Genomic DNA, 111,603 nt, shown 5'->3' with positions numbered 1-111,603 from the left:
CTGATTGGCCAGTATGAGATGATGCATGATGATGTACAATGATAAGAGCGCCCCTCACTTCACACTGGTGTGATTTTTTAATATCTATGTATGGTTATAATATTCAAATATGTCTTCCCTGTACATTTTTGGTTTCTACCTGAAAGCTGAAAGCATTTGAGTAAAAAGGCCCATTCAAAATACACCACTTTAGTGATATGATAACCCTAACCCCTCCCCCATTATCAGCTGTGGGTGGTGCTAAGTTGAAAACCAGATAAACTTAATAAACTGGTGGGTGTGACCACATCAAAACAACATTTTAACACTTTCTGTACACTTTTTTGAAAAATAAATCTTCCTCCTAGTATAATCATAGTACCTGATGATCATGTTTTAGGGGGGAAATAAATCACGGCACTCCATCTTTAAGAAGTAGTGATGAGAATAGCTGATCTACAATCTTGCAATGTGGCGTGAAGCGACGTGTTGTGAGCTTGTAGATCTGCTATTTTCCCTAGTTTGGGTTCCTGCAGGCAAACGTCTAATCTTTGGGTCTCGACCTGAAAAGTTTGGGATCCACTGCTCTACACACACATCTATGTTAGTGTGAAGGCACATTCAGTTACAAGCTGAAAAATGGACAACTTCACGTCCAACACTCGTCACCAGGGCCAAATTAGCCATTGGGCCAATGGGGCCGTGGCCCAGGGGCCCTTGGCTCTCAGGGGCCCTTCTGGGAAAATGTAAAGCCCTGTAATGGGTTTGAGGCCCTGAAAAAAGCTCCTGGGGACCTTCATTGGCCATTGATTTTGTTAAATTTAGGTAAAAAAAATGATAAAAACACAAAAAAACTCGGAAATTCTGTGCGCTAGGGGGGCCCCAAAAAATTTACCGGCCCAGGGGCCCTTGTGGGGTTAATCCGTCCCTGCTCGTCACAGTAATGGTCTGTAGACTTCAAACGTCCTATTAAGCCACTCTTCTGGGTCACTGTGAATGTTACAGGCATGTAAGGCTCAAGGCTACCCATATTCAAAAACACGTATAGCACAGTGGATTATATTTTTTCCCCCGCACATCAAGTGACCTCAGTAGAGATGCTAGTCGTTTTACATCAAGAATGAAAGTCCTGTGGTTCCCATCAGCTATTCCCTGAGCGGAAAAGGATGTTTGGTCTTCGGCTGCATGTCTGCTGTCTAAGGACTAAAAATACACACCTAGACACTTCCAGGTGAAAGGACATGCTAATACAAACACAGAGAGAGAGAGAGAGAGAGAGAGAGAGAGAGAGAGAGAGAGAGAGAGAGAGAGAGAGAGAGAGAGTGTGGAAAGTAGAAAGGGAGGGAAGGGCAAAGCAGCCAAATAAAAATCCATTGAGCTTAACAATGGTGTTATAAAAATGTACAGAGGTAGTGTTTAACAATGCTCTAGGAAGAGATGGGGTAAATACCAGTGGGAACGGCAGCTCTTGGCTCTTTCATCAAAGTCCTGGCATGCACACAGCATTGTCTTTAAATTCACACCATTGTCTCCTTAAAGACGCACGCACGCCACACGCATGAGTACACGTGTGCATGCGCGCACGCACGCGCGTGCGCACACGCACACGCACACGCACACGCACACACACACACACACACACACACACACACACACATGGTGATGGAGTTATATTTTTGGGAGACTTTTAATGCCTTTTTGTTTTGAAACGGTGTATCTTGTGTTTAAGCAAAGTAGACGTCAGCTTCTTGGCTCAGCAAAGATTAAAACGTACAATGTTTCAAATACTAGCGCAATGATCCTCAGCTGTTAGGAGTGATTACATTTTGCGGTTTTTCTTTTTTAATTAATCATCAATGAAAATATCTGGAATTTAAAGTTGCAGAAACATCTTCCTTGACTTCAAAATGCTACAGGGAATATTATGGCAGAATGTACTGTACTATTTATTACGGCCTTCAGTGGAGAGTATGAGCATATCTCTCTGTGTGTGATTGCTACATTTTCAGCGACCATAAGCAGCAGGCCAGCTGACTTACCACCAGCCCACCTTCTATAGACGAGCTTCCGGCTGAAATGAAATTGATAAGTATACACAAATATCCATTTCATACGAGACATTCAGCAGTAAATAAGACACATGAATGTTTTTGTGCAGGGCATTTTGCTAACCATACAGAAAATGCTCACAACATATTTACCAAGACTGACGAGGTACCTCCACGCTGCCTTCAATAGTATCGGTAATAAAGTGCAGATTTATGGCCACTGTTTTCATCGTTTCGCCTCCATCAATGCCCCGGCTTCAAAATTAATTATTGATTAATCACTTTGCTTTTTAAGCAAAAATGCAGACCAGCAATATCAAACTATCACAAAAAAATGATTATGCCCCCAATTCGCGTTTATCTGGCCCATTCATTACCATTGTATTGACAAGGCCCAACTTGCTAATCGCCAAAGCCGGGGAAATAGGAATCGTCAGCGTTTCCCTTGATCAGGCTCGACCAGATATATATAATAGGATGTAAGTTAATGGATTGATCAGAGCGAGAGGCAGTGATGGGGAAGCTTACCGACTGGTTAGAGGAGAGAGAGAGGAAGGTGCATAAGAGGAAGGTGCATATGCATAATCATCAGTTTGCCCTCGTCTTAAGTCCACAAAGGAACTGTACTGAGAGAGACGTGACGGCATGGACAGTGTGTGCGTTCGTCGGTATGTGTTATTGTGTTTGAGCCTGTATGTCTGTATGCATGTATTTTTTGCATGGTGTGTGCGCGAACGTCTGTATATGCCTTTGTGTGTACATCATAGTACATGTATGTGCGCACACACACATGCAAGCGTGCGCGTATTTGTACGTGTGTATTATGTGTGTGTGTGTACGTGCGTGTCTGTCTCTACATATGGAAACTACAGAGTGATGCCAGTGCAGGCGTCCAGGAAAAGGAAAAGGTCAAGGCAAAGTTTAGATGGCATGTATCAAGGGCCTTAAGATATTCATAGCCAGCATTTTAGTCCGGAACGTAATGAGATGGAACTGGTAAATATTTGCTGATGGCCTGAAAAATTCCAACCATGCTGGGAACCTATTTTGAATACAAAAGATGTCGGGGGAGGATGATAAGTGTGTGGGGGGGGGGGGGGGGGGGGGGGCACCTGATAGCTAATTAGTACATTTGCCCAAATAATTAGAATGAGCACTCATGGCTGATATCACACGGGAGAGTGGTGTCTGTAGCATTCAGAATGGGGAAATCTGCATTTCATAGGCCGTTGGCCACTTAAAATCCCACTGCCCAGGGGCCTCTAATGGACATATTTACCGTTGATACATATCGGTCAGCTGTGATTCAGCTGTGATTAAGATTGACAGGTTGGCGTACCAATGAATGTGTATATCGTATCTCCTGACCTTAAGTTGGGCGGGGATCCTTTTGTGTGTGTGTGTGTGTGTGTGTGTGTGTGTGTGTGTGTGTGTGTGTGTGTGGGTGGGGGGGTGGGGGGGGGCTATTTTCAACTTTGAAAATGTGCGCAAAATAGAGACGACAGGGTTATGTTCAACTCATTGGTTATGAGATGAACCGCTAAATAACTGCAAAATGATGGCCAACTGACTTTAATCATGTGTATCTCTCTTTCTCCAATTCTCTCTCTCTCTCTCTCTGTCTCTCTCTGTCTCTCTCTCTCTCCCTCTCTCACACACACACATCAACCTCGTGAAAGGGAGGCCCAGAGAGTGTCTTTAACGGCGCCAGGAGACACACACATTACGCTGTGCAAATAGGTATTCTGTCTCATTATCCTGTCCTTTAAAGAAAGGGAGAGCGTGGCTGTTTGTGGTGCGCCATCATTATTATTCTCCCTTCACATATAATTCAAATATGGACAGTTAGGAAATAGAGAGAGATGGCTATATGAGGCGGGGGTTGGAAGGTTAGGGAAGGGGGATTGAAGGGTGAGAGAGAGAGAGAGAATGAGAATCACTCAACTCCGATGAATGTACATGAATTAGATGTTGACGCAGTGACATCATGGTTTTCTGGAGTTTCGCAGAGTGCGGTTAGTCAGGGGATATTAAAAAGAAATCCGAGAATAAAGTCCTCACCAATATAATTCTTCACCAATGTGTTTGTAAAGGTGTCTTGTAACACATCTCATAAAGGGGGGAATCTGTGACAGTTCATTAATAACCTATTAGCAGGCAAAATCTAAAATTAGTTTTGAGTAGTATGTGAATCCATTGCAAGCAGGACTGTACACGTACAGTACAAAGGATGTTGGTAAACGTCAAAACAAAGCAAAAAGACAGACAGAACACACATGATTTAAGATACATGATGACGTGGGGCTAGGGAGAATTGGTGAAAAACCAGGAGAGCTGCAGGGCGGGAGAGTGAAATGTGTGTGTGTGTGTGTGTGTGTGTGTGTGTGTGTGTGTGTGTGTGTGTGTGTGTGTGTGTGTGTGTGTGTGTGTGTGTGTGTGTGTGTGTGTGTGTGTGGAGGTGGTGGCAGAGAAGAAATGGAAAGGGAAGGGGTTAGCGTATCGGACAGAGAGCTCCTCATGAAAGGGTTCTTATTGAGTTACTGTAACTTACACCTGAAAAGTTTTTCAAGGTCCTCCGCGAATCCCACTCTGGCTTCTAAATTCTTCACCACTTTGTACAAGTCATCAAGTCATCATTTCTGCTTTTTTTCTCTCTCTCTCTCTCTCTCTCTCTCTCTTCTTTTTTTTTTTTACTTACTTCTCCAAGTCTGTGTTAGACAACTGCAGAGGAGGGAGAGGAGGAGGAGATGGATTTGGAAGAGTCAACTGAAATAGAAAATCTTGAATTGGAAACCGGGATAGAGATCAAAATGTAATCCTGCTTATGGACAAGCTACAGAGAGAAAGAGTAGAGAGAGAACAGAGAGAGAGAGAGAGAGAGAGAGAGAGGGAGAAAGAGAGAGAGAGAGAGAGAGAGAGAAGCGATGATGCGATACCTTATATCCCATCTTTACAATTAGTTTCCTACTCGTGCGACAGGCTCCAAAATCACATTGAACAACTTCCCCTAACAGGGTCAAGGAAAAGATGATTTAAGCCTCTACTATATTTACGTGCGGGCTAAAACAGCCTGCCGCAATTTGTCTCTGTCTCTGTGTGTTTTAGCAACATCTGGCGCACAGAGATTTAGGTTAGACAGGTAATTAGTGGCACATATTTGTCCTAAAGACAGGTGTATTTTCATTTAAGAAACACTCCATCATGGCCGCGGATGGGAGCCTGTTTGTTACACTCACTCTGGAAGACACACACATGGCACCCATGTGCACCCTTCTCCCCCTCTCTCCCTCTGCTAAAGCTCAAAATACATCGGCATCGCACACCGAACATAGCAGATCCACAAGCTCACGATGTGTCTCGGATGCAATGCGTTGTGAGCTTGTAGGTCTACGATTTTCGGGGCACGAAGCGGTCATACGACGGAGCATAAATTAGGCATAAGCAAGAGCATTCACATTAATGCAGCTGCTGTTTTATTTTAATTTTAATTTATGTTTTTGTCTTTTTGCCACTGTGCCCCCCCCCACCCCCGCCTGCAGGCTATGTTTGCATTGGGTGAGTTGATAATACATTTCAAGGGGAATTAATACACATAATGTTTCTTATGTTCTAGAGGAATACATAACAGCCTAGTGACCCATTTTGTTTGTTGATTTCTTTTTCTTTTTTGTTTTGTTATTAGTACATTCACATTTAAGAGCGTGAGGGTAGCAGAGGCCCACTTTCATTTCACAACACTTGAATTTAAGGGTTGGCACAGAACATTCCAACAAGGTTTCCCCTCTTAAATCTGAGACATTACTCTTTGTTATTGTTAACAATCTAAACAAAGGATTAAATATGTAACATCACAGTGAGCGGGAAATGCTATATGTATGAGTTCGACTACTAAATATAAATTGTGTTTCTCCAACTCGTATGTATTGCATCCCCATTTTCCCCAGGCACTCACTCATGCAATAGTCCCCTCTATTTGGATTTTCACAATTCTGCATTTAAAATTGTTATTTCATTTAATATTTGGTGGCTTGAGTTTGTAAATGGGCTTGGAAATAATGACATGGGCTTAGCCAGTGTCTCTGTATGCTCCTGTGAGTTCACTGTATACAAGACCGAGTTTACTTTTTTCCTGCATAAAAAAACATGATAGTTCAATCAAAGAGAAAATAATACATACAGTGCATAGTAATTTGGAAGTGACAACAATAGACATGTTGCCCTTCTAACATTCAATCTAAAGATGACAAATTAAGTAACAAATGCAAATGAATCCTGGTCTCTAAAACTGCCTCCCCCTGGCCAGCCGGGGCACCTGACGTAGAGGAAAGGAACTGGTTGGAATAACGTGTCCAACCGGAGAACCTTCCCCTGTCTGGTAAAAAGAAACGGCTTGGACTACTCATGCAGTGAAGGAAGCATGAGGTCAGTCTGTTGCTCTCCCCGGGTTTTCAGAGGGAGTGTAGCGCCCAGGATTACATTAGATAATTGACACTGTGTGAGAAAAAAATGGGTTTAAAAAGTAATAAACAAATGCAAGTACCAAGTACCAACTAAAATATCGCTGCATACGGTTACATTTTGATGTGTCAACATCATACGTGAGTTGCTCGAGAGGCTCGATTGGTGCAATACAAGAGAGACTTGTGTTTAACATTAACCATAATGCCTTGTGGCTCTCCATTGCAATACCGGAAGTAAGATGAATCCGTTTATAGTGCAAATATCTCATAAGAAATGCCTAGAAACTCCCATTTAATTAATTTAATCCTATACTTACTTCAGTTAATGTTATATATTTGGGTGATAAACACATCATGTTCTGATGTATTCTTACGGTAACACTAAACTGGCCTCAGCTATGGAGCCGTAAAACCACCTACGGAATATGGAATCTTACGTTCACATAACGCCGTACCTTTCTAGATGGTCTCCATTAACACAGAAGATTGTGTGCCAGGCCAAGGTGATATGATGTACAGCAGGGGTTCCCAAACTTTCTTGGCCCAGGTACCCCTTGGGGGGAAGATTTTTTTCCAGGTACCCCCACATCCTCGCAACACCGATAAGCATATGTGCAACCTTACATTTAGATGCCATTGTAACCATTTTCACAACTTTTATTTAAGATGCTATTTTAGAATAGATGTACACCTATTTGACAGTGTAGAAACATAATTGCCTTCCTTGATGCATCAATTAAGCGTCAACGACCATCAGCTGGTCACAGTCACTCAGCCTCTGCAGCACTCACTCATTTCTATCCAAAGGCCCTTAAATGATGGAATATGATTAAGGATTACTGTGGTATGCTCACGTATCACACATACCATAAATCACTGGCAAAAAAATAAATATATATATATACTGTAAATATATGAATTATTTCGTCGACCCCCTGGCTATGCGAACCACTGATGTACAGTATCCTCGCAAACGTAACAGTGTTTTGCTGCACACTTTCAAATACACGGGGAGGTGTAGTTTTAGAGTACAACGTGTGCACTGGATTTGAGGAGTATTAGACACACGGCTGATGTATCTTTGTGGGACCAGGCCCAACCATCTTACATTGCATGACAGAAGTTGCATGCTTTCTTTACAGAATATGCTGTTAATTAAAGAAAATCCTATCAAATTAATGAAGACCCTTTTATTGTTAGTAATATATTATTAGGCCTATATATTACATAATTTTACACACAAGATTATTATTATCATCCTATCATTATTATTATTATTATTATTATTATCATCATCATCATTATTAGTAGTAGTAGTAGTAGTAGACGTAGTAGTATTATTTCCTTTCTCCTTCTTATTGAATTATGTCAATTATTACATAGTTGCTACTGCATGCTCCCGAAGGAAAAGATTTAGCTCTTAAGTAACATCTGTACAATGTTCCAGACCTCATTTTCTTTCTTGAAGTTCTTCTTTGAAGTTCATGTCTTTATTCTGTGGTCTCAGTTAAATAAACTGAGAGTGAATTCTCTCTCTCTCTCTCTCTCTCTCTCTGATCACACCAACTCAGGACTCTGGTAACCTCTTAAGTTGTGTCTCTGATGCGTCGCTTTTGTTCGCCCCTGTCTTTCCTCAGATTAAGCTGCCTGGTCTTTTAAAATGGAAATGTACTACATCATGGTCGTTTGGCTTGCGATTCTAATAAATCAAGAGTGGTCCGCCACTCCTGCTCCTCGCTGGAAAACAAACTGTCCCTGGACGCATCTTCTCAGCTGCTCCTAATGGAGGTCACATTCACACGCCTATAGAAAACACTCACACACACACACACACACACACACACACACACAGTCACACACACACACACACACACACACACACACACACACACACACACACACACACACACACACACACACACACACACACACACACACACACACACACACACACACTTCCGCCTACAGCTATGTATGTAGCTACATGTTGTAGTTGTAGTGCAGGAGTAGGAAATTACACTCAACTTTACATAGTTCTTTCACCCAGCGACTGTGGTCAAAAGAGTCACAGTACACTAAAGGTGGCCTTACACTAGCCGATAATCGGGCATTTTTGACGCTCGGGGGGTGCTCAAAGCGCGATCGGGATCGGCCCGATCCACATCAAGAATGTTTGATATTTGCTCTGCCCCGCTCCGATTATCCTGTAGTGTGTGGTGCTATCAGATTTCAGATTGAAAAAAATCGGCTAGTGTAAGGCCACCTTTAGTCTTAAGTTGCCAGACTCTCGCAATTTTCAAATGCTTCCGTCATATAGTCTGGAGCACGGAAGCTCTATAAATATAAATAAATATAAAGCTGAAGTGAAGCCTCCTCCCCACTTCCGTTTCGTCTTTACCGTCACGCAAATGCATTCTAATATAAATATAAATCATCTATATAGCCTGCTGCTTAGCAGAAATGGAAATAAAATAATAAACTCTGAAGATATTTTTAAATATATTTTTGTGAACGGAAGTATATAATAACAAAGGTGTAGTTCCAGTCAAAGGTGTAGTTCCAGTCTATAGCATTCGGAGATTGGCTATGCAAGACTACAGTACACTGAACTGACAGTGACTGGATGTGCAAACTGAATAACAACACATCTAAGCTAATTATGGTGCAAGGGGACAAGGCTTAAAGTTAGTGTACACCTTGACTGTCAGTCTTTGAAGGCTAAAAACAAAAATAAACACAGCTACGTTTTTACATTTTTAAACCATCCAAACTGTGTTGACCGGTGTCCCCCAGGCGTCTTGTAGAATCTTCAATTTTAGCTGAATGTTCGCCCCAGAATAGGACGCTAGGGTCACAGTCACATCGACTTGATAATGAAGTCATCGATGTCATCTTCAAAATTACAAGATTAATGTCCAATCAATCAAAGATTCAGAAAAACCTATCCATCCATGCCTTTACCTCCAGCAGCATGGGTTAGTGCTGTATTTGTCTTTAGACGCGAACAGAACTGCTCACACACCGTTGGGCTCCAGTTTGGAACTGATTTATTGCCCTGAATAAGTGTCGGGAGTGATGTTTTGAGCTAACACACACACTTCTCTCAGGTCTCTCCAAAAAGAATAAAGCAACTACAGCTCATTCTGAATGCAGCTGCTAGAGGTCTAACTAGAACTAAGAAAGCTGAACACATCACACCAATTCTCAAATGTTTGCAGTATCGCTGCTCGTCTTTAAATCATTCAGGGTTGAAATACATTTCTCACTTGCTTTTACATTGTGAATTCTCAAGAAGTATGAAGTCTTCTAGTTGTTCCCAGAGTTCAAACTATACTGTATGCTATGGGGAGGCAGCTTTTAGCTAGTGCGCCAAAGATGGCTAGTTCTAAATCCATGTTTACGTTCACCACTACCTTTTGTTAATTTTTCAGTTAAATACAAAATAACGATCAACACTTTATTTTGATGCAAAATGGTGTATTTTAAGTTGTGAATTATTGATTCTGATGTAGGAAGGAAACCCAGAATAATACAATGGTAGAGACTTTTAGTTTGGGAACCTAAACCAAATCTTGGGGTGTGCATAAAAGTGTTCAGACAGACACTACAACAATTTAGTAAATACTGTACATCATCCAGGGAATGTATTGGTGAGTGGGACAGCCCTAAGCTCTGCTCAGAAGGGTTTGGGGCCCCAAATATGTTCCGAAGAACTTGTGTTTTGGAAACAAAACCAGTAATCAGTATCCACTAACATTATGGTAATTTTCACATGTGGTGGCTGTACTGGAAAAGCATAAATGCACTAACACTAAAATACTCCTGAAAAAGGAGTTTATTGCTGTGCGAATCTTAAATGAGTAAGAAAAATAAAACTGTAATTGCGCTTTGTTTGACCTTTAGCTTTGTGTGCTATTTTAGTCTTCATTTATGCTTAAATGCATTTATGCCTTATGCAAAGCACTTTAATTGCCTCCATGTTGTGCTATACAAATAAGTTTCCCTTTCCTAGTATTACTGTATTGATCCAACAGTGGCAAATTCCTTTATCACCGAAAGACCGCAAGAGATACGATACACACAACAAACACACCACTGCTCTCACATACACAAAACTGAACTGAATGCTCTGGTAGAATACAGCAATATGCTGCAATTAACAATTTCAGTTTATCCCAGGATTAAGATGTGACATTTACAGGAATCAGGATGGCTCGGGTACAAATGCATATGGATATCATATTTACTGCTCATTGCTCTTCATAAATTTCATGAACCTCAGAAGCACCGGGCTACTGTGAGGTCCTGGCTATTTTCAAAGTGTCGTGTGAAAAGTGTGCATACTAGCAGTGCATTAGGTCAAGTTTGGAATTCATGTAAAGTGCATGGCAGATAACAGTTTCGGATTCAAGCGTACATACTAACACGTGTAAGCATGCCAGTGCAAATACAGTATTTATGCACTAATTGATTGATAATCACTTGCATACCAGAGTGTCAAACTGTGGCACTTCACTGAAAGCGTATCATTATGTATGTCTTACATATAACAGGACTATGACATATTGTGTTACTTTGTCAAACAAGTATACATATATTTAAAAATAAATTCTCCTTCAGCTGTAGTCTGGCTTTTGTTCGTATAGGACATTATGGACTATACATTTAGACATTTAACGTTTAAGGGACCCACCTTATGTTACAGACATGAGGTTTATGTTAAGTCTATACCTATAAACTTGTTTTTTTCCCAGACAAAGCTATTCCACTGCTTAGAATTATGACACAGAGAGAGAGACAAACTGCTGAATATACCAACGTGCACACATACCGTGCAATTTCATACACACACAGTTCAATCCTTCCTGTTAACGCGTCCAGGGTACAAATGGAACCGTTGCGGGTCCATTTGGTTACATTTACACTCTCAGAGCTAAATTAACACTCAGGATTTTACTGTGGTGTACGCGCTGTATCCAGTAGGTCCACAGAAATATATTCCTTAATTTGATTGCAAGTATGTGTGTGTGTGTGTGTGGGGGGGGACGACGACAATGAGACCAATTGTGATTCAACTCATTTCCCTGAATGGAATTATCTACACATACAAAAAGAAATTCAAAATGCCTGTGCTGTATGGGCTCAATCAAAAATATTCTGATCCTAGTTACTGAAACTGAATATGTATGAACAGCTCAAATATGCTGAATTTATTTTGAATATTTAATGAGATATAAAATATAAGTCTATTCCGGCAACTAATAAAATCAGTCTCGTATGAATGTGCTATAGATTGAAAATGAATGGTGAGAGAGAGTGAGGGCGAGATGAGAGAGAGGGAGAGAGAGAGAGAGAGAGGGAGAGAGAGAGAGAGGGAGAGAGAGAGAGGCAGCAGAGGAGGGAGGAAAACAGGAGAAGGAGGGGGGACTGACGGAGAAAAACAAAGGGCGTCGGAGCTTCATCAACATTCTATAACTGAGTGGCACGGCCATATTTTCCTGCATCAAGCACAGTCAAAATGCCAACGTGCAAATCTGGACTGTATCCCCCCGCCGCCACCCGTCTCCACTCCCCCCCCCCCCCCCCCCCCCCCCATCCACACTCCCTCCCTCCAACCACCCACCCCCCTCCCCCCCACCGTCCAATCACACAGCAGTCCTTCTCAATAAAACAAATTAACTGATTAGACATTTTAATCTCAGTTGTCTTTGACCTTGTAGAATATATTACTGATGTCTACATCGCTGAGAGCAGATAATGCGGCAGGCAGCTGCTTTTCTCTTAAAGACAAAAGTGCCCTTTTTAAAAAGGCGCCGGGGCTGCACGCAAGCTAACAGGTTGAGGCAGGGGGGAAAAAAATGAAAAAAACATCACCCGTCACCCTCCTCTCCTCTCCTCTGTCCCTCCCCAACACGCTTCTCCCACCCGCTCCTCCCTCCCTCCCCGCAGGCAGCCAGCGGGGAAGGGGTTAAGGCGGCAATGCGTTAACAAAAGAAAATTATAGGCGTAAACAGTTAATAAAATCTCCACAGCCCCTGATGTCGGGGGCTAGATCATTAAATTTCTGCAACAATTAGACCTTTTCTCACGGCGGCAAATTGGAGCCGTTGCCATGGCAAATCCGAGCCCTTAAGTCATATATCTTTGATTGCAGAAAGGTCAGGCGCAGACAGCCTAATAACTCAGCGAGCTGTTTGACAGATTTCATCCAAGCATGATCACATAACAGAGCCAAACTATGTCGGCAGTTGTTAAAAGCAAGGGAGGGGTCAGGGAGAGGGGTTGGGGTTATGGAATGTTTCTGCCTGACTGGGCCCAGTCTGATAATGCGCCTGACCGACTTTAAATCCGTCTGAATATGAAACAAAAAGAAATTATAATAATAGCTGCAGCGTTTTTATTAAGAGCATATTATTTCTATTATAACTTTGGATCAATGGTTGTGTGTGGGGGGTTGTGTGTTTCTTTAACGCCGGATCAATGGTTATGCGTGGGGGATGATCTTTTGCTTGACCAGTCCTGGATTAACCTAGATATATATATATATAGAGAGAGAGAGGTGATGTTAAGGATGGGTAATTTAATGCCCACATGATGTGCTGGATTATCCATTAAAGCAGACGTCATTGGTATAGGCTACTAGGGTGAGACACGTAGAATGGAATAGAATATAATTCATTATAATTTAAGAAAATAATAAAAAAACAAAACCATAAAAGGAATGACAGTGTTTTTGAAGATGCCAGTGATCAACCATGATTTATTTACATGGATCCGTAGTCCTCCTGTTCAAACACATATGTTGGGGGAATTGAGATGGATGTGTGCTCCCGCTTTTCTGTCAGAGCGGCAAGCTGGAGTAGAAATCCCTCCGATCGACTCGCTAACGACCCTGACACAGAGAACTTTGAATAACAATCAGCTTCTCCTGACTCCGTTAAGACTAGATGTGTGATGGTGCTGTGTTGTTTGGATCCTTCCTTCCACCCTCCCTCTATCTCTCTGTCTCTGTAGACAGTGTTGGCATTTCAGCTCCTCCATCTATCCCACAGGTGCTGGCTAAGGAAAGGAGTGGCAATAGCACCCCCTGCTGGGCAGAATTGCTCTCTGCTGGTGCTCAGTTCAAAGAAAGATGAGCACAAATGAACAAGCTCAAGTCAACAGACCAACAAACAGAAAAGACATGGTAGGCAGAATAGACCGTTGTAAATGAAGATATAGTCAGGCAGGCAGAACATACAAGGGAAGTAAAGGCAACAAACTGCTTTCAGAATATGGACATGGAATGAACACTCAAAAGTGTGTAAGGGCAGAGAGAGATGGCATAAGAAAGGACTATAATCGATATGGCTGTTTGTCAACATGGCCCAGCTCTCCTCCCTCACCAGTGAGTGAGCAGGGACCCCTGGGAGTTGTAGGACAATGAGGAGGGGAGATGCTGGAGGCTAATGTGGAAAGGGGCTCAGCTGGACAACAGATGTCATCTCTTGGCACCTAGTATCTAATATCGTCTCCCTGGGTCCGACAGTGAAGCAGCTCCTCTAGAAACCCCCTATAATAACTTAGAATCTCCCTAACTTCCTATCAACCATGTCGCTATCGAGTGTGGGTAGCCAAAATCGTGATGCAATATGTGCCAAGGATGCAGACAAAGAACCACCTTTATTAAATAATGGTCTGTTGTCTCATACAAGGTATATCGGGACCCAACTTCATGGTAAAAATGTGGGTCCCATTTGAGAGGCCTGAGAGTCCTAAAGACTGTAACATATATCACTCCAACAACTCTCAGATCTTTACACCGGCTACCTGTCCATCAAATAATTGTAAAATACTGCTATGGTCTATAAAAAATGGAGTGCGAAATATATGTAAAATGCATTTCTGAATTTGTGCTGGATCACAAACCATCCAGACTTCTCAGGTCAAGTGGGACAGCTCAATTGTCCCTAGAATTAAAACTACATGTGGAGAAGCAATTAAACGTTGTTATAATATGCACCATTATGTCTGGAACAAACGAAGAAAAATCTGCAAACTCAAAGAAAAGGTCTGCTATACAGTAACTCAAAACTTCTCTGTTGTCCACTGTCTTTCATTAAGGTGTTATTATTCTTGTGCAGCACTGTAATATTCTCTTATTTTTGCGTTCAAGTGTCAAATGTCTTAATGTTTTTAATGTTGTGTAAAGCACTTTGAATTGCCTTTCTGTCTTGAAAGGTGCCATAAAAGGTGCCACTTAAGTATAATGCAATAATCCTTGTGAATCTTATTCCATCATACAGGCTAGCGCTATGATAGTTCAGCCAGGTAAAGCACTGACTGCATAACATGATGCTCTGGTTTTCATATTGAATCAAGGACCTGTGTTGCGTCGTGTTATCATGTCTTCCTATCTCTATGAAAAGTCTCATTCAAATGAAACAGAAATGCCTTAAGTAAACCGACGTTAGATCTACGCTGTGTTCCAATCCACCATAAACTCACCCCACCCCCCTTTGGGAAATAACCCTTTAAAAATCAAAAGTCACGCTGTTGTCATCTTCCATTCAGCCAAAAGTTCAAGTGAAGTTCCCAAGAACTACCCTCTGGAGGGCTGAGGAAAAACACGTGTTCACTTCAGAGGATCTAAGTTGCCCATATAATGCCTTGTGTTTTGATGTTCCACTGAAATTAAACAGACCTGGCTGTCTCCACTTCCCCTTAATTCTCAACAAGTAGCTATCGTGTAACTGCGGACTGACTGGGGGGGTTGTGCTTAGTCAGTTTGAATGCAGTTTTAGAGCTCTTATACCCAACAAAACTAATCTGTGACATCATTGAGAGACACAACTCAAGGCCGTTCCATTTGGCAATTAATGTAATGAATCAGCGACTGACTTTGGGGACTTGTTTAAAGTTTGTTGTAGCTATTACACCCAAGTGCATTTAATTTAATTGTGGCACCAACTGTTACAAATCACAAAACGGCACACTGGAATTAGTGAGCTGCAGGTTTTGTATCTTCCTCCTTAGTCCTTACACAGATGAATGTCTTAGCAAATGTTTTCCCCATGCACCCGAAGAGTTCCTTTTTCCGTTGTTAGCACACAATTTTGGTCTTGTGCGTACGCAGACACATACAGTACATACACACAAACACACGCAAAACCAATAGTAGTAATAAAATGTGTACGTGTTTTGCTAAATAAATAACATGCCGGAAAACTTGTCAGGTAGAAATGGGGAGTTGCGTAATGATACAATTAGGAATCCAAGGGAAACAGTATGACCTACAGTATGTTTCAAGAGTTATAGGCCAAAACATGAACCCACTTGTTAAAACGTCACTATAAGGCCTATTTGAATATTTTAGGGTGGCATTTCTTCCATGGCCTAGTGGGAATGTGCAAAGTGTCACGTCAATTAAACACTACGTTTATGATTTGAGACATTTTGTTCAAAATGGCACGTGTGTGTGTGTACTGCTGGGGCTTTATTTTGGTCGCTTGTCATCACTGTGAATGAGGGCTACCTCAGTGCATTTCGAGTGAAGTAAAGGTTTTAAATTAAATTAAATGAAAGGTGTGTGTGTGTGTGTGTGTGTGACTGTGTGACTGTGTGACTGTGCGTGCGTGCGTGCGTGCGTGCGTGCGTGCGTGCGTGCGTGCGTGCGTGCGTGCGTGCGTGCGTGCGTGCGTGCGTGCGTGCGCGTGTGTGTGTAAGAAAGATAGAAAGAAAGAGTAGTGATTAAACAGGGAGAACAGGATGGGCACGAGACGAGTGTACGGAATTTTGGAAAGTCCATTGATCTCAGAAGTGTAAAAATGGACCACTCCAAAATGTATTATGAGACAGTGCGACAGTAACAGCCCGGCCCTACCTCTGTGTGCGTCCGTGTGCGTCAGTGTGCGTGGGGGGGCCTTAACTTGACAGCAGGCAGCCGGGTCATGCGAGCAAAGCGAGTCTCTTCTTGGATTAATAGTGCCTGAGGTTCACCGGGCCTCCCTCCCTGCTGCTCCCCGGTACTCCAGACGCCCCGAGTGGGGCTGATAATTCGCTGACGCCATGTCACTCGTGATAATTGGGGCACGTCAGCGAGCTCACTCACCTGTCGTGGAGCAGGTGCTGATGAGATGTCATCGCCCACAGGAGAGGCATAGCTCTGGGTGCTCCTCCTCTGGCGCGCGGCACCCAAACAGCTGCTGCTAACGAGTGGCTGGGAGATGACGATAGGACGACGGCGTCTGGGAGAAGCAGGAAGTATTGGAAGGAAGTCATTGAGGAAAAAAGAGGAAAAGGTGCTGAGAAAAACACTGAAGGAAACAGAGCTAAATGTTTCTAGGCAAAGCCGCAAAGGTCAAATACAGATTTCAACAGGCCTCTGCCCGGGCTCTGGACAAGGCCCCTGCCTAGGGTCCATGGCCTGTTCTGACATCATTATGACATCTGCATAGAAAATAAAGGCTGTTCCCTCTTTTGAGGGGCGCTAGGCCCTACTATGTCCAGCTTTGAGGGTTTGTGTAAACACAAAAATTGTGTAAACACAAACATTGAAGATGAAGGTGAGGACGCAAATTGTGATTGGCCGAAATTAGATGACGTATGATGATCTATGATGATAAGAGCGCCTCTCACTTCACACGGGTGTGATTTTTTAACTGAGTGCCCGGATCTCCTCTTTATTGACTTATACGTCTCCGGTGAGCACCTGGTTGTCTCTCTTTTTCTCTGCAATCTATAAGGGTCCATTTGGTTACCAACTCTCCGTCATTTAGCTGGGAACCACCTGGAACCCCCTCAAGGACCACTGGTGGTCCCCGAACCACTGGTTAAGAACCACTGCCCTATACTAAAACCACTGGTTAAGAACCACTGCCCTATACTAAAACCACTGGTTAAGAACCACTGCCCTATACTAAAACCACTGGAGAAAACCACAGGAGGAAATAGAAAGAGAATTAGGAGGGTGACGGGCTGCCACAAGAATAGGCTAAAAGAGCGAAAACCAAACCACTTGGGAGTAATGGCCTGTGAGGCTAAATATTTCCTCTGTCTCTGCTAAACCCTGAAGGCTTGGGGAGGGGGGGGGGGGGGGGGTTGTCTCACTTGTTGTCGGCACAAGGGGGGGGGGGGATGGGGGTTGGGTGGCGGCGGTCACCGGCAGGTCGCCTGTAATGGCGGCACGTCGCACCGTGGCCGTTCCGCACTCATTACACCATTTACAATTACTGCTACCTATTTCTCCCCCCCCCCCCCCCCCGAGAGGCCAGGCCCAACCATTAGCACCACGACTCAAATGAAGTGGATAATTGTATCTCTCTGTGGCATATCATGAGACAAGCGAGTCACAGAGAGAACGAGAGAGAGACACTAAATGAGAGAAGGGGTGAGAGAGAAAGGTGCAAGGGGAGGTGGGGGTTTGGGAGGTGCAAGGGAGAGTGACAGGAGAGACAGTATAAGGAAGAAAAACAGGGGAAGGAATAGAGCCGTTTGTGGTCTGCATTAATGACCTGGCTGATGCACCATCTTCAATGCTTCCACTTTGTTTTGCTAATGATACAAATTTGATGAGGTCACGTAGAGACTTCTCACTTTGTAGCAGAAGCAAACAAAGGTCTGAAAAAATCTTAATGGTTCCAACTGAATCAAATATCACAGGGACATATAATGCCATTTTACCGCCCGCCCCATCCGGACAGACACAAATCAAAACATAATGGTTGGAATGGAATAAAATAGGTCCCTGTACACTGGGCACGTTTTCGGATTTTTAGCTGAAAAACGCGTCCAGTGTGCAACCACCTTAACTCCCTTTCTTCACCCAAAGTGAAGTTACGAGACTGATCTTGAACAACTATAGGCCTATTCACCGATTGGAATACAAGTTATATAACAACCAAATTCATCAGCAGTTTCTTTTTACCAGCTGCTATGCAATAGCAAGCTGAGTCTATAATCGATGTGCAAGCTAGTCCAGCTTGGTTTTCTCCATAGAGTAATAAAAGGATAGAGGCCGAACCGGAGCGATAGCTCCGCCCCCCCGCTATTCATTTCAGTGGAAGTTGAAGCACCCGGAAGAACAATTTGGTTGGCAACTTGGTTGGCAACTTCCACATTTGCCAACCAAATTCTGGTTGGCAAATGCGGAAGTGCAACCGAGCTCTCAATGTTAAACAACTGTTTAACATTGCACAGGGTTTACCTCATCATCACGCTCTAACCAGTAGGGCCGAGTGCTTCAACGTTGGAGAGCCTCCCTGGGGGCTTGGTTTTCTCATTGGCTGACATATGTGCACACCACAAATATGTCCGGGCGGAAACGAACGACTCAGAACACAATAGTTTCGCCTTAGATAATTTTGGTTCCTACCTAAACTACTGTGCTGAAACTGACACAGAGGCAGTTATAGCGGACCACCGCAGATAATATTAATGCAGCTGGTAATTAATTGATTTATTCAATTCTTGTTTTATTCATCAGCTATATCTAAATACTACTTAACCTCAAACTGCAACATTCTATTGATTCCAATGTTCCAAGAAACTAGAGAGACCACAAGATCCACCACCTTCATTGATTGATTGATTGATTGAATATTTTATTAGAAAAAATAATAATGCAAACAGCACAAGGTACAGTCAAGGTACAGGCATTTTGGTCCAAAAGGATTTCCGAAGAAAGACCTTGCGGTCTTGTTTCCATTCGGGTCCCATGCACTCACACACATAGTCATGAACAAGAATCTAAAACAGTAATTGGTCACCTCCTCTCCCTCTGACCTGCTGACAGGTGAGATTTTAGGTCTGTTTTGAAGGAGGCCAGTGATCTGCTTGTTTTAAGGGAAGGGGGCAGGGCATTCCACACCTGAATAGCAGTGCTGTGGAAGGTGAATTTACCCATATTTGTTTTCTAAGTAGGTGGCACCAGATCATTGTTTACGCTACCTCTAGTTTTGTGGCTGTGGGTAAGTAATCAGTCAAGTAAATGGGCACTGAGGGCATGGAGGGCATATAGCTGCATGTACATTTTTGAATGTTAGACCCATTTTCAATTGTTTGACCCTGTCTTCTACCCGGAGCCAGCCAATGCTATCCAGATGCTCTGCATATAGGTGGGTCATTGGTCCCAGGCCTAGAAGAAGTCGAATTAGTTTGTTTTGGGAGATTTGGAGCTTATTCTTCTGTGCCATTGAGATGTTAGAGAACCAGGATGTGCAAGCATAGTCAAACATGGGCAGTATGAGTGCTCCAGCTAGAGTCATATGCATGTCACTTACAGTAGGCCCCATTTACATTTGTTTAAATGAGTCATGTGACATGTTGGACTCATTTAAACCATTCGGATTTCAATCTCGATGTGGCACAGATCTGATTCAGGCTAGATTTGTCTGCCAGTGTAAATGGGGCCCCTGAGTCATAAGTATATAGTGTACATTATGAGCCCTATTTTCATCAGTGCCTTACCCCTAATCCCTACACTTCTTTACCTTTTTTAACTTTTTTGAAAAACATTTAAAAATTGTTCAACTAGCTGATCTACAAGCTCACAACATGATGTTGATTGGCTAGTTGAACAATTTTTTAATGTTTTTCAAAAAAGTAAAAAAAAAAGGTAAAGAAGTTTGAAGAAGATGTAGGGATAAGGGGTAAGGCACTGACGAAAAGAAGGCCATACAAGTCAGCAACCGTTTCAAATTAATTAGTATCTGTCTACTGTTTCCCAAACAGTGGGTCTATTTTTGTGGGTCACCAGTAAATATCCCCTTAATTGTTTTAAATTATTTCGAAAGAGGTTCAATCTCTTATCCCCCCCCCCCCCCCCCCCCCACCCCCAAAAACACATTTTTCATAATAATTGAATCAATAAATCGCAAGAAATTCCTTACATTTCTCGAGCTAAAACGTTTGGGAACAACTAATCAAACTGCAGACTTTTTCCTGAATAACTCACCTCTCTCTCAAGCTCAGCATTAACCCAACCCACCGTTCCATGAATACTACAGTATAGCATCAGTCCTGTCTGTCTACAGGTGAACAAAATATCTGTGGAGGACCAGAAGTTTGAGAAACATGTGGCAGTGATGAGTAGGCTGCCTTGAAGAGATGATTAACGTTTGGGTCAAAAAGGTCAAAGGCCAAGGTCACAATAAGAATCAAGGTCAATATCAACAAATTAAACTTGGCAGGATTCATCAGTTTGCTCCCTAAAGAGATGGTTAAAGTTAGAGGCCATTACATGCAACCTGCCAGTGACCGCCACAAACTCCCTCGTGCCGAGTCCGACATGGTAAAAATAAAATATTTGGCCATATCTCATGAACAAAGAGACATAGAACAAGATAATATCTATCTAAATAAAATATTTGGCCGTATCGCATGAACAAAGAGACATAGAACAAGATAATATCTATCTAAATAAAATATCTGGCCGTATCGCATGAACAAAGAGACATAGAACAAGATAATATCTATCTAAATAAAATATCTGGCCATATCTCATGAACAAAGAGACATAGAACAAGATAATATCTATCTAAATAAAATATCTGGCCATATCTCATGAACAAAGAGACATAGAACAAGATAATATCTATCTAAATAAAATATCTGGCCGTATCGCATGAACAAAGAGACATAGAACAAGATAATATCTATCTAAATAAAATATCTGGCCATATCTCATGAACAAAGAGACATAGAACAAGATAATATCTATCTAAATAAAATATCTGGCCATATCTCATGAACAAAGAGACATAGAACAAGATAATATATATCTAAATAAAATATCTGGCCATATCTCATGAACAAAGAGACATAGAACAAGATAATATCTATCTAAATAAAATATTTGGCCGTATCTCATGAACAAAGAGACATAGAACAAGATAATATCTTGGTACAAACACTGTCTGCATCAAACATATTATGTTTGGTGCACAGTGTCTGTACCCCCAGGTGCCTTTTTAACATTTTGTTAATTCTTTCCCTTTTATTTCTTCACATCTATAAATTTATATAAAAACATATCCATACACATGGTTTTATGTGTATGGATACATAAAGTGTTCCGTCTATTGCCTGCTGCTAAAGCTGCCAAAGTTTAAGGGAACATAAACCTTGATATGTTGCGACAGGTCAAAACACCTTAAAATGAGCTTGAGAAACGTACGATTGCATCAAATTACGATGTGAAATAAACCGATCATCACCCAGGCATTCATCATCATTGCCCGTGCTTATCCAATCAAGGGTCGACGTTTCGTCCTGTGCAACAGGCGAGGGCAGATGCAGCTATGCCTGAGGTTGGATAATGGGGGCAACGACAACTAGCAGCCAATCATTTTGCCCATCACATTCCCATAACCTTATTTAGACAACGAGAAAATAGCATTTCATCAACACTTTAGTCAAATAAATAGATTATCATTATTGTAAATGATAAACTGCCTCCGTGAACAACATTGTAGTCTCACAGGAGTCTTCCCTGACAATATGATGAGAGTTGTCTGAAAATACTGCGTGTACTCCTAGTAGTGCTGCACAATTAATAGAATACATTTTAATTTGAGCAAAAATCATGCAGCACTCCGAATGTCCGAATCATTTTGAGTTACTCTTGTGTTTTTGCTACAAGAGAGAGACTTTAAGAGAGGTTTAAGTCAAGCACACAGTTAAAGCCACAGTAGCTGACTCCAGGTGCCACATTTTGAATGTAGTAATGTTCAGCAAAGTCCTACAGACGAGAAAATGAGAATCGTGTGACAATCGTGATCTAAATTCTTGGAGGAAAATGGAGAATCACATTTGAGCAAGAATCGTGCGGGACTAGCTACCTGCTAGTGGCCAGCATTGCCCTTCTGGCATTCTGTGAACCGTCAACGTTTTCTGCAATGTGCTTTGGTTCTTTTGAGACCCTATCTAACCCAAAACGTCCGGTGTATCCCCAGCCGTTCATTTTATAACTTGCGGCAACAATGTTTTACATTCCGACTTGCTTCAGCAGTGAGGTCGCTCGCAGTGACAGATAACACATATGCCTGAGCTATAAACAAATGCCTTCCAGGTGGATAAAACCACTTGGAAGTATGTTTCATTATTGTTGTGACAAACTGAGTCGGTCTATAGAAAATCACTGGTACAACAAAAAAACAACCATGAAGAAGAGGTGGGGTGTGACTGCTATCAAGCTAACGTTCCCTGGAGACCTCCCAGTGGCTCAAGGATTGAAGGGTGCATCTGGGATTTGTCGAGTCGTTTGATGAAATATACCTGAAATATCTAAACGGATCTCATCTCATAATGGGCCCAATGACTGCTAGAGTCACGGTGTCATTGTAAAGCCTACCACTGCGGATGATGATTCAAAATGTAACACTTCTTGTGTTTTGCACGTGGGGGAAAAACAGAATTCATGAATAGAAAATTGAACAAAAATAGAGATTCATCTCATGGCGTCTCTTGAATGCTAAATATAAGATGAAGGCCAATGATTTTAGGGCAAGCCCAGACAGACTTGTCAAACTTTGTGCCATTACTATCCTTTGTCTTAGCGGAGTTGTCATGTAAGGCCTGTACCCGTATGAAATATTAATTTTGCATAATAACTTTCAAAGGGGAATAAAGAACAGAGTTAATTATTAATAGCATGTATATTCAAGGCATCTCTTTTTTTCAGACGCACCAAAATATTCCCTGACAGTTGCCAGTCGAAAGGAAAGAATCCCCACAATGCTGCGCTAAAGCAGAGCTGACAACCACTAAGCACTGATGCAAGTTCCACGAAACAACTAACCTACATTTCACAGGTATTAATGGGGAATTTCTTTCAGTGTGGTGTGCACACTTTTAGTTAGTTAGTTAGTTATTATATTTACACAATTGTATAAACATTGGGTCCAAACAAAAATAATCAAAAAACCCATGGGTAAAAGGTTACAATACACAACACAAAATCACATGACTCAGTAGTAGTAGCTTTCTTTTGGTCAAAAAGTGAAAGGCAAGCATGCAACATAATCAATGTTCCTCCATTAGTGTCCACAAAGGGTGGAATAAAAACGAAATAAAAACTAAGCTATGATGACTAAAACTAAGACTAAATATATTGACCGAGGGACTAGTCCAGAAGAAATCCAGTAGAAAATGTTATGTTTGGTTGCGCTGGGATGTTACGCACTGAAAATAACAGATCTACAAGCTCACAATGCAATACAGAGTTTAGAGATTATTCTCAGCATTCAACCAAGTGTAAAATTAGGCATTATGATCAAGGGGGCAGGCAGGCTTTCCAACGTTGAAGCTCTGGGTCCTAGTGGTAGGAGGAGGGACTACAGGCGGACCCGTGGATTCATGACCGGGAAACCCCGTGCAGCTGGGCTTTAACGTTGAGCGCTTGGTTGCCCTACGTCACTCAGGACCTCAAAGTTGAGGTCCTGGGAGGGACTTCCGGCAGTCTTCCGGGTGCTTCAAAACGCCACTGAGCAACTTCCACTGACATGAATAGCTGGGGGGGCGGAGCTTCGCGCTAGTTCAGTCTCTATTATATATATACTCTATGATTATGATGCCATCAAAGGCACCGCCAAAATACATTTTTGTCTGCAAAATAAACTGCAGATTTAGTAGACTGATACGACTAAAACATTTCAAATGACTAAAATGTGACTAAAACTAAATTTAATTTTATTCAAAAGACTAAAACTAAAACCAAATTTGCTGTGTAAAATAAATGAACACTGTTTTGTATGCCAATCTCACATCGACTGTACAACCACCTTCCCATCTCCCACACACAGCCTGTAAGGACAACCGGAACCACGTTAAGGTTATTCTCAATTAGGTGCCAATGGATCACAGATATATCTGGGTTGCCTAGTATAGGTCTTATATCTTGTTCCGTCTTTGGATCGTAGATTATCGTATGGATCATGTCCCTTATTGCCAGTATGATATTTGTTCTCCATTATCTCACTTAAATGAGAGTACATGAGTTGGTTCTCTTTCTTAGATCACACAATTCTCACATGTTTTTTCAAACTAAAAAGAAATATATTGAGAAACAAAGTCAAATGCATCAGTCAAGTGCCACTGAGCAATGTTTTTTGTCAATCTCCCTTTAAAGAAACAGTGAGTGTATACAATATATACACTCACTCACTCGTATGTGTTTTATCTGTCATTGTTGCAGTGTGAGGGGCATTGAGGTCAAGGTCAGATAATTGGCCTCACCACGTCATAAACCCATCAACCGCCAGTAGGGGAGGAAGTCAAGCTAGCCGCTTTGATGAGAGGGAAATGCTATCTACTAGACGATGGATATCTCATTTACTGCATTTCTGTCTCATTTCAACACAATTTGCCACGAGCCTGTTAATATGCACGTTATCCGACTGCGCTGAGGGGGCGTATGGAGCCGGGGCGGGGAGGGAGGGCTTCAGGCGAGACAGACCATTTCAGTGTCAATTTACAGCAATTCCCGCCGTCAAAAATGTGAGAGTACTTCCCATTTTCTTCCCAAGATCTCTTTAGTTTAATTCAATTGGATCTTTCAATACCTTATTTATGACACACAGGAAGCATTCACCATATTGCATTATGGGAAGTGGGGAGAGATGAAGATGATGATTCTTTAAGGCTTTCTGGTGAGAAGGGAGATAAAAGCAGATAAAAAGAGTGTGTTTTTCATTTCATTGTATTCTGTTCTGTGAAAGAGGAGAGGATTAAATCCTCATCCCCATCTCTTTCTGCACGCATGAGAGAGAGAGAGAGAGAGAGAGAGAGAGAGAGAGAGAGAGAGAGAGAGAGAAGAGAGCACCAGCAGCACATCATAAACTTATTTTTGGATGGCTTCTTTTCACTCTCACTGGGACGACTATGCACTAAACCTGCCCACGTGGGACTAAAACATATAGAATGTACAGTTGAGTATGAAAGTTATAGCAGGCCACTTTGTAAACAGTCTCTAAACATATTGCCATATCAATCCTGCCATTTGAAGTCCACTGTCCCCCGAGCAAAGAAAATAAAGAAAGAAAGTAACTCTACGTCTATGATCCAATCAAACTCCCCTCCTCTCCTTCATCTCTCCTTCCACTCCTTTATTTTTATTTTTTTTACCACACATGAATAATAGGTCAGAGCTGATCGAACAGCCCCGGTGTTGCGAGAGCGGACACATCTATTTCTGCTCCGGGAATCTCAATCAATAGCAGTCACTAATGTCTCTGACTGTCTGAGCTGCCTGATTCCATACTTAAATAACAGCGTTTGAGCGGTGGGGGTAGGGGCCATTGGAGCACGCATCATCTCCCTGAAGTCATACATGATTAGGCACGATTGCTACACCCAATGGAAGAAAAAAATGGGGGAAGGAGGGAAAGGGGAGGGGGGGTTGTTGTACATTAACCTAATCGCAGCCAGTGGCACAGAACTGAAATACCTATACAAGACTTTTTCCCCCCCTGCCATATAACATGGAGAAATGTGCCGTTTGCATTAGGTGTAAATTATTCACTTTTCTTTTATATGACAGTTTGCCTCACCAGCCCGAGATGGTTGCAAATGCTTGTAACCGTTTCCCTTCAAGTGCATAAATGCATGCACATATAGCCAGCCTTCCGTTTTGGTGCGTTCCGGTTCCACAGGAAGGTTGCCAGATATAGCATAATAAAATGATACATTTCCCTTACCAAGTCACTGCACCATCTTGGCTCCGGGCGCTACCTTTGTCTCCAACACAGAAATGACTAAAACCAAGCATTGTAACGTGACACCCCTGATTTCATGCAATATGGCGGATTACTGAACTGAATTTAACGCTCGGTTCTTTTTTTTTTTTATTGTTCTGATTTCTAAATTAGGATTTTCTGCCTTCATAATGACACAGAGTAGTCTCTTAGTCAAATCAATGGCAGCTATTTATATGAGCCTGTAATCCCCCAGCCAGCAGCACCCAACTGGCAGAAGAGAAGGATGGCTTTTAAAGAAAAACAAAGACGACGTTAAATGAATGCAAATTGTCTTGCTGCTTTTTTCAAAATGTCCATCTTTCAGTGCATTCCAAGTGTCCACCTGGTCAGGAGAGTAAGATTTGAACCTACTTAGTAGTAGTAGTAGTATCAAAAGAAAGTAAGCGCACAACCCTCATGTGCAGTACGAGTTCATCTTGTCATTATAAATCACACCCGTGTGAAGTGAGGGGCGCTCTTATCATTGTACATCATCATGACGTAAAATAGACACTATGTCTATTTGCTCACACACTATGACGTAGAATTCTCCATTCATTGTCGAAGGGAATTTAATGTTTGTGGACAGACACCAAAAGCTGGATATAGCACCCCTCAAACATCTTAAATAACTACACCCTTCCTCTCTCTGTCTCTGTCTCTGTGTGTCTCTCTCTCTCTCTCTTTCTCTCTCTCTCTCTGGAACAGGACATGAATGCCTGACAAGTAGGCTATCATCCAAGAGATCATTAAGCACAAGGGTTGAAGTGCCATCTTCAGTGCCATGGCAACAGGGTTGAGAGACGAGATAAAAACAATGCGAGGCAGGAGGCAGCAAGCAGGGCGGGCGCTCAACGATCGCCACTGATCAATGGATCTCTCTCTCTCTTTCTCTCTATCCCTCTCTCTCTCATGGAGGAGAGGCTGGAAGAGGGAGGAGAGAAAGGAGCGAGGGGCGAGCAAGGAGAAGACGGAGGAGGGCAAGGCGAGGGGAATAGGCCAAACAGCTTTAGGGCTTCGTAGGTGCAGTAACAGTGGGAACTGTCTCTCTTCAAAGCAGCGCCAATCATTTAACTCACAAGGGCTTAATTGAATGTGTCAAACAGTGCGTTTGCAGACGAATGATTGCTCTTACTGTGTTTCTAAGACCGGGGCAGAGGCCTCACATCCCTGCTTGAGATGTAGCATCAGCAATGCACTTCCAAAGAACATGGAATGGGGAGTCATTGAAAATACAGTGTCAGGGGCCTATTCAGGCTTTCGTTTACTGGTGCGTAGTCTCTCGAGACAGACTGTTGACTCGCATCAAAATTCAAAGGAAAAGAGGGTGCTGTTTCTCCTGTATTTGCCGATGGGTTCTCAGATTGACTGGTGTATGACCCTATCATTGTGGATTGTGTGAAGTGTATCTCCAGTGCCTTCAAAAAGGGTTGTGGACCTCGTAAGTCATATCAAACAGTTGGACAAAATATTCTTTCTGGTGTGTGGCACTCCATGCTAGTACCCAGCTGGAATACTGTTACTTTGAACAGAGACGGTAAAAAGACACACGGGGAGGGAGAGATTCATACGCCTGTCTGACATTTGTGTGTGTGTGTGTGTGTGTGTGTGTGTGTGTGTGTGTGTGTGTGTGTGTGTGTGTGTGTGTGTGTGTGTGTGTGTGTGTGTGTGTCAGTGTGTGTCTGTGTGTGTATGTGTGTGTGTGACTACCACTCCCCACCTAACAGCTGTTTAGATTTTGATGGAGGTGAGCCGAGAGCAGTCTGTGTATTATCTTTTGCAGTTGTCAGCACTGTTGGTGTTTTTGTGCTGAAGCTCTGCAGGGTGCCAGCTAAATGCCATCAGGTTACAACTGCGGTTGTTTTCTTCTTTTTTTTCAATTTTAGAAGGAATGCTTTTTGAAGCATACGATAAGCACTTCATGACTCCCACACTCTCTGTCTCTCTCGCTCTGTCTCTCCTCTCCGTCTCTCTCTCTCTCTCTCTCTGGTGCAAACACACCGTTGAGCACAACCTTGCGCACACACCAACAAACACGAGTGCACACTGCACAAGTACGCGAACACTTTGGGAAGTTCGCTCCCTAACAACGTGCTAATCAATCTGTTGAAAGCAATCTGTCAGGAAATCTTTAGCATTAAGCAACCCAGTGTGAATAGGGATGAGGCTCTTTCCATGGGGCAGGGCATTGTGGGGACTTAGCAATAGCTGCCTTTACGCATCCCAGAGTGTCAATAAGGATTATGAGAGCAAGCTTTTATCTCTTCAAACACAGAGACCAGTCACTCATTTAAATGGATGAACAATCCAGGTCTGCTCAATAAATAAATAAAAAAGAATATACTCCCATAAATACATTCAAATCCCAACTCCATTCAAATTCCACCACCATATGCTTAATTTAAGATCTAATCTTCCTCTTTTCTATTGCCACAAATTCATGGGAGGCAAATCTTTGTACACATAGTTGTTTAAGACCTCAAAGGATAAACACAGACTACCTATTGTTGATGGCAATGCACCTTTATCCACAACTTAAGACCCACAGTTCCTTTGAGAGTGTTTCTGGCAGATGCCGTATGCAAAGCAGGTGCATTGAGGGAACATGCACGACAAAAGAGACATTATTGCATTTCATGGCCTCCCTAAAAGACGGGCAGAATATTAAAGGTGACAAAACTGTATTTACACATTATTTCAATAGACCTAAAATAACCTCATTTCTATCACTGTCTATCAAATAAAACAGGGAGGCAATGCAATCTGCCAAGGGAAGAACAAATAAAAGCACAGTTTGACATTTTCCTTTATGACGCCTTCTCTTTATAGGTCAGAGGGAACACCAGACGACCTCTCATTGTTTTTTAAATGCCATTTTGTAAGTCTGGAACACAGGAATTAATTAATGTGCGGGTAGCTGCCACTGTCAAGAGGCAGCACATTAAAATCAATGATTAATAAATTCAAAACATACAAAAAAAAAACTCTGCTGGGAGGAGATGAAAATAGTATTGTGCACTGCACTCCATATAGGAAACCGCCCAGTGTGGGTCCTCCCACAGAATGACACGTCGACTCAAATGCTTAATGGAAAGTAGCCAGGGCCAGGCCAGCTATGTGCCTGTGAATAAAATCACTTTAATTAAAGGAATTACAATGGAAAAGGAACCAGGGATATGTTGAGTAGAATTGACAGGAAATGGCCCCTCAAGAAAGATACACACACACACACACACACACACACACCCACACACACACACACACACACACACACACACACACACACACACACACACACACACACACACACACACACACACAAAGACTTAAAAGAACAGAGTGCCTTTGTGTTACCATTATTAACCAGACCTAATCCACACATGCTCTACTGTACTATACTGTGTCTCTAAGACTTACTCCAAATATGTCCCTTTCACTTTACAACATAAGGGACAATAACGGATACATTATTAATTTGTAATGTAATCGTAGTACCGCAGAAAAACAACGGCAAAAATAGCATATTGTACAAATAATAAATCTTTAAATGCAATTGAGTGAATGAATCGTTTTGAATAAAACAATAACAGCAGCATTAGGCACCACTGAATGGGCTTAATATTACAAATTGTTAATTTGCTTCAAAATAAGGTATTAAGTACACAAGCGGCTTTGGGTATCTATAAAACCGCTATATAAATTGCATGTATAATTTTTTTTTTTTTTTTTAATGTTTGTTTTTGTGGCTTTCGCCTTTATTTTTTATATTTTATGGAGGGACAGACAGTAGGCTGACAGGAAATGGGGAGAGAGATGGGGGGGGAAGACATGCAGTAAAGGCCGGTAGATCGGGAGTCAAACCCGCGGCACACTGCCAGACTGGATTAACAGCCAAGGTGCCTGGACCACTGAGCCATGGCCCAGGCCTGTATAATTATTATTATTCCCTCTTATGAAGTAAACAGATAAAAGTATATTTTTTTGGATATTTGGGGGTTGCCGCTGCTGATGAATGAATGTGGTTTCTGAACTGGAGGTCTGGACAGGTCCCCAGATTAGCTTTAGCTTTAGCTTAATGTGCAACATTGTTTTCTCCCGCAACAGTAAACAAACCAACATACAGTGTAAGTGTATTAAAGGGCCAAATTTGCAAACATTACGTAAGAAAGAGGCAAACATATTGAAAATAGTCGATCTATTGGCTCCCAGTGCCTTGCAGTGCAAGGTTTGTAGTTTGGCTATTTTCAGGGTGGGGAGGGTCCCCGGTTCAAATATGAGTAATCGGCGGGGGTTTCACAGCCTGAAACGTTTGGGAGCCATTGCTCTAGTATAGGGAATACTCATGCTGCAGTGATATAGCTGTAAAACCAACCAAACTACAATGAATATGACTATATGTACACTGCAGGTTTATACTGTATGAAGTCAAGCACAAAGAGCACAGCACGTTGGCCTTAAGGTGCTTCCCAGCTGTGAGCCGCCAACTGGAGGGTGACTGGTGTTACCTCTACGGTAACCACTGGCAAGTGCCTTAGAGCAAGGCTCTAAGGCACTTTAGTTGGTAACTTGGTACAGTAGAATGCATGTGTATACAGTAGGAAGGGTGAGTCACAGAGGATTTGGTAATTCACTGAAAACAGCCTACAAAACACTGCCTACATTTACTAAATGTAGGCATACTATAACATATAGTAACAGGGGCCAGCAACCCCTGTTGCAGCACTCGCAAGAGGGCTGGGCACCACGCAAGCTACAGATCGTGCAAATGAGCAATACCCCCAGAGTCTCCCGAGAGGAGGGGAGGAAGCGAGACTCGCTAGGACAGATTCAGCGGCTACAACGACACAGACACAGAGAAGGCTCAAACAACCCACCTTGACTCAAAAACATCAGAGTAAGGCCAAGTGTGGACAAGGACGGATGCATGCACACTGCACAGACTTATAGTCTGGTGAGACAGGAGGACCCTAGGCAGGACGCAAACCACAGTCCTAGATACTTCTAAGTGCCTGCAATCCCCCAAGAACACACAAGGCAGGTGGAGCCTCCTGTTGGCTCTGGCATAGAGAAAGGACAATAGCTGGAAGCCTGGAATAGAGGGGCAGTGATTTGGCCAATCACTGCTGACCCGCCAACTGGAGAGTGTTATGGTTAAGGGTCGAAACACTCCAAGAAGGTTGGGGACCACCTGATGACCTCTCTTCCAGGCCAAGGCTTTATCCATTATAGATGGATTATAATCACATGTCTGATGTATTTACAAACTGAAGTAACCAGTGACCTCCAGGAATGTCTGGATGGCAACCGAGGATGGTTGGTGACCCTGTAGAGACAGCTGACCTCCAGGAAAGACTGGCAGGGTAACAGAGGCCAGGAACCCCTATGGCAGCACTCACAAGAGGGCACCACGCAAGCTACATATCGTGTAAATGAGCAATACCCCCAGTCTCCCGAGAGGAGGGTAGGAAGCGAGACTCGCTAGGACAGATTCAACGGCTACAACAACGACAGTGACACAGACACAAAGAAGGCTAAAACAACCCACCTTGACTCAAAAACACCAGAGTAAGGCCAAGTGTGGACAAGGACGGATGCATGCACACTGCACAGACGTATAGTCTGGAGAGACAGGAGGACCCTAGGCAGGACGCAAACTACAGTCCTAGATACCTCTAAGTGCCTGCAATCCCCCAAGAACACACAAGGCTCTGGCATAGAGAAAGGACAATAGTTGGAAGCCTGGACGAGAGGGGCAGTGATTTGGACAATCACTGCTGACCTGCCAACTGGAGAGTGTTGTGGTTAAGGGTCGAAACACTCCAAGAAGGTTGGGGACCACCTGGCTGATGACCTCTCTTCCAGGCCAAGGCTTTATCCATTACAGATTAATTATAATCGCATCTCTGATGTATTTACAAACATAACATACTAAATGTTGCATCAACCATTCTTTCATGCAAGTATTGCAATAATATGTTATCCAATTCACCTAGACTGTAATAACTGAAATAAACTGAAATAAAAATGAATGTCCCCCACTCACAGATTTGAAACTTAACGTGCCAATGAGATGGAGATGAAAAATGCTTAAATTCTCAATAGCAGAGAATAGCAATAAAGAAGATTGGTTATTCTTGCCCCTGGAAAAGCTCATTTTCACTTGAGTGAGGTCCAAGCTTATTTTGATGTTATTGCAAAGTGGAAGTGTGTTTACACTCAAAATCAGTACAGTTCTTCTAATTGGATTCTCAAAAACAATCTGCCAAAGCCAACTACCATTTTGGGTAAACCATATCAGTTTTGGGTTTCTTAGTTACATTTTTCCTTTATACTAATGATAAGTAATAGTATGAGAGAAGGAAAAAAAGTGAAATTGTGCAGGTGAGAAAAAGAACACCTAGGGGAATAGAGGGAAAAACAAAATAAATGATATCCTGCAAGCAGCAATACTGTATGGGCCAAGCCATACAGTTGAGACTGGAGATGACGATGATTGTCTGTTAACGCTGTAGCCAACCATGCATTAGCAGGGTCCAGACTCCGCACAAATGAATGGAAATGCGATTTCAAGGGGGATTGTATTTTCTCCTTCGTCTACAACAACTTTATCAATGTCATTTGTTTATCCAATATTTGACGTCAGTTATTTTATGTCAGGAGTGGATCATATAATTTATATAATCATGCAATTGGGAGATCTAAAGGTCAGAGATCGTTTGACGAATGATTGCGAGTGCAAGCTTCAGTTCTTGATCGTTTCCCATGACCCTCTACCATATTGCTGAATTTCGTGGAAAGTGACAGCACAGAACTTCCAGAACTGCAAAAAGTGGTGGAAGAAGAAAAGACAGTAGAAAAACAATAGGGGCCTTTTTCCTTCGGGCTTAATAAATGAGAACATAAATAAGATAACAGAAACTAAATCACAGCTAAACTGAAATGACAATTTAATGATCATACAAGTAAATGGAAATGAAGGGGCAGATGTCCTACCAAATCAAATGTAGGGACACAAACCATTACAAACTAATTGATTGAATCGATGATTAAAGAAATGTTCGATTTTCAACAATACCGAAAACTGATCTACAAGCTAGTCAAGTGGCTACCACAGTGTTGTATTATAGCTTGTAGATGTGCTATTTGTGAGCTCGTAGATAGGCTATTTTCAAAATATAGCCCATTAACCGTGTCATAACGTGCGCTTCCACTCATGTCGTTTATATGCTGCGCTGTCCTTGTGGTTTAGCTTATGTGGGCAAAACCACTAGGAAACTAAAACTAAGGATAAGCGAGCATAAAAGCTCTATACGGAGAAATGATAGAGACTTCCCAGTGGCGGTACATTTTAATGATCACAAGCATGACATTTCTTCATTGCGTTTCTGCGGCATTGAGAAAGTTGATCCGCCACATAGAGGTGGTGATCATGATTTGCTGTTAAAGAGACGTGAAGCATTCTGGATCTTCACACTACAAACATTGGCACCTAGAGGCCTTAATGACGAAAATCTATTAAATGTCATGCTGTGATCTTTGTTTATCCTTCAGTTTGCTCCATATAGTTTTTAACTTTTTGTAATGTTGGTTATTTTCTTTTGTACCTGTTTTTACCTCTTGTAAACAATTCCCCTTTTTCTTTCACAGGGAAAGTTTTTCATGAAGCTTCAACCTGCAAAATGTTTGATTTATCATCATGATCTAGATTTTTGTATACTCTATTATTTCATAATATTACCAATTGTATACTGTCATGATTATTAATATGGATTATTATGTATTTTCTTTTTGCTTTGCACTGGTGTATATTGAGCTTTTATATGACTGTTTGTTCTCATTTAACCACATGAGAGTACATTTCTTGGTTTGTCCCGATAGGCTTACCTTTAGGCCATACAGCCTACAAAAAGGATGCTTTCCCATTTGTGTTCATAAAGATAGCCTGATGAAGGCCGCATAGGCCGAAACGTTGCTGTTTCCCTAAATAAAAGTTGGTGACAGCATTTGAAGACAGTGTGTGGGTGTTTGTTCCTTTTTCAAAATATAGCCCAAAAACACGCTTCTGGATTATTTATTGATTATTCAAAAAAGTAATCTATAGAACTATCAATAGTTGCAACCATAATCACATTTCACACTTCACAGAATATGGTGCAGAGATGGTTTGTTCATGCCCTGAACACATTCCTGATTCACTGCACAGTTTCACCCAGGGGCTCGTTCCCAGACATGTTTTGGCACATTCATGCACTCACGTGTCACCGCTATACATGCACGGCCATTCACCTGATGAAGGCTTCACAGACCAAACATTTGTGCGCAAATAAATGTCACCATGAGGAGGAGTGTGACTATTCCTTTGATTAGCAAGGTCAACTTCTATTAATATACAGCATTATATCTCACTATTGCATGCCTAAATGATTCCTTTAACCTTCACCAGACCATATTTAAAGCTTTTAATGTAACTTTCTAAATCACCATTCCAAAAGTTTCATCGGGACCAAGCAGGTAGATTTACTTTTCTCTGTCACACACACACACACACACACACACACACACACACACACACACACACACACACACACACACACACACACACACACACACACACACACACACACACACACACACACACACACACACACACACACACACACACACACACACACACACACACACACACACAGCTCCTTGGTTGTGTCCTTACAGAGGAAAGAAGGGCTCCTGAGAGAAAAGCTGTGATTTATCAAGTGATTGTGTGTAGTTAATTAGAGAGGCCACCAGAGGGAGGCAGATACACATTTAAACAGCATGACCAGGAGAACAGCATGTATAAACCATCCCGACTCCCCAGGCATTTCAACAGGAACATATTGCATGAAACTGAAGAGTACTACAGGGGCGCTGTAAGTCTGTCAATAGCAACTGGCCCTTCAAAAGTTGTAATGTTTTCAACTGGAAATAACCTGATGTGCATGCATCACAATGGCATGGATTGCATCATGGATTGGTATTAAATTAGTGATCATCGCCATCCTCAAGGAATGTGGAATAAACTCATTACACTGCAAAGTTTGCCAGTTGCACATTAAGTCACTGTACATTGAAAAGCTTCTCAAGCTATTTCCCCCATATTAACCATCACAATGCAACACCTTGAGCTTGTAGATCATAAGGCACAAGGGTAATGTTCCTTACTACCACCAGAGATTGGTATTTCAATTAAATGTATTGAAATATATTGTAAATTTGTAATTTATAATTGCAGAGCATTTATCCCCATCTAGGCTATGGGATAAGCGTCCCGCCCGGCTATAGACCACAACTAACCAATCACAGAGACGCTGTCGCTGGCCGCTGGATAAGCATCCCGCAGCGCACTCCCATGGCAACATGCCACACTACTTTCTAATGCATGGCTTTTGAAGATTACGTCATATGACAGCCAAGTCTATGGGACTTTTAATGTTTGTTAAGATGTACCAGTAAATCGTTTGCCAGATTTGTAACGTTTGTTAAGATGTACCAGTAAATCGTTTGCCAGCTAAGTCTATAGACTTTGAGGATATTACAATGTTTGTTTAGAGCAGATATGACGTAAATTCTTTGCAAGCCAAGTCTATGGACTTTGAGGAGGATATTACAATGTTTGTTTAGAGCACGAAAAACATTTGCCTATGGTTTGTTTAGGGCACTAAATGACGGCGTAATCGTAAGACGTCATGGAGCGATATAAATACAGTGGGCGCCCCTCAATTGTAAAACAATATTTGTGCCCATACTGTCACCTCTGTGGAGACTGAGGTTTGACTCCTCCTGTGTGCCCCCAGCTTGACCGGGAGCTCCAACGAACACATGTATTCATGCATGGGGGTGGGAAGGGTGGGGACTCTGGAGAGGGTTTCAGGGTGTCTGTTCGACAGGGAGGGATAGCGTGTTACCTCCACACTGTCAGGTGAAAAGAAGCAGAAACGTCATGTGTATCGAAGGAGACAGATGATTGTCTAAACCAGGGGTGCCCAAAAGGTAGATCGCGATCTACCAGTAGATCACAAAGGCTGAGCAGGTAGAGCAGGTAGTCCACTTTTTGGTATATGCGACTTGAATTAAGGTGATTTGATTAATTGCCGTCTGCACTCAAACCCACAATGCAGTACTTTGTTTTCAAGATTGTTGTGCACAAACGCAATTTTGGCAATGGGATCATCATTTTGTTGGTGGGTAGATCTTGTTGATCTGGTCATTTTGAAAGTGGCTCTCAATTCAAAAATCACACCCGTGTGAACTGAGTGGTGTAAGGTTTTATATAGCATGATCAGCTGTGGTCTGACGTAATGTCTGACGTCCGATGTGAGGTATTATATAAGGTAAGGTATTATATAGCCTGATCAGCTCTGATCTGACGTAATGAAATCACACCCGGATGTGATTTCACAACTGGCTTTTTTTGTGCAGAAAAAATGACCATGGTTGCTACGGTCATCCAGTTCACCCGGGTGTGATTTAATTACGTCAGAAATTATTTTGAACATAGCAACCATGCTCATTTTTTTCTGCACACAAAAGCCAGTTGTAGGAGTGGTTTACACCACTCAAAAAGGTGTGGGCACCCCTTTTTTTCACCAACCCCTTGTTGGTTTCAGCGAAGGTTTAGACTCTAAACCTTCGCTGAAACCAACAAGGGGTTGGTGAAAATGAACAAGATAATAAAAAAGGGTGCAGGCATTTGTTCCGACAACCGACATACCAAGAGTCCGACAGTCATTAGTCCGACACCCTACCCAAGCACTAACTGAACCCTAACCGCACGCAGACGCCACGGGTGATTTGTAACCCGCAGCACGGGTGATTTGTAACCGGCAACACATTTTCTTTTTTATGGAGGGATAGACAGTAGGCTGACAGGAAATGGGAAGAGAGAAGGGGGGATGACATGCAGTGAAGGCCGTCGGGATCAGGAATGGAACCCGCTGCACACTGCCAGACTGGATTACCAGCCAAGGTGCCTGGACCGCTGAGCCACGGCCCAGGCCCCACGGGTGATTTGTAACCGGCCATGCGTGATTTGTAACCTGCAGTGCATGTCAGACTTTTGGTATGTCGGATATAGATCTGCACCACAATAAAAAACAAAGTTAGCAGTTTAAAAGAAAGCAAAAAAAAGAAGATATACAACAACAAAATAATGCGATTTTGAAAACAGAGCTATGCTGTTCCGATTGGCCCAAGTTGGCATACATTACTATGATGAATGAAGTCGATGAAATATTGAAAAGTAAGTGAAGAGAAACTGAGTCAGCCGGAGCCGGTAACATCAAAGGGTCTGACTGATATACACTGAAGCAACTTGTTTACATGGACTTGTGACGATGCCCTCAGGGACGTCTGGCCCGATTAGCACACGCCTCTCCAACCACGAACACTAGCACTGCTGACAGCACACAGATAGACACGTAGTTAGAAAAAACAATCACATCCGTGTGAAATGAGGGGCGCTCTTGTCATCGTACATCAATTAATGTTAGCGGACATTTGACATTGCTACATAAGGTACATAATTAAGGTGGTCCCTTATTGGCCAAGCACTCCCACCAACATGTGATTGGTTAGCCGATTTGTTTGTTTACATATGACGTAAGTTTTCCCTTCAATGTCAATGGCGTTTAATGTTTTGATGTTTAATTTACGTCATATTTAGCGGAATTCTGACGTAATTTCTCCGTTCATCGTCAATGGCAGACGGGCGGGGACAAAATGTAGTGGATATTTGACCGGAATTCTCTTACCGTGGTCAATGGCAAGTCTTGAGACGTGTGGGGACAAAAGCTGTTCATGTTCTTCTGTGTGAAGTGAGGGGCGCTCTTATCATCGTATATCATCATGATGTAAAATAGACACTATGTCTATTGGCTCAGACACTATGTCAAATTCTCCATTCATTGTCAATGGGAATTTAATGTTTGTGTAGGACAAAGTTTGTGCACACACACCAAAAGCTGGATATAGGAGGGGCTAGCCTAGCGCCCCTCAAAAATCCCACTTGTGTGAAGTGAGTGGTGCATCATCATCATTGTATCATGATGATACTGTATATGATGCAGTCCTTCCAGCCAATCACAGCGGATGATTCTGTGCTCAAATGGAAATCACACTTGTGTGAAGTGAGGGGCGCTCAGATTTTTGGGGTCATGTTGATGTTCTCATGTCCATGAAAAATTAAATATGTATTACAAGATGTATTTATATCAGCGTCAGCAAGATGATGTCGCTGTATATTTACCCTAAACAATCATTAAAGGACATAGACTTGGCTGGCACGAATTACATCATAATTTACCCTAAACAAACAATAAAGTTAGGACTGAATAGGTCAAAAATAGGTTGTGCCAGGTGTAGCTTACCATGTGGTTGACGACGTGCTTTCCTTCCTTTGCTGTCTATGGATGGCCATGGTACGGTCTGTCTTCATGACTGTTTGTGGCATACAGCAGGATACGTTTGTGACATAGCTACTGTATGTTAGGAGCTTCTGAGCTGTAGGGTAAATTATATTATACTAACGCATACAGTCAATTATTTATTGTGTGTGTATTTATGTGGTGTGGTGGATGAAGGGTCTTTCGTCATGAAGGTCGATGACTCCTGGCCTGTGGGCCCGGCTCACTGGGCTGTGGCCTTCCCCTAACGTTTGCAACGTAGGCTACCGCTACAGTAAATAGGCTACTAGCCCTGAAACATAACTGTCATAATCAAGTACGAACTTCATGTGAACCATAGCTAAGTAAATACGTATTTAATTTACTAGGGTCCGGGAATACTTGCCAAGTGTACAGACTACAGCGGCTAGTATATTGGGAGAGTGGTCGAGATTGGCCTACTGATGTTTTTGTATTTTGGACCCGTAGTAGGCTATGTCAGCGGGTGGCGGGGGGTGGCATCACTCCACTGACTCCAGAACAGGTGTTGACGAATTTGTATCATTTTCTGAATGCCGTCAGAATCCTGCAACTCCCACGCGCATGTTTTTTTCCCTTCTTTTTTTTCGGTTCCGCCAGCAGTTGGCGCCAGAACCTACTCTATTTGGCTGTGGTTGTTAAAATGAAATGAAATGAGGGCATATTTACCCAGGGTATCTGGGCTAAGCTCAAGAACTTGTTTCCAGCCAGGCCCTGCTCATAGAACACATTTCATCGTAGTGGTTGATGCCTTGTTCAAGGGCATTTCAGCGGTGGTAATTTTTAACGTGTCGGACGGCTGGTTCGAACTGGGAACCTTCCGGTATCTAGACCGCGCCGCTATCCGTTCGGCCACCGCTGTCACTGTTAGTGACAAATAGCGAGAATGGCATAGCATAGGAGCCGAATACGTGCAATTATGGCATAGGCTAGGAGCTGAATACAATTAAAATAATTCTAGGGGCACACAGGACTAGCCTGGCTAATAAGCCAGACTAATATCACACAACACTGTCGCGGTATATCAGTCTGGGCTGGCTCGCGTGCTACTGAGCCTCGCCAGACCGTAATCCGCTGGTAGGCAACTTTTTTTTGCCAACGGCTGATTCGGTCTGGTTTATTAACCAGGCTAACACAGGACAGAGCTAAAAGGGTCCCGTAAAGATGGCATTGGCATCCATAGATCTGATTTCTTAAATAAATACATAGGCCTAATGCCTGTCCAAGTGCAGCCCATATTTCCAAGCAGCTCCCAAGTTGAGGTAGAATTAAAATGTTCCATCCACTTCTGTTGCACTATTTTCCAATCAACGCTTAATGAGTTTCTCATTTATTTGATCATGATTATTTTATCAGACGTCAACATTAAAGGGCAAATGTGACAGCGTCACACTGCCATCTAGTGGAATAAGCCTGTGTGTGTTGTGGAATAAGCCTGTGTGTGTTGTGTGTAAGCAGAGGACAGAACGTGCCAAGTTCACCCAACCATTACAGTGCCTCAGCTCCATTTTGAGTAGGTAGTGTACTCAAGTGATATTTGGTTAAAACAAAGCTTTGTTAAAAAAAAAAGGGTAAAGGACTAGTATATTCTGATGGAATCAATATGCTATAGAGCGTTTGTTCAGTAACAGCAGGGCCCAGGGTCTCCTCAGTAACAGGGGTCTCCACAGCTCTTTGATTAACACAAAATGCATATTCAGGACAGTACAGTAGCCTGCCAATCAGGAGAGTACCGATTTATCAGCTTCATTTTAGTGTTCTAGTTCCAATCTCGTCTGCTCTTTTTTGTCTCATCACTTCCAATTTCACTCATTTAAACTGGCTCCCGAGTTCTCCATCGGTCTATCCTGATTGGATAAAATTGGTACCTCGACTTGAAAAATGCATACTTTGATTAATAAAGAGCTGGAGAGACAACCGTTACTGAACAAACACTGAAAGCAATGAATACTTTCCGAATACAGAGCCATTTGACCTTACTTTAACCAAATAAAATCACCCTACCGTTAAGTATACAAGACATATTCCCATCAATATAAAACATTTTCAGAATAAATTTGTATGGACACATTATTAAAAAAAAATCACACCCGTGTGAACCGAGTGGTGTAAGGTCTTATATAGCCTGATCAGCTGTGGTCTGACGTAATGAAATCACACCCGGGTGAACTGGGTGACCGTAGCAACCGTGCTCATTTTTTGAGCACAGACAGACTAACAAAGCCAGTTGTAGGAGTGGTTTACACCACTAAAAAAAAAAACTATATAATTGAAACACATTAGACTTGATAAAAACATGAAACTGCCTTGAGGCACAGTCTTTATTCAAAAATATATGAAGTAGCAGCATTTCACTTAAAAAGAAAAAAGAAAATCATAAATTTCGGTGGTGGAATGAAATGGAGGTGTTAAAATAAAACACAAAAGTTAAATACAATCAATATTATAGCTTCGTAAGCTTGGCGTGTTCACTTGTCCATTTACTGTAAGTAGCCAAGCTACTGGTCCCAAAGTAAAACATGGCCATGTTGTCCCAGCAAAATGTCAAGATTGGAACAAACTGGAACACGAACACACACACACACACACACATGCATACACACAACCATTTCAACCTTCGTAATGCAAAGCCCACCTTTCATAGCAGCATAGAGCCATGGATGACCCTAGTAATAAGTTTGTTTTGGGGGGGGGGGGGGGGGGCAACTGCGACCACCATTCATTAAAAAATAAAATCTGAGTGATACAAAACACACATGGTAAAAGCACTCAACCAACAGAAGAGACTTGCCAATATAAATGTCCAATCGATCAGTTTTGCCTCGGCATAAAAAAATATGATGGAGGCATCATCCACAAGTATGCAACTTGTGGTTGGCAATTCATGAGACTGCATGGATACAATGCAACAACGCACTGAAGTTCTCCAACTGGGTGATAACCACAAAAAGCCCTCCTCTTAGGGACCTTACACACCTGGAGCGTTAACGAATAAACAACCCGAAAATGCAGCAGAGATTCACATTTCATTTAGTAAAGCCCAATTCATAGAGATTGCTCTTATTTGCAGTGAAACATCGTTTGCGTTTCTTTATCGCCACGTAATATTTGCATTCTGCATGGACGTACTCGTTGTACAAACAGCAGTGCGACAGCAATGAGAATTAATGGCACAAAAATAAACACTCTCGGTCTGTAAGGTCCTTCACTGGTCTGGTTCGATCAGCAGGCTAAACATAGATCAAACGTAACAGGAGAGGCATTAGAGCCATTTGCACATCCCAAGTCTGTACTGGTTTCCGCCATTTTGCCAAATTCTATGCAAATGCATACCGCAGATTTAAAAAGCTCGTGTCCTGGACTGGTGGAAGCAAGAAATGCCCCTTATGAGTCCAGTCCACCACACATTAGTTAGTCCTTTCCAACTCTGTGTGAAGATCTGTACAGGTACTGCACATGGATAGATCTCGAAAAGCTTCTCTGATGTTCTTGTGTCAGCTTCAGCATCTCACTCTGCTATTGTAGAGGTTGTGGGTCTGGGGAGGGAGGGATCCTTGATCTGATTTTGGGGACCATAATGGCGGTAGCAGCTTCTTCGCGCGCATCTTCAGACTTTTCAATGCTAAGTGGTGGGGTCAAGACTCCAGAGGGGACAGCACAGTTTCCCTGTTCTAGCTCAGTTTCCTGGTAGGTCTCCACTTTATCCTACACACAAACACATACACAATGTGATTAACATCATAAATGTTTTAAAGGAATGGAAAAGAGTAATTTGTATGGGAGTGACATGAGAATGTGTACAGTCCAACTGCATTTTGGGAGTAAACATGACTACTATTGATTTATTCAAGGGATATTTGGGTCATTTCATCGTTAGGCTTATGTGAACACCAGACAATTTTTAGTTGTTGCTCGATTCAGTATTCACGGTGCCCGTGTTTCTCACATATTAGTGGAACAAGATCAGTCACCAGAAAAAAAGGACGGGTGGTTTCGATGAATCTAACCTGGATAAAATGGAGTTTGAAGTTACAATGGCTCCTGCCCCATGGCTTGACAAGGCTTACCAAGTCAGTTAGGAGGTTTACTCATGTAAATGATAATTGTACAATCGTTTGTGCATTATGACTATCACTTTAAAAGTTACTGTGTCAAATCTTACCAGCCATGTCAGGTAGGCTGAATGGGTCTGGATGTTGTGCATGTCGTCTGCAGGTATTCCAGCAAATGTTTTCATAGGCGAAGCACCACCTTCCCTCAAGGCCAAGGCAAAAGGCACCATCCACCTCACACACTCCTCCACATCCACCCGCTTCAGAGCTGCACAGGCACAAAGAGAGACAGTGAGTCAGAGGGATGGACAGAAATGTGACATGTAATTATATAAATCGTCAACAGTGTCGCTCATAATAAATACCATATTTTCAAGTAAACATCGCAATGCATGTTCACAATGCATTGCGATTGCATTGTGAATAAAATACTTTTTCATTTATTCATGCACAACCTTTTGGCTATGAAGCCTTTATCAGGACTCCATGAATGCTTTGTGACCATGAGGAGCGTGTGACCATTTCTTTGTCTAAAGATAATTGTTGGGGCCAAGTGGTTATGGCTATGGTGCAGAGCATGTGAGCGGAGCAGCTGCATTTTGAACAGAGCGCGGAGCAGGTTTTAAAATGGTGCAGAGCGCCTTCCGGAGCGAGAACTGTCCTCCGCTCCGAGCCGCTCAGTGCTCAGTGTTTAGAATGTAACGCGTTGATTTAGTGTGTGCAGAGCGCACAATTTAACTACTATTAAAGTGTACTGAAAAATTGGAACATTCATCAACGTGTGATTCGTGTGGTGACTGACAGTGCCATCAAGGCATTTAACATCCTCCCTGACGTTTAAGGAGAAGTGGAGAAAGATGATGATGAAGTGGTGGTGGAGGAGGAGGAGGAACCTGCATTAGAGTTCTCATCAGGCCTGAAAATTAAAGCCCGGCCCTACCCTACCCTAACTGGGTCGGCCGACCCTAACAATTACCATAAAGTTAGGCCCGAAAACCTGAAATGGCCCAAATGAAGGAGAGAGAGAGAGAGAGAGAGCTAGAGAGAAAAAAGCTACTATATGGCCATTGGCCGCGGCGCCGTGTTTCAATTGTTATACAGAGAGACGGGGAGAACAGACTTAATCGCAGAAATAACGGATTTAAATCCTCTGAAGTTACGCAGTTATGTCCAGTCCCCGTTCGCAAAGTGCAACAGTCCCGTATTATCATTATCATCATCAACTGCCAACTTGGCTAGTAGTTTACATAAATCATTGCCTCTCAACCCCATACGCGTAATGTGCGTCACAGACTGTCCATAAGAATAGACATACAAATTACCAATGCACGACAGGTACAATAAGCATTTTGGAAACTAAATAGCCTGTACAGTAGACTGTAACATTGCGTGGTCATCATGTAACTTGCCTGTATCTTACGTGTATGCAGTGAACATTAACGTTTACGTTATATGGAGCGTTTACCGCAGTGACGTTGGTTGATTAGGTCAGGACGACATTAGGTTATTGTTATTGTGTCCCCAGTTTGATACTCTTCTACTCTACTACACCGAAGATAAATCCTAAAATCAAAATGTCCTGGTACCAACACAATCCTCCTCTATGCCCCTAACCCATAGAATAACAACATTTTCAAATATGGATTAAACATGTTTAATGGCAACGCCGATTAGTACCGACCAACAAGCGTTTCTGCAGGACCCTAATGCACGTCAGAGAAGAGTAGCTTTGAAATCTTCAATGCAAAACTCTATAGACGTCAAATTTGTCCGAGACCAGTGTGGTACCAGTGAGAAGCCATTGACTTTCAAGGGACCCTGGATGTCGACATCCCAAATACAACATCCCGAAAGGGGCTACTATACCCTCAGTTTGTCTATTTTGGAAGATCGGATGGACAGCCAATTCCTTTACCTGAGACGGTCTCCACAAGCTCCAAGGAAGAGAAATGAAACAGAGCTGAGGCAGCAAGAACTCCGCTGGAGAACTCCAGGGATCGCGTGTCCAGCATACACAGATCCAACAGCTTGGAAGAGAATATAGACACAATTGAAAATGTATTTTTATGAAACCAACAAACAATAAAGCCATCTAATGCTGGTCTCTATACTGCCTCCCCCTGGTCAGCAAAAACAATAAAGTAATCTCAGGAAATGTGAGACACTGCCCTTTTTAGAACACAGAATTGGTTATGTTGATACGATCATATTCAGAGAGAAATGGATACATTTATGACTAAAGGGTTTCCATTTACCGACATATTGCTTTTTCTGATGATAGAGGTGTGTGTGTGTGTGTGTGTGTGTGTGTGTGTGTGTGTGTGTGTGTGTGCACGCACGCACGGATTGGGGGAAATCCTGTTCCCTGGGACAGAAGCTTGTATAGTGCTTGTACTGGTGAATATATCACATAAATCAGTGTAGTGTATGTATACAAGAGTGTAACCATAGTAGGACTTTTCCATTGTGTGTGTACCTCAGAGATCTGTGTGAAGGTGTCCTGGGGGTATCGGCGGATGAGCAGCTCCTCCTCCTCTTTCAGATAGGCCACCTGGACGTAAACATTGAGCCAGGAGATGGGAGTATGAGGGCTTAAACTCCACCCCAGCTCCTACATCACAAAGAAAGGCACACAGAGATGTAGAGACATGATTAGAAGGGGAAACCGAACAGAAAATAACTACTGCGTGATCAACATTCACTGCTTACAATAACACAAGACAACTGGCAAAACAAAAAAAACAAAAAAAGGATCAAACATTATCAAAGTATATAGATGTATGTTTGAGTGTCCCATACCTTCATAATGATCAGTTCCATGCTGAGAATCTCATCCTCAGTGCAGGCTTCGTCTGTGACGTAAGCAAACTGGTGCAACTTCGGCGGGTACATCTCCTGAAGAGTGAAAATCCGCCATCAGTAAAACATCTCCTAAAACAGCGTTTTAAGCATGGTCCGAGGTCGCCGTTCAATTTTTAGCTAGGTTGCTAGGCAAGTAGCCAATGAACAAATTCATAGCTTCAGTGGCACGCTGTTCGTCTGTGGGCATCTGTTCCCTACTGTAGCAAGTTAAGCATCATTATAAACTTCAGTGTTGATTCGTGTTGTGGCAACTTCTGTTCTCACTCAGCTAGAGTGAGTTACACCGGGCTCTGGGAGTTTTGATTTCATAACATTGTGCACTTAGCCATGTAAGCTGCGATTGGTTTACAATGTAGTCTACAATGTAGACCAATGAGAGAGATTACTCTACATTGTGGGGTGTGATGGTGTGGTCGAAAGCCTAAATACAGACTAATCTTTCTCAGGAAAATACAGGTTAATTTAAAAAATAAGTACGTGGGAAATAAAATACAGTACACACTTAACCTAGCCTTAGAGCATTCAGTAACTGGCTGGAGATCCAGTCTTTCCAATTATTTGTTCATACTGCGGATCACTTTTAGTATTATGATGTATTTGATAGGGACAAATAAAAATGCACATTGACAGACTGAATAATACACCATTATCAGATGTGCTGAGTCATAGTGCCTGTAAATTATGCACATTTTAAACACTCAACCTAAAAGATAGCCTGATGAAGGCCGAAACGTTGCGGTTTCCCTATTATAAGTTGGTTTACTGCATTTGAAGACAGTGTGCGGGTGTTTGTTCCATTTTTCAGACTCCTTCACAAAAACATATCCACCACTTTCCCATACATTTTCTGAGTAAGATTCCACAGGTCACTACCTCCACTTTGGCAGCGATGAAGAGGCAAGCAATTCCTATCAGCTGCAGCATCGATTTAAAGACGTTGCTCTGCGTTGCCATGTAACGATCGAAATAATCTTGGGCCAGGTGGTACGTCTCACGGTGTAGTTTGTATGCCTCACACACCTAAAGAAAGAAAAAAGCATTAATACAGTCTGTCAGTTTGTTGGACGAAACGACATAAGGTGGTCTCAATCGAGCTATATGGATAAACACATTTATATTTTGTATAAATGTATATACATGCGACATAGCCAATAATTGTATTGGAAAATGTGAAGACATTGTTTTGACCAACAGCAGTCACAGGCTCACAGCTCTCATTCAACTTCCAAAAAGTGAAGGTAAGTCACGGTTGAGTTACTATAAGTCATAGGCCTACTGTGTAACATTTTCAATTAGTTATTTTCAGTACTGTGATGATATAACTAGTATAAGCGTCGGCTCATAATTTAATTTTTTTATAACGCATTTATAATTTCTGATTATGTTTGATCTTATATATTGAAGTGTGCTCAGTTGGTTAAGTTTCCTTAATTTTTGCCTAGCAGTTTGTTATAAAAAAAAATTGTTTAAAATGTCAGTGAAATTAGTCACTCCTCACATCTCTAATGTGCAGTGAACGCTGATGCATAAAGTACATGCCATCACAAAATCTGGGAGGCGCAAATGTCAGAGTTGGTGACAAAATGTACATTGTGGCTACTTTGAGTTTGAAAGTTATCCTCATCACCTAACTGCCATTCCCCCAACAATCCAAGCTAAATTGTAATGACCAAAACGGCTGAGTGTAGCATCATCAAAGTATTGTTCCAATTTTTACATGAGTTTACGGTGGAGTAGATGCTTTAAACTCTAGTGTTAAAATGGACCATTAAGGAGCAACCAGAAGATGTAAATTCAGTTATTCCGCTTTCATACCACCTGATGTTGCTCTGATGCAATTCATTTCTGATAAAAGTCCCAGACGACTTTCTGCACAACTCAACCTTTTATGGCAATTATTAAGAGCCACGTTTGCTTTATGGTGTGGAGAAGAGCCAAAAGCCCACATCATAAGGACACAGTGGATACGCTCTTTACTGGCTTTCATCAGGGCTAATCTGATTTGTTGATCATGGCTTGCATAAAGCGCTCACTAATCCAACAGATATTGCATCTCATTCATCTGCAGCACATCCAGTAGATTAGCAGCATTTCACATGCGGGCCATTGCGGGACAAATGTTATAATCTTTCAGAAACCATGTTCTTCGTCCATCCCACAAGGGAACGTCTGCCATATCAAGTGAACCACAGTCTTAAAAAAGAAAAACGGTGACAGACCCAGCACCTTTCAATGGAGTTTGAATTGACACATTTCTCTAGGAACAGCATGCCATAAATGTACAAAGTAGAAATGCAACAGTAGACCTCCATGAGCCAGTCCAGGAGAATGGCCCTCATCTTTGGTTGGAGATGAGGATGCTTCTCCATGAGGTGGACATCCTTGGTGTAACTCTTGTCCTTCTCCAACATGTTGTGCCATACCACATCCTTACTCGCCCAGCTGAAACAAAGGGAATGATAGAGATGCACATGAAACAATGGTTACAGCTTAGGTTGTCACATGACTTGTTTTCAGAAGTGTGATGAGGAAAGATTAGATCCTACACAGAACTATTTAGTATATTTTGTCTTCATTGTGCAAGTACATCTATAGATCAAGTTCCCAGAGGAGTTTGTCTGAACCTACATATAAATACGGAAACCACTGCCCGGGGGCACGTGTATCTCCAGAGTAGGCAACATGGAGGCAAGCTTTTGCAGAAGCATAGCGGAAGCTTGCCAAGCTTCTGCATGCGTAACGGAAGGGGACCAATTAGGTTCAGTAGACCAATCAGACAGGCAATGTAAACGTTTGTTTTCTCATGCCAATAAAGCTCATTTGGATTGAATTTATAAGTCCTGGAAAAGACGAGCTGTGATTGGCCAGTAGTCACTTGAGTGGCAGTGACACAGGCCTTCCGCTTGACTTCCACCTAACGCTGGAGACACATGGCTGATGGCTCAAACGAACTGCAGCGGCCAATGAGGTATCGATTTTTGAGCGGTGCTTCTGCTCCATTACGCAGCCATGTGTGTATGTATGCGTACATACATACTTACGTAAGGCAGCGGCTCAGGCCGGGTTAGAGTGGCTGGATTGTAACCGCAAGGTTGCCAGTTCGAACCGAGGCTCACCCAGAGTTAGGGTCGAAGTGTCCTTGAGCAAGACACTGAACCCCTAATTGCTCCTGATGTGCTGGTTGGTGCCTTGCATGGTTTCCGCTGCCATCAGTGTATGAATGTGTGTGTGAATGTAATGCACAATCTATGTAAAGCGCCTTGGATAAAGGCACTATATAAATGCACCATTTACATACATGTATACACACATTTTATCCAAAAATAATCACAGTACAGTAGAGCACAGTACACTACAATACAGTACAGTAACTATAACAATAAATGTATAGTTGCACCGCTCACTTCACACAGGTGAGATTTTGGTCTATTCCACATGCTTCTCAATGGATTGAGCAATTGACCTCAACTTACACGCAGCCATTGGCATATGCAGTGATGACGCCCGTTTTTCACTTTCCTAAAATGTACGCCGTTTATTAGCATTTGTGTAAACACAGGCGATTGGGATGGATCTATAGTCATGGTTACAACTGTGCAAGGTATGGGAGCTCTAGTGGCTGGCTACACCAACTTGGGACACATACACCATTATAGACTTTAATTTAGGGCCCGTGTCCACAGACTGATTTATGAGCATGCACATCGACACCTGCACTGTTCGAATCCACATTGTATTAGCTGTTTATGCTAAAGGGGTTAGCTTTACCCATCAATGCAAGTGTCGCTGAGCTATGCTGCTCCGACATTCCAGAACTATTTACGATCTCACACGGGTTAAAATGTACACAACAATATTTCAAGTATTTTCAGCGTGATTCGGCTGCGGCGAAAAACCTCCCTCTGTGAATGACAAGGAATGTGGAGCGGCACCGTGTGAGTGTGTATGTGCGTGGTAACTGTAGGGGCTAGTCAGAGGTCGAGTCATAGGAACACACACCGGTTATATTGAATTCCGATCGTTTTGAAACTGGACAGATTCAGAATTGATGTGTGACCTATTGAAAAAATGTATATACAAGAAAAAGAAAATCTGCACATAAGGGATAGGCTAATATGGCAAATTGAATGACCCTCATACATCATGGCGCCTGTTTTTCCAGCACGGGAGGCCGGGTCCCGTTGAGGCCGGCAGTGTTTCCAAACTTAAACTTTATGAAAATGTGCTTATGTGGAAAGTATCAGTCACTTATTTTTCTACAACAAAAATGCAGTGTACTGTACATACACCTTGTGAATAAGTATCACAGAAGTAATCTAGTACTAGTACTACTAGGAGAATCGCATTCAAACTGAACTCACATCTGAGTTCAATCTATCTGCACACAGGAGACAGAAGTACGTTTGAGTAAACTGATTGATTTAATTCACAAATATCAGCAGGCAGGAAACTGTACTAACCACAGTGTAGGGAGTGGGGACGAACGAACAGGGGTGACAAATATGTTGCTGAAGGTGTACTGGGGGAAACCAGCACTTCTCATGGTAACCGGTTGGTCCTCTTCGTGCTCCGGTGTGGGGATCCACCTGTGTGGACTTGTGTAACCAGCGTCAGGACTCCAACCCAGCTGCATATGTAAGAAGAGTAGATGGAAGGCAGGAGAAATGGAAAAACAAGGAAAGAGGGTGAGAAAAATAAACTTTACAAAAAGATCTCTAAAAGAGAATAAGAAAGAAACAACCCCACACACACTCATTTCCAGTGGCAGAAAGTAATGCAGCAGAGGACTGAGCATTCAAGTTTGTATATACATTTATTGAACTGGAGAACACGCAGCAGGTTCTCCATTTGATCTGACATGGACCACTTGCACTGTGCACATACATAGCCATGACAAGTGAATATGTTTTATGAAGAATGGAGATGCATTTGATAGAATGGTGAAAAGTGGTGAGAGATAGCTACCTCAGCATTACGCTGACATTTCTTCTTTGTCACCATCTCTTCCACCTCCGCATCTGGATCTTGCAAATACTGCATAATGGACAAAGATTTTAGAGGTGATTCAGTTTGCAGGCTAGTTCAGATATATAGCAGAGACCTCTACTCTAAATCAAAAAAGGACTGAATGACTCAAATTCATTGGTGAGCATGGTTCTTCTCCAAGGCATTGCGCCAAAACATGTCCACAAATGAATATGAATCTTGTTGTCTCTTTTTCAGTCCTTTTGTTTTAATTCGGAGTGCATGACTGTCTTTTTCTATAGTATTTTTGGAGAGCCAACACACCACTCTAGTACAAACTGTGAAGACAATAATAGTGTGATGACTGTAAAAGGCCAGGTCAGATATCAGAGATATTACCACTTGTCCTGTTCTTTAAACACAATACTGATTTGTATCAGATTCAGTACCCCCCCCCCCCCCCCCCCCCAACCAACACACACACACACACACACTTGAGAAAACTAGTTGTTCCATTAAGACAGTGACTATATCATTCATGCATTTGAGTCATTAGCCTAACTAAGTCTCAAACAACAGTATGAAGTTTAGCTTCCATCCAATTATTGCTCAATCCAATAATAATAATTAGCCTTCAGGTAGCTCGTTGGCTAACTTTGCAGTATACTTACAACAGCAACATCTGCCTTCCTCTTCCTCGAACGGGTTCCATGTTCCCTGGGTAGTTGTGGGACTGCAGACTGCGACTCTGTATTTTGCCTACAACAACAAAGTAGAGACGAGTTAGAAGTGCAAAATGTATTGTGCTATAAATGAGCTATTTTGACAACATCTAGCTCAGCTGTTTCTATGCGAAAACAATCGTTTGTACTTTCTGTGCCGAGCTAATTAGCAGGATGGCTAGCCTCATCAGCTCATAACTTCTCAGTTGATTGATATTCTTGACAGATCGGTTGTAATACAGGCTAAACTCACCTTTTACCAAGCATTATACTCAAACGCGTGTCCTCCACACTCCGAGCAAACCTGAGAACAAGCGGCGTGTTTTTATTCATTTTATTTCCAGTTTTAACAACACATCACCCACTCCCAACCCCCACCTCTCTCTTCTGACAAAGCCCAACTCAGAGAGGCGCGGGGAAATGGAGATGGGACTCGACGTTACAAGATCAAAAATATGCACTAAATACATCAAATTTCGTCGTTGGACCAGACAACCCGTAGCATGTGACTCTATGCTATGCGGTCCGCGCAGTAGTTTGACATTTTCTTATTGAGAAGTTACTTATTTTTCACAAACTTTGGACAGATGGCCACGGTTAGTTAATGGCCGAGCCGTGCACAGCTGGGGTGACTCGTTTTCTCTAATAACGTTACACTGCAGGATAAATGAATGCACCACACACAACGGTCAACATCTATACCATTTAAGAAGGTTGAGCAAAGTTGCAATAGCTTTAGGTAGCGTTAGCTTAGACCGAAAATGTGGTTAAAATCCAAAGGTAATCACGGTATCGTCGTAACATTAATCACCTCAAGATTCCAGTCCTTGAAGTTCACTCCTAAGCAGCACCGATCAAATAAACAAACAAGACACTGCCAATGGAGCTATAGTTTGATGTTCTGGTAGGAGAGGGACTTGATCGTGGCTTTTCGCTCCTGCAGACACTTTTGGGTGTGTATGAAGAACCCGGCAGATTGTTACTTCTTCTGAGCTGCTGGCGCGACTATTTTGCGCCTTCTCTGAGAACAGATGACTTGATGCATCACAGTCACACACGTCAGAGAGGAGGTGATTTAACTTGGCGCTAAACCACCGGCTGTTCAGCAAGTCTTTACAGCTTCATCCTGGACGCCACTCTTCTTCACTCGCTCTCTGTGAGGATGTTTCACATCGACAGCGAGGAACAGTAAAAGATCCGGGACGCAGCTGTTAAATTAGTCCAAGTATAAAGTATATTTACAGATTTTTGCCGGCAAATCGGAGGCGTGTCTGATGACGTGCCGGGGAGGAGGCGTGACCAGAAACAAGAATGAAGATAATACGGATATGACAGTGACGTCGCGGTCGCGCGGAAGTGCTTTTTGCCGATGGGGCTCTTGAACAGCGAAACAACACAGCATTGTCACGTTAAAGTAACGTACGCGTGTTGTGTATGTGTTTTCAACTAGTTCGTTTAAAATCAACTGTCCACGTTTTTCCCGAACAGCACGCTTAACAACCCATGCACACACTTCCGGTTTTTCGTGACGTCACAGTTCCAGCCTTGGTATCTTGATTCTAGACTGGAAACAGGAAGTGTCCCGGGCACCGCGTGGCTAGGCTGACAGATGTAAACAAAGCCTCATAGCTCTCTCATAAAACCCCCAAACAAACACAGCAGGGCGAGATTCACCACAGAAATGTATATGTAACGACACTACACGGTGCAGCAATACTTGACACTGGATGTCATTCTAGACGCATGTATTATTTTTATATTTTGTACAACCTACTGTCCAAACCAACGGGGACTTTAGCCAGGGCGCCCTTTTTTGTTGCTAATGCTATGTTTTTTATTTCATAATGTGTCGAAACTTCACGCCATTTCAGCCATCCCATAAGTGACATCTAAACTTTCTATTAAACATAAAACTTGTATTTATTACGAGTGTCAGGCTACATTTGGGGGTGTTTATACCGTGTTCTGGAATTAAAGTAACTAGATAAATATGAACCTTGACCATATCACGTGATCATTGCGACAACAAAGTACAGACGGGGAAACAAGGTATAGCCATAGTAAATAGCCTACACTACAACATTCTTGCTTTTGGAAAATATGAACATGAAATTTGTGGACCTCTTTGGACGTCTAAAATCAGTGGTTATCGGGATGATCCACGTTAAAGCCTTACCTGGTAAACTCTTTGTTCTTCCTTTTATTAATATAGATTTGAGACAATATCATGTTTAATTCTCAACCCAAAATTGGACCCATGTTTGTATCCTCCAATCCTCGATCTTATATAGGCACGCCTTTAGGGTGTATGAGCATCTCGCAAATCACTGAAGAGGCATGCAGAGAAGCAGAGATCTACCTAAAGGCAGGGATTGTAAGTAGGCCTACTGTACTTACTACTGCTACTGTTGGTACAAAAGAGGCAAGACAGCAGCAATTGAATCCCTTGGTCATTCATCTGGCCATATCTGTCGATAGTCGATACTATCGCCCTAGTTGCATGATAATTTCCTGCTGACTATACATTATGATCCTATGCTATTTATCCCATCAAATAAAACCAAGTTCACGCTGTCAGTGTGTTTTTATGTTGATTCTGACTATTAATAGTGCTGTGCTGTGTCTGGCAGTAGGAGCACACCAATTAATGACCAATTGCTGTATGGTTCTTCTCCATCAGGATGGTATGATCATTGAAAACATGCATGACATCCCATACTCCTTCACGGTGGGTCCAGAGGTGTGTGCTTCCATGACTGCTGTGTGTGCCGCGGTGAGGGGCCTCTGTCCGTCCCTGCCTCTTGGAGTGCAAATACTGTCCGCAGCAAACCAGCCCGCAATGGCAGTTGCCCTGGCTTCAGGTTCACAATCACACTCATATTTAGCACTGTCAGTCACATACAAGTTATAGCAAATATTTAACTTGTGCTATAGCCTATACAAGCAGATCACAATAACCCTTACTCAGTCAGTGGCTAATAGTCTTGATTCAAGTTTCTTTATTTAGGAAAAAAAACCTTGAGATGATCTTATTTTCAAGGGGATCCCAACACAGATACATGTCACAATCATTACTGTACATTACAGTAAACCGTAGACAAACAAATTACATACAGACATACATGGACAAAACAAAACATACACTGAACATTGCTCAGTCAGTGCCGTGGCTATTGGACTTTCAGCACCCAATTTAGTTATTTAGCACCTGGACTCTGGAATTTCATAGTTATATTATAGAATAGAATTTGACAGGGGGGATAGTGTTAATGCCATGTTCTGATTAGGGAGGCTAAACATAGCCCTCTGATGTTTTTTTTGTGGAAGGTCTGGATTTTATCAGGGCAGAGGGATATGTCTTTTCCCACGTGGCCGACGAGGGCCTTCTGAATGCATGTGCTGGTGAGCTTCTGAGATACCGCAAGCAGATCGGGGCTCAGCATGTGCAGATCTTTACTGATATAAAAAAGAAACACAGGTGAGACTAGTGTTAAAATATTTGATTTTCCGAAATGGGTTGGGATTATGCAGAATTTCCCTCCACGGAGTAAGATATTCATTGCACATCTCAGTAGTGAGGAAACTGTTTTTAGAAGAACCCTACTTTAGCCTGGAATTAGGTCTAACCAGGGTCATATTGTTGCATACAAAAAAGTGTATATATTTTAGTTTTTGATAGGTGTGTGTGTGTGTGTGTGTGTGTGTGTGTGTGTGTGTGTGTGTGTGTGTGTGTGTGTGTGTGTGTGTGTGTGTGTGTGTGTGTGTGTGTGTGTGTGTGTGTGTGTGTGTGTGTGTGTGTGTGTGTGTGCGTGCGTGCGTGCGTGCGTGCGTGCGTGCGTGCGTGCGTGCGTGCGTGCGTGCGTGCGTGCGTGCGTGCGTGCGTGCGTGCGCACGTGTGCACGTGTGCGTGCGTGCGTGTGTGTGTTTTGTTCCAGTTCCCATGCCCTGACATCAGACATGACCATAGAAGAGACAGCCAGAGCTGCTGAGTTCTTCCTCTCAGATGGAATGGTCATCACTGGAACTGCCACTGGAATGCAAGCAGACCCAGAGGAACTCAAAGGTAATTGCCCAAATCACACTAAATATGACAAGCCATAACTGTCATAACTCAACACTCTTCGGATGTCATTAGTACAGGCTATTGTTCAGATTGACTATTCTTTAGGTTTCCCGTTTTGAGTGCATCCTCTGTCCACCAGAGGGCTCCCTCCTTGTTTGCAAGCTGAAGGGAATCACCTCCTGTCAGCAGGGTATAGTTTACATTCATGCCAGCATTCAGCAGTCACCCAATATGGTGCATGTCTGCAGCCTCCATTCCACATTCTCCCTTTGTCTACTCTATATACTCCGCATGCACATTCATGTATTCAAAAGAATAGGCCTGTTGGGTACAGGCTCCTGCCATGGCCCACAACCCTCTAACCCTCTGTCACTCTCTCTGACTCTCTCTGGCAAGCACTTAACCTCCCTGAATTGAGATGTGATGGATTATCCTCATAGTTTCAATCCATGAACCATGATTCCCCAGAATTCCTCAGGTGTTCACTTTCAACTGACTGTATTGCACATATAATACAAGCGAACACACGCACACATGCATGCACGCACACATACATATACACGCACACCCACCTACACACTCTTTTGTACTTTCTATTAAGTTTTGCATTATGTGTTATGCACTGAGTTCCAGCTCCATTTTTAAACGAATGTCCATAAAAGCTGGTACTGGCTGGAAGCCCAATGCTATGGTGAGGATGCCTCCTGCTTCCCCGTACCCTGGGAAGGACACATGCCTTCATCCCAGCCAGACAGGCAAATGCAGACACCATACCACCAGTGATGCTATTTTGAGCAGTCGCCAGTTAGACACATATACGTCTGTAATCAGATGGAGTGAAACAAGCACACGACCTTGAGTGCATGCACAACCACACTCACACGTGCATCCATTTGTAACAAAAAATAGACATGCAGTGTGCATGTTGCTTTTCTTCTCTCTGTCTCTCTCAACCAACAGAAACATGCAAGCACAAGGCGTATGACACTTTAGCTCACCTGCCAGGTTAGAGGTCTGCTGATACAAAGTTTAAGGTCCATAGACTCTGCGTTTAGTTCCCAGTTTGGGCAAACTACTGATAACTGTAAATCCCCTTGGAATGACATTCATACACAAATATGGATTGAGGTTGCCTACCGAGGTCTGTGTTGCCTTGTATAACGGGTTGTGTCTGTATTTGGTGGAGATATCTATGGTGTAGAAGTGATGACACGAATATAATGATATTTCTAACTCCTTTATACTGTACCTGCAACCCGTTATTGTGCCACCATGGGTTTCGCGGTTCTTCCATGGCCTACTGGGGGTGTGTGTTCAAAGTTTCATCCCAATTGGGCAATGATTTGTGACATTTTGTGCGAGACGGGCCCTCCCGTAAACTTTGAAAGCCAATCGTAACCAGAATGGAATATGAAAGATCTGACTGTTACATCTTAATCACATGACAACAGAGATGAGGTGTATAGTATTAATGAGTGAGTGCATTATCACCGTTTAAGCATAAACATCAGATCTGCAGTGTAATACATGGAATTGTCGTTTATCTGCATCTGCATGCCTGATTCTGTATGAAATATTGTTTGTATATAACTGCTAATATGCAAGGTCAAAGCTGTATCCATGGTGAAATATCCTGCAGAGGTATAGCAGAGTGAGTGGGTATATGCAGAAAATGTGTATTGCTTTGAAGAGCAGAAAGCAACCTCATCCAATTGCATAATTTGAGCTTATGTTCTCGTCTCTCTCTTTTTGCAGTTGTTGCCCAGTCTGTGACAAGTCCAGTACTGATAGGCTCAGGAGTTACCTATGACAACGTGGAACACTACCTGGAAGCAAATGGCATAATCATTGGCTCTCATTTCAAGCAAGGAGGCCACTGGGCCAACGCCGTCGACCCGGAACGAGTGAACAGGTTCATGAATAAGATGTTGGAACTTCAAAATTGATTATGGTAGTTTCTGATGTCACATCAGGGCCTTCATCTGGACCCACTTTTTATTAGTGGGTTGAAATCTCTTACATGCCTTCATTGCCTTGTGAGAAATGTGTTGAATCTCATCTTTCTGTAATGCCATGGTGAAACTATATGGATCACAAATTGAGCATTTGACTAATAGACTTCATTACACATTATACTTGACCTCTTTTGTGAAATACACACTGCCAAACATTTAATAAAACAAGATTTATTTACATTTTTTTTCTTTTACATATTATAAATATATCAAGAGATAAAAACAAAACATTGTATTTACAAGCAAGACATTTGTGTAACATCATAAAAGTTTGTCATCTAGTATAAAATAGGAATACATACACAATACAAAACATTTAACAGTGGTTCTGTAATCTTTACAGTCACATCTAAATCTATGGGACAAATTCTAAAAATAAAAGTGGCCAAAGCCATTTTACACATTTCATTCAGTGCCATACACTGTAATAGTAACAATTGTCCATAATAGCTTTCACACACACACATCAAAAATCTACACCTAATTATAGCTATATGTCTTAAAATATGCAAGTGATATATCTCAACTGCTTTCAACTGACACAAAGGCTTTTACTTGCTAACAACTACTACAATTTGTGCTTATCAAACCTGAGGGGCTGATTCACAATGTCAGGAGATCTAGTCTTTGAACACAGTGGAATGGGGGTTACATTCCAGGTTGCCTACACTGAAGGCTGCACACAGAAATCTGCATCTGAAATCTAAATCTTACAGATGTGTGTTAAGTGTGAATGCTGTGGTTCATACTTTATAGTCTCTTGATACAGAGAGGAAGTGGTGGATCTCATATCCTTCCATGATTAGCTAGATACAGCTGCACACTAGTGAAATGTATTGGATATTACATTCTATGTGGTGAATACAACGTTATGTTTTGAAAATCATTCAGGGTGGTGCAACACAAGTGAAACAAAGGAAAACAACACAGCCAGCCTATTGCACTTGAATGGATTCAACCTGGAACACCCACTAGTCAATGCTAGTCATCCACTGTTTAGTAGTTGTAGAGACGCTGGCAGGGCTGCTTGAAGTGCACATGGCGTTTCTCTGCTGGGGAAAAGCGTGTCTTGGTAAGGTTCTGTCTGTTGAGGGCACTGCGGCTCATCTTCTTGTGCTCAGCCTGAGCTCTTGTCTTCTGGACTCCCAGCATTTGGACATTGCAGGGTAGTGGAATACCCCAGGCCGCCAGGCGCCAGGAGATGTGATGCCTCACTACCACGGACCTGTAGAAACAATTAAAATGTGTGCTTACCGGTATGTTGCGTTAATGCAATGTAACGGCCATTTTGAGTAAGCCTATTATTTTTTACTCCCCAATTTAGTCGTTATGCCAATTAATTCCTCCCCATACACATTTCAGTCAGACAACTCAAGAAGGATGTAATATATATTTATTGAATATAGATGAGCAATACAGTATATTCATTATGGTTTGGCGATGTATTGGATCTGCTTTTTAGGTACTTAGATCAAGCGCATCAGTCCCGACCATAGGGACTCTGAATCCCCCGTACCTAAACAGTAGATCCAAAACGACAGGTGGTAGCTGGGGTGGAGGTGGGTGCGCAGAAGGTTTGTATACAGCGGCACGCTGATACAGTAGCAGCAAGCAAGTTGTATACTGCAGCGCGCAGGTATACGGTAGCAGCCGCGAGCAAGCAAGCAGAAGGAGGAATGCAAACCTCCGGTTAAAGTAGCCGGTATGAAGATGGAGTGAGTGTGTGATTGGCTGAGTGAATCATGTGAATGGGAGCGTGATGCTGAGGCGGTACTGAGGTTCCCTGACTGAACTTGCTCTGCGCATGTCTACGACAGGCGCAAATGCTCATTTCAGTCAGACAACTCAAGAAGGATGTAATATATATTTATTGAATATAGATGAGCAATACAGTATATTCATTATGGTTTGGCGATGTATTGGATCTGCTTTTTAGGTACTTAGATCAAGCGCATCAGTCCCGACCATAGGGACTCTGAATCCCCCAAACACAGCACAAAACATCCGAAATCCCCAAAAAGCAGATCATCCAACACCAACCTTGAGCTATACATGTGTACAACAGAGCACCTGTTGTTTCCTGAAACAGGAAGACCATACCGATATCCATTCCACGCAGAGACAGAAAATAAAAATAAAAAGTGTGGGCTTGGATCAGACATAGGTCATGCTAACATTATGTGATGACTAGGTCAATGTGTTCAACAGAGCGCCTGTTGATCCCCGAAATTCAGGGATCAACATTCTATCATTATAATTAATCTGAAATCAGTACCCAGTAGCCTACCACCTGGAGCTGAGAGTTAGCGAGCCTTGCAGAAAGCGCAGCGCTGCGCAGAAGGTTTGTATACAGCGGCACGCTGATACAGTAGCAGCAAGCAAGTTGTATACTGCAGCGCGCAGGTATACGGTAGCAGCCGCGAGCAAGCAAGCAGAAGGAGGAATGCAAACCTCCGGTTAAAGTAGCCGGTATGAAGATGGAGTGAGTGTGTGATTGGCTGAGTGAATCATGTGAATGGGAGCGTGATGCTGAGGCGGTACTGAGGTTCCCTGACTGAACTTGCTCTGCGCATGTCTACGACAGGCGCAAATGCTCATTTGTGTTGTCACTGCTGTTGTATCCTAGTACTGACTCACCTGCCAGTGAGGAGCCCCCACCGGGAGGACGTAGGCGTAGGGCAGGGGTGCCCAAAAGGTAGATCGCGATCTACCAGTAGATCACAAGGGCTGTGCAGGTAGATCACATTACATGCCCCTAAAAAAATTCCCATTCCATGTGTGTTTGTCTTATGTCTTATTGTAGCCTATGTAACGCCAGCGCCCCATTGTGAATTTCTCAAATTTGAAAGCACTATATAGAGTTAAATACGGGGGGGACATATTTTGACAGCAGAAACTGCCCCCCTCCCTATTCCAAAGCCCCCCAGGTACATTATATATTTAAACTATTTTCAGCAATGGTACACTTATTTTTTCAGTGGGTAGATCTTGTTGAGCTGGTTATTTTGAAAGTAGATCTCACGTCATAAATGTGTGGGCACCCCTGGCGTAGGGCCTTCGTCGTACTCCTCCCGCCCAACACTACAGCCAGTATCACCCTCACCGCCCAGCTTCCGTCCCCTGAACACGGACCAATAGTGTTCGCATAGACGCCCAACCAAGTGAGATGCACCATTGAGCGGGGAATGGTTTGATAAAAGAAAATAACTGGTCCCAGCTACACCAATAAAACTGAATGGAACCCTTAGAAGTTGGAAATTCCAACCCCGCCTACAATCCTGACTGTTCGCCTTCCCGAACCAGCTTCCCACCTACAAACACGATTGTGTCTTTGGAGCACCCAGCCAAGCCAGAGACACTGGAGGATTCAAACCCCAATCTCCACAGTGGTCGGCACAAACTTTACCGCAACATGTCTGGAATGCATATCTGAAGCGCAAAATGACAAATAATTATAGAAAAGGGTTGAGACAGTGTTACCCCATACCATTTTGCGTTTGAGTATGTGTGGTGTATACATGTAAACTAACCTTGGAGAGTCCTCCTCTTCATCAGAGCCCAGCTCTTCCTCGTCATCTTCCTCACCAGTCACCCCACATCTCTTCTGGTAGACAGACATGCTGGGGTGTTCAATTAGCAGGTTCTCAAGGGGATCTGCCTCTGCAATCGACATTGGACCGTTTTCTGTGCAAAGGGGCATCATAGTAAAACCAAATCCATTCATTTTCATCTTTAAATACAATGTAATTTAAGTATCTGACATGTTCTATATAGTTATCAGCGCTCAGTGACGGTACAAGTTGATCATTCATTGCATTTCTTTCTTACCTTGGACATTAACAATGACCCATTCTCCCTCCTCACGCTCCATCAGTTCCTCATAGCTGTCATTTGCTGATTCAAATTCTTCAACAGTGTTCCAAAGCAGATGAGACAGGATCTTTCCAATCATCTTTTCACCCTCTATTGTGATATGAAAACAACAAGAATGGGTTGGATTAATGTATAGTGTATTATTTTTTATATATATTAATAAAATAATTCATACCGTAAATAGATCAACTATTATTTAATATGTTCATTTTACTTTTTTAAGTAAGTAAACAGCATTGACAATAATAATCCCTTCTACCACATATCAACCTGACTAGCTGCTGTAGATAACTATTCCATACTTTATTTGTAATGTTTAATGTTTATACTTTCATTACTATGCAGTGTAAAGTACTGACACCCAGCCAAGCCAGATGTATGCACAAAACAATAACTCCTGCTTTAGTATTATTAGTACTAGTGGCAGCGGTGGCCGAACGGATTGCGGAGCGGTCTTGATACCGGAAGGTCGCCAGTTCGAATCAGCGGTCCGACACGTTAAAATTACCACCGCTGAAGTGCCCTTGAACAAGGCATTGAACCACTACGATGAAATGTTCTATGAGCAGGGCCTGCCTGGAAACAAGTTCTTGAGCTTAGCCCAGATACCCTGGGTAAATATAGTAATCATTTCATTTCATTTCATATTGTCAATGTAAGTAGCAGACTTTATTTAATATTAATTGCAATAGCTCCCCCTTGTGGCCATCACAGGGAATATCATGTCTGCCTGGTACTACCTACTCTATGGGTACTACCCTATATATACTCTATGGTACTACCAGAGTAATCTAGTAAGAGAGTAATGACACTCCCGTTGACTCTCATTGTAACAATGGAATGCGGAAGTAGCCATAGGAGCAATGTTTGGACAGGAACTATCGCCCATAGGTACCCGCTTTGCGGCGAGATCAAAGCGTGTCACCACTCTCTTACTAGATTACTCTGGGTACTACATAACATACACGGTACATGTAGTCCTTTTTGGTACAGACCCAAAACACACTGAACCTCTCCCTAATCAAGTGAGTTTTTGTCAAGGCCAAAGTCAGAGCAACAGCTGAGCCGACTTGCTGTCAGCTGTTTAGGTCTTGTGCACTTCTGTTTAGTTTACATGTGTAACTGTTTAGGTCCACTGTTTCCTGCTTCTATTACTTCAGTTGATAAACATAAGTAGATACAGTAAGTTACTTGTTACCAGACGGACAGTCAGAGCCCCAGCGGCTAAAATTACACTATCATCACCTGATATCTGTCAACAACGTTATAGCATGTGCAAACTGTAAAGCCTGTTTATGTATCTTTCTTGGGGAAGCCATGAAAGCACTTCCAGTCTTAAAACATCAACTAATTCTGAATCACCACAGCAGCCACCCTACATTTCAGCATATATAAAGGCCTTATATATAAGATAGATATAAAAGGCAACACACTACACAGTTAATGTCCATACACAAATAGACCCAGTACGTTATGTTACATAAGGCGTGTCTGTGACTGTCTGGAATCTACTGTCAAAACACCTCTGCCTGCCAGGAGTACATTCTGTAAGAAACCCTCCTCTAACAAACTGAAGATGTAGCATTGCCCATGCCCATATGAAAGCAGAATTATGACAGTCGGTGTAGCCTGGTATTAAACTTAACTATTTTGCATCCTTATTCCTTATTCTACCTGCTGTTACAGATATTTGCATTCGTCTTTTGCATTTTGGAAAAATACTTGCCCAAGCGTCAAGATCATTTAAATTGCTATAGGTATTATAATGATATATGCAGTTAATTTAATGCTGATCGCCACACAAAGCAGATATAGAGAACAATGGGAACAGAGGAAAACAATAAACGACGAAGCAGGTCGTAAAATGTACGCTAATCTGACAGAAATTCTGTATCTTTATCTTACCTTGCGAAAAATAATGCTTCTTCTCCTGGAGTATGACCGTATGCGTATGGGGGACAAGTTTGTGTAATATATGTGTTCTTCAAGGATTGTTTTGATCTCAAACTTGTTTATCACAGTCGGAGTTCTTCCCCCTGTAATGTCGACGTCACCAAACCCCACCCAATGAGGCGGAGTTTTGTTTGCTTGATATACAAAACCTCGCAGTAAAAATATAAACAACTTTTGCCATGACGTAGCCCACGGCAAGCTTGCACTGAAGCATTGAAGCAACATACATTCAAAACACTGTTGACATAATATTGTCTACTCTATGCAATGTATGCATATTGTTTACACCCATGAATAAGCATTCGTTCTCAAAGTGGGGTCCGGGGTCCCCCATGGGATATGAATTAATACTCTAAGGTTCTTCCAGGGGGTTTAGTGTTCCGAGCAAATTAATGTAGCTGCATCACAATCATTTTAGCCATGATATATGTTATACGTTGTCGTTGACTATTACGAAATATTTGAACGACATCGGGTTTTTTTTACACACAAATCTTTTCTTCTGATTCCTGGCACAAAACCTTTACAGGTGAGCGTCGACGGCCAAATACATATCAATTTGAAGGGGTCCTTGACATGAAAAAGTTTAAACTACCGTAGTAGTAATGCTAATGCATTAAAGATAGATCTTAGTTTACTCGTGTAGGATTTCTTGTGATTTTGGGGGGTGACGTCACAACGGTTCCCATAATACCTTGCGACCACCAGTCACACGCCTTGCGAAAGAGACTACATACGTTTGTACGGTATGATAACATTATTATTTATAACTGTATGATATTTTGACTTTTGGTGTCGTCGATTTGTGAAGTAATTTCGGCCTGCGTTGACTGTGAAGTTTGAACCTTGTTATTTTCTACACGAATATTGATGAAACTGTCAAAGTGTCACTGTCTGTCTAGACTTATTAACATGTGTGTGTTTTTATTACCAACACCGATAGTTAGCATAAAGATCGTATTTAGATACACGTTCACATTGTATTTACTTGTTGTGCTTTTTTTAAGAGAATGGTTGTTGACATTGTTGTTGAAACCGAAACGACGTTTCGCTGTGGCTGAAATGCATTCATTTGCCAGAAGAGGTCACTCTTGACTTTGTGAGAAAAACATACACTCTTGCTTATTCATGTCTATCTCACAATGATTGATTGATTGAAATATTTATTAACAGTTTGCAGAATTACAGTACATTTCAAGCACAAACTCAATACAAAGGCTGTTAACTGTGAGTGGACGACCCAATTAAGCATTACACTTGTTTTGTTTCTCAAGTAGCTTCTGGATATGTATGTCTATCTAATTGTCTATGTATGTAGTAGCCGCAATTTGCAACTCTAGATTTTTTTATAATGGGATGAATCTAGAGTTGCAATACCCTCCATTGACTCCCCACTCATCATTTTGCGTTTGCGATCTGCTTGTCTTAAACGACGTTAAACTCACCAACATTGCAGCTGTAGTCCAAGCTTGAATTATTCTCTTTCAATCTGCAAAGCTTGTTTTTCATAAAAATCCCCCGTAGACATGTTATGAGCTACTTTCTGTCAAGAAATTCTGTGCAAGTGATTCTTTTTCTAAGTGCTGGAGTTTGGAAGCGCTCGTCGTAAGTCACTGAACGTCCCTGCATGCATCTGATTCGCATTTGCACATAATGCAGGAGGCAGCAGCGCGACCCCTTAATACAAACGAGCGCTTCCAAACTCCAACATTTCTTCTTCTTGACAGAAAGTAGCTCATAACATGTCTACGGGGGATTTTTATGAAAAACAAGCTTTGCAGATTGAAAGAGAATAATTCAAGCTTGGACTACAGCTGCAATGTTGGTGAGTTTAACGTCGTTTAAGACAAGCAGATCGCAAACGCAAAATGATGAGTGGGGAGTCAATGGAGGGTATTGCAACTCTAGATTCATCCCATTATAAAAGAATCTAGAGTTGCAAATTGCGGCTATGTATGTAGATATCATCTCAGTGGTTAGATCTTCTTACCATGGTGGTTTGATTCCCACAATGTATTACTTAACCCCCCTAGCTGGTCATGAAGAGGATACAGTGTTATCAAAGATAACTTTCAGTGTTAATTATGTATGCCTCACATTCACCCATTTACACTGAGGCAACCCGCCACACCAGGGTTCAGTGTCCCAAGTACAACGCTAGGTGGAATTGCTAGGTCATACACTTGCTCAAACAGAATAACACAAAAAAGTCTGGCAGACTTATTTTCACTGAGGTCCTATATAAAACTGGAATAACTTTGCTTCCCAGTTGGCTGCTCTACCTCCTGAGCCACTGTATGACGGAAAAAAATCTATTTCACACATGACCACAGAAAAAAGGTGAATTGCTTTGAGTTCTTCGCACATCAGAGTTCACACTTCATGTTGTAATCTCTACTATAGGCAGCACTTAAAATGGCTCCGCAGATGGATGACGTTATGCGCCTGTGCTGTGACATATCAGCCAACCAGCAGATGAAAGTGGCAGTGAAGAACTCTACTAAAGGAGCCATAGTGGCGGGAGGGACTGCCTTTCTAGGGGGGCTGCTTGGTGGGCCTCCAGGAATTGCTGTTGGTAAGACAAATCAGACCGTGTACATTGTACAATAAAGCCTATTTTATACACATTTGTAAGAATTAATTAACAGATTTTCAAGAAAAACATTTGTTGTGTTTTTCACTTGATAATCTAGTTATTTGGGCCACTTGTAAAATAAAATATACATGACACAAAGCTTTTTTACTTTATGAAATTACCTTTAACCCTTTTGTTTGAGTGGCTGCTTGGGAGTTGGGGAAGGCGGGAGCGTCATATTTCATGTTGTGTATCAGGCCCCTAGACTGTTGCATAACAACCTGACTTTTGGAAGTATAAATGAAGCTTAAAACTTCTTAATGTCCAATTTAAAGCACAAGGTGGCACCATTACCGTCTACTCAAAATGCTGTATATGTTCCATTATAGTTTGTTATACACACATGATTGTTCTCTTCTTGCGATCTTCTAATGTTACTGCAGTGAATCATTTTACTCTCTAAATACTCTCTGTCTACCTCTACTATATCCCACCTCCTGTCCTCTCCCAGGTGGTGCAGTGGGTGGTCTGCTGGGCAGTTGGCTGACCACTGGCCAGTTCAAGCCCCTGCCTCAGATCCTACTTGAGCTCCCCCCTCAGCAGCGGCAGAAGCTTTACGGAGATATTGTGGCCATCGTAGGACATCTGGACTGGACTGATGTGGCCCAGCTTCTTGCTCTAGTGATGGGCAGCGCCACCCTCCAGCAACAGGTCACTGCTGCATTATTAAGCTATGTCGCCAAGGAGTTGAGGGCAGAGGTGCGCTATGGAGATTGATCTGCATTTTGTTTTTGTGCAGATGGAAATGGATACACCTCTTTGAGGTGTTGTGCCCTAACGTATAATTTTTTTTCTTAAATGTACATAAGATTGATATTTGATTATGGACTGTTAGTCGTGGACAAGACTGACACAGGACCAGGACCTTGTTAAGTAGAACTAGAGTGAAAGTCCTGTGTACTTTCTTGACGTTGATGTGCCTAAAATATATGGCTACTGCATTTTCAGGAATATTTGAGGAATATTATTTTGTCTTTCTTTTTTTTCAAGATTTTTGGGGGCTTTTTGCCTTTGATAGATATACATAGTAGGTTGACAGGAATCCACGACACGCTGTCAGGCTGGATTACTAGTCTAGGTGGACGGACCGCTATGCCGGCCCGGGGCATAATTGAGAAATATTCTGACTACGTGCAGTTAACTGCCATGAAATGTAACTTCTAGCTAGATGGCTATGTGAGACGTATGGGAGGAGTGCTGCTGTAAATTGTTAAAACAACAATGGATATGTGCAGATTTTAAATGATTGGTTAACCAGATAAACCACTCATATCAGAAAATATATAATACCTGGGCAGTGGGCACTCTAGTCTGCACGTTCTTTATTGTTTTGCAGGGGTGACTGTAAAACAATAAAGAACGTGTCGTGCAGACCAGTCGAGTGCTCCAGTTTATTACTTTATTTTATTTGGGTAGTCTCCTGAAGTGCCCAGGTATTATATCTTCTGATGCAAGTTGTCCCTGTTGAGCACTGACGAGCCCTTCAACATTCTGCTGGCTGAAGCATGCACGACTTCTCTTTATCCAACCACTCATATCACTTGTTACTGGTGGTTGGCTACAGGAGTCGTTTATGATTAACCACTTGAACCCTAGCATTCATATTCCGGCGGGAATTATCAATAAAGTTGCTCACAACACGTGTTGTGACCTGCCGTGAGCTTGTAGATCGGCTATTTTCAGAGAAGAGATTTGGTGCAGAGGGAGAAAACGTGTAGGAGAAGGAGGAAGACCCGCACAGCCTCCTCAGGCTCAGGCAGTTGCCTGAGGAAGGTCGCAAGACCGAAACGTTGCACTTTGACTATAATTTAAAAAAGCTCTTGAACCAGCAAGTGGCAGTGTGCGGGTCTCCCTCCTTCTACACGTTTGCTGCTTTGTCGCCTACGCACCTGCTGATAAGTAAGTCGGGTGAGCGGAAGTCTTCTCTTCAAGTGTAGAGGGAGAAAAAATAAGAGCAAAGTGCAGAACTGACTCAGTCAAATTATAGAGGTTTTAAATTAAGGACAATCAGTAGATCTTAATAATTGGATACATTTTGGAAACTATCATTTGTATTCAATATTTTTGAGTGCCTTGAAAGAAGTTAGTGTGGTCGTTTTATGGCCTTTTGTATACTTGCAGAACTAGTTTTGGTTTACTTAGTTTAAACTGACGTTCTTGATGTTCTTAAAAAACCTGTATCTATGCAAGTGTCACTCAATGGTACCACCACTGGCAATGTCCTCAGATTCCCCTTCCATCTCGCACAAGCAAGACTTGAATGTATTTTTAGATTATTTTCCCCCCTGAACTTCGTGCTGTTTTTTACCTGTGTAAATGTACAGAATTTGTATAATTGTCCATACATTTGTAATGCCTTTACCCAGCGTTACCCAAACGTTTTGGCCGTGCACCCCCTGTTACCTCCTGACCTAGCTGATGCACCCCCCAACACTCAAGTCTCGTTGTATTTGGCTGAAAATTACATATTCTTTTATATGATTATGGCAAATAATCACATAATGTCACTGCACTGAGAGACATGCAGCTGCTGTATACTCCTGCAGCTGCTCTATACATTCTCCTTACAACAGTTTTACCGGATTTTGCCGTTTGTGTTAAATAACCATACAACCGCCATTACCCTTTTCATGTCACACACCCCCTAGACCTAGAGGGTGTTCGTGCACCACAAGGGGTGCACGCACCACAGTTTGGGAATCTTAATTTAGGGGATTAAAGGAGAACTTCAACCATTTTCCACGTTATCTTCAAATAATTGGTCCCCCTCATGAATGGTATTCATGTACACAACTGTCTTATCTATCTGAACTGTCCTTATCTGTGGACAGTTCAGAAACCTGCCTACCAATGATATCAATGGGGATTCCAAGATTCTTTTGAAAAATATATTAGTTCAACCCAATGCTGGTTTTGATCAAGATCAAGAATAAACTAGAAAAAGTGCCCTTCCGGGCACAGGTCTCCACCAGGAGGATAGGAGTGTGTGTGATGTTTGGCAAAATGTTTAGGAGATTTTTTTATTTGTTTTTGCAACAATTTTCTTCATTTTGTTGAGGAAATGCAGAGCCAGATCACTCATAGCATCTCTGAGGATAGAATTCTGGATGAGCAGGACATGTGCAGCATTTTGTACAAAACGGGCCACTCCTGAAAACTTTGGAAGGCAATCTTAGCCAATCAGTGTACAATCTGAGAAATCCAACAGACTCGTCTTGATCACATGACTACAGAGATCATGTGTACCGATTGCCATTTCTTCATATGCCTTTGATGGCAATTGGATGATTTGAGGCATTTTGTTCCAAAAATGTGTTTTGCAAAAATCAACCTGTTGGTGGCGCTATAACAGGCCAATGTGAAAAGGGTGGGATATATTCCTCAGCCTAGTAAGAAAATGTGTGAAAGATTTCACGTAAATTGCATGCTGCGTTCATGATTTGAGGCTATTGTTCAAAACGGGGCAATCTTGCAAACTGTGAAAGCCAATTATAGCCAATTAGGATGGAATATGAAATATCAGACAGATCCGACTTGAGCACATGACCATAGAGATACTGTGTAACGATTTGTGAGATTTTTGGACAGAATCTGGAGGAGTAATATCCAAAAATGTGTTTTACAAAAGTCGGCCTCCTGGTGGCGCTATAAAAGGCAGATGCGGAAAATGCAGGTCAAAGGTTTGTCCTTGGCCTCTAGGGAGTGTGCATGCAACGTTTCACGCAGATCGGTGCAGTTTTAGGTAAAACATGTGAAAAGCTGCCTCATGGTGGCGCTATAACAGGCCGTTCTGGAAAATGTGGGGCAGAGGTTCATCGTTGGCATCCAGGGAGTGTGTGTGCAAAGTTTGGCATCGGCCGGGTTAACGGTGCCGGAGATTAGCTGTACACAGACGGACTGAAGGAAGGACGGACGGACACACACACGGACGGACGGACACACACACGGACGGAGTGCAAAACACGGACGGAGTGCAAAACATACTCTCTCCCCATGCCTTCGGCCTGGTGGAGACAATTATTGGGGTCATTCTTACAATCTTTCACTTGTAGTGGGTCATTTTCTATTATTTTGTATTTTCTTAACCGATTGCCTTTATACTGTGTGTGTGTGTGTGTGTGTGTGTGTGTGTGTGTGTGTGTGTGTGTGTGTGTGTGTGTGTGTGTGTGTGTGTGTGTGTGTGTGTGTGTGTGTGTGTGTGTGTGTGTGTGTGTGTGTGTGTGTGTGTGTGTGTGTGTGTGTGTGTGTTGTACTTGGTCATCATCCTCAAATTTGTTACATTTATAAATTAATTTCAATGTGTGTTCCTTGGTTTGGGCATGTCATTAAAAATGTATGATTTTTGAGAATAGCAGACCCACAAGTATATAAAATAGGGCTTAATATAATTAATGAGACACACACCTGCACAATAAAAATACAAACAATAAACAGGGAGATTAAAATACACAATATATTATAATTGATATGGAGATGGGAATGGTCAGAACTGTCTCACCCCGTGGCGGAGGAAAGTCCCCACATGGCTGTACACTGGAGGCATTTCTGAGAGTAGTGGAACGCCCGCAGTGTGAAATGATCACAAATGATCTATATATAACATTGTCTGAACAAAGCAGCTCTGTGACATTGACTGTCAAATAACAATGGTATTTCCCGTCTGCATTAAGAGAACTACAGTATGAAGGAGACACAAACCTAGAGTCAAATTACATATGAAATGTTTCAGACTGTCCATAGTTTCTGTGGTGCATGTCAAACTGGGGGGCCTTCATACTTTTCAAATGGGGGTCTGTGGGCTAATAAGTGTAAATGTTGTGGTCCTTGCCATGAACATATTTCCCTACCATGCATTTGTATGGATATTTTCATTAGTGCTGTTTTTATTCATTAAAAAAACACACAAATATATTATACAAGTTAAAATGAACGGCAATTAAAGATATTTATTGGGGGGCAATATCTCACAACGGGTCATATTAATTTATCATTGTTAAGTTCACTCTGTATATCCACAGGCATAATAGCATGATCCTAGAAGGTCTATAGAGATCGACTAAGTATACAATCAAATACATCTGTATACAAGATAATTTCAGAGATGGAGGGAAATACTAAATTAACTGTTAACTACATTAACACATTTCGCGGTGGCGAGTTGGTAAAGGGGTGAGTCGTCTGGTATTCCTCAGAATATGGCCAGCTAGCCAGCCACAGTGTCTTCTTAAAGTCTTGGCAGTTTATATTACCGGTATTATCACATACTCAAACCGTGTGTTTTCTGCATTATGGTACATCATTTTATTATTTAAAACATTACCTCACCACCAACCATTACCTCTGACAATTTGGGGGGGGGGGAAAGAAACAATGACATCACTCTGGAGCCATGAAAACATGAGTTTTCTTAAAAGAGGAAGTGTATAGTAAAACTCAGGCCTTAAAGACAGTGTGGATGGGGACAGTGTTTACAGTGAATTGTACACTTGTGAGAGGCATGCCGTTAGGTCATTGCTGTCTCTTTCCTTCCTGTTTCGAAGGATTAGCTCTTTATAGTAAATGCCCATTGTGTACATACACTCAAGTCTCTCTCTGTCTGTGAAGAGAAGTTAACTAAACGTAACTATTACAATCAATGTTGTGCAAGTTCACACTTCACAAGAAAAGCTCAAACTTAACTTCACACAGATTTTTGTGAGTGATACTCATACTGCAACCACCCGCTGAAGTTTCTCATTGGCAACATGACAAGGTAGTCATTAGTGAACCAACAGAAACAAACAGTACAGTGAGCAGTGTTACATTGTACAGCTACTAGAGGTGATGTTCATTGTCAATCATAATAATTCCCAGTGCAGGTCTTTTGTCTCAATCAGTGCACTCTGAAGTCTGAACTCATGCTGAAGGGTGTTATTTTACAAAATGCATTGTCAGAACATTTCCTTATTCTGTGTGATGATGAATCGTGAACTATAAATAATTCTTGTAAATTCCAGAACTAGTGACTTTGCTGAGTCAGTTTAAATATGTCTGGGTCTTGTTCACGATGAGGGGAGGGCGGAGCAGGAGTTCAGCCGAGACTCGGAGCAGCATTAGTGGTATTACAGTCACTGTACCGCACTGATATTTTTGACAAATGTCCAAATATAGCAGATGACATACAAGCTTGCAGCGTGACACAAAGCGCACTGTGAGCTTGTGGATCTGCTATTTTTAAATGGCCAACAAAAAAATCGATAAAGTGATTACAATGATTATGTTGTATTTAGAAATTTAGCTGGAGACCCCCTGTGGGTCCCCAGACCCCACTTTGGGAACCACTGACTCACAAGACTCAAATGGCGAAGCCGACAGACTCTCAAGGGCTTAGTGGGGCTGATATGTGAGATTGTTTTGTTGTCATCAGTTGAATGTTTCCCAGTGTTGTGTTTCCTGTTGGAGAGCTTGGGGCTGTCCCGAAATATGGAGGATCGTGATGAACAAGTCTTGCAAGATTAAATGAAGAGAGGAGTGCATGGGGAAAGTACAATGCACATTGTCAACTGCAACCGATACCGAAAACAGTGATCCGAACTGGTAACATAACAGGACTTTCCACAGGACTTTCCACATCACAGCTTTCTTTCAGCTTTCTTCCTACTGTCTTGACATGTTTTGACATTGTGTAGCATTAATACATGCATTAAGGTCAATTTAACAAGACAGAAGGGTGTCAAACATGTACAATAGTGCACACTCAAAACAAGTGCAAATTATCAATTGGGGAATTCTTTAAGAAAAGGTAATGGTAATTTCAAATAGGTTTGTGAGTGATTGACAAAAGAGTGCATGTTTGAAAAGGCTGAAATGTTTGTATTGGTGTCAACATCTAACAATGAATTGGCTTTATTTATCATAGCTTTAAGCTCATAGCATAGACATAGTATTGTAATAGCTCCTGTCTATCTGTGTGTCTGTCAATAAAATAATACGAGAAGTCAAGAACACATTAGCAGATTTTCATGAAACTTGGTGGGATCAGTAGGCTGTCCCAAAGAGATCAAGTAGCTTTGACACCAAAACGACCAAAGGACATGTCACATTAAGGTCACAATCAAATTGGTCTCATAATAGACAGCAAGATATGGAATGAGATGTTGGTGATGGTAAGGTTTGCAGCAATACCGGTAAGTAGACGTGCCATTCTATTTTTAGTGGCTAAGAATAGCAATGTGGGTCAGTCCATCTGCAGACAGTACAGTATGGTAATGCATCAGACTTCAAAAGATCCTTCACTTTATTTTCCTGTCACATTGAACCACTGTCACAATGCTGTTTTGGAAAATGTGTATGCAAGTGTTATGGCCTGTCTCCAAGCCCAAGGCCACAACAAAAAAGGGGAAACCACACGAGGTTAAAGGACAACTTTAGTTTTTTTCAACCAAGGTTCATGTTTTAGGTTGTTATTAGAGAAAGTAAAAGATGAGCGTTCATTTTTTTTCATTCGCTGCTTCCTTTTGTTTTAGGGATTTAGCTGTTTTTAAAAGGGGGCGGGGGCATTCGAGAATGGGGCTAAATATGTATTTTTTTTACACAAAATTATGGCTAATTATTTCTTTTTTTATTATTTACTATAGTCCTACTAGACCCCAGGAAATTACATCTGTCCACAGAAGATCACAGGATCTACTGAATGTGAAGGTAGCCTATACTGGGGGGAAGCCACACTGTGTGCCATAGGCTCAATATGTCAGTTTGACACATTCAGTAAATCTCGTGATCTTTTGTGGCCAGATGTAATTTATTGGGGTCTAGTAGGATTATATTAAATAATAAAAAAAGAAATCGCTAGAAAATCTTGTAAAATAAAATAATAAATATTTAGCCTCTTGCTCGAATGCCCCCGTCCCCCTGTCAAAAACAGCTAAAATCCCTAAAACGAAAGAAAGCAGCAAATGAAAAAGAAATGAACACTCTCTAATAACAACCTAAAGTTGTCCTTTAAGCAAAGTGTTACGTTTATTAACAAATGGTGAAAAATCTAAGAAAGCAATTCATTTTAAGTTTCCAACTTAAACTGGCAGGGAAACATGCTGCCCATTTTAACTAAATGCAACAGAAACAAAGGTGCTCTTCTGTGGCTGCTACTGCAGCCTGAGGAGGAACTAGAAAAAGTGCCCTTCTGGGCACAGGTCTCCACCAGGAGGATAGGAGTGTGTGTGTGATGTTTGGCAAAATGTTTAGGAGCAATGTGTGTGTGTGTGTGTGTGTGTGTGTGTGTGGGCCTGTTGTAGCGCCACCATGAGGCTGATTTGAAAACTGTCAAGTGGCATTTCTTCCAAAGCCTAGTGGGAATATGCATGCACAGTTTCACCACAATCGGACGCTGCGTTGAGTAGTTGTGGCGATTTGTACAAAACGGGCTACTCCTGAAAGGTTTAGAAGCCAATCGTAGCCAATGAGGGTGGATTATGAGAAATCAAACAAACCTGTCTTGATCACATGACTATGGAGAGCATGTGTACCGATTTACGTGAAATTTGGATAAAATCTGAAGGAGTAATATTAGAAAATGTGTTTTACATATGTCGGCCTCCTTTTTCTTTAAAAGCAGATGTGAAAAATTTGAAAAAGTTGAAAATGTTCATTTGGCATTTCTTCCTCGGCCTAGTGGGAATGTGCGTGCACAATTTCACGGAAATCACACGATGTGTTCATGATTTGCAGCATTTTGTTTGAAACTGAGCACTCCTGCGAACTTTGGAAGCCAATCTTAGCCAATCAGGACGGAGTCTGAGAAATCTGAAAGACCGGTTTCGTTGAATGGCTGTGGAGAGACTGTGTACCAATTTGCGTGATGTTTGGACAAAATCTGTAGGTATACTGTCCAAAAACTTGTTTTGCACAAATCGGCCTCCTGGTGGCGCTATAACAGGCCGTTCTGGATATTTTGGGGCAGAGGTTCATCATTGGCATCCAGGGAGTGTGTGTGCAAAATTTGGCACCGACCAGGTTAATGGTGCCGGAGATTAGCTGTTCACAGACGGACGGACGGACGGAGTGCAAAACATACTCTCTCCCCATGCCTTCGTAGCCTGGTTAATAAACCAGACCGAATCAGCCGTTGGCAAAACAAAATTGCCTACCAGCGGATTACGGTCTGGCGAGGCTCAGTAGCACGCCTCTTTCCTACAACCGAGAACAGGTCGGACCAATCGGGACACGGTATGCAATATGGGCGGGCTTTGGTACAGTGACGTTCAATGCTTGAGACTTTTGACTGACAGTAGCTCTGACCAATTGCGTCAAAGAGAAAATGTTTGAACCCGCCCCCCGGGAAATGAAATCCAAGTGGAGCCAGCCCAGACTAATATACCGCGACAGTGTTGTGTGATATTAGTCTGGCTTATTAGCCAGGCTAATGCCTTCGGCCTGGTGGAGACAATGAGGAGAAAGAGCTTTGTTGTTGCTGATAGATAAATTCTGACATGTTGTTTACACGTCATGTCAAGTTGGCCACTCCATCATATTCTGTTGGTCAACTCAGATAGAACTTGGGCCCAGACCGTGTTCCATATAGGTCATATTTGGTCATCTTGCCCTTTTTATCATTTTACTCTTAGCCTACTGCCTGTTTACTCCGGGTTGTTCTCCTTATCCTATTTATGTCATGTCACCATCCACGTGCCTAATCATCTCAGCCCTATATTATCCTTTATATTATTATCATACTTATATTATGGGTTTCCGGACGCCAAGTTCAGATTCACTGTCTCTATTAGACTTTCCCCAGTCAAGTTAACTTGCCATACTGAGAGGTCTATTTTGATTTGAGACATGTATTTGACCTTGGTGCCTAGTGAGAAAGTAGATAGCAGGCCATTTCTCTCTGTCGAAGAGTTCACAGCTAGCAGGGAAAGAATGTTATCTTCAGGTTGCCATAGCAACGCCAGCCTCTGTGCTTTCCCGGTCTATGGCCATCAATGACGGAACCAAGGAAGATGTCACGATACCAGTCTCATCATCCATGTGCTGGTCCAATGAGTGCTCGACAACCAGCACCACCGTGGATATTGCGGAAATGAACTATCTATTCAGCCAATGAACGTTTATCAACAACTGATGTCAGATGCAGTATAAGCCAGGAAGATGCTGTGAAGAGGGGCAGTTCGGATCCATATTGGAACAATTGAATACTCTAAATTATAGTGATGTATTGTACTATTATTATTATTATCTGAACCATGTAGCACATTTTCTATGTAAATTGACTTTATTACCTACTAAAAATTACAGTTAAAACCTTAAACTTCCTCTCAGAACTTTATTTCGTCTGTCTCCAATTCGTTTTTAAGGTATCCTTCTATTTTTTATGGTAGAGTGACTGTCATTCAAGATTTAAAGGGCTACTCACTCATTTTTAAGGTAAATACAGCACGGTATTTGGTCTCCCTGCTGGGTTATTGAAGATATATATATTTACAGTCCTTTCTAATTAGCATTACAGAATAGATATAATTTATTTTTATCCATTAATACGATCCTTGGGGTCGCCGGAATTTTATTTCCATCAGTTGCCAGATGGAATGTTAAATTATCATACCAGAGGCTTAAAATTATCATATTTGAAAGAACTATCGTACAAAAGAGAAATCAGTTGTACATTTGTAATGTAACAAAAACAATTGTGAATTTAATGTAAAAAGTAACCTTGTTTGAGACTCCTACATAAGCGCATGCGTGGAAGCAGGCAACTTCCTGGACATTACACAGATAAAAGCGTGAAACTGGACTCGAAAGACACGGCCGGCATTTTTAATGCCACTAAGTACAGATCTAGGGTCAGATTTATGATTTACTGACTTGTTTTGCAAAGCCAAACTCGATCCCAAATTAGCAGCCAGGAAATTTAAAAAATACACACATGTTTTTGTGATATGATGAAATGATCGTACATTTGGGAACTGAAGAGCATGAACAAAGCAGGTCTTTTATATTGTTTTAGGGGAAACTGGCCAGGTGTCTCCCCTTCCTCTGACTGATGTGATGTGATTACTGCCTCTGGCTCCACCCGGCAGTAATCACTCAAACTCACAGAACCCTGACAAAAGGCCCAGGCCCTGGGGCTGTCACAAGTTTGACACCGACTGGTCCAGTGGTGAAATAAACTCTGATTTGCTGTCAGATATAAATGTCTTCATTCGATATACATTGTTAATTTTAACAGAGTAAGAATTAAAAATCACCCCCGTGTGACAGGGGCGCTCTTAAAAAAGTTGACTTGAAGGATTTATTTGACGGGGGCCAGGTGGTGTCTCAACGCCCGTGCCTCAGGCTCAGAACCCTGCAGCAGTCACCTAGCCTGATTATCTGGCTGGAGAAGTCCATTCAAACATGCCTTCTTGCACATTCCTCATTGATGCTAGATACCTGCCGTTCCATCTGTACTTTTAACATTATATCCTGTATCATTATTTGTATTCTTATTATATTGTATTGTTCTGTTAAACGTCTTTGTGGAACATGTGTGACAAATTATGATACTAGATACTAAATACTAGAAAAATGTCAATAGAGTGTAAAGTAGACAGTAATTGGCCTTCAAATATATAGTTTGAAAACAGTAATTTATTGTAATCACATGGTTGGGTAACACTTTATTAATCTCCAAGGATTTGTTACAGCAGCAAAGAGTAAAAAAGTGCAACAATAAATAAAACAAACCATACACCTATAGAATCTAGATACAGCATGGTTGAATTAAACCTGTTCACACCAGTGTCTTCTTGGTGTTTACATACTAGTAAAATTGACTTAACGCATCAATAGGTCTGTACACCATGGAAAATACAACTGATATAAATAGTCCAATATATGTAGTAGCCAATGGCATGGAAAAAGGTACTTTATAACAGATACGTTTCTATACTAAGGCAACTCTAGACTACAGTTGCCTTAAACGTATATGTTCCAAAACGGTGTCTGACATTAACAACAATTGTCAAGATATGAAAGTAGTGCAAATGACCGTAACATTCCTCTGCATGTTTATTTGGGCTTTTCATGCTCTGACTTGAGGTAAACATAGGGTGACCAGGTTACATCCTGGGAGTCCAGCCACCTGTTGGGAGCGAGCTCGCCCTCATCACTGTCCGTTTCATCACTGGATGGCATATTATATCCATATGAACTCTGCCCCTCGCTGCCCCCACTCCAGCGCCGAACTTCTTGTTGGGTTTCAACCCTGACCTGTGTCGTCATCTCGGCCTTCTGACTCACGAGAGCCGTGTGGCAAAGCCGGCAGACTCTCACGGGCTTAGCAGGGTCGATGTGTGCTATGACGTGACGATGTTTCGAGCAAGACGCGCAAACAACAAAGCCACAGTTTCGGCAGTGGTGTCGACGCAGTGTCGTGCTGAATTTGTCGGAGCAGCGCATGCAGATGGCGGATGCTCTGTCAGGGATCCAGGTGACCGCAAAGGTGGACCCAGCCTGGCACCCGACCGTCTGGAGCAACCTAGAACGGCAGTCTTCAATGTGCTCCATCCAGGCCCGTTTCTCTTCCAGCGAGGCAGCCCCCACATAGAAGGACTTGCGTGGCGTGCGGATCAGCCACTGGTTTTTCATTATCAAGCTATCCTCTAGGTCCTCCAACTGGACATCCTCTGTGGAGAAAGTGAAAGGGACATGATACATTTTGTAATTAATTATTACAATTATTATTAATTAAATTACTTAAAGGACCACTTCACCACTTTTCAACCTATGAAAAATGCTCATCATCCAACTTTTTGTTTTCCAATAACAATCAGAGGAGCTTACCTAGAGGGATGATCTAGGTTCAAATATCAAAGTGGAAAATGTGGCACCCCCAAAAAAGGATGCAAGACTGGCTCAGATACACATTCTTGTTTATACCGAACACTTCTATATAATTATAGCTGAGCACCCACTGCCTAAACCCTAAACAAAAAGACATTCAAAGGAAGCAGCACCTGCTTTTTCTTTCTTACCTAGAGGGATGATCTGTTGCTTCTTGTGCCAGCGGCCGTGCAGAATAATAGTGCCATATATCAGCACATCATTGAAAAGGAAGAAAACCTTGGGCTGCTGCTTTCGGCGACACAACTTCATAAGTCGTCCTTCTCCAACCAGAACACGGTCTGGCTGGAGCAATGGTTTCCCCGCGGGACCGAAAGAACTCTCTACTGCTTGGATACGCTCGCGGTTCAGCTGTGTAGCCAGCTGGTCCATCATGGTGCGTGCACTGAGTGAGTAGCCTAGTGTCACTGATAGATTGGGGAAAGGTTAAACACTCACAACAGATCAGTGGTAGGCCTTTTATATGTGCCTGTGAAGCCGCTTTTGTGGGGCGGTCCTCCTGAGCAACTGATGTTTATCACTCTTGCAAAACAGGTTTTGCAAGAGTGGAAAGTACACTGCTTATGTAGGACACTTTACTTTAATTCTTTAGAAAAAGAAAGAAAAAGTCAACTGTAACATTCAAACATGAGAACTAACTCCATATCATGAGTGACTGTCCTACTGCTCAAGGGAAATTTGCAAGACAGATGTGTCAAAAGTTATAACATCCCTAGGTCAATTAGTATTGCTCTCAACAAGAGTGCCCTCTCAAAACTTCAGCAAATCGTTAATTTTGCCATGCAGCAACAATGCATAGCAGGGCCATTGTAATCGTGTCAACAATCGAGAATGGATGGGCAAAATTCATCAAAATCGGTGGGAATGATCAGTAGGGCTGCCCCAACATTTTGGGTCAAATGTCAAGGTCAAAATCCAGGTCCAGAATAGATGGGTGTAAGAAACTGGGTGGGAATGATCAGTGGGTTGTCCTGAACAGTTTAACTTGGAGGTAGAAAAGGTAGGCTACAAGGTTATGGTCAAAATAACATAATTTTAATGATAAGTGCAGTTGTTGCAGAAATGGCTTTGTGTAATAGGAAATTAATAAACAATTACTGAAGTGGAAGCTGTGATGTCACAGTATCCACACAGATGTGTGATGTGACGCAACAAACAGAAATTTGATCAAATTACATTTGAAAACAATCACGTTTGCAAAATAACCACAGGGTTAAAGTGACTAGTATTTGGTGTCTATGTGGTGTCATGTACACAAGTAGAAAAACTGGTTTTAAGGGTTAGGACTTACGGTAGGAGGTATGACTTTTACGGGAAGACCATGTTGACATTCATTCCACCATTCCTCCTTAGGGTAGTGAAATTCTTTTGTTACATGAAGTGTTGTACTTAAAGTACCAAAAGTAAAAAGTAGTCATTATGCAGAATGTCCCATAGCACAATTTCAAAATGTATACAAATCTTTTGAAAATAGCAGATAGACGCCTTGTTAGCTTGCTGATCGCCTATTTTCAAATGGCCCAAAAAAATGTATAGGGCTGAATAGCCGCAATTTGCAACTCTTTTTATAATGGGATGAATCTAGAGTTGCAATACCCTCCATTGACTCCCTATTCATCCAAATTGCGTTTGCGATCTGCTTGTATTAAACGACGTTAAACTCACCAACATTACAGCTGTAGGCCATGCTTGAATTATCCTCCAAGCTTGTTTTTCATAAAAATCCACCGTAGACATGTTATGAGCTACTTTCTGTCAAGAAATTCTGTGCATGTGATTCTTTTTCTAAGTGTTGCAGTTTGGAAGCACTCGTTTTCTTTAACGGGTCGCGCTGCTGCTGTTAGATTATTTCTGATATACCGTTTTGTTGTATGGCCCCTTGACCTCCTCATATTCTCTCACTCTCTCCTGTGAACTCTGTTCACGGTGGGTCAGGCTGGCTTCATTGAAGGCCAAAACTACACCAGGACAATTAACATTTGTTTGCCAGACTGTCCGTCTGTGTTTGGGTTTAAGATATCCCAAAACCATATCTGGGGATAAGTCCCGAGCTCTTTTGACGTCATGAACAACGAACAAACGAGAAGTGCCTCGAACAGACGAGAAGATTCTAGAACTCTGTGCCTTCTCTTCCATCCATCCAATCCCAGATTAACACCATTGCTATCCATCATTGTTCCTACGTAATATGTGGTATAAAAACATACTCATAACAAATGTACATTAGGACCTCCATCATTGAACATTGACAAAGTTGTATTGTATACGAGGCTGTGACCCGAGACTTAGAGAAATAATTTGAGATTTAAGATCAAACTAAATTACGTTGCCTTAAATTGTGTCTGCTTCATCGTTATTTCAGGTAAAAACCTTTTTCATGCATTTTTTACTATTCTATGTGGGAAAAACTGTCTGGTACATAATGCGATTTGCTCACTTGTTTTATACTATTATACTTACTAAATATATACTGATTACTTTCTTTTAAACAGATACATCTATTATTAATGATTATCCTTCTAAATTATTAACATTTACCTCACATTGACTATATCTAAAAGTAGTTAACTTAAAGTATTCCTGTTAAGGCTAATTCTTAAACTTAACAATCTAAAAGGCTTAACATTATAACATTAACAATCTAAAAGTGTATTAATATAGTTTAACATTATAACATTAGTTTTAAAGGTTTAATAACCATTTTGGTAAATTGATTGAACACCAATTGTAATATAAATACTTTAAAAGTATTTTTACATTCCCAGAGTTTCACTCTGTTATCAAAGAATTATACAACCTTTCTCATTTTCATCATTATTAAAATGAGCCACTTCCTATCAAAATCGAGGAAGTATTACTCAATATAATAATAATTTCAACCTGTCTAGAGCAAGTGACCACTCTATCCTGTGTGACCCCATTAAGATTCACATTCCAATTATAAAATTTCTATCAGCTGCCTCCTGCATTATGTGCAGATTCGAAACAGGTGGTACGCAGGGCCGTTCAGTGACTTACGACGAGTGCTTCTAAACTCCAGCACTTAGAAAAAGAATGACCTGCACAGAATTTCTTGACAGAAAGTATCTCATAACATGTCTACGGTGGATTTTTATGAAAAACGAGTTTGGCAGATTGAAAGAGGAAAATTCAAGCTTGACCTACAGCTTCAATGTTGGTGAGTTTAACGTTGTTTAATACAAGCAGATCGCAAACGCAATTTGGATGAGTAGGGAGTCAATGGATAGCCTGGCTTGGCCAGCCTCATAACGGGAACTGCCCATAGATCCGAAGTCCCGTTGGTCCGAACATGCACTGCTCCCGTGCTTGCGGTTATGTTTAGGTTAGGATTAGAGATAGGGATAGTAATTTCGGAACAAGGAACCTTCTGACTAACGACACGGCACCCTCATAACGGGGATTCACTGAAGATTCTTCCCCGAGAATCTTCAGTGAATCCCCGCTATGAGGCTGGCCAAGCCAGGCTAGTCAATGGAGGGTATGGAGGCAACTCTAGATTCATCCCATAATAAAAAAACATACCCGTGTGAACTGAGTGGTGCAACTCCCTTCCCCCCCTCTCTCTCTCTCATTAGCAGGCAACAGTGCAGCACTATCTCTCTCTCTCGGTTTCTGGCACAACAGCGCCCCTACTGGTACTCATAGTCACACATGAGTCACACACAAACAGTCACATAGGTTAACACGGACATTGCTGTTCCTTGGAGTGGTTGCACCACTCAAAAATCTAGAGTTGCAAATTGCGGCTAAGGGCTGAAGTGGGTAATGTATGTTTTGTAATAATCTAAATCTATAAAGTAACTACTAGTAACTAAAGTTTTCAAATAAATATAGTGGAGTAAAAGTACAATATTTGATTAGAAGTAAAACCACTGGAAATTGGAAATACTCAGTACAAATACCTTAAAATTGTACTTAAGTTACTTTACACCACTGCGTGCTATAAATATTCACCCCCTTGAAATTAGGAGTCAATCAAAATAATAATTTAAAACAATAACCACAAGGTTCAGGTTTAAAGGAGAATTCCATACTAAAGGGCTTTCTTACCTTTCTTTGTAGTTGTTACGTCCCCACCAAATTAGCCTGGCTAATAAGCCAGACCGAATCAGCCGTTGGCAAAAACAAAATTAGGCTACCACCAAATAGGTCCAGGTGTTATTTTGTGCAAAAGCTCCTTATTGGCTATAAGCCCTAAATTAATTGCATTGAATTGAATGGGGCTATGGGGTGTTGTGCTAATTCGCTTATTTCCATCGCTCAAAATTATTATTTTTTTGTATCCTCTCTTCATAATGTAAATAATATCCCAAGCGGCACACTTTACTACTTATTTCGATGGAAATAAGCGAATTAGCACAACACCCCATAGCCCCATTCAATGCAATTCATTGAGGGCTTATGGTAGGGGAAATAGTTTTTGCACAAAAAAACACCTGGACCTCTTTGGTGGGGACGTAACGACTACAAAGAAAGGTAAGAAGGTAAAAAAGCCTTCTAGCATGGAATTCTCCTTTAACTGGTTTAAATAACTTTGGTTCTAGAAATGGTTGTTCTTAATTTCTTATATCACATCTGCATCTTCCAACCTGCCCACTTTGTTTCCCATTTCAGGGCAAGAAGTAGTAATTTTTGGTTCGAGTTCCGAAACAACTGATTCTGAAATCTGAACCAATGATTTTGGTTCAAAATTAGGCAACAAAAACAACCGGTTAAACCCTGGTGGAAAAGTGCTTCAGCTACGAAAGCCAGTCAGCATCAGAAATGTCAGGTTTCGTTTTACCTTAGTGTTGAATGTTTATCACTGCAAAAATAGCCTTGTAAATCTATTTACTTTTTCACTGGTCGGAGTTGAAAAATGTCAATTACTTTCAGAGTAAAGTCCTTCAGATTTATGTCACAATATTGACAATAGTGCAAATGTGCACTGTATGCACATGCATAAAGTGAATTTTACTTTGTTTTGTATTTATGGTTTTTTATTGTTCATACCAGCAGCAGTTGGTCAACCTTTTTTGTTTTTTCCCTAGAGGACGACCACCTGCCTCCCACCCACCCCCCCCCCCCCACCGCCTGACAGTGACACTTATTGGAACAAAAAATAGAAATAAACATACAAGTACAAAAATGAGAATAGCTCTGTTCATCATCGGCACTCCTTCCAGTACACCCTACCTACACTGCGCATGACCAAACCTGCCTATATGCATATTTGCACCTCAACCTGCAGTCAGTGGGTGAACACTAAGCAGTGAGTATTAGAGAAAGAGGGGAGAAAGAGATGAGAATAAATAAGAGGATATACAAATGTAGAAAATAGGATAGCAGCGTGGTCTGGGTGACTAACACCTCATGGTGTCTCGTCTGTGGGTAACCTCTGTAGGTCTTTGAAGTACTGTATGAATGGGTTCCATTTTAGAACAAATTTACCGTTGGAGCCCCTGAGTGAATATTTAATTTTCTTGAGTTGAAGGAAGTACATTACGTCATTTAGCCATTGGGAAACGAAAGGTGGCTGGGCAGCCTTCCAGTGCAGGAGAATCCTGCGTTTGAATAGTAAGGACGTGAAAGCCACGATGTCTGTTTTCATAAGGTCCAGACGTAGGGACTCAGCAGGAGTGCCGAAGATGGCCAGTAGGGGACAAGGCTTTAGAGTAATGGACTGTGTAAAACCTTAAATTGAATTCATCCGAGACGAGCACAGGAGGTGGTGGAGCTAACCTTGTCGATTGCCCCATCCCACCATTTCTGAGTTAGTGCAATACCCAGTTCCTGTTCCCAAGCTGTTTTTGTTGTTGGTGGAGTGTTTATCAAGTGACATGTTAGAGTATAACTGGGAAATAACTGCCTTCTGTTGAGATATCAGAATTAGTAAATCATCCCAGGGCTGAGTGGTGGGTAGCACAGGGAAACCAGTAAACTTGGACGAGATGTAGTGTCTAATTTGGAAATATCTGAAAAGGTGTGATTGAGGTAGAGTATCTAGAGCTCAGGGAGGTGAAACTGGAGAAGGTGCCCTCAGAGTATAAATCCCAGAAAGTCTTAATGCCCTTACGCTTCCATATGGAGAATGCCTCGTCTAATAAAGAAGGGGTCCTAAAGAAGGGGTCCTATCTGATTGTTTAATGCAATCAGATAGGATTTCTTTGTTTGGATGTATGGGCTGTCAAGGCCAGACAGTAGTTTTTTGCCAAGTAGGCGTTCCCACTTCCCACATAACTTCCGGTTATGATGCCATGCGCGTACCCTCTATTCTATAATGAATAAGAATGCACCAAATATACATTCATGATTTAAAATAAAAACTTGGCTGACCATACAGCACATTTTCTATCAAGTCATTGAAGTTTTCAGGTCAGTTGTTTCAAGAAGAGTGAAGACAACATATCTCTAGAAAGAACATGGATACAATAGGAAAAAGTGTTACAATTACAATAGTCTGGTTGCCACACTAACTAATCATCATCAAAACAGTGGTTTCTTGTGATGTCACTGTTTTCATTGGATCTATCCAACTTGTGTCAAACCTAGGTCATCCTCCATCCCTGGGAGAAAAGAATGCTTACAAGTGATAGCATTTCCATATTTCGCAAGATTTCTCCCAGCCAAAACACAAATAAGGCTACACATACATACTATGCAGTTATATGACACACTGTATAAAGCTGAGGTGAGGAGGACAGATTTATTTATATAGACATACCAAATAGTTAGTCTGCCCTCTAGGGGACATTGTGGTAAATAATGCTGAATTTAAAACATTTGATTTGCCAATAAGGTATTTAAAACATTTGGTTTTCTAATACAATGTCTTAACATTTTGCAGGTACACACTCAAAAAACTATGGAATCAAGAGGCATTCAATATATTGGTTTTACAAGAGTAGACATTTCAGCCACAGTCCTCCTGTCAACGCCATACCATAACGGTACTAACCCAATAACAAAAATAATTTACTCAAAACCAATAACCATGTCAATTTCACCTCTGTGTGAAAGACAATTGAGTGACCATCTCATCCAACTACAGCACCTTCTGGCTGCCTGCTGAACCCCCTTTTAGACATTTGCTTTTAATGGGTTGAACTTTGAACAATGTTATTCTCCTGGTAGGTTTCAACCCCCGGCTTGCTATGATGTCCAATTCCCACCCAACAAGAATGTCCAATGGATGAAGTTACATAAAGGCTGTCTCCATAAGTAACGGTTCCTTTATCAGGTCTTACTGAGAAACAGGAGGTCATCACCACCACCATCACATCCATGCTACTCGTCCAGTCACAATGGTGCCTCTTCCGTTGCTTAGTGACCATCACCATAGGGTTAAGCTTGTAGGGTAGCAAGCAACACTGTGTCACGTCACAGAACAAGACTCAAACCACTTTTGTCACATCACTGCGATTACAAGTCAAAGGTTCCTTTGACTTTAAACTTCTTGGCTGAGCGTTCACTAGCGCGGTGTTCAAACTTGCTGCCGTAAATGTGGGAGACAAAGCCCTCAACTTCCACTGCGAATACGCTGTTCCTCTTGGGGATAACTGTCACAAAGGGAAGGAGATGAAATGAGTTAGTACCGGTATGCTAAAACATGAAGCTTGTAATGAAACAACGGTCTGTGATATCACCAGCAGGCCGACCTGTTGCTTAATGACTGAGCAATGCCGAAAGGATTCAGCCAGCTATAGAAATAAAAACCAAAAATAAAAGCAACCAGCACTTGGTTTGTGCTTGAACAGTTTGGACAGACCAACTGACAAAGCAGCCATGGCGAAGCATGTACTGTATGTACGTTGTGAAAGGACCACTTCACCACTTTTCAACATACCTTCATATAACCGGTCCTCACTAATGACCATAATAAAATCCCACAATTCTTGTTCTACTCACTCTGTCACTGTGTCTCATGGGAGGGCTGTGGGCAGTTCAGAAACCCGTCCAGCAGTGACATCATCGATGGGGAATCCAAGCTAATAGAAACTGCAGGCTTTATAGGTCTCGGAGGCGGGACCACATTACACCAATCCTGGCTATATATTTCAGATATGTTGAAACCTTACAGGCCAGCACGCACCCTCAGATCCTCAGGTCTGGCCCTCCTGGAAGTTCCCTCGACTCGCTTAGTCACTATGGGCAACCGGGCTTTTGCTGCCCGGGCACCCAGACTCTGGAATGACCTACCTCTCGCTCTAAGGCTAGCTAACTCTGTGTCAACATTCAAATCACATTTGAAAACACATTTGTACACTAAAGCCTTTCCTTAGATTCATCATATTGCTCTTTTTTCTTTCATGTCCATGTATGTACTGTATATGTTCTATTATTGTCTTACACTGTCTATTTTTATGCATTTTCATTTGATTGTTGTTTATCCTTTGACACTGTAAAGCACTTTGTAAACATTGTTTTCGAAAAGCGCTTTATAAATAAAGTTTATTATTATTATTATATTCGTGAAAAGTTGCAATGCGATAATGGAAGCTATCGTTCTCACGATAATAAAAATCTATATAAATATATTTTTTAAATCTTGTTTTAAAAATAAATCTGCCTAACAATGATGTCATCAATGATGTGGACGGGTTACTGAACTGCCCGCAGCCCTCCTGTGAGACACAGACTGAGTAGAAAATTGTCGTATTTTATCATAAACATTAGTGAGGACCAATTCTATGAAAATAAGTTGAAAAGTGGTGATTTAAGTCATATGGACTGTATCAATGCATTTTAAGTGGCTATGTATAGAAACAAAATCGTAATCAAACATAACTAAACACCAAGGCATGAACAGTCAAAATAAGACGTTGACTAAATTCAGCTGTGACCTACCCTTTAGTTTGTCCTCTTTCGTGATGATTTTGAACACGTGCTTGAATTCCTGGACCAGAATCCCTGTTGTACCCACATATGATGGGCATTTGGATCGCACCACTGTGACATCAAAATGAAACAAGAATATATCATCATTCATGACCCATGGCATGCAAAGTTATGAGAAGATAACAGTTGCTGATGCATGGTGAGCATGTACATGAGAAGTTCTCACCGTCAGTTAAGTTCCAGCACTGCATAGTGTTGCTGATTTAGGCTATGCAACAAATTTTATAATACTAAGACGACAAGCATCCGACACCACTGTTGGTTAACAAAGACTACGTATTTTCAACTAAAGAACTGTCAACACTCGAGTTGAAAATGTTCCATTCTTGTATGCCACAGTAGAGCAACAAAAGTGACGCATTGTAGACTAGCCTTAACATTAGTGACAACTGATTTAACATTCCCCTGGGGGGAAAAAAAAGAGCAAACTCTTACCGGTGAGAATTGCACCATGGAAGTCTGCCTTCAAAAGCTTTTGCTGAATTGTCTGTGGATTGCTGTGTAAAAGAGATTTGTTTAAACAATACATGCCTGCTAATGTACGGCAAAGAACAGAATATTTTGTCTGACAAGCTTAAAGCTACAATAACAATTGAGAAAAAATTAATTTTGAATGACTGGCAGAAATAGATAAAAAAACGATTCTCACCTTCCTGGTTTCAATCCATTACACAAGTCAATGATGTATTGCTTCCATAGGTCATGAAGAGGTAGGAAAAGTTCATACCTAGAGTTGAGAGCATTTGATTTACTTACAAAAGTAATAACATAAAAATATCCTGACATTCACGCATAACAGCATTGTACCATAAAATACAACGTTTCTATGCAACTGTGCTGGTTTTGTGGTTTACATTTAATGTACTATAGTTAATGCATGTATTCCAGAGTGCCTTCCAACAGATATGGCTCTGAAATAAACCACTTTCTGGTATGCAGGAACATTGCAGGCAATATGGATAAGAACCACATAGCAGCACTCTGGTGTGTATAGACAAAAATGAAGAGGCAGAAGTTCATCCCTGCTGCTGAATATTATTTAACACACTTATGGGTCTATTTGGTTACAATTGTACAATATCCAAGTTACAAATATATAAATTAACACTGATTATTTTATTTTGTAGCTCTTGCAGACAGGCACGGACTGACACAGAAAAACGGCCCTGGCATAATGTGGTCTTTTTCACTGGCCCAAATGCGGCTCAAAGACTATTATTTTTTGTATTACTTTTTCTTTTCATTTGGACTCAGCCCCAGCCCCATGACTGCCCTTCAGACTGTCCAATCCGGGCCTGCTTGCAGTCTATGGTGGCGAAATAAGACACAAACATGACCAAAGTAGTTACAAAATGATAAGACAATCCTAACGCTATGTGCAAAAGAATTTAACAGAAAAAACAACAACTATAGATTTGTATGTATTGCTATTTGCGATAGACAGGCAACACTACATTTGTTCAATAAAACATATCGAGGGTGATCAAATGTATATCAAGCTAAGCTTCTTTTGCAGCTCCTGTAAAGTTAAGACTAGTAGCAAGACCGACAACTGTAACGTTGCACAATGAAACTGTATTTAAGTCTCTGAGAATTATGTTGAAGATTGGGAGCAGAGAAGTATGTGCATGTTGGACAAGTTACTGTATGCACCTGAAGATACACACAGATAACACGACTGCTTAATGATGACTAACATTTGTGGACATGTACGAGTAGCATCTCTCTACATCTCTGAGTACACACTCGTTTTCACTTTTATGAGTATTGTAGCCAATTATTTATTTTCCCATTTTATTTTACATATTTATAAAGGATATAAATATAGTATTTGTGTTACATTTGTGTTCTTCAACAAATTGAACACTGGGAATTTCACATCACAATATTCATATCAATAGGCAAAATATATTGTGATACCAATCAGTGTTAATTTTGTTGACTAAGGTTTTTCAGAAGACTAAATATAGACTAATGGCCCCTACACACTGTAGGAGTTTTAAAGTTGTCGGCGAGTCATCAGATCGTTATGTATTTCACACTACAGGAGTCTTTTTTTTTAACCGGCGCAGAGTCAAATATCAAACGTGCTAGATATTCAGAAATGGTCGGGGAGACGCCGGCAAGCGCTTTTATCGGCGCTGGATCTTCTCGCAGCTCCTTTCACATACAGCGAGCAAAACCTCAGCGATCAAAGCCCGATCTTGCGTCAGGGACAAACCGAGGCGAATATTTAAATTCAAGTCTGAACGCACCTTTAGACTAAATCAAAATAGAGACATTTTAGGCCATAAGGCATATTGCCCACTGCCCAGCAAGATAATGCTTCTTTCACCCTGGAAGATCCCAGTAGGCAAAGCGCCACTACAGTAAATGGGACAAGAACACACCAGACCAACCTCTGGTGCTCAGGTTTAATCTGGAAGACCTTCATCTCCCTCTTCTGTCTGGCGTTAAGACCTTTGGCTCTCTTGCTCTTTTTGTCCTTCTGTGGGTGTCTGGCATACTGCAGGACCACAGCCTTGTGTTCAAGCATGCTGCTAACTTGCTGTGGTGTCATGGTACGCATGCTGTTCCTCACAAAAGACTTAGTGAAAGCCTCCGCTTGAAGCTTCTTTTGAGACTGAGAAGACAGAAAAATTCAAGTTAAATTACCAAAATATTATGCAAGGAGTAGGACTCTGCTCTGATAACACAAAACGCACTAACTCTAAGATGTTACACTTCACAATATAAAAACACTGATTGCCCTGTACCATCCAGGATGCAAAATCCTTTATTATAAACCAGGTGGGCAGCCATAGCAGAAAAAAGAACAGGAAAGTACAGTTCACTTTCTGCTAAGAAGATTTAAAACCCAAGAAGAAAGCCTATGACTTGAACATTTAATGACATACAATAAAAATATACAGTACTATGCTAAATCATATAAACTGTTAGACATTTAAAAAATAAATACAGTAAAGGAGGGGGGCCTTAGCATTTTGTTTGAGTGTACTCACCTCAACACCCAGAACCTCCTCGAGTTCATGAGGAATTAGGGCCCGGACAAGTTTGTCTTCTGTGGAAGACAACATACTGTATATTTAAGGTACTATGTAATAACATTGTCCTTTGGTCAGTTAAGAGTTAATACATAATATATCGTGATTGATTGATTAATTGAAATATCTATTAAGTTTGCAGAATGGAATTTCATGTGAAATTTCACATGAAAGCACAACTCAATACAAAGACTGATAAACTGTGGACGACACACTGATAAAGCATTACACTTGTTTACAACAGGGTCCACAATTTTCAATTCATCAAAACATTTGGAGACAAACAAATATACACTTGGTATAATATGGAAATCATGTAAGGAGGTAAAAAAGAAAAAGAAACATACCAAACACTTTGTTTCTTTTCCTTAACGTATGCAGGCTTAGCGATAAGTTTATGATTTTCTGTACTCACAAAACACCTCAAACCCTACTCTAGGCGAGGCCTTTAACCTGGAACTGGAGAATCTGGATTGGTCCGATGAGCTCAGGAGCACACTAGTCGAAGAAGCATGGCTTGGCTTTAAAACCAAATTTACCAATATCAACCCCACAAGGCCACTGGCAATATTCCCTCTAAATTTCTCAGAGACTCAGCCATCTCTATAGCTCCAATCATCACCCACATAATAGACCTCTCCATCAAACAGGGACAGGTCCCCCAAGACTTCAGGGACAGGTCCCCCAAGACTTCAAACTGGCCAAAGTAACCCCCCTGCACAAGAAAGGGAGCAAATTAGACCCCGGCAACTACCGCCCTGTTTCTATTCTAAGCTCACTGGAGCCCTAGTACAAGGTTTCTACGAGTCGACTATGCGCGCACCTCTTGGTAACACAGCACATCAAGACTTCCCAAAACAAACTGGTCAGTTACTACTTGGCCTCATGCCTCGAACCCGCATCACCCCTGCCCATTTTGACAGACTGGAATGGCTTAGGGTTGACGACAGAGTACAGCATCTTGCAATGGGTCTGATCCACAAGATTCGATACAGCACCAAGATAACCTTAAAGCAAAGCAAAGTTCTTTGTTTACCCAGGGAAGTGGACTAAGCTCGAGATGCTTGCAGCCACACCCTGCTCATAGAACATTTCATGGTAGGGGTTCAATGCCTTGCTCAAGGGCACTTCAGCAGTGGTAATTTTAATGTGCCGGTCCGGGGATTCGAACTGGCGACCTTCCGGTATCAAGACCGCGCCGCAAACCGTTCGGCCACCGCTGCCACCTTAATGTCAACGAAGTCCACACGCATAACACCAGAGGGAGTTCAACAAACCATGTGCAACCCAGATTTGGCACAAAGGGACTACATTTTTGCTCCTATGCCACCAAAAGGTGGAACGCCCTATACAACAGTCATTAAGACATGCAAATCCCTTCAAGGCTTGACTCCTTCAAAACCGCTCTCAATAGTCCAGTAATAATGTAATTTGACCTCTAACTAATTGCAAAAAACCCAAACTCAACTGATTTTGCAACTTCAATATATCCTGAATAACAGAAACAAAGTTGCCTGGAATTGTCTGAGGGGAAGTGTTGAAAATGGCCTGTACAGTATGGCCACCATTGACATCCTATTATAAGGCAATATTTTCTAAATTTCCTTATGCTTTAAGTAGCATGTGACATATCAAACTAGGGGGTTTTCTAGCCCGTCTCCGGACCCCCCGGGTTGAGCTCCTTTGGACCCCTACCACGTAGGGTCCGGTATCACCGGCTTCAAGCGACATGGGATGCAATCTGATTTACCCTGACTTAGCCCTGTGCTGCGGTGTGGGTGTCACGCTGACATATTCCAAACGAAGCATATGAACGCTATAGGAGACAACGAACCATCTGACCCCCCCCGCGAACGGCTCAGAAGCCGTTAAGTATTTTTAATGTTTGTACGACCGTTTTGGCAGCTCTGAAATTCTCTCTTGTTGACATCCCATTGTACCGCCTCCAGCATCTCGGTTGGCTAGCAGCGCCTCCCTACGCGCCTCGTAGGCGCAGCTAGCCAACCGAGATGTCAACAAGGAGGGACCGAAGAGAGAATTTCAGAGCTGCCAAAACGGTCGTACAAACATTAAAAATACTTAACGGCTTCTGAGCCGTTCGCGGGGGGGGGGTCAGATGGTTCGTTGTCTCCTATAGCGTTCATATGCTTCGTTTGGAATATGTCAGCGTGACACCCACACCGCAGCACAGGGCTAAGTCAGGGTAAATCAGATTGCATCCCATGTCGCTTGAAGCCGGTGATACCGGACCCTACATGGTAGGGGTCCAAAGGAGCTCAACCCGGGGGGTCCGGAGACGGGCTAGGGGTTTTCATGATGCTGAATCTATTCCAAGCATTAGTTTTGCATAAAATCACTCATTGGGCTAAATTTGGCCATAGCAAAATGTGATGATGTCAGCACATTTGGTCATTTTCAACACTTTCCCCTCGGACAATTCCAGGCAACCTTTTTTCTGTTATTCAGGATATATTGAAGATGCAAAATCAGCTGAGTTCGTTTTTTTTGCAATTAGTTAGGTTGATCCTGTATTTTCCATAGATTTCCTGTACTACAATGGGACCAGGACCAGGGCACCTACGGACGGCTGCAATTCGAAACTGGCCCCCGTAAAACCTATATTTGTACGTCTCTAATTGTTATGATGAATTGAACATGGTGGGCCATATTGTAAACAAGTTAATACTTTATGGTGTCGTCCACAGTTAACAGTTTTGTATTGAGTTGCGCTTGAAATGTACTGTAATTTTACAATCTGTTAATAAATGCATCAATATAATCAATCAAAACGATAGTGTTTGACTAGCTTATAGATTAGTTTATTAGCTTATAAATTAGCATCACATCAATGTTTAAATCGAGATCACTGAATGGTCTAATCAATGTTTGTTATTCATATAGTTATCAATGAAAAGTCAAATAACAAACTCACCAAACATTTTCACGTGTGTTTGCTATCTCTCGTCGCGTCACAAAAGCCTAATATCCGCATCCGGCCGTCGGCGCAGCAGTGTTTTGTTCCGCGTGAATCTATTCCTTCACGCTTTTGTTCCGGGGGTTGTTTCCGATCTCCGAATGCAGCATTTGGAAATTGCGAGTGGCAACCATAGATATATCTATGGTGGCAACAGTCAGGCAACGCGAGACTAGTCCATAATCCGATGGATTCTATTCTAGACCGGATCAGAAATATGCAAAACTGCAAAATAAAAGTGTAGGTAACCCCCGGGTAAATAACCTCATCACAACATGTCACGGTGGGATTGCAGATAGTAGCCTAGATTTGCGGTATTTTTGAGTGGTGCAACCCCTCCAAGGAACAGCAATGTCCGGGACTATGTGACTATGTTTAGAGTACCAGTAGGGGCAAAAGTGGCGCTGTTGTGCCAGAAACAGAGAGAGAGAGATAGTGATTGATTGATTGATTGATTGAAATATGTATTAACAGTTTGCAGAATTACAGTACATTTCAAGCACAAACTCAATACAAAGACTGTTAACTGTGAGTGGACGACCCAATTAAGCATTACACTTGTTTACAAGAGGGTCCACCATGTTCAATTCATCAAAACATTTAGAGACGTACAGATAGACACTACTATATAGTCAAAGAACAGAACAGGAATTCATCATAAAGGAGGTAAAAAGGGAAAAGAAACATATACAGTGAGGGGGAAAAGGGGGGGGGGGATTCAGATTTTAGTTTCGAATTGCAGCCGTCCGTAGGTGCCCTTTGAGAGCGGTTTTGAAGGAGTCAAGGGATTCACATGTCTTAATGACTGTTGGTAGGGCGTTCCACATTTCGGTGGCATAGGAGCGAAAAGAATTTAGTCCCTTGTTTGTGCAGAATCTAGGTTGTACATGGTTTGTTGCACTCCCTCTGGTGTTGTGGGTGTGGACTTCGTTAACATTAAGGAAGTATTTAGACAGGTACATGGGTATCTTGGTGGTGTATCGAATCTTGTGGACCAGACCCATTGCAAGATGCTGTACTCTGTCGTCAACCCTAAGCCATTCCAGCCTGTCAAAGTGGGCAGGGGTGAGGTGGGTTCGGGGGGTGAGGCCAAGTAGGAGCATGACCAGTTTGTTTTGGGAGGTACCAAGAGGTGCATGCATAGTCAAAGAAACCTTGTACGAGGGCTCCTGTTAAGTGTTGCACTGTTGCCTGCTAATTACACAGAGAGAGAGAGAGAGAGAGAGAGACACAGGGGGAGAGAGGGGAGTTGCACCACTCAGTTCACACGGGTGTGATTTTTTTTAAAGGGGAGGGTTCACGTGGTTAGCAGTGGTATTAAGTACATTACTGCACATGTACTGTACTTAAGTACAATTTTAAGGTATTTGTACTTTCCTTGAGTGTTTCCAATACTTTTACTACTACTCCACTACATCTCAGATTAGGAGGCAAGTATTGTACTTTTACTATTTAGTTACTTTGAAGATTTGGATTATTATTAAAAAAAACATACATTACCTGGCCACTACAGCCCTAGTATATTTTGGCCTTTTGAAATCTACAAGTTTACAATGCATTGCATGCTTGTAGATTGGCTATTTTCAAAAGATGTTTATAGATTTGGAAACTTGAAATGGCACAGGGCTCGACGCTTAGCATTTTTCCAAGTAGCACGTGTGCGACTAAGTTGAAAAATCTAGTAGCACACAAATTATTTTAGGAGCACGATGAAAAGTTATCAAATAATGTGTCATGATGATGTATGATGATAAGAGCGCCCCTCACTTCACACAGGTGTGATTTTTCTTTAATACAGTGATATGAGGTAGGGGGCGGGCAATATGAAAAATCTTTCAGAAATGATCACAATATTGATATTCATCTGGATTTGTTTGTTTTTATATAATCTATATAATCAATTTGTTTTTATGCTGATAGTCTATTAGTTTTTTATGCAAATAGATAGAGGGATAGATGGATAGATAGATGGATAATCAATTCATTTTATGTTGCTCATGTATGGACAGACAGACTTTCTATCCGTTTTTATCCTGCTGTTCTATCGTGTGAGATTCGGTGCAGGGCGCAGGCTACTCGATGGTACTATTAGTATTGTAACATTCTCCTTGGCTTTGACTGCTTCAGTTCAGACCATCGTACATATACACCTCGGCGTGGTGGAAGGAGGTAGTGGGGGGATCTTTGCCTTTTTTCCGTCGCTCGTTATGCAGGCTACTGACTAATATGTACCCAGCCAAGTCGGTCATTCGTATTTTGTAAGCGAGGTTTGTAAGCGAGAGCGATGGTTGTTTTGGTATAATCCGTGCACACGTGCACTCTTTGCGTGCACGGCCGCACGCTGTTTCACCCACGTTTGGTTAAAAGTTATCGAGTGATGTTTGAACATTAAACTTTCCAAATAACTTTAGTATTCAACGTGTCGGGGTACTAGCAACTCCTTCTGTGCTATCATGCTATCGTTCGCTGCTGACAGGGAAGAGAAGTACTGAGCAGCAGCACATGGAGGGACGGGGCGGTGGGAGCAAAAGGGACAGATCTTCAAATGAACGCCGCATTGAGTCTCGACACGTTGTTAGCTTGTAGATCTGCTCTTTTTGGCGAACGACACCGCCGTACTATATAAATATAAATGTAGGTATAGAACCGCGACTATAGACTGTGCACTTGCTGTAGAGCCTTGTCTTTATCACGATTGAACGGTCAAATTCTGTAGTCGCACGGGTGCTACAAAGTGAATTTGACAACTCGCACGGTGATATTTTAACTCGCAAATGCGAGTACCTAGTCGCACTGTCGAGCCCTGCACATGAGTACTTTTACTTTTAGTACATTTTGAATTCCAGACTTTTACATAACAGAGTAGTTCTAGATATTGCAGTATTAAAAAAATAATAACGTTTTTCCACCACTGTTTACAAGAGTTCATAAATGGTGCATTTTTTATATAGCGCCCGCCTTATAGATTGTGCATTACATTCACCCATTCACACACATTCATACACCGATTGCGGCAGAAGCCATGCAAGGTACCAACCAGCACATCGGGAGCAATTTGGGGTTCAGTGTCTTGCCCAAGGACACTTCGACATGTAGACAGGAGGAGCCGGGATTCGAACCGCCAACCCATTGATCATTGGACGACCTGCTCTACCTCTTGAGCCCAGTCGCCCCGTTCATAAACTATTAGCCACCTGGCTGAAACACTTACATGCTTACTTTACACAAGGTAAATCAAAACACCTTGCAATCTTAATATCATTCATAAAAGCATTGGCAGCATACTTACAATGTACTCAGTAGGCCTATAGGCTATATCTGGGAACGTATTGCATACTGCAGTACACGTGCAGTGTAAAGTACAGACTATACACTACTAACTGATCACATATAATATAGATCACTTTTTTCCCCTTTAGTTTTTCTATCTAATCCAAATCAGTATCTGGATTGGAATGTATAGGGAAGTGATTCGTCCCATCACTGCAACCAATTTACAACCCTTACTATCAGATTAGTTAAAGCCTGTCTACTTTGCTGCTTAGCAGAAATGGATGACGGGCTATGAAATATATTTTCATGAACGGAAATGACAAACATGACAGATGTGCAGAACTTTTGGGAGAGGGAAGTACTAGTCTCTCGAGCCAGTCTGTTGACTCGTACAATTTTCACACACACAGCTTTAGACTAGAACAAGTGCCCTTCTGGGCACAGGTCTCCACCAGGATAGGAGTGTGTGTGATGTTTGGGGAATGTTTACAAGTAATATAAACATGTTTTTTTGTTTGTTTTTTTGGGAACAATTTTCTTCATTTTGTTGAGGAGAGCCAGATCACTCATAGCATCTCTGAGGATAGAATTCTGGATGAGCAGGACATTTGCAGCATTTTGCAGCAAAACGGGCCACTCTTGAAAACTTTGGAAGGCAATCTTATAGCCAACCAGTGTAGAATCTGAGAAATCCAACAGACTCGTCTTGATCACATGACTACAAAGATCATGTGTACCGATTTGCGTGAGATTTGGATGAAATCTGTGAGACTAATATAAACAATGTGTTTTGCAGAAATCGGCCTCATGGTGGCACTATAACTGTCAGATGTGGAGGGATGAAGGGAAAATGTGTTTCCATGGCCTCTATAGTTAGGTAAAGTTACCTTAAGTTGTGGCAAATCTGGGGAAAAAATGCTTACCACTAGCTTTCTTCACAGATGTGTTAAGGTGTCTACTATCACAGAAAAATTTGTTCCAACCCAACTCCCTTGGGAAACTTTGTGACAGCTGCTGAAAGTTGGGGTACCATTATCAACCAATATAAGGCAAAACATTCCAAATTTCATTATACTTTAAGTAGCATGTGACATGTCAAACTAGGGGGTTTTCATGATGCTGAATCCATTCCAAGCATTCGTTTTGCACGAAAATACTCCTTGGGCTAAATTCGGCCATAGCCACAAATGCCCAAATGTGCTGACCTCATCACATTTGTGATGACGGCTATGGGCATTTTTAGGCAAAGGAGTGTTTTTTGTGCAAAACTAATGCTTGCAATGGATTCAGCATCATGAAAACCCCCTAGTTTGACATGTCACATTGGAATGTTTTGCCTTATATTGGTTGATAATGGTACCCCAACTTTCAGCAGCTGTCACAAAGTTTCCCAAGGGAGTTGGGTTGGAACAATTTCTGTGATAGTAGACAACTTTATGAACACATCTGTGAAGAAAGCTAGTGGTAAGCATTTTTTTCCCAGATTTGCCACAACTTAAGGTAACATTACCTAACTACTAGGGAGTGTGCGTACATAAGTTGTACACAGATCGATGCAGTTATAGGTAAAAATAGGAATTGCCCTGTTATAGCACCACCGTGAGGCTGATTGGGACAAAAAAATAGTAGCATGTTGTCCTCGGCCTAGTGGAAATGTACGTGTATAATTTCACAGAAATTGCAGTGTTTGTGATTTGTGGCATTCTGTTCGAAACGGACCAATCATGTGAGCTTTGGAAGCCTATCTTAGCCAATCAGGATGGAAGATGGGAAATGGTACAGATCCGTGTTGATCACATGACTATACCGAATTGTGTGATGTATGGATAAAATGTGTACAGAAATGTTTTGCCAAAATCAACCTCATGGTGGCGCTATAACAGGCCGTTGTGGAATATTTGGGGCAGAGGTTTGTCGTTGGCATCCAGGGAGTGTGTGTGTGCAAAGTTTGGCATGGATCAGGCCAACGGTGCCGGAGATTAGCTGGTAACGGACGGATGGACGGACGGACACAAGCACACACACGGACTGTGGAGGCAGGCCAGTTCTAGCTACACTTGCCTGATGATCTGAGGTCTGCTGTATGTTTTTAGTAAATGCACATATACATGTTAGTCCTGCAACAGTATACGTCATTACTGCAGACGAGGTCACTCCTCACTGACCTACCGGCATGTGCACTTAAGCCTCTCCAACTGATCCAAAATGCCGCAGCTCGCTTGGTCTTCAACCAGCCAAAATTCTCACATGTCTCCCCCCTGCTCCGCTCCCTGCACTGGCTCCCGGTCGCTGCCCGCACAGAATACAAAACTCTGATGCTGGCATTTAAAGCAACCAAAGGTATGGCTCCCCCATATCTTGCAAGCATGATTGAACCCTACAAACACTCCCGAGCACTCAGATCAGCCAACGCAGGGAAGCTGGAAGTACCCTCACTAAAAACGCCGGGACAACGCTCCACACGTCCCAAACTCTTCTCCCTTCTGGCCCCAAAACTGTGGAACGCACTTCCCGTTGCAATCAGAACTGCAGCATCACTCCCGATCTTCCGCCGTAGTTTGAAAACCCACCTTTTCAGACTCCACCATGGCCCATAGCACTTACCCTACCCCCTTAGACAGCACTTTTTTAGACTTAGATAGCATTTGAAACAGACTTATAGCATGTCATGTAGACAGCACAATAACAGTACAGCATAGTATAATATATATGTATAGCTTATATGTATAATGTGTCATTATATATAGATATGTTCTAGTTACGTTCTTAGCTTACACATGTTTCTTGATAAATGCTGTTTATATATGTGATGTATTCCCATGCTTTTTGTTCTTGCTTAATGTAAGTCGCTCTGAATTAAGAGCGTCTGCTAAATGCCTAAATTGTAAATTGTAAGGTGACTAACCATGCATGAGGTTTAATAGTGAGGTTTGTTTCATTACCTCACGTGCCTCATCTCACAAGGAGAAAAGGAACTACAGCTTTAAAGTATCTATACTATAAAACAGGACTTTGGTTCTATGTACAGTAGTTCCCCTGGAAACTGTCTTTTTCAATCAATCACAATGGCCTGGGGATGTAAACAGATCCAGGGAGGTACTTCCTGACTGTACTTCCACTTTTAGACACTCTCAGTATAGTTATTTTCCAGCCTTCCGTCAGTGGTTGTGACTCGCTAGTGCAGGCGACAGTGACGTGCAGATAATGGTCACCAGCCAGTGAGCTGTGATCATCCGCTCCTAAGGAACGCATTACTACTACTATTGTTTTTTATTATTTTTCCTCCTCTCTCCGAGCTCAATTGCACCCTAAAAAAACTGAACTTAACATTCAGTAGATTTTCTGTGGTCTGGGGATTTCTGGCTTTATACCGGTAAGTAAAAAGAGCCAGCAAATCCCATATATGACAATGGGATTTGCCAGCAGATGTCACTGTTTTGCCTGTTTTCATTGCAGCTCAAAAGGCTTCACAGAGAAAATCCCTGACCACAGATAATCCATAAATTCAGGTTGTTTGGGTGTAATCGAGGTCATAAAATGTAAAAGAAAAACGAAAAATAAATTAATTAATGTCATGAAACCTTTAAAGAATGTGAACCAAACAATGATGCAGACAAATGCAGACCAATTACACCAGAATTTACTAATAATCAATTATGTACAACATATATTGCAGCCAGTGCTACCAATGAAGAAATTACAAACCTTCCCAGGTTTGAAAAAACATTTTGTGATGTAATGCGAAAATAAAATAAAAACATAAAATCAATTAAATCCATTAGTCAAGATGTGGTCAAGGAAAGAAATACTAAAGAATAAAAAGACAACCAAGGGATTACATCACAAACTAATATTTCTGACTCCATCTCTTTCCCTTCCCTCAAAAGGGGTGGTGTGAGTCTCTAGGCATTGGGGGAGATAAGAGTGGCTAAGGTCTGCCAAATGCCTAAATTGATCACCTAAACTGATTTAGAAAAGGGGTCATCGTGAGTTTCAGTTGAGTGTTAACTCATCGGAGTGGTTCCAGTCAACAGTGAGGGATCCCCAGTCCCAGAACAGCTCCACTCTTGAATGAATCCAGAAAACCTTTGTTAATCAGGTCCAGCTTGCTTATTGGTCAGAGGAAAAGATGAATCAATAATCAAAACAACTACCACATACCAAAGATGGGCTGAACAAACCAGAGGCTGTCTAGAGTACACTATGGACTATTCAATCCAGTGAAGAGCAAATTCAGTTTTTGGCTCAGACTAGTTTTAGACAAACTACCGGTATATGAAATTAAAATTAAAGTTTTGAATTTACTTAAGTGAAAATTACTTAAGTGAAAATGTGGGAGAAGTCAGGAATACCTTTTGAGAAATATTAAAAAATGTTTTAAAATGCTAATTTTGGTCATGGGTGGTATGGCCGCCGGCGCCAACCCCATTTTGGCCTGAGGCCGATTCTAAAAAGCCCTCTAAATCCTGACCTAAGCTTTCTGAAAAACTTCCAATATTTATACAGCAGCATCAAAGTTTTTTAATTTTTGAATACTGTACATACTGTACAGAACTCCAAGAGGGGTTCCCGTGCAGAAGGGTTAGAACACCAAAAGGGGTTCCCGCCCAGAATGGGCTAGGGGAGAATGTTCATTTCATTTCATCTTTACAACAGAAAGCCAACTAACTATTAAGGCATTTAAACACTGCTGCCTGCCAGTCACAATGTGGGACAGGGTCTCAATTTGTGAGACACCTCGAAAGTCTTGGAAATGAGGGACTATCCCACACAAAGGGGGACATCTGGTCACCCTGCGTAGACCATTTTGGACTCTATTGCCAGGAGATGCATGTACATCTCAATGGCAGTTATTGGCAAACTGTGTTCCTTCTTGTCTTCGCGAAAATAATGCTCCAGAACTGTACCGGTGATCCAACAGAAGAACGGCACGTGGCACATGGTTTGGAGGCTTACTGATGTCCTAATGTGTGAGATCATGCGGCTGGCTAGATCTTCGTCACTGCTGTACCTATTCTTGAAGTAGGCTTCTCGATTTGGTTTAGTAAACCCCCGAAGCTCAGTCACCCTGTCAACATGCTCTAGAGCAGGGATTCGTTTGGCTGTTGCTGGCCGCGCGGTTATCCACATGCGGGCCAAGGGAAGCAGATGCCCGTTGATGAGGCTTGTCAGCATCACAGCAATTGGTGCTGTCTTATTGATATCAGTCAAGACCTCATTGTTCTCAAAGTCCAAAGGATACATGAACTCTTCCAAACCATCAAGAATGAACATTACTTGGGTCATGTTGAAGTCATTAAATCCCTTCAATTCTTTAAAGAACATATGAATGACCTCTCGAAAGGTGACATTCTTTTTTACTATTGGATTGAAGTCTCTTAAATAGAATGGGATTAATATCTTTATTTCGTGCTCGTTGGAACGTTCGCGTGCCCAGTTCAGAACATATTTTTTGGTCAGAAATGTTTTGCCACTGCCAGCACCTCCTATTGTTAACAATGTTCTGACTGGTTTGTCTTGTCCTGGCATGGTCCTAATCATGTCACGCATTCTGATTTCTCTTTTCCTGAATGCTAGTTTACTGGATGCACTTTCAGTTCCGTTCACATCTGAACATCTTTCAATTTGACTGACCTGTTCTTTGATCACATCTGAACATCCTTCAATTTGACTGACCTCTTGTTCTTTGCTCACATCTGAACATCTTTCAGTTTGAACGACCTCCTGTTCTTTCACATCTGAACATCTTTCAGCTCGACTGGCCTCTTCTGTGTTCACATCTGAACATCTTTCAGCTCGACTGACCTCTTCTTTGTTCACATCTGAACATCTTTCAGTTTGACTGACCTGTTCTTTGCTCACATCTGAACATATTTCAGTTTGACTGACCTGTTTGTTCACATCTGCTCTCTCTTCCATTGTGACTAAAAGTTCAATCCAGATCTCACATAGAATCTTAGGGATTTTATCTCTGACTCCCTCAAACACATACTGAAACGACTGCCTAGATCCCATTGCTGCCTGAAATTCCAAAATCGCCTCTTCTGAAAAAAGATGAAACAGAAGAAAAGTGTTAATATCTAGAGACAAATATATTTTCATTTGAAGAAACAGTCACCATCAGGTATTAATGATTGTGGAGTCAGTATGTCACAACCGATTATAGAGGTAATGAGGTATTTTATCCTTTTTGATTTGATCATCTTTATTTTGAACATTCAGGTAAAACAGTAAAATAATTAGTACACAATGTATATATTTCTTTTTTGAATGAAATAAGAAAATATAACAACAATGTGATCATTGATCTTCCACCTGAAGTTCAAAAAGGAGTAGGAAGAAGTAAAGACTTATTTACTCCTACCCCCTTCTTATAATATTCACAGTTACTTGACAGAATACTGTATGAATTGTATAAGAGCTTAATTTTTTTCAAGGTTTCCATAACATTTTTCAATTTCAATCGAACGTGGTTTATTGGCATGACATAGTAGAGAATCATTTTGTGCAGCCAAGTATCCAGATCAGCAGGGTTGCATGAAATCACGTTGCCCATTCATATCAGTGGTTAACTTTGCATGCACACAATATGCAATTATTGCCATTCAAGCGGATGAGGCATTAGTTTAAGTAAATCATTTACGTGGTTCTGTAAATTATCTCCCTTCAATAAACCTATTTACACAGGAGAGGAAATTAAACAACATGCTACAGCTGACCCGTGACAAATCCCAGACCAGGAAGCATGCAAGAAAGTTTCACCGGTCCCTCCCACTCCGCCCACACAATGTGCCAACTCCCTTCTGGGAGGCACTACAGGTCTAACTTGCTTCTTTTTCAAAGCAATATCACTCCTAAACCTACTCAACCTAGTGTCAAGTATCCCCCACCACACACAATAATTGTATCCATCACTGTAAATGTGCAACTGTTAAACAATCTGTGGATGTACTGTACTATTCCAGAATGCTCTCAATTGCAATGTCTACTGTTCTGTTTGATTGATTCAATACTTTGTAAACAGCACAAGGTACAGTCAGACATTATGGTAGCAGTACTTAACTATGGCTTGCACTCCAGAGAAATCACTCCTTTATTTAGCCAACATGCAAAACGTGTTATGTACTGTAAAATAGAGCCTGACCGATGCCATATTCATGGGTCCATTTGGATACCATTTCCATACCATTTCCATATATGTTTAAAAAAATATTTTGTCCATAAATAAATCTTGAAATCAATTAATCATTAAAAAAATGCAAAAATGCACAAGCTCAAAACCCAGGGCGATGAGCCTGTTTTTTACTTTTGAAAATCTTCATAAATGACATTAAGCCGATTTGCTCAGACACAATGATTTAAAATTCACCATTGTCAATGGGAATTTAATGTTTATGTATGACGGAAATCTACACTAATAGCGGAATATAGGAGGGCTCAAAAATATGGCCGATATAACGGCCAAACCGGGCTCTACAGTACAATTTATCAGTTCTCTCAATTGCACTGGCTATTGTTCTTTTGCAGTACTTACTATGTTTTGCAAACTTACATAAACGATTTCTGGACACCTTTTGACAATCACGTCACCCTGATTGCAGACTAAATGTTATTGGATGTGTGGAAGGCAAATATACTGTATATGGCAATAAAGCTTTAATCTGCCTTACTGTCTTTTTTTTTAAAGGCCCATTTTTGGAGTGCATGTACAGTAAACATACCCATTGTGTTTGGATTTCAGTAGTACCTCGACACATGACGTGTAAATAATGATTTCACTTACTATCATCAAGAATGTCAATGAGGTCATATTTCATGACACATTTGACGGTGACTTCCATTCTTCCTCCCCTCCGCCGCGGCTTCCTTGCTCGCTCCTGAGGCTCCTCCTTCTCATCATCTGGACCTCCCATCAGATATGCCGTTCCCCCAGGAAAGCTGATGTATGATTGCTCCAACCTCATCATCCCAGGTGCATTAGCCTGAAACAGACAACAATCAACTCAGTATTCGTTTTCTTTGTGTATTAAGATTTTTTCCAGAGGTGAAACTGAATGAAAAAGCGGATCTCACCGTGTATGTCGAGCGGCTTCTTTGAGGACCTCGACGGCTGTGGACATGAGAAAGGGGCATTTTTGCTTGTTATATGCATTGCACTCCATATCAGACTAGTGAAAAACAATTGTGTTTTTTTTGTTCTTCATTGGATATGAAATTAAACATCCAGACTGTCAGCTTTATTTTGAGACTGAGAGCTTATCAGGTAGGCGTGATTATGAATCCCACCACACAGGGCCGGAGTAACACCTCTGAGGGCCCCTGAGCACTGAAGCTCGAAGGGCCCCCCTTCACATGCACGCGTAAATCTTTGTGCGCGTGCATAGCGCGCGCAACATTTTGGCTGTTTTGGGCCATTTTGATGCCATTATATTGGCCTATTCCCAGTCGCATACCCCACCCTAGAGTGACAGCCAGGCAGTAACAAACACATTATTTTTATTTGACCCACCTAGTAAGCAAATGGGTAAGAGAATTCACCAGTGTATTTCAGACGTTTTTACCTTTTTTTGTCGAGCCACCTGACGCGCTATGCATGCAGAATGAAAACAAAGCAATGCTGGATGGCGGACGTACGTCTTTTATTACACCAGAATCACAGTCACCTCTCCACCTAACCTCACACAGCCCAGTGGGCCCATCCAACTTGAATAACAGCCAATCTAGCGCATTGTTGCTGCTTTACACACAATTGCCTCAAGGTGCCCAAGGGCCCCTGCCCAAAGTGCCCATATGGTAGATCCGGCCTGCCACCACAGCTCTAGGATAGACCCATCTGATTGGCTCCCGGGCAGGTATAGTTTTACTGAGGTTAGGCATAATTTTACTGAGGTTAGGGTTAGTAGTAGGCATGCCGCGGTTTACCGAATTTCGGTAATACCGCAACAGGAACAGCCACGGTGTTGATACCGTGAGATTTCCGAGCTTACGGTATTTTAATACAGCGTTGGTGGGCGGCGCATGCTGCGCGCATGCAGTGCAACTCCACTCCCAGACTAAGGCAAAACATTTATTTTCACCACACAGCTGCAGTAGATTGAAAAGTTGCTTCCTACCTTTGAGTTAGTGTTGCTGAAAGACACCCAGATCCAATTGTATATTCCATATTTCCACATGTACTAAACTAAAAGTGTGAACTGTCAAGTGTCAACACAGAGGCACGCAGTTGTGGGCATGCGCAGATTGCACTACAGCGTGCAGGGTACAAAACGGCCATTAGGGGGAGCCATAGTACAGTGAAATACAGTTGGGAATAGCTATTGATTCATTGATTGAATACTTTATTGGCAGAAATGTAATCAGTATAGGGTACAGTCAAACACATGTCCAAAGGGATCACTGAAAAAAGTCCTTGCAGTCTTGTTTCCATTCGGTCCTGGGTAATCAATTCATAATCATGACATCACATGACAAATAACAAAATTCAAATTATCATAAAAGGTAAAAAATAAAAAAATAAGATATGTAGGCCTACAGGTTGGGGAACAAAGAAGGGCTTATAAGGAGGTGGGGGTAGTCACTAGACATAGGTGGGGGGGGCAATCTTTTTTTTTTTTTTTTTATATATAAATACCGTGGAATACCGAGGTATAGGTTTTCAATACCGGCACCGTACCGTACTGTAAAATCTCATACCGTGGCATGCCTAGTTAGTAGGAATAGTTGCAAAAACACTGGCCAATCACAGCAGGGTTTGCCTAGAGCTGCTGTGGGATCCATAACAACGCATCAGGTAGACCTTGTGTTACTGTCTCACACTCGCATTTAAAATCCAATTTGAGTATGTGTCACTGTCCATGAATGGACTGTACAATAGCTTTCAGTTTCTGATTAAAACTGTATATGTTTTGGGGACTGCCCTTAAATCAGACCTCCCGTTAGTCCGATCTGTGCTGCGGGTTACAAATCACTCGTGCTGTGGGTTACAAATCACCCGTGCTGTGGGTTATAAATACCCGTGCTGCGGGTTACAAATCACCTGTGCTGCTGGTTACAAATGACCCATGCTGCGGGTTACAAATCACCCGTGGCTTCCTGTGAGGTTAGGGTTAGTAATGGTCAGACTAATGGGAGATCGAACCAATGCCAGTACGTAGACTGTGGAGATTGACAGGAAACAGCGAGACGGGGAGTGACACGTGACAAAGACCAACACGTTAAATCATGCAACAATAATAATCACTTTCGATTCTCATCTTACCTCTTGCTCTTTTTTTGGGTGTCATTTTTGCTTTTATCCATCTCCTGGCCATTATTGGACATTGTGCCTAAAAAAACAAAAGATATACAATATTACAATCCATCATTATGATCCATTCACATACACATCTGAATACACATAACCGACATTAGTTGTCATTTTAGTTTGTCTTTATGCACATCTGTCCCTCTCAAAATAGACCAATCATATAAGTATATAGCTCACTACATAACTCCCTCATGTCATGAGGTCATGAAAAAGAACCACCTTCAACAGACGGTAAACAAGTTGTAGAACAAGGAAGTGCCAATTGGATCTATGCATATTAAAACATATTTTTACGATCAGATTAAAATACTTTAGTGTTGGAGTTTGGAAGCACTCGTTTTTATTAACGGGGTCGCGTTGCTGCCTCCTGAATTATGTGCAAATTCGAAACAGGTGGAACGCAGGGCCGTTCAGTGACTTCGACGAGTGCTTCCAAACGCCAACACTTGACAGAAAGTATCTCATAGTCATAACATGTCTACACCTACGGTGGATTTTTATGAAACAAAAGCTCGGCAGATTGAAAGAGGATAATTCAAGCTTGCCCTACAGCTGCAATGATGGTGAGTTTAACGTCGTTTAATACAAGCAGATCACAAACACAAATTGGATGAATGGGGAGTCAATGGAGGGTATTGCAACTCTAGATTAATCCCATTATAAAAATCACACCCGTGTGAAGTGAGTGGGGTCCCCGGAAGTTCCAGACCTACAGGACCACGGTCAGGGTGCCGACCCGGTTCCGGCGAGCCCCCGCCCACGTCAGAACCGGTTGCGAAATGACAGAGTTACCGTGTGGGGGTCTCTTTACTGTACTGTACTGTACTGGCACAACCGAAACCATTATATACAGTCAATATGTGTGTGTGTGTGTGTGTTAGGTTGCGCACAGGTGGTAAAAAACAACCATGCTATTTTCGTGCTCATACCCACACAGACGGCAGGCAGGCACCCAGAAAGGCAGCCAGCCAGCCACACACATAGCTCCGTAAGGGAGTGGGTGCACCACTCAAAACAATCTAGAGTTGCAAATTGCAGCTAGGGCTTGAGGACAGAAGGAGCAGCTTTTCCATAGATGACATCTCCATAGTCCAACACAGAAAGAAAGACTGCTTCAATAACTCTCCCTTTTCCGACATAGAGTTGGGAAGCTAAAAAAAAAAGACAAGATTGTCTATATGGTATTTAAATGCAAATTTGTCATCAAGCCAGCCATATTCCAAGGTACTTGGATGTTTGATCCAATCGAGGTAGTAATATATAAATTATTATTTATATAGTGTAAATAGAACAGGGCCCACTAGGATCGATCCTTGTGGGACACCTTTTGTCGTAAGAACCCTGACTGGGCTCTCCCAGCTTTCACACATTGAGATCTCCCAGTCCCAGCCAGGTAGCTCTGACTGAAACCACCTGCAGGTATTTCCATTAATCCCAGTTCTGTGTAAAATATTTTTAAGACTTAAGAGTGCATAATCCATTTTATCAAAGGCTTTAGATAAATAAATGGCTTTTCCCCTTCCACATGCGCAATCTAAGGGGAAATAAAGAAGCAACCATCATCATGTGTTGTGTGCACCTAATGTAGTTTCAGGAAGTTCAGCATCGTGACGTCTGCTCTGCGGGGATTACTGGAGACTTTGATTGTATCATAACTATGTACATTCGTAGCAGTACATTCGCATAATAAAAGTGCGTTTAGCTCTAAAATTACAAACTGGATCGATATTTTAGTTTTGCGTCTATTAGTTTAGATTTAGATCTTTAACTGGATCGCTACCTGTTCATCTAATAACTATAGTTACACAATACACACAGTCACACACCCTACACTAGGTAGGGTTAGTTCGGGTGACGTGAAACTAAAGTCCAGAAGTAGGCAGTAAAACTTCAGTGAAAGTTTCATTATACGATTTCTAAAAAGCAAATGTGAAAGCGCACTACTAACCTGCTGAAAGTGGTTTTCTTTTTCTGTCACCAATGTACACAGACCGTAGAAATGAAATAAATCAGCGTATTTTCTCACGAAAACAACTTTTTTCTTCTTCACAAAACTGCGTGCTGATGTTCCAACCATTTATATTATGTTTTTCTGGCAAATCTAAGGGAGCAAATATAAGACTTCCGGTGGACGATCTCTTCAAAATAAGAGTACCCTCTAGAGTATTGAAAAAATATTAATTTGCACATTAAAACTACAAATGAAGCATTTAAATGATGCTATATGATGCTATAAGACACACATTATGTTTGTGTAAAAATAAGTAATTAAATAACGTAAAAAGTTATCTAAATGCTATTCACTGGAGTGCATGGACTTTATAAAGTGGACACTGGACAAAAGACGGCTCCGCGAGGCAACTGTTGTGACATATGCACGCGTTCAGGGAGATGTCCTCTACCACACCCCACTCTCCACTAAGCGGGAGAGGTGTAAAATTCCAAACAGCAGACCTTCTACTGCTGTCAAATGTCAAAATTGTGCCGTGTCCAGACCCAGAGTGGACACTGGACAAAAGACGGCTCCGCGAGGCAACTGTTGTGACATACGCACGCGTTCAGGGAGATGTCCTCTACCACACCCCACTCTCCGCTAAGGAGAGGTGTAAAATTCCGAGCCCTATATTATCAGGTTCTTATCTTCCAACTCCCTGGTTCCTCCTTTAAACGCAGCAATGTGACTCCCATAATGCTTTGCGACCTAATCAGTGTTGCCAGATTGTGTGAGAGAAATAAGCAGCCAGGTCTACGAAAACGAGCCTAAAATAAACCACAGCGTGCATTCTATTTGAAAATAGCCGATATACAAGCTCACAACGCGTCGCGATCAGGTCGTGATGCTACGCGATGTGAGCTTGAGCTTGTAGTTGTAGATCTGCTATTATCGTGGACACAAAGTGACAAATGTGGTATATTTTTAGATGTGGGGTCCTTGAACTTGGACAAATATCTGGCTGACTGGCTGTCCTGGTCCTAAATGATAAATCTGAGAATCCCATCGACAAATAACGGGAAAACAGCGTCCCCTGTTTTGTCCTTGACGTGAGCCAACAGTCTGTCTTGAAAGCCACCTGAAAGCATGGGTATCGAGGCTAGTCTTGAGATACTACCCTTGGATACTACTAGGCTGTCCTTTCTATAACCGGTTTAATCCCAAAGTCGCTTACAATAAACAGACATGGCAACACTACCTAATATCGTAATAAAAGCTCATTGTGCAGTATAGTTATGAGTGCTGCCAGGGGTGGGCAGGCAGCACTCATAACTGGACAAAAATGTCTTTATCAATTATACTGCTGCAGTCTGCAATGTACAAATACTCTGTTTTCACTGTCAGTGATGATTTGGGGTGTCATGTCATGTGATGGTGTTGTGTTGGTCCACTCAGCTCCACAGTGTTATATCTGCTGTATATTTTAGAGCACTTTGTGCTTCAGTAGCCTATGCTTTATCATGATTTTCCTTTCCAGCTGGATTTGACATCTGCCCACAGAGCCAAGCAATTAGTTTGGTGTACTGACCATACTGTGCTTAACAGCCCAGCCAATTGGCCTGACCGGAACCCACAGAGAAACCCTCTATATCAGGGGTGTCAAACTCATTTTGGGACAAGGGCCACAGCCTGTTTCACGCTACAGAAACAGGAGATATAGCTCCTGCCCTATGTGCCTCATCATGTCTCGGCATGAATGAACATGAATGAATTAAGTTATGTAAATAATAATAATAATGTGATAAATTCACATTATTACGCAAACCAGTGCTGGTCAGCATTGGTTCGCTGCACCTGGCCGGGCAGGTTTTTCGCACTTCCCTGTTGGCCGGGTGTGGCTCTCTCTCCCAGTGCTGGTTGCGCCTCGGTGATGGCTGCGTGCGGGGTGCCCCTCCGTGGACTTGTCTATAGCTGGAAGCCTGGAGGAGAGGGGCAGTGACTTGGCCAATCACTGCTGACCCGCCAACTGGAGAGTGTAGTGGTTGAGGGTTGAAACACTCAGGCATCCATTAGAAATTGATTATATTCGCATCTTTGATGTATTTACAAACTGAACTCTGAAGGTCAGTGACGCTGGAGAGACAGCTGACCTCCAGGAAAGTCTGGCAGGGCAACAGGGGTTAGCAACCTCTGTTGCAGCACTCGCAAGAGGGCACCAAGCAAGCTACAGACCGTACAAATGAGCAATACCCCAGAGTCTCCCGAGAGGAGGGGAGGAAGAGAGACTCGATAGGACAGATTCAACGACAACAACTATGACAGTGACACAGACGCAGAGAAGGCTCCCTTGACTCAAGTACACCAGAGTAAGGCCAAGTGTGGACAAGGACGGACACATGCACACCGCACAGACGAACAGTCTGGTGAGACGTAGGAGGACACTAGGCAGGAGGCAAACCATAGTCCTAGAGACCTCTCAGTGCCTGATATCCCCCAAGAACACACAAGGCTGGTTGC

General features: G+C 41.9%; 7 protein-coding genes and 1 long non-coding RNA gene across 12 annotated transcripts; 3 read left to right on the top strand and 5 right to left on the bottom strand.

Annotated features, from left to right (window-relative positions):
- Positions 1–40,946: 40,946 nt before the first annotated feature.
- Positions 40,947–52,287, bottom strand: ccne1 (cyclin E1). Its single transcript, XM_079497229.1, has 12 exons — positions 52,070–52,287; positions 51,512–51,562; positions 51,208–51,295; positions 50,537–50,605; positions 50,032–50,198; positions 47,878–48,013; positions 46,445–46,591; positions 45,509–45,604; positions 45,186–45,320; positions 44,625–44,736; positions 42,820–42,977; positions 40,947–42,362 (listed from the first exon to the last, which is right to left on the bottom strand). The coding sequence occupies exons 2-12, from the start codon at positions 51,523–51,525 to the stop codon at positions 42,174–42,176; spliced, it is 1,311 nt and encodes a 436-aa protein (XP_079353355.1). The 5' UTR covers positions 51,526–51,562; positions 52,070–52,287; the 3' UTR covers positions 40,947–42,173.
- Positions 52,288–52,568: 281 nt separating this feature from the next.
- Positions 52,569–57,516, top strand: LOC306920470 (uncharacterized protein F13E9.13, mitochondrial). Its single transcript, XM_079497232.1, has 6 exons — positions 52,569–53,437; positions 53,550–53,632; positions 53,939–54,119; positions 54,586–54,736; positions 55,194–55,321; positions 57,077–57,516. The coding sequence occupies exons 1-6, from the start codon at positions 53,359–53,361 to the stop codon at positions 57,265–57,267; spliced, it is 813 nt and encodes a 270-aa protein (XP_079353358.1). The 5' UTR covers positions 52,569–53,358; the 3' UTR covers positions 57,268–57,516.
- LOC306920472 (tumor protein p53-inducible nuclear protein 1) lies at positions 57,492–63,510 on the bottom strand. Of its 2 annotated transcripts, none has more exons than XM_079497235.1 (4): positions 63,115–63,510; positions 61,165–61,299; positions 60,867–61,020; positions 57,492–58,561 (listed from the first exon to the last, which is right to left on the bottom strand). In XM_079497235.1, exons 2-4 carry the CDS (start codon positions 61,286–61,288, stop codon positions 58,333–58,335), a joined length of 507 nt encoding a protein of 168 aa, XP_079353361.1. In that variant the 5' UTR covers positions 61,289–61,299; positions 63,115–63,510; the 3' UTR covers positions 57,492–58,332. The 2 variants fall into 2 exon arrangements, with proteins under 2 accessions (XP_079353361.1, XP_079353360.1); XM_079497234.1 differs by lacking the exon at positions 63,115–63,510 and adding an exon at positions 62,856–62,910.
- A 327-nt stretch (positions 63,511–63,837) lies between these two features.
- On the top strand, positions 63,838–68,534 carry LOC306920473 (protein C19orf12 homolog). 3 transcript variants are annotated; one of them, XR_013789664.1, is made up of 4 exons: positions 63,838–63,908; positions 65,566–65,737; positions 66,249–67,999; positions 68,048–68,534. XR_013789664.1 is itself a non-coding variant. In XM_079497236.1 (3 exons), the coding sequence occupies exons 2-3, from the start codon at positions 65,578–65,580 to the stop codon at positions 66,512–66,514; spliced, it is 426 nt and encodes a 141-aa protein (XP_079353362.1). In that variant the 5' UTR covers positions 63,838–63,908; positions 65,566–65,577; the 3' UTR covers positions 66,515–68,534. The 3 variants fall into 3 exon arrangements, 2 of the variants coding, with proteins under 2 accessions (XP_079353362.1, XP_079353363.1); XM_079497236.1 differs by having other exon boundaries at positions 66,249–68,534; XM_079497237.1 differs by lacking the exon at positions 63,838–63,908 and adding an exon at positions 64,163–64,261 and having other exon boundaries at positions 66,249–68,534.
- An 8,997-nt stretch (positions 68,535–77,531) lies between these two features.
- Positions 77,532–79,113, bottom strand: plekhf1 (pleckstrin homology domain containing, family F (with FYVE domain) member 1). Its single transcript, XM_079497230.1, has 2 exons — positions 78,790–79,113; positions 77,532–78,441 (listed from the first exon to the last, which is right to left on the bottom strand). Exons 1-2 carry the CDS (start codon positions 79,031–79,033, stop codon positions 77,825–77,827), a joined length of 861 nt encoding a protein of 286 aa, XP_079353356.1. The 5' UTR covers positions 79,034–79,113; the 3' UTR covers positions 77,532–77,824.
- A 4,063-nt stretch (positions 79,114–83,176) lies between these two features.
- Positions 83,177–85,666, top strand: LOC306920474. The gene is made up of 2 exons (XR_013789665.1): positions 83,177–83,639; positions 84,815–85,666. It is a non-coding gene; the product is annotated as an uncharacterized lncRNA (long non-coding RNA).
- On the bottom strand, positions 85,351–93,687 carry pop4 (POP4 homolog, ribonuclease P/MRP subunit). The gene is made up of 7 exons (XM_079497233.1): positions 93,533–93,687; positions 90,559–90,617; positions 89,956–90,179; positions 88,206–88,283; positions 87,992–88,053; positions 87,506–87,607; positions 85,351–86,217 (listed from the first exon to the last, which is right to left on the bottom strand). Exons 1-7 carry the CDS (start codon positions 93,537–93,539, stop codon positions 86,081–86,083), a joined length of 669 nt encoding a protein of 222 aa, XP_079353359.1. The 5' UTR covers positions 93,540–93,687; the 3' UTR covers positions 85,351–86,080.
- Positions 93,688–100,471: 6,784 nt separating this feature from the next.
- LOC306920465 (uncharacterized protein) lies at positions 100,472–109,823 on the bottom strand. Of its 2 annotated transcripts, none has more exons than XM_079497225.1 (5): positions 109,102–109,823; positions 107,106–107,172; positions 104,921–104,957; positions 104,631–104,829; positions 100,472–102,891 (listed from the first exon to the last, which is right to left on the bottom strand). In XM_079497225.1, exons 2-5 carry the CDS (start codon positions 107,165–107,167, stop codon positions 101,636–101,638), a joined length of 1,554 nt encoding a protein of 517 aa, XP_079353351.1. In that variant the 5' UTR covers positions 107,168–107,172; positions 109,102–109,823; the 3' UTR covers positions 100,472–101,635. The 2 variants fall into 2 exon arrangements, with proteins under 2 accessions (XP_079353351.1, XP_079353352.1); XM_079497226.1 differs by having other exon boundaries at positions 109,708–109,805.
- Positions 109,824–111,603: the final 1,780 nt, after the last annotated feature.

The sequence above is a fragment of the Electrona antarctica genome (assembly GCF_951216825.1).
Source record: "Electrona antarctica genome assembly, chromosome: 3".
In the NCBI taxonomy this organism is placed as follows: Eukaryota; Metazoa; Chordata; class Actinopteri; order Myctophiformes; family Myctophidae; genus Electrona; species Electrona antarctica.
The sequence above is the reverse complement of the archived record's forward strand: the minus strand, read 5'-3'. Positions and strand labels throughout refer to the sequence as shown.

What these genes read in the sequence shown, in the direction of transcription:
- ccne1 (XM_079497229.1), bottom strand. An exon ending in TCATCGCTGCCAAAGTGGAG is followed by an intron (nt 45,605 to 46,444) that starts GTAGTGACCTGT and finishes TTCACTCTTCAG; the next exon opens with GAGATGTACCCGCCGAAGTT. An exon ending in CCTTCACACAGATCTCTGAG is followed by an intron (nt 44,737 to 45,185) that starts GTACACACACAA and finishes TTCTCTTCCAAG; the next exon opens with CTGTTGGATCTGTGTATGCT.
- LOC306920470 (XM_079497232.1), top strand. Translation starts at nt 53,359, where the DNA reads ATGAACATGAAATTTGTGGACCTCTTTGGACGTCTAAAATCAGTGGTT. An exon ending in CCACGTTAAAGCCTTACCTG is followed by an intron (nt 53,438 to 53,549) that starts GTAAACTCTTTG and finishes GATCTTATATAG; the next exon opens with GCACGCCTTTAGGGTGTATG. An exon ending in GATATAAAAAAGAAACACAG is followed by an intron (nt 54,737 to 55,193) that starts GTGAGACTAGTG and finishes GTTTTGTTCCAG; the next exon opens with TTCCCATGCCCTGACATCAG.
- LOC306920472 (XM_079497234.1), bottom strand. An exon ending in GGTCATTGTTAATGTCCAAG is followed by an intron (nt 61,021 to 61,164) that starts GTAAGAAAGAAA and finishes CCCTTTGCACAG; the next exon opens with AAAACGGTCCAATGTCGATT. An exon ending in GAAGAGGAGGACTCTCCAAG is followed by an intron (nt 58,562 to 60,866) that starts GTTAGTTTACAT and finishes TTGTTTCTACAG; the next exon opens with GTCCGTGGTAGTGAGGCATC.
- LOC306920473 (XM_079497236.1), top strand. Translation starts at nt 65,578, where the DNA reads ATGGCTCCGCAGATGGATGACGTTATGCGCCTGTGCTGTGACATATCA. An exon ending in GCCTCCAGGAATTGCTGTTG is followed by an intron (nt 65,738 to 66,248) that starts GTAAGACAAATC and finishes GTCCTCTCCCAG; the next exon opens with GTGGTGCAGTGGGTGGTCTG.
- plekhf1 (XM_079497230.1), bottom strand. Translation starts at nt 79,033, where the DNA reads ATGATGGACCAGCTGGCTACACAGCTGAACCGCGAGCGTATCCAAGCA. An exon ending in GCAACAGATCATCCCTCTAG is followed by an intron (nt 78,442 to 78,789) that starts GTAAGAAAGAAA and finishes CTTTCTCCACAG; the next exon opens with AGGATGTCCAGTTGGAGGAC.
- pop4 (XM_079497233.1), bottom strand. An exon ending in AGGAGGTTCTGGGTGTTGAG is followed by an intron (nt 90,180 to 90,558) that starts GTGAGTACACTC and finishes CTGTCTTCTCAG; the next exon opens with TCTCAAAAGAAGCTTCAAGC. An exon ending in CCATGGTGCAATTCTCACCG is followed by an intron (nt 87,608 to 87,991) that starts GTAAGAGTTTGC and finishes TTGATGTCACAG; the next exon opens with TGGTGCGATCCAAATGCCCA.
- LOC306920465 (XM_079497225.1), bottom strand. Translation starts at nt 107,167, where the DNA reads ATGTCCAATAATGGCCAGGAGATGGATAAAAGCAAAAATGACACCCAA. An exon ending in ACCCAAAAAAAGAGCAAGAG is followed by an intron (nt 104,958 to 107,105) that starts GTAAGATGAGAA and finishes TCATGTCCACAG; the next exon opens with CCGTCGAGGTCCTCAAAGAA. An exon ending in CATTGACATTCTTGATGATA is followed by an intron (nt 102,892 to 104,630) that starts GTAAGTGAAATC and finishes ATCTTTTTTCAG; the next exon opens with AAGAGGCGATTTTGGAATTT.